We start from the raw sequence: 144179 nt of genomic DNA on the forward strand, positions 1-144179 counted from the left end.
ACACCAGGTGAAACAAGCAATCGCAATAAGAAACCACGCCGTTGTTTGTTCAACGAGAGGAGGAGCTTTAGCGGAGGAGGAATGACGCATGCGCAGTGCGCCGAAAAAGAGAGTAGCAGCAGACCGGCGTGACCGAGGTTATTCCAGTACAAATCGCGATTGACGACAGACGTGTGCTGGCAACGCAGTCACCAGTGTAAACGCGTGCTGTTATCCGGTATGAATAACAGCACGCACTTACCCGTTCCCTGCATTGAAAGCCGCGCTCTCTGCACGTCATTTCCAAAACAATGCTGAGGCGGAGCAAGCTGTGCGACATTTTTTTGCATCGCGGGGCAACGAGTTTTACCAGAGTGGTTTCGCCAAACGGATTGCGCGCTATGACAAATATATCAATGTTGGTGGCGGCTATGTGGAAAAATAGTGCAAGGTGTGTAGTTCATGATGCAATCGTGCATTTTTGTTTTTGACAATAATGCTTTCGCGTGAAAATAACTGTCGAAACTTACCTCCTGAATGTCCCTCCTATATATATATATATATATATATATATATATATATATATAAAGTCATGTTAAAAGAAACCAACAAACAAGGACAACATAGGAGAAATTACTTGTACTAAATAATTGAATTTAATAAATGTTTAATGGAAATGAAAGTGGCTGACAAAACAACTGGCCCCAGGTGGGATACGTGTTCGCAGTAGGCGCGCGATGCTCTAACCACTTGAGCTGCCGCGGTGCCGTTTTCCCACCCACTTTCTAAGGTATTAATGTTTAACTACTACAACTAACCCTGGGAGTGTTACTCAGCGTCACCCCTCACAAACCTTGGCGGCAGATGTGGAACATCCTCAATGTAAAGCGTAATGCGAAGACCTGGGATCGTTCTCCCCCTGCAGCAAGTTTTTTTCATCCACTTTCATGGCCAATAATTATTCATTTCGTTACTTCAATTAGCAAGTACAAGTAATTTCTCTTGTATATATATATATATATATATATATATATATATATATACCGTGATCTTTCCGTGTGTGTGTGTATGTGTGTGTGTGTGTGTGTGTGTGCGTTTTTTTCACCCAACAACCCAGTCGTTGTAAGGGTCTGCGATTCTTTGCCCCCTTGACACTATTTAACTTTTTTTTTCCCCTAAATAAGTGTCATTCAACATATGTGTTGCGCCGGAAGTTCTGCAGTGGTAAGCAGCTTGATTTTTCATATTTAGCAATTATCAGCTGAGGAGTTCTGGTTACAAATATCCAACGATCACCACATATTAGAAGCTTTAAGAATCCCTTTCGGGCGTTGAATGTGAAGTAATAAATAAAGCAGTAAAAGTTTCCGTTTTTCCAGCACAGTGTCGATCAAACGCGAACTCTTGTTTCCTGGAAACCAGTGTGTATCCAAAAGGAATTCATAGAAATTGGGCAATATGCAATCCAGAAAGACGATGGGCTGCTTAGCTGGCTCCTGGTTACGAGTGCCTTGTAAATTTCGCAGATGAACGGAAGCGGTTGGTGTAAAACGTATTTCGTTCATCTGCACTTGTTCTCGATGTCATGTTTAAGTGCTGTATCCGGACAGCAGGGCTGACACACTAGCTTCCTCACGTATTCCTCACCTTCCTCCCCTATAGCTATTTCGTGCATTCGAATGATCAGTGGCTCACATTTCTGTGGCGCTGATTTAACCTACCCCCAGATACCTGGAACCGGACTTCATCGACCGCAACTTCCCGGCGCTGAGCAAAAGACTGTCCGGCGACGTCACGGCAGACGCGAGCGGCGGCGAAGAGAAAGTGGTCGTTTACGACGTGGACGTCAAGCAGTTTCGGCCGGACGACATAAACGTCTGGGTAAAGGACGGCAACGTATCCGTGGTGGGACGCACCGAGAAGGTCCTCAACGGCGGAGGCAAGTACGTCAAGGAGGAACTGCTGGGAGGAATCCGGGTACCCGCGGACATCGAAGCCGACGACGTCGTGCTGGAGACGACGCCCGATCTCCGACTGAAGATCTCGAGGCCTGATTCGCGGCCGGGATCGGCCATGTCGTCGGCTTCGTCCTCGGCGCCTTCGTCGGCGGAGAACTCGCTTGCCGAGAGGTGAAGCGGCGATGTGTCGCTTCACTTGATGACAGAACAATCCGCGCAAGGCGGTAATTGGTTCCGCGCAGCGTTGTTCAAGGAGAACAGGCCGCAGCACACGCGGAACAGAGTGGAGGCTTTCGCGGAGGCACTATATACGTAGCTGTGGCTAGGGAGAGCTGAAAGTATCCGTTTCTCACATTTTATTTTTTAATTTAACGGCGACTCCCGACGCCAAGCAGCTGAGTATCATTGCGCTCTCTTTATGCGCAGATCATTAGGCGAGGCAGGTCCTGCCAGACGGGCACAGGTTTCTGCCCCGTTCGTTAACTTCTATAGTGTCCCTAGTGTCCTGTATCTCCAGTTGCGACTGATGTATCTCCTCTATAGAAATATGATACTGTTTTCGCTGATAGCGCATTTTGAAAGCAGCATTTTTATTATATGTTGTAAGGTGAATGTCGAGCTTCTTGAGGACCAAGACTGTGTTTAACGTGTGCTTACTCGCTGTTGGATGTACTTGTGTGAATAAAGATGCCACAACTCTCTTTCATTCGCCAAATGAACTAGTATTTTGTTTGTCTATAGGCATAAAAATAGGTAGCTCGCTGCGAAAGTAGTGATTGCAGTTTCTTACTGTTCCCTTGCCGTGCTGCTTCTGAAGGTCGTAAAACGACAGCATCGGGAGATGGGTTGGTCGCAGCCCTTATACTGCGAAGTGAGACCGCTGATGCATCGCCGACATGCTCGTCCATGATTGAAATCACACGAGTATAAATGAGTGTGTGTGCGTGGTAAGGGGGGGGGGGGGGAGGGCGTCAGAAGCGAACGCAAGTGATCAGCGTCGGTAAATGTGAACATATCTGAGTATTAGTACAAGCGAGGGTTCACATGTAAATTGCGAGTCATCGTGAGTGTGAGCGCCGATTGTTGTTGACAATGGTGAGACTCACGGTGAATAACAATATTCATGGCATTAAGAGCAATATAAGCGCATTCATCCCACTTATTTTAGAGCAGCGAGTGCGAATTAGCGTCCACGTTAATTATGAAAATAATGAATTAGTCTCTCAATTTTAGCCGGCGTATACTGCAAAAATGGTTGTTCAATCCTTGAAAGACTGTCAAGCTAACAACTATTTATTTATTTATGTAATATTTTATTTATTTATTTAATTATTTATTTATTTATTTATTTATTTTAAATGTTCTTAGTGCCTTGTGAAGTTCAAATGAAAGATGGGTGGGCGTATCAGGATGAATGATAATCAGAATGGATGACTAATCGGAATTTCTGGCCGCAGTAGCCAACAGATGGTTTCATTCTGAAGCGGTCTTCGGCAGGAACTAACAGAAGTAAAGGTTGGTTCGGCAGCCTGGTACCTTTGCTTTGAGGTGGCAATCAATTCACCATGAGTGTAAGACGGTGGTAAAACAAATCATATTTTAACTGAGGATTTCTGAAGCATTGTTTTAAAGAGAGATAAACGGGGGTATGACTTCGCCATCTTATTGAGAAGTCTGACCAATCAAGGTAAGCTTTTATGGTATATATATCAGCCTCGAGCGTGGCAATGATTTCATAGAATAAACACACAGATGAGCTACAAATGGCTATGACTAAAGATAAGAGCTGCGAGAAAAGCTTGTTCTATGGTCTAGTTGGTAGGGGTTCATCTTTAAAAAAATATGGCACAAAAGAAGACTAGACGAAAGGACGGAACGTCTTCTTTCTCAAAATTTCTTGCAAGATACGAGCTGTGCTGTAGATCAATCCCAGATTGATGAAGCGTATTCTAGTTTAGTACTTACAAGAATCACACAATATCATTTTGAGAAAAGTGTGAGCGTAAGAAAAAAATGACGCATGAAGATAAGGGTCATGTTAAATTAGCATCATCCAATTTACGCGTGTCTGCTATGACAGAATATCGGCAGAAAGAAGAGAGTTGTTATTTATGTAGGGAAAAGTACCAAGCCCTAACATCCGATACGCTTATTATGTTGCAATTATCCCCGCTTATAGCTTTAGGTAGTAACTAACTAAGACATGCTAATATAGTTTCGACAACACTATGACGCCAAAAAAATACATTGTCAAGATAAGTCTAACATGAAAATAGATCAGGTCGGTTCATCTTTTGATGTTAGGATGAGACTGCCAGCGCGCAAACCTTCTGCCTTCAAGTTCAGCGACAATTTATGCATGCGGCCTTGCCCAACTCCATGGCGACGCGGCTTTATGGCACCAATTTACCGTTACCTGGAGGACGGCTTTGTTTCCATAGTGGCACTTCCAATATCGGCGAAGTGTGCCCAAGAGCAAATAAAGGCGGTTTGAATAAACAGCAGCGGTATAAATATGTCAACACAGTAAACAGCGCCGTCTCCTACTTGACCCGGAAGTTGCCCCGGAAGGTGGCGAGTAATTTTCCATCTGTACAACAGCCAACAGTTAAGTACACCTATGGACAGAATTTGCATGCGGATCTTTAGTGTTGATAGTAGGCACTCCTTCCGAAGTTTGCATTGACATTTAAGTCCACTTTGTCCGTTCACCTCCTATGAATATACATACATCGACGCTGCTGGCACGTTACGCGAAATAATAAAGATGAGAAGTTACGACTGGTTTCAAACGTACATGAATACAGCTCGCAGGGTTTCGCAGCACACTGCGCGGTACGACGAGGATGACTGTAGCGTTCAATACGGGTTTATTGTCGTGACAAGTTCCACCCAACAATGATAGTAAAAGCGCAAGAGAAAGCATGCAAAAGCCCTACTACTGCCTTTTCATTTTACTTGCTTTTGCCTTGTTCGTAAAATAAATAATGGTATTTGTTTTCCGGCCTGCTCATATTATGCGCTTCCGGGGCCGAACTCATAAAGTTCTTCGTTCATAAGTGACTTTTTGCCATTGGCTGGCAGCCTTCGCTAATAACACGCCCAGCAACAGGATTGGCTATAATTCGCTCTTACAATTTTAGCGTAAGGGCATTTTGTTAATACGGGCCGTGTTCTTTACCGGCATCATGTTTTTAATAAAGCGTGTAGCGGCCATGGCGACACAGACACATCATCGTATCTACAGCTGACAGCTCGGCCACCCGCTCGCGCCACCAACCCGTCAGCCAGCCTCTCGCAGGCCGTCAGCGAGCCGGGCATGACACCGCACGAACGTCCTCCACGAAGCCACTTGGCACGAACTGGTTGCTGGTGGACTTCTTCGCAGCGTACACACACAAAAAAAGAAAGCAATAATATGAAGCCATAGTTGCGAAGACAGCCCTTCACCCGCCATCGACTCGTAGAGATGCACCTTGCATCTTTATGGCGACCTCCCGGATTCGCAGTTGTCAACGGTTGTTCTTACTCAGCCGACGCCCCGATGAGTTCCCTTATGCGCAACATCGGAGCACCACTTCACACGGTACGATAACGACGACAAAACATGTACCCCCTGTGCTGCCTCCAAACTTGAAAGCTACAGCGTTCATTACCACCGATAAAACACTCAAGACCTAGTCCGGCGCGCAGCAGTCAGTAAGTGTCGCCCACGTGATGCTCTCGTTGCCCATCGATGACATCTTATCTGTCGACCCGATCTGTGCCCTACCAGAAAAGCAGTTAGAACTTGCGCTACCCGATGTCTACTCCAGCATCATCGGCTCAACACGAACTACCACCAGACACCAGTTCTGCCCGTACAAGCTTTCAAGCTATACAAGCATGCTGCCTTTACGACCGCTCTTGAACAGCCAGCCCCGTCCTCCTGATTTTCGTAGACAGACTTCCGTTTGATCCCCCTGAACTTCCCGAACGATGCCACGTGCACGCAGTGTAAGGCCATCCTTGCACAGCGTATACATATAATGTACTATCGTGCTCAGTATCAACTGCAGCACGCGAGCCATGGCCGCAGCTATAGGCCATCGAGAAAAAAAAGCGGGGAGGATTCCGTCATTCCAGAAATGCACATACCACCGCGCTTGACGCTGTCTGCTTTCTTCGCGGAGTGATAATACATAATACTGTCGCCCGCAGAGCATCCCGTACGTCCTTAGCCCCTAGGGCAGCGTGCTTTGTCATAGCGCACGCTGCCATGGCTTCAAACTTTTTATTCATGTTTCCTTTTTTTACGGGAAGCTGTGAAGGGATACTTTCCCTACTACCGCGTGTAGAAATGAATCCCGAAGATAGTACACTACCGGGCTGACCCACGGCGCAGGTGACGCAGGCGTCAAACACTCCCCATACGTGAGCCGATCTCAAAGATAGTGCAATGCCGGGCTAGCCCGCGGCAGAGGTGCAGCTTCGCTGGTCGACCTTCTTCAATGAGTGCAAGGGCACTCGACGTTTTTTCTTCTTATCCGCGATGGAACGATAGCTGATCGATGGGCCAGTGTGTTATCACTCTGCTAACATAGCAGACGACGGAAAGCATGGGTATAGGCGCATTGCTCCCAAATGGCGACACCCTCTCCACTTTCTTTCACGAGAGCGTTGCTGCGGCCACGGCTCGCGCGTTGCAGCTCATATTGAGCGCTATAATACATGTGCAGTATATATAGGGTGTTTCAGCGAACACTTTCAAACCATTTTTTTAACGTGCCTGTGGCAGCACAATTCTAGTGCATGAGTTGATCCACTCGAGGAGGGGGACATTACTTGCACAAAAAATTGAAAAGCGAAATCGACTAATTGAGAAAAATTTACTAAACGAAGTTTTCATCTAATTACCTTGTAGTAAATATCGCAATTTACAAATTCTAGCGGGTGACACTGCGAGGCATATCCATTTGAAAGGAAGTGTGTGGACGGCACCATTTACGAGATATGCGTTGTCAAACTTACGGTAAAGATGCACTTTCGTTCCACTTACTTCCTTAACAAAACGTCGTTTTATGCATTGATGCAAAAAAAAAAAGTAACTGCAACGTCCATGCATTCCTCTGCAAAGTTCAGGAATGAATATCTCGAAACTGGTGTCATCCTGAGAATTCGTTCCAAGTGGATCCTCCTTGCAGGCTACCTGGCTAGAATTTGTAAACTGCAACGTGTGCCATGAGGTAATTAGCTAAACATTATTTAGCATGTTTTGTTAATTAATCGATTATGCATTTCCATTTTCTGCGCAAGTAATGTCCGTATCTTGGAGTAGACGAGTTCACATGGACTATAATTGTGCTATCTGCCACAGGCATGCAATGTAAAAAAATGTGAAAGTGTTCGCTGAAACACCCGGTATATACTATTAGCTGCTGGACATATAGGGTCATCCAGACTTTCTACACTATCCATAGCTTTTGTAAATAGTTGTCACTATAACCGCCCTGCGTGACAGGCGCAGTGAAGCTGCAGCGACAGTAGCTCAGAGCACGCAAGCTATAGCGTGGAGAAAGGAGGACCATCCAGCCAGCGGCCAGAACGGCTGGGACGCCGGGGCTGCTGCGTTGTTTTAAATAAATGTGTCCGGGTTATCGCCTCAAATGGAGACCTCCACAAGCGGTGGGTTGGTCTGCCAAGCAGCAGTCTGAAAACTTGGGGCGAGGGAACAACTTCATTACATGAACTTCATAGGTAAATGAAGCTTTGTTCCAGAGATAATATCGAAAAATAACATTTGGGACACCAACAGCATTGGCACTTGAATCATATAAAGGGAGCCATGCGCACTGGAACGTGGCCGAAGCATCGCGTTCTAGAAGTTTTCAGCGCTTGTTGAACGACAGAATATGCTTATAATATGCGGCTGTCAATGAACGAATCATCATCGCTTTTTGTTGATCAACTGATTTCTGGCTATTAAAGTCCCAAGATAACAATGGGGCTCTTCGAATGACGGGGCTTCTGTTTTTGAATTTTGCCCCAATCGAAATGCGGCCCCCGCGACCGAGAATTGGACCCGCGATCTCATGCTGCAGTATAGGAGAACATCTGATCCCCTGGATCACCGTGAAGTGAGCAAAGTACTTTTGCTCGGAGAAGCATTTGAAATGACGGAATTAGTGCAATTTCAAAAGTACAGAATAGTCAAAAGCTCCAAAACATAGGCTTCTGAGTTTAGCATAAGGGCGACTTTCAGCAATGTAAAAAGAAAATATGTGCTGCCTAGAGAGAAGTTGGCCAGCTCAGATACCATATCTATATATATATATATATATATATATATATATATATATATATATATATATATATAGAGAGAGAGAGAGAGAGAGAGAGAGAGTCAATTGCAAATATGACGCTCGACCCTTCGCGTGGTCGTTGCACGCAAGCTCCACTTGTCCGCCTACATTTTTTTGCTTGTATAGTATGATCCACTTTTAAGAGAACACATAAACAATATTTCGCTATCATCTACAGCTGAATTAGGGCATGAAGGCGAGCAAACTATATTTTACGGTGTAGATCCTAGCCTATAGTGCGTAATATAAGCGTTCTTTTTTTTTCTCAATAAAGTACCCTTGTCTCGGTTATACGGATTAGTTGGGCTTTATTGCCAGGTGTCATTCCCCTGAAAAGTGGACTAACAAAGTTAACATTCGGCATATTCCCTGCAACAGTTGTATCCAACTGAAAATCAAGCTATATGCCAGAACCAACCATACATCGTTTTCACGCAGCGAAAAAAATGAGATTTAGCGCTTGGTGTCGGATGTTCTCAGGAGCACTGCTTCGTAGCAATTCTTTTCATTTTTCATATTTTCCTTGCCATTTGTCGTTGAGTGACACCATTCCGCGCCACTACAATCGCCAGGACAGGCGTGCCATTCGGTGTGCTGATGATCCAAAAGCGAACACTCTTGGGGGGAAAAGGAAACCTTACAACACACAGCATCAGTTATTTATTGCATTATTTATCACTTGTCTGTGCATTTTAAACAGAGTTACTAGAAGTGACGGCAAGAGAAGTAGCGGATGCTAAATTTCGTAAACATCGCATGCTCGGCAGCCTCCAATTAGCTCTCATACCTCAAATCGGCTGCGCGCGTGCGGCTGCATTCTCAACTAACGTGCAATATTCTTTATACGATATACTGGCTGCGGCATCGCGGCATAACGTGTTCTTACGAAAAAAAAAAAGAAGGAAAATGAAGGAAACAAGAAAAGCTTGCTAAAAAAGACTCCACACAAATCTCGGGTCACCGCGTCATGTCTGGGAAGCCGAGACGGCGCATTCCGCGCCGCCGACTAATGACTGGGCAGGCCGCCAAATGGCTGCAGGGGCATGGCGAAAGATAAAATAATCCCGTGCGAAGCCAGGAATAACTCACTGAACACAATCAAATAGACGGGCGCGGGTGCTGGAGAACAACCCGACACCAGACGAGGCCATGCTTACCTAGCCCACTTAAGAAACGTGGGAGAGTTGCGCCAGCGCCGGGCGTTTTCACTCCACTGCTCAACGGCTTCGCGTGCCACGGCACCTCATTATCGCTGCCGTACTGACGAAAGCCACAGTAACATCCAAGTCCATTCAAAGTTTTCTGGCTGTGAGGTCGTTTTGCTAGGCTCCCTGGTTCTTCAATTGCACGTCGAAGACGATAGACAGGAAGGTCGACCGAAGCGGTGACGGCGGACGAAGCACTCGCTCGTGCATGGTTTCCTCTTTCTGAGCGGCCCGTACAGTGCGAAAGTAGCTGGTGGCGTTCGCGTGATTGCCTAATGACCTACATATAATACGATACAGCGGGGCTTCTCCCTTCAGTGCGTTTCGCGACTTTGTCTTCTTTTATTTTAAGCCCAGACGTTTTCTTGGCCTATTGCTTCGATTTTCTCTGCTGATGGTGCTGCTGCGGTCTGTGTCACACGGCGTCGGTTCGTGGTTCAGGAGCACTGCAGAGGAAAGGCGACGCGAGAAACTATTTGGACCTTTCCATCACGTCGCCACGGGGCCCTCTGGGGCTCCCTAGAAAATACCCTCTGGACTGCTGCAATTATACGTGGGCCCCCGCAATAACATTGCAGGATCGGAAGCGCTTACCTTTGTACTAACGCGCAACAGTGCAGAGCGGAGGTAGACACAATGGGAGAGAGGAGGATCCAGGCAATGGTTAAGAAAAGTGACGCAGTCCCGAAACACGTGAACAGCATTGCCGCTTTTGCGCTCATGGCAGATCGCATGCATGAGGGGAGAGCGGGAGAGGGAAAAGGCGACGTAATAAGGGAAGGCAACGCTGCTGCTATAAAATAGACAGGGGACACCTGTTGGATGGGCAAACATAAATTAATTTCAAGGTACGCCGCGATAGGTTCCTACTGTTTCTGAAAACGAAGCAACGTGCGCTTTTGAAGAGCAGACAACAGACGGAGGCCGTGCAGACGCAAAGCCGCATTAAAGCACCCCGGCGTCTGGACGACACCGCGGAAGTATCCGCCCATCAAATCAACACTTCTTGGCGATTCCACGAGCGATCATCATTATCATCATCATCATCTTTTTCATCATCATCATCCTGGTTACGCCCACTGCAGGGCAAACGCCTCTCTCATACTTCTCCAACTACTCCGGTCATATACTAATTGCGGCTATGTTGTCCCTGCAAACTTCTTAATCTCATCCGCCCACCTAACTTTCTGCCGCACTCTGCTACGCTTCGCTTCCCTTCCCTTGGAATCCAGTCCGTAACCCTTAATGACCATCGGTTATCTTCCCTCCTCATTACATGTCCTGCCATGCCCATTTCTTTTTCTTGATTTCAACTAAGATGTCATTAACTCGCGTTTGTTCCCTCACCCACTCTGCTCTTTTCTTATCCCTTAACGTTACGCCCATCATTCTTCTTTCCATGGCTCGTTGCGTCGTCCTCAATTTAAGTAGAACCCTTTTCCTAAGCCTCCAGGTTTCCGCCATGTACGTGAGTACTGGTAAGACACAGCTGTTAGAGACTTTTCTCTTGAGGGATAATGGCAACCTGCTGTTCATGATCTGAGAATGCCTGCCAAACGCACCCCAGCCCATTCTTATTCTTCTGATTATTTCAGTCTCATGATGCGGATCCGCGGTCACTACCTGCCCTAAGTAGATGTATTTCCTTACCACTTCCTGTGCCTCGCTACCTATCGTAAACTGCTGTTCTCTTCGGAGACTATTAGACATTAATTTAGTTTTGTGCAGATTATTTTTAGACCCACCCTTTTGCTTTGAATCTCCAGGTCAGTGAGCATGCATTGCAATAGGTCCCCTGAGTTACTAAGCAAGGCAATATCATCACCGAATCGCAAGTTATTAAGGTATTCTCCATCAACTCTTATCCCCAATTCTTCCCAATACAGGTCTCTGAACACCTCCTGTAAACACGCTGTGAATAGCATTGGAGAGATCATATCTCCGTGCCTGGCGCTTTTCTTTACTGGGATTTCATTGCTTTCTTTATGGAGGACTACAGTGGCTGTGGAGCCGCTAAAGATATCTTTCAGTATTTTACATAGGGCTCGTCTACACCCTGATTCAGTAATGCCTCCATGACTGCTGAGGTTTCGATTAAATCAAACGCTTTCTCGTAATCAATGAAAGCTATGTATAAGGGTTGGTTATATTTCGCACATTTCTCTATCACCTGATTGCTAGTGTGGATATGGTCTATTATTGAGTTCCTTTACGGAATCCTGCCTGGTCCTTTGGTTGACAGAAGTCTAAGGTGTGCCTGATTCTATTTGCGAGGACCTGGACAGTAGGCAATGGACAGTAAGCTGATCGGTCTATGGTTTTTCAAGTCTTTGGTGTCCCCTTTCTTATGGATTAGGATTATGTTAGCGTTCTTCCAAGATTCCGGTACGCTCGAGGTCACGACGCATTGCTTATACAGGGTGGCCTGTTTTTCTAGAACAGTCTGCCTACCATCCTTCAACAAATCTGCTGTTAGTTTATCCCCCACAGCTGCCTTCCCCCTTTGCATAGCTCCCAAGGCTTTCTTTACTTCTTCCGGGGTTACTTGCGAGAGTTCAAATTATTCTAGACTATTCTCTCTTCTATTATCGTCGTGGGTGCCACTGGTACTGTATAAGTCTGGATAGGACTCCTCAGCCACTTGAACTATCTCATCCACATTAGTAATGATATTGCCGCTTTTGTCTCTTAACGCATACATCTCATTCTTGTCAATTCCTAGTTTCTTCTTCACTGCTTTTAGGCTTCCTCCGTTCCTGACAGCATGTTCAATTCTATCCATATTATACTTCCTTATGTCAGCTGTCTTACGTTTGTTGATTAACTTCGAAAGTTCTGCCACTTCTATTCTAGCTGTAGGGTTAGAGGTTTTCATACAGTGGCGTTTCTTTCATTGGCATATTATTCTGTTCTGAAAACTGTACTAATAACTCTCCCCTACTATTCCTAGAGCCTATGCCATAGTACGCCACTGACTTGTCTCCAGCCTGCTTCTTGCCTACCTTGGCATTGAAGTCGCCCATCAGTACAGGGTATCTTGTTTTGACTTTACCCATCGCCGATTCCACGTCTTCATATAAGCTTTCGACTTCCTGGTCATCATGACTGGATGTAGGGGCGTAGACCTGTACGACCTTCAATTCGTACCTCTTATTAAGTTTCACAAGACCTGCCACCCTCTCGGTAATGCTATAGAATTACTGTGTGTTGCCAGCTATATCCTTATTAATCAGGAATCCGACTCCTAGTTCTCGTCTCTCTGCTAAGCCCCGGTAGCATAGGACGTGCCCGCTTTTTAGCGCTGTATATGTTTCTTTTGTCCTCCTAACTTCGCTGAGCCCTATAATATCCAATTTACTGGCCTCTAATTCCTCCAACAGCACTGCTAGACTCGCCTCACAAGATAGCCTTCTAGCATTAAACGTTGCTAGGTTCAGATTCCAATGGCAGCCTGTCCGGACCCAGGGATTCTTAGCACCCTCTGCTGCGTCACAGGTCTGGTCGCCGCCGTGGTCGGTTGCTTCGTAGTTGCTGGGGTCTGAGGGCCGGGGTTTGTCACGAGAGAACAAGACGGGTCAAAAAATTCATATTTTAGATTCCATTGAATATTTAATATTTTATGCGCATATCACTCGGTAACACGAAAGTGAACGTAGCTTCTTTGCCAAATTATTATTTTAGGAGAAAAAAAATTGCGAAATTCTTGAGTATGGAGGCGCCTATTTCATGCACAAGGCATTGTCGCAAATTCACCACAATGTGAAATACAATATGTTACAGCTATAAAGAATATATTTTCGTCTGTAAAAGGTAGACGTAAAGAAAGGTGAGCTCGCACTGTTTGAGGCTTCCATGCAAAACGGAAGTGTTTTAGAATAACTGCTTAATTTGCTACAATTTTCAAAAGCTGCTATGTATACGATTTTTCATCAACCAACCAATCCCTGTAGCATATTGAAATTTGGTGGACTGTGAGACCTTAACCTATTCAACAATCCTATTGAATATTGTTACTGTATCACAAATTACTATTTTTACAATTCGTCTCAAATGTGAAGTTTTGACGAAAACGAACCCTATTTAAAATTGAAAATAAAATAACCCCATAGTAAATTTTTCTCTAAATCTCGTAAACAGCTGTTCGCAGGCGCTTGAAAAAGAGTAATTAAGAACGTGTTGCATTGTTTTGTTTGTAATGATAATATAGGTGATAGAAATGAGAGCTTCGCCAGAATGCAGCAAGGGCTTAAGAGAAAGGAACATCGGGGTAAAAAGAACGTGTGTACGGCTTTGAATTGCCTAAACTTGACCATTATTGCGACAGAAAGTCAGCTTTGGTTGTTTTAGCCAGCTGGCGGCTGGAACTACCTGCCAAATAACCCTGCCCTAACCAACAGCAACACCACTCCCACCACCGCATAGGTTATATAATGACGTTTATTCAGGGTCTTTCAGCTAACTTTAACCAGAGTTTAAAACTATGCCGATGCGTCCTAAGACGACGTGACCAAATGCATGTTGCTCACTTTTATATGTAGTGTGTCAAGCTATTTTTGTATTTTGCCTAATTGGATAATCCGTCAAGATTTATTAACCAACTTCTGAAGCAACGAAGTTGGACGAAAAATTCCGATTAGAAAGATGTAGAGCGCTTTCCAAAACGTTCGATTAGACAGTTTCTGTCTTTCTAGCTATTAAGTATTAGTGTTTATTAAGTAGTAAGTAAGTTTATTAAGTATTAAAATACATCATAAGAAGTTAACAAACATTGACACCAAGGACAACATAGGGGAAATTACTTGTACTTACTAAATGAATTAAAGAAATGATAAATTAATGGAAATGAAAGTGGATGAAAAAACAACTTGCCGCCGGTGGGGAACGATCCCACAACCTTCGCATTACGCGTGCGATGCTCTGAACAATTGAGCTCCCGCGGCGCAGTTTTCCCATCCACTTTCTTGGGTATCCGTGTTTCCTTCTAGAACCCTGAGAGTGTTAGCCAGAGCCACAACTCACAAACTTTGACGGCGGACGTGGAACATCCTTTCTGCCGCAGGCATCGCGACCACGTGATCCTTTTGGGCGAAGACAACTGGTCAATAAACCCACGCATGCTACATCAAGGCACCAATTTTGCCGGATTCGAGACCCTCATTATGTAATAAATTACAAGAAAGAGGGTTAACCGAGGGGCCCGATTTTTATTAAAGATACCATAAGAAGCCAACAAACATTGACACCATGGACAACATAGTGGAAATTACTTGTACTTACTAAATGAATTAAAGAAATGATAAATGAATTGAAATGAAAGTGGATGAAATAACAACTTGCCGCAGATGGCCAACGATCACACGTCTTCGCATTACGCGTGCGATCGGGCCCCTCTTTTAATCCCTTTTCTTCTTGTTTATTACATAACGAGGGTCTCGAATTCGGCAACATTGATGCCTTCAGGTTGCATGCGGGGGTTTATTGACCAGTTGTCCTCACCCAAAAAGATCACGTAGTGATAACGCCTACGGCAGAAGGGATGTTCAACATCCGCCCTCAAGGTTTGTGAGTTGTGACTCTGGGTAACACTCTCAGGGTTCTAGGAGGAAACACGAATACCCAAGAAAGTGGATGGGAAAACGGCACCGCGGTAGCTCAGTTGGCAGAGCATCGCACGCGTAATGCGAAGACATGCGATCGTGCCCCACCTGCGGCAAGTTGTTTTTTCAACCACTTTCATTTACATGAAGTTCTCATTTCTTTAATTCATTCAGTAAGTACAAGTAATTTCCCCTACGTTGTCCTTGGTGTCAATGTTTGTTGGCTTTTTAGATGTGGTATTTTTTTTTTTATTTCGCGGGCATCCGCAGTAAGCTGAAAAACACTAATACTTAATAGAAAGGTAGGAACTGCTTAATCGGACGCTTTGTAAAGCGCTCTACAACTTTCTAATTTGAATTTCTTACCTATCTTCATTGCTTCAGAAGTTGGTTAATTATTCCTAACTAATTATTTTATTAACCGAAATACACAATATAGCGTGACACACTACATACCAAAGTGAACAACATGCACTTGGTCGCGTCGTGTTTGGGTGGATCGGCATAGTTTTAAACACTGACTAAAGTTAGCTGAAACACCCTGTATAATGACCAGTACATTTTAGAGGCATTTACCTGCCGTACATTGTTACCTGTGTACATTCCCAGAGAGTTAGCCGTTAATTCTGTGCCCCACAAAGAAATACAAACCTTCGTTAACACAAGGAACAAATTATCTACGCTGCAAGTTGTGCACACATGCTGTTTAATAAAATGAGCCATGTGAGGGTTTTGCAAGCGCTTCTTTATTTCCACTAAAGCGAATGGGTATTGCACTAATCGTACTTTTATTCATATGTATTAATCATAAGGACAAAACTGACTTTCTGTCGCAATCATGGTGAAGTTTAGGCAATTCAACGCCGTATGCCTGTTCTTTTTACCCCGATGTCCCTTTTTTCTTAGCACCTTGCTGCTTATCTGGCGAAGCTCTGATTTCTATCACCTATATTGTCATTACAAAGAAAATAATGCAACCTATCTTCTAATATTCTTTTTCAAGTGCCTGTGAACAGCTGTTTACGAGATTTTGAGAAAAATTTACGGTGGCGGTGTTTTTTTTATTTTTTATTTTTAAATAGCGTTAATTTTAGTCAAAACTTCACATTTGAGGCGCATTGTAGAAATGGTAATTTGTGATACAGTAACAATATTCAACAGAATTGTTGAATTGGTTAAGATCTCCCAGTCCACCAAATTTCAAAATTCTACATGGATTGGTTTCGCTGATGAAAAATCGTAAACATAGCAAGTTTTGAAAATTGTAGCAAATTAAGCAGTTATTCTAAAACACTTCCGTTTTGTACGGAAGCCTCAAACAGTGCTAGCTAACCCTTCTTTACGTCTACGTTTTACAGACAAAAATATATTCATTGTAGCTGTAACATATTGTATTTCACATTGCTTTGATTTTGCGACAATGCCTTGTGCATGTCCAGGAATTCTGGACATTCTCCTTCGGAACTTCGCAGCAATGCACAAGGGTTACTCAATGGGAAATATTATTTCAATATTATATTTTAGAATATCGGCAGAGGGTCAAAAAGTTTCGTCTGACTACAAGTGGGTAGCCCCTTCTAACAACATATGCATTTTGGCCCTTAGTCGGAACATTGGTAGTGCGTTAAAGCAGTTAAAGCAGCTCAGAGAGGGGCGGTGAAGTCCCACGACAGGAGGAAATCATTTTGCACCCTCCCGCCAGAGGGCACATTAACTTGAAGAAGCGCCAAATTTAAACCATAACGCAAGTTTCACAGTTGGCATTGAGAAGGTAATGGTGGAGGGAGTGTTATGCAGCCTGTTAGCACGCGCAGGTTCTTGAGAAGCAGCCGAGATGGTAGAGAGAGGTTATGCGTGTGCATGTATTGAGCGTGCCTGGGTACGGTTGTATGCGCGTGTGCGCTCTGTGTATGAGTGTGCGGGCGTGTGTCTCCGTATTTGCGTTTGCATGCGCGCGTGTGTGTGTATGCGTGTGCGAGTGTTCGCGACGTGTGTGAGCATTCGCGGCGTGGCTGGCGTGTGTGTGCGCGTGTGCGCGCGCTTGCGGTGCATGCGTGGGCGCGTGTGAACGTATATATGTATACGCGTGCCAGTGTGTGTTTTCGAGTTTCAGCATGCACGATTGCGAACAAATGTGTGCGTGTTTGTGTGCGCATTGATGCTTGTGCGTGCGAATAGTGTGTGTGTGTGTGCGAGGGAGAGAGAGCGTGTGTATACGCAAGGGAGAGAGAGAGCGTGTGCGTGTGTGTGCGTGCGAGGGTAGAGTGTGTGCGAGTGCTAGTGCCTTCGTATTTGCATATGCTTGCACACGAGTGCATGTATACGCGTGTGAGCGTTCGCGGCGTGTGTGCATGTCTGCATCTGCGTGTTAGTGCATATGTGTGTGCGCTTCCGTGCTTTCGGCGCATGCATGGCGGCCTTTGAATGTGCACGTGTGCGACCGTGCGTGTTCGTGTTTCAGCATGCATGCCTGCAGACAAAAGTGTGCGTGTTTGTTTGCGCATGGATATCTGTGCGTGCGAAGTAGAGAGCGTGTGAGTGCGTGTGAGGAAGAGAGCTGTGTGTGCTCTTGCGAGGGAGAGACAGTGCGTGCGAGGGTGTTTGTGTGTTTGCGGGTGTGAGCGAACATTTTCCTGCTTACACCTACTCTTGGAAAACATGCGCAATGTGGAGACCATTAAAAACCGTGTTTAAATCCATGAGACACGAACGAATGACACTGCATTTGTACCATTATCTCTTTCCCAAAGCGAAACCGACAAAAACAAAAGCGCCTGTGACGTCAGTATTGCCGCCCTTAGATGGCACGGTCTCGTAAGAAGCTGCCAAGAAGTTCAAGAGTTCGATATCTTGTTTCCGTCGGTGGCAGCGCAATGTCTTGAAGGCAATAACGTGCAAAATCTGCACTGTCATTCAATCGTGTATCGTTTCTGTGACCAAGCAAGCTTCCGGCAGCGCACGTTCATTGCTACATTGACATTTCAACTTTAAACGGCTTGCCTTCGGAAAAACAATGTCAATAAAAATCGACAGTCGTCTGGCCGCAAGGAACATGCTCACGGAGCCGTGACGTTCGCGACAATATCTTAAAAGGCTGGAAGTAGTCAGGTCGATGTTGCCCTCGATCTTTTTGCGCGTCAGTTAAGCTTTCAGAGAGCACTCAATTGCAAAATATTTGTTCTTAGCTCCTAAAGCAGCATGTTTAATAAGCATATATTGGCTCAACTACACAATGTCGAAGACAGGATCCAAACTACTCATTTGCTTTAGCCACCCAAGATCAATTATTTAAAAGATAATTAACATACCTTCATGAATTATGCACACAACTCCTCAATTTGCTCCATATCCAGAGGTTACCGTCTGAACACTCGAATGATAACAATAATGTCAGGAAGATCTACATTGATCTATATCTTAAAATTTGGTGCCATTAAAAAAGACCGCCTATGTATTGATAGTGCAGTAGGCATCTAATAAAGCAGGTGCGAATGCTCGGACATGTTTTCTTAACGCAATTCAAGTTAATGAACTTAGAACACATGCACCTAACCATGCATCTCTGTCTCTACAATGTATTCTCCTACATTGTACAAGAAACGCACCACGGTACATCACAAAAGGTGTGCAGAAGCATTATTTGCTCTCCTTAGTAGATTTCTGAGCGTTCGTGGCATCAGGCTTGGTTTCCTGGCGTCATCAGGAATAAAAGGAGCACATAAATAGGGGCCAAAGCAGGTAGACTACTTCCGCCACTGGGTCGGCATAAGATGATAGATAGATAGATAGATAGATAGATAGATAGATAGATAGATAGATAGATAGATAGATAGATAGATAGATAGATAGATAGATAGATAGATAGATAGATAGATAGATTCTAAATCGCTGAAATTAGGCAAATATCAAATCAAATCAAATCAAATCATATTTTATTCTCCAGCAAGTATCTGGATGGTCACCTGGGCTAAAAGCTGTACGAACAGCTTGACGAAGTAGTCAGGCGTGTGCGCGCTATTAAATGCTATGTAACTTAATAACTCCCTGGGGGCAAGCATTGGATAATTTTTTTCCGTAATTCGTAACAGATGGGGCCGTGCGGACCCGATTAGACCTGGGTTGGGACGGAAAATATCGAAATTTTAGGATGAATGCTTTGCTGCCAATCGATTGATTGTCTAAGGTGAATTATAATAAATTCTTCGGTTTTACGAGCAAAAACGACGATATAATTATGAGGCACGTCGTAGTGGCGAGCTCCCGTTTAATTTTGACCACCTGGGCGTTATTTCAATTTGCACACAATGCACGGTACGCTAGACTTCATGCATTTCGTCGCCATAGAAATGCGGCCGCCTCGGCTGGAATTCCAACCCACACTCTCGGGGTAAGTGGTGCACCGCCAACGTCACTGCTTTAGGGTGGCTAGAACTAGGAGGCGTGAAAACCGGCTTCTCCAAGCTTGTCGGGATGCGCGATCACTTCAAAGTGGCACTGTCGTCGGGGGAGCGGGGGGGTGACGGGAAAACAGTGAATTAGGGTCTGATTTATCTTGGATGAGTAACTGACAGATCACGCAACAGAAGTTCCACGGACTGATGTATGATGACGAGATTCTGCCATTAGCGGACAATGCATGTGATTTAGACACTTGCGAATATTCGTGACAACCCAGCGACAAACCTACACCTTAAGTTTAGCACAGAGAAAACGGGAATTACGATCCTTAATGAAAACACGAATAATTTCATGGTGTCAATTTAACAGCAAGTCATACGCATAGTCAAACAATGTATATACCTATGCGTATATACAGGGTGTCCAACGTAACTTTAGCCAAACATTAAAAACATGCAAATGCAACGTAGCTGAACAGACTCAAGGTAATGTTGTTTGCCATCGCTGTTGAATTGATACCATGTAATTATTCGTCTTTTCAATAAAGATCATAATTTCCGATTTCTCTGTGCTGAACTTAAGGCCTAGGTTTGTCGCTGCGCTGCCACAAATATACACAGAGTCCACCTGAGAGAGAGGGTGATTAGGGAGATGAAGAGGCACTATTTTGTGCAGCAATGAATGAATGAATGAACGAATGAATGAATGAATGAATGAATGAATGAAATGGTGTATCGAGCACCGGGAGAATCACGTCTTGCAACATTGCGAAAGGGGCGAGGGACACCAAGAGAAAAAAAGAGAAGAGGCCTCTTGGCAGGTGAAGTCCCAATTAAGGGTCTCGATAATACAAGAGGGCGTTGGTGAAATCGTTAAATTCCAGTGTAGATATGTCATGTGGCGAGCAAACAGTTGCAGTCACCACCCAACATCCGTCCTTTGCAGTAGTACAGGCGCCCGCAGTTCATGGTAATAAACGCCTCCTGAATACCGTTCTTGGCAATTATTTCGTCATCGGCCATACCTCGTTGCGTATTTCTTAGCTGCAGGCGCTGTGAATTGCAAATCCGTTGTTGTGACAACTTACAGCTTAGAGAACAAGTCATACTTTTGACCCTTGCGATTGTGGGAATACTAACAATATGGGTTCAGCGAAACGCTAAATAGGCGGTTTGGAATGGCGTATCTCGGCTTAGATACGTAGGAGAGATACGTTACATATGTTAAACGTAAGCAACACTACCGCATCTTACTGTGCGCGTCCATTCAAAACTGAGTTTACTGTATGGGAGCGCCAGCATAATAAGACATTAGAAGACAGGATGCTGTCCTGGGTCTGAAAAATTTATCCAAGTCATCAAAATGCATTAGCAACCATCCTGTCGTTTCTAGGCCGACGCGTCTGGTTAGATCTTCGGCGGCTGGAGACTCCACGTCTGACGCTCCGCGCTCGGCTCCAGGAGCTGAGTATTAACCGCATGGATGGCAGACTGCGCTCGGAGGAAAATCTCTCGGGAACTTGTCCTAAGTGCTAATAGATGGTCAAGGCCACAAAGACCAACTGTGCTTCTCGAAAACGACTGCAGACTGGATGCGAACGCTTGCGACCGTTAGCGCTCATTGCTCTTGAAGTTTGTCCACTCTGGCTATCCCTTCGCTATTCTTGTTATCTTTCCTTTTTGCTTATCTTTCCCTCGTTCTTCCTCTAGTTGGTATAGCGTGCAAAGCAGGAACTGAAATGAATCGTTTCGAAGTGGACAGAGTTTTAAATATGCTAAGGATATTTTTTGTCGAATTTCCCTTTTCTGCCGTCCGGTGAAACCAAAATAATAAGCAATAAAACTTTCTTTTCTCTCGAGACATCCTGCTAATATCGAAGTTCCTCTATTTCGCAATCTATTAGAGGAAAAATTCGGTGGTGATATATAAAATATTGTGTTAGAAGTAAACGCGAGCGGAGCAAAAGTCTATGGCCTATTTACCCGCATTCACTCAATGAAAATATAGCATGTTTTTACTGTCACGTAGAAGCGATAGTGAAGAACAAAGACAATTAAAAAATTGTGAGTCGCGAATCCAACTCCATACTTCGCGCACTTGTCCTCTGAAATTGAAGATACCCGCCGTGGTTGCTCAGTGGCTATGGTGTTGGGCTGCTGAGCACGAGGCCGCGGGATCGTATCCCGGCCACGGCGGCCGCATTTCGATGGGGGCGAAATGCGAAAACACCCGTGTACTTAGATTTAGGTGCACGTTAAAGAACCCCAGGTGGTCGAAATTTCCGGCGTCCTCCATTACGGCGTGCCTCATAATCAGAAAGTGGTTTTGGCACGTAAAACCCCATAATTTTTTTTTTTTTTGAAATTGAAGTAACGCTCAAATCACAGCGATAGCGGCGCGCACTGTTTCACTTTAACAACGAAGCTGTATAAGGCTGGAGTTCCGGGCATTCTTATTCCCCGTGAAAAGCTATCATCATCAATGGTGCGTAGCTCCGTAAGCATTCATGCTCCCGTAAGCAAACAAAAAATGCAATGCCTCATAGCCCCGTAAGGCAGAGGCTACAAGCACTCAGCAAAGTGAAGCGAACAGTGCTTAAATTCTTTCTAATCACACATACAACATACAAAACAGCATGTCGAAAAATGCCATCATCAATGGCTCATGCCCTCGTGAGCAATGGCTCATACTCCCGTAAGCAAGCAAAAGATGCACTAACTCATAGTCGCGTAAGGTTCATGGCAACTCACTTTGCGTGAATTAGCTGCTATGACGCCACCTCTCTTGTCGTTGTCGGTGATTTCAATATGTATGTGTGGGTACCGAAAAGGGAGTGGTATACGCGTTCCGTGTTGCAGACATATCCCTTGCGATGCCACACTGATCCGGCCAAACCGACCACCCAGCGGCGTACGTGCATCGATTTCACATTATCAAAGAATGTGATTGCAGTGGCGAGTGAAATAATGACGACCCATCAAGACAATAAATGAATTTGTGCATTTTGTTCAAAATTATGTCACCTCCGTGTCCTGTGATAAACAGTTTCACTGCTCAACCACCTTCAGGGAGTGGAATGGCTCATGATCTTTCTTACTTTCTCTCCGTCTTTCTTTGTTTGTTTGTTTCTTTCTTTCTGTGTTCTCTCTTTCAACTAGCAATAGTCGCCCCTCAGTCATCACTTCTTTGGGTACGACACCGCCTCTGCGCAAAGCTTTTGTTCTCTCTTTCGTTCTTTTGTTCCTTCTTTCTTTCCTTAGGTCTTTTTTTCGTTTGTTTCTTCATTCATACTCAGCCATTGCATCTTTGCCTGCTTACGAGGGTATCAGCCATTCCTGATTATGTCGTTCTTTTTTCAGGAATGAGCCGGTGCTGCTGGTATTTTTTGCACCCTTCATCTACTTTTCTTGTATCACTCTTCTACTTCGTATCACTGGACTAGACGCTGCCTTTTTTTCGGGTATGAGCCATTGCTACGAGCCACTTGAGGCCAACCAATATATTGTGTGCCAATGTAGCCGTGCGGTTTGGGGTTGCTTCCACCACGGGCACTAGGTCGGAACTCATGTTTCCCTTGACTGCATACGTCATCATCATCATCATCATCAGCCTGGTTACGCCCACTGCAGGGCAAAGGCCTCTCTCATACTTCTCCAACTGCCCCGGTCATGTACTAATTGTGGCCATGTTGACCCTCCAAACTTCCTAATCTCATGTGCCCACCTAACTTCCTGTTGCCCCCTGCTACGCTTCCCTTCCCTCGGAATCCAGTCCGTAACCCTTAATGACCATCGGTTATCTTCCCTCCTCATTACATGTCCTGCCCATGTCCATTTCTTTTTCTTGATTTCAACTAAGATGTCATTAACGCGCGTTTGTTCCCTCATCCAACCTGCTCTTTTCTTATCCCTTAACGTTACACCTATCATTCTTCTTTCCATAGCTCGTTGCGTCGTCCTCAATTTAAGTAGAACCCTTTTCGTAAGCCTCCAGGTTTCTGCCCCGTACGTGAGTACTGGTAAGACACAGCTGTTATAAACTTTTCTCTTGAGGGATAATGGCAACCTGCTGTTCATGATCTCAGAATGCCTGCCAAACGCACCCCAGCCCATTCTTATTCTTCTGATTATTTGACTCTCATGATCCGGATCAGCAGTCACTACCTGTCCTAAGTAGATGTATTCCCTTACCACTTCCAGTGCCTCGCTACCTATCGTAAACTGCTGTTCCCTTAAATACTTTGTTTAGCGCAAAACGACAGAGACAAGAAAGACGACAGGACAAGGCGCTTTCTTGTCTCTGTCGTTTTGCGCTAAACAAAGTATTCATGGATTCGCACCAACTAGCCCGCCAACGCATTGTGCTGTTCCCTTCCGAGACTGTTAAACATTACTTTAGTTTTCTGCAGATTAATTTTTAGTCCCACTCTTCTGCTCTGCCTCTCCAGGTCAGTGAGCATGCATTGCAGTTGGTCCCCTGAGTTACTAAGCAAGGCAATATCATCAGCGAAGCGCAAGTTACTAAGGTATTCTCCATTTACTCTTATCCCCAATTCTTCCCAATCCAGGTCTCTGAATACCTCCTGTAAACATGAGGTGAATAGCATTGGAGAGATCGTATCTCCCTGCCTGACGCCTTTCTTTATAGGGATTTTGTTGCTTTCTTTATGGAGGACTACAGTGGCTGTGGAGCCGCTATAGATATCTTTCAGTATTTTTACGTACGGCTCGTCTACACCCTGATTCCGTAATGCCTCCATGACTGCTGAGGTTTCGACTGAATCAAACGCTTTCTCATAATCAATGAAAGCTATATATAATGGTTGGTTATATTCCGCACATTTTTCTATCACCTGATTGAAAAATGTGCGGAATATAACCAACTGCATACGTATATCAGCATTATTTCTAAAAAAGGAAAATTGCGGTATTTTTTGTTTTATGTGTTAACAATAGACAGTTGAAATATATTCCGTAATGCACTCATCCCAATACTTCAGTACTTTTTGTTCTAACACAAACGTGCGCGCTACTCTATTTGATATAACGTACAACAAAAATTTCCATTGCTTTCCGCCAGGCAGCTGCTTTATATTCTTAATGACGCCAGGAAACCGAGTCTGATGCCACCAACGCTCACATATGTAATCGGGAGCGCGCACAATGTTCTCGCACACCTTGTGTGATATACCGCAGCGCTGAAGTGCTTCTTGTATAATGTAGGAGAGTCCGTCGTAAAAGTAGAAGTGTACTGTTGGGCACATGTGCTTAAGCTGGTGAACTGGAATTTCGCCTAGAAAACCCGTCCAAGCATTCGCACCTGCTTTATCAGAAGCGTACTGCACCATGAATATCCAGGCAGTTATCGTTTAACGGCGCCAAACCTCAATAGAGCACTGTAAATCTTGCTGACATTATTGTTATAATTCTAGTGTTGAAATTGGTAGCCTGTAGATACGAAGTAAGTTGAACAGATTGCGCAATAAACGAAGGTAGGATAATTAAATTGTCAATAATTGATCTTAGGCGGCTAACGGAAATGAGTAGCTTGGACCCAGTCCTCGATATTATCTAGCTGAGCGAATAATTATTAAACACGCTTCTGTTTTACACAAATGTTTTGCAGATAGACTCTGAAAGCATAACTGACGCTGAAAAAGAACGTCTTTAAGGGCGACCTGACCGAGCCCAGTCTTTTGTGAAAATGGGATAAATGCCATCGCACCGTGAGTGCGTTCCTTGCGGCCAGTCCGCTTTCGATGTACATGTACATTTGCTTTTTTTCGAAATCAAGCAGTTTAAAGCTTTAATGTCAATACAACAGCGAATGTGTGCCTCCGAAAGCTTGTTTTGTCGAAGAAGGGATGCACGACGCAATGATGGTGCAGATTTAACGCGTCATCGCCGTGAAGAGAATGGGCTACCGCCGAGGCAAGGAAGAAAACGAACGCGAACCGCTAGCAGCTCCTCGCAGGACCATGCCGATGGTGATGGTGCCATTGAGACAAAATAGAGGGTGGAAATACTGACTGCACAGGCACTTTCACAGCGAAGCTGTGTACCTCTGCGAAAATGGGAGCAAAAATGTGGGCCGATCCCGGAGGTTGTGGAGTATCGGGCTGTCATGTGGCGGAGCTGAAGTAGGCTTCAAGTGCTCCGCCAATAATAATAATAATAATAATAATAATAATAATAATAGGAAGAAGAAGAAATAAATAAATAAATAAAGATGCATTATTTCACGTCGATGGGTATGCTGGAATCGTTTGTGAACCGCACATGGCCTCAGAGGAGGAAATGTATGTACAACGATAACCTTGGCTCGTAAAAGAGAAGGGCCCCGACTGTGGGGTTGTCTGTGCCGTAGAAACGAAAGACGAAATTATGATATCCACAGTCTATATATATTCAGGCACACCCAAGTGTGGTATCGAGAAGTTCATGACCACGCACTTTGCATTGGTTAGCCGCGATGACACTACCCTTGTGATCACCATTAGAGACTTAAATGTGGGCATTTGAAAACCAGAAAAGAAATGAGTCACTGAGTTTGTGCAAGAAGAATTTGGTTTGAAGTTTTACACCAATCCAAGCAACTCAATTAAGTAACAATGGTTGTGTATAGATTCAACTTTGGCCAAGATTCTGTCTAAGCTTGTAAGCGGACCAACCCGTATATCTGACAGCAATCACAAGGCTATCGTCACTACCATTACCAAATAGCGCGAATAAATACGTGACCCCTTGTCTAATCCTGTGTGATGTGCTACAGCTTGGCTGGTCATCCATCTTGACAGAGTAGAATGGATCCTAATATTCATATTTTTTTTGCGTTGGTTTCGCTTTCAGAAAGCGATAATGGTATAAAGGCAGTGCCATTCGTTCTTGTCTCTGTGAATATAAATAAGATTCAAGTAAACTCTATATTCGCGCCGTGCTCTCTTAGTGTCTGTGGTGTTGGGCTGCTAAGCACGAGGTCGCGGGATCAAATCCCGGCCACGGCGGCCGCGTTTCGATGGGGACGGAATGCGAAGACACCCGTGTACTTAAATTTAGGTGCAAGTTAAGGACTCCCAGGTGGTCGAAATTATTCCGGAGTCTCCCACTACGGTATGCCTCATAATCAGAGTGTAATTCTGAACCTAAAAACCACATAATTTGAATGTCTATATTTCATTTGCGTCCGAGAGTAGGAGCAAGTAAGGAAATGCTAGCTTCTCACGCACGCCTATACACAAAAACAGATATCACCTCTCTCTCTCTGAAGCATACATACGCACAGATAAGAGGCACGTTTGCCTCGATGCGCCCACGCATGCACACACGAAGGAAAATGTGCGCGCGCGCGCACGCACGCACACGGAAATGCACACATACACAAACGCGCGTATGCTCGCAGACGCATAAACGCGCTGTGCGCACGCAGATTCAAATACGGAGACACAAGCACGGACGAACACATAAACTCAAGTACGCGGCATGCACACTCAAGACGTGCACACATATATACATTCCCTCTCCCTCCCTGCTACCTCTCAAGACACTATTGCGTGCAGAGCGAATCACACTTGCTCTGCAATTACAGTTCCAACGCCACCTCTAATAAATTGCCTTACGGCTTAAATTTCACCCTTCTTGAAGTCAATAGGGCTATGTTTTTATCTACACTGGCTATAAGAGTGTAGTTAGTGCAGGAAGTCGCCATTTTTTACTTGGCGTAGAATAGTTGGTGTAGAACCTACACGAAGTCATTTTTATAGCTGTAGTGTAGCATGAAAACTACACTTTCTACGCTGCGCTTTCGATGAATGCAGGCAGCGGACGTCAAACAATATTAGTGGCATAGGGACAATATTACATACTTGCTGCAAAGAGGGTAGCGCAGTGCTTGCGTAACCATGTGTCACAGCGGGAGGTGAGCTAATCTTCCAAGAAGGTAAAATTAACTTAATCATGGATGGTGCAGGCTGTCTCAGACTGTGCGCGGACTTCGTGCACTGCGCATTCGCCATGTATTTAGCTACAGTTTGTCTAGATTTGTTGACGAAAGAAAAATCGTACACTGGAGTTTAGTTTCAGGGTAGCCTGATGCGGGTAACGCTACGGTCGTCCACGTCGTCGTGAGTCCCCGATACTAGCGTGTCTGACGGCGATCCCTGCTCCGGCAAGGGGCAATGGCAAGCGGCTGCGAGTAAAGCTCGATGCGACGCTCCCTTGGGTGTTGTCGCCGCTAACACAGAAATATGCAGCCGCTAAGTGCGAAGTCAGGCGCTTTTCGTCTGCTGGAGCAGAAGACGACACGCAGTCTTCAGTGATTGGCTACAGCTCAGCGAGCCAAGTGCAGTAGATGACGTCATAGCCTCTGCCCAGCACTACACTCGTCTATACGAGCCTGCACGAAGTGAACGTTAAAAAAAATTGCCCTAATTTTCCCTCTGCCAGGAGGGTGCAACATTTGCTCCTGAAGTGAAATGCGACTTCACTGCCGATCCCTGACCAAAACACTGCTTTAACGCAACACCGATGTTCCTACTAAGTGTTATACGCACATATATTGTTAGATGGGGTTGCAACGCCGACAGTCATCTAGTCGCTGTCCCGCGACCTAGGAACGTTTTGCGGGACGTAAAATCTTGATGTCGATGAGCAGCTCCAAATGTACAAGAGCATCAGTACCCACAACAGGTGGTACAAAAGTATTATGGGGGCTAACATAATTTTCTACCTGAAAGGAATGCCATGGCTCTGGTTTCGAAACCACAAGGAAGAACTGATGAGTTGGGAGCAATGTAAGCAAAAGCTCCACGAGTTGTTCGGGAAACCTGTTAGCCGTCAGCGAGCTGCGCAAAAGGAACTTGCGTCCCGCGTAGAGGCGTCGACCGAATCATGTGACGTACATCTAGGAAGTTCTGACCCTTTGCTGCAAGGTTGATGAGAGCATGTTGAGAGCAAGATGACAAAGTTTAGACATCTTTATTTAAGTGAACTAAGTACTGAAGGGCATAGCAGACGACGCTTGTCATCTTTTCGTGCATGAGATATTTTCCACCATAGCCGACGTCATTAATCAATCTCGACGCATCGAAGAAGGAAAAAGTCGTCGCATCGCACACCAGTTGATGCGTCTTCGAAATACGGCTGCTACGTCTTCGTGCGCGGACTTCGCTTTGCGCATTGGCCGTCAATGCCTGAAAGCCTCGTCCGTATCGTTTGCCGGAAGATCGGAGCCGCGGCACCGGTTGGCTGCCAAGCCTCTTCGAACTATTCTCGACTGACGATTTCCCTTGGGCAGTCTGTTGTGGGCGACGAGTTGGCGAACCTTGGAATTCCCTCTGTCTATTCCGTTAACCGAGCAGATACCTGCATTTTCCTACGATCTATTCTTCGCGAGGCCAGTCCCCCTGTCGGCCTTTTCGCAACCCAGCGGAATGCCGAACATCTGATGACCGGCCGATATGTATCAAGCGCCGGCATGGTGGCCACATTACCCACCACTGCCGCAATACCTGGACGTCATGCCAATATCAATCTGCGCTCTAACCTTACCACCACTCGCCAGGTACATGTGTATCCCCGCAATATTCCACAGAGTCATACAACTCTACGCAAGCGTCCTCATCTACACGACCGCGTCGCTCACCCTCAACACGGCGACCCCTGTCTCACTCATCCACTATTTACCCTTCTCCGTTCCCCATGTACTGCACTCTACAGGAAACTGGCGGGTGCAGCTTCGAGAGGTTACGCTGCTAGAACGACCGGGAATGCATTAGCTCTATGGAACTTACCGTCGGAAAGAAATTTACTTGACGTCAGGAATACGCCTGTCGCTACCCTGCTTGATACAGGCGCGCACTTCTATGTGATGAGCGACCAGCTTCGTAGACGGCTCACTTAAGTCCTGACGCCGGCGGCGTCCTGTCTTGTACGAGTCGCTAGCGGAAGAGCGCTGGCCAGAATAGGAATGTGTGCTGCTCGCGTTGGTGTCTGTGGCCGCCAAATAAGTTATGTTAACTGTTCTTTAATAGTGTCCCCATGACATTATATTAGGCCTTGATTTCCTATCCGCTCAATCCGCCCTCATCTACTTCTCCGCTGCACTTCTTCCCCTTGATTTACTTTGTCCTGACCCTCCTGAGGAAGTTCTCAGCAGGCTCTGCTCCGCTGAGCACACTCGACTTGCCCCACAAGCCATGACCAGCGTCCTGCTTTATGCAGCTCCACCTGTGCCTGATGGTGACTGTGTTGCGCCTCCACTCAAGGAAGTTCTCCTTACTCATCACGTTGCTCTTCCGCAAAGCGTCGTCAGTACCACCCACAACTCTACCAGCCTTCATCTCGTCAACTTCGGAATCAGTGAACACATCATACCGCAAGGCATAGCCTTAGGTACGCAGTCTTCCTCCCACGTTTGCCTGTTTTCAGCCTCGACTGCTTATATTGCGTCGTCTCCCGTTGTCTCTTCTTCTTTGCCGGCTGCCCTTCCTCAGCTCACAAACATATTGCTCCAGAACTTCCGCCTCACCACGGCAACTAGTTATGCCAACTGCTCTCAGCGTTCAGCGACATTTTTGACCTGGGTCGCTCTTTAGGCCAGACCAGTCTAACGACACACCATATTGACATCGGTGAAGCACACCCTATTTACAGGGAACCATACCGTCTGTCCTTGCACGAACGACAAGCCATTCAAATGGAGGTCGAGAAGATTCTCTCTCGAGGAATCGTTGAACCATCATCCAGTCCTTGACCTCCCCTGTCGTTCTAGGTAAACAGGATGCCAGCTGGTGCTTCGGTGTAGCAGGAGCCGTCGTATCTTAAATATACATCTGTTCCTCCTCCATACGAGCCAAGTTTTACATCTTTTCGCAGAACACCAAAGCTTTACTCGTTTATTGTCATCGTGACACTAATAATTATTTTCATTTGCATCTTGTTTGGGAGCGAGAAAAAAACGCTATATGAAATAAATATAAATATTATCCATGTAGGTAGCGATTTGCAACGAATAAGTTAAGGTAACTTATTTATTCATGTAAGAACATTTATTCACTACGTTTTTTTTCGGCTGCATATTATTTATGAAGTCTCAAAACTGGCACGTTTGCTCTGGTAATGTTCGAGTTCATTTGTTTGTCTTTTTTGGATGCACCCAAATATGATTTTGTAGAGCAGTTTTTACCTGCACAGAATGATGAAAGGCACGTACTCAAAGTATTCAGAGCAAACTCCTGTCCAACTCGAGCAATTCTAACTCGAGGAAACTTCTTTTCTCGCACTCGTGTCACTGCAGCACAGTGCCAGCAGTACCTGCTTGGCAGTTGTTGTGGTGACCCCATTATACAACAGCAGGCGCAAAAGCTTGAGCTTGCAAGGGACAATGTATTCGTGGATTCGACAACCTCTTGCGATGCGACCATGCGCATGGTGCCAGTTGGGGAAAAAGCGGGTTCTGTCCCGGTTGTACCACTGGTACACAATCAGCAAAGCACTGATGGCTACCTTGCAGTATTCGGGCTCCTCAAGGACACCCATCCTCTCTGCTCTGGAGATCCACCTGTGTGTGAGGGAGAAGATTTGCAAATGTTTGTTAATTTTCTGTACAGCGACTCGCTGTCTAGTGACTACACAACAAAAAATCTGCCCCTTTCCATTTAATTTATTGTTAAGCTACTAACGTAGACTTACTATTAACCCAACCATTAGAAAAATGTGTTTAGGCCATTGTTGAAGATGTATCGTCACTTAGTATCCTGTATAAAATTATTTCACATTGAATCTTCCAAAAGAAATCAACTCCCCGATTAAACCTTCGTGAGGCTTATAGGGCGTTAAAAAGACAAGGACGAAAGTGAGACGTGACACACGCAGGCGCTACCTTGCAACAATCTTTATTTCGAGCAAGGGACCCATACATATACACAACGTTTTCGCGTACATCATACATGCGCTGTTTGCGAAACAGCGCATGTATGATGCGTTCGTAACCTTCGTAATTGCTTCCAAAAACATCTATTCTGGTTTAGCTCGGGCACAGTAAAGGTGCGTTTGTAAGTAGTACAAACAGCTGTGTTGAAAATAAAGGCAAAAGGAAATTCGCAGCGGCACAAAAATGGTTGTCACGCCAAAATAACGTGTATTACTACCTTTAAATCCCGTGTAAAAAGAATTTCATTGTCTGTGAATGAGAGGAGAAAACAGCTTATCACAGAGTATAAAAAGAAAATATTATGCGCCTTCATATAGCGAAACTTCTAATGAAATTCTATACAAATATTCAAGAAAAATGACCGTTTAATATAGCGTCATTAGAGAATTATTTATTATTTCCAGACAAAATGAAACATAAAGGTAGCATAGAGACTGCGTGGTGAGATAATATAGCTTTATTTTATTCATCTGATACATGAAATGCCATTCACCACTGGACTTCCAGTCAACTCAAGAGCTCGCAAATGAAAACTCGAAGTACCACAACAATGACACAGTAACACAATATCAGCAGATTTGGAAAGTTCAATGCGTAATACTACATCGCTACACATTAGATATACTTATAATGGGCCTTGTAAGCTGGTATGGTGGTGTTACTCTCCTGCACCACCCAGCGCCACCTCCAGGCCATATCACGTCACATGCAACCTTACGTGCCATTAGCGCACTCTCGTGAGCACCTGACACATGAAGCCCCGCTAAGGGAAGCAGCGTATGTTAGAATAAAAGAAGACAAAATATTTAAAAACTTCCACTGTGCTGCACGAAGAAGCAGTGGCCGCCAGAAAGCAAAATTCAAAACAAAAATAAAAAAATATTTTGTGGCGCCATTGAGGCGGTGACGTGAGCTACTATTGTGCGTCATCTGCCTATTTCCTTCATTTCACATTACATGGCGGTGAGCAATGTTACTCTTGTTGTAACAGATGCTGTTTCGTAAGTTTCGTTCGTACGGCGATTCGAGCTTATTACTTTTTGGAGGTTGGTTCCTGCTTCATTGGTTTATACATTTTTTGGTTGCCAAGGGCGGACGTTGCATCCTCTTGTGTTCCTCCGGGTATTATTTCTCCTTGATGAATAAAATCTAGTAAGATGCCTGACAGCTTTTTTTTTTTTTTGTAGGCTTAGAAAAAAAATCCCAAGAAAATTTGGAAGGAATCTGGTTATTAAAAAAAATTTACGGATTTTGTATGATCTTAAGCTTTTCGAGATGCGAGCCATAAAATCACTGGTGAAAATGGGCGGCGCGTTCCTGTGAAGTGCTGCAGCAACAAAGCTTTTATAGTAGAGTCTTTTAAAGCGCCGTTCTTGCTTAGCCCATAAAGGCAATTTTACTATCCATGTCTCATTACAATTCACAATGATAATGGTTTCTCTAGAGTAATGTTTTCACAAATATTGATGCCAGGTGCAAGCAGTAGAATACATAAGCAGGAAATTCCCATAGAACAGTTTGTGCAATAGTTGCTGTAAACTTAACTATGTATGCACCAGAAACATACAGAAAAGACAAAAAAGGAACTGCTCATTGCTTCAGCTTACCTCCATGTAAGAACCTTTGCCTCCATATAAGTGCCACGAAAAGAAATGTGCAGTTCTTATAGGTGAAAATCATGCTGTGGATAATTTGCTTTATTTTAACACCTTTTGCGCAGGTCCAAGCAGGTGCCTACCAGGGCCTGAGACTACACCAATGGCATTTGCATGCAATGAATGTACTCACCTCTGCATACCTTGAGATCCTGCGGTGCCTCAGGATGAGCTGGACCAAGTACAAAGTGGAGGTGGTCCAAGTGAGCTCATGCTGGCTTTCGAGGCAACTTCTGCAGCAAGAAGGTGCCTGGTACGTCAAATATGGGTGCAACCAAGCAACATTGCCAGACATCGACCTTGGCTTAAAAGAGGCTCCAGGAAGGCCAGCGAGATGCTCAGCAGCTGAGCGTCTAACTGGCACCTTCTTAGAGCCTCTTTGAAGCTCTGGTAGATGTCTGGCAATGCTGCTTCTGAGCCGTTCGCCAAGAGGCCAAGGAAGAGGCACCATTCACACCAGAGTGCAAGGCTCCGTTGAAGGGTTCCAGCTCTCCTGATAAGTTCCATGACTGACCTGGGAACAGTATCAAGTTGCATTAACTGCCAAATATGAACCTTGGATACCTCTATGCCTACCTTAGAGTCAAGCATTACTTGACTTCTTTCCCTCCACAGGATCAAAACAACGCAACATCACAGTGCTCTAAGAAACCGATTGCTGCACCACTAAAAATCCTGCGCCAGTGAGTTTTTAAAAGCTTGAAGCTGAGGATATCGACTATAAAAGCGTAATAGCTATCCTGCGGAAGTTACTGAAATACAACACTTACTTGTTCAGACAGCTGGATGCCTTAATGTTGCAGTAAGTCACTGAGACTGGTGTGTCCAACGCTCGGCCAGCTATATTAACCTCTAGCACAGGTATATAATTGAGAGGTATAAACGAGGAAGCTTATAATGTCATTGCACACATTGTGATTGCATTCCACTGTATGGCGAATGCAGAATTAGAGGGAGAGCAAAGAAACAACTTACGAGAGTTGATTGAAGCAGATATCGTAGACCTAGTAGCAGATCAAATTGACAGTACCCTCGCCGATTCCTTACTTCATAAAGAATTTGCTTCTCTACACAAGCGTTAAGAATGTTGTATTGTTTTCTCTTTTTCATCCAGTACATGAGTCTTATTAGCGTTTCCTGTGCCAATAAATTAATTTGCAAGTCAGTGCCCTAAATGCCTCGTTTCTATAGTCATGCCTTGTCTAAACGCGCTATGATTTACCTAGTATTACGACACTCAATGCTCCATGGCCTGTGGTGGCGACCTGTGGATGTTCTGGCATTACACATGATGCCACGGCAACATAGACTAGGAGCATAGACAGCACCCAATGTTCAGCATCACCATGAATACTGCACGTGGTCTAAGTTAGTGAGGCCTACCAATTATTCACTTGCTCAGATGCCTAGACGTTTAAACATTGCAGTAGGTCACGGAGACAATTTCGGCCAAGACAACTGTGCTATGCTGTTTGTTGAGATGTGAGTTTTTTGAAGTACTTATGCTGCAGTCATCGGGAAGAAAAGATGGCTCAAGATAAGGCTGCTTTGGGCCTCTAGGGGGATTGTGAACGAAAAGAAAGTGGGTTTCTTAGTGCCTAATGATATCAGTGATCTGACAGTCACTATAAAGGGAAATGAAACAGTAAGAGTAGACAACTACAAACACCTAGGGGTACTGATGAAAATACAAACACCTAGGAGTATCGAAGAAAAATGGTAACAGTTATATGGGACAACGTGGAGATGCGTAATCCAATTGAAAGGTAAGTCAACTGCTGTCATAGGAACAGAGAGCTATGGGCAAATGACAAGTACAAATTAGCTGAAGGAGTGCACTTGGAATCTCGGTTGCGTTAAAATGCAGAGTGAAATCGCGACTGGTGATTAATCAGTGCTCTAGATAAGCACTAAGGCTACAAAAATTAAGTGAAGCAATACAGAAGGTTAGACCGGGCCATCCATTGAACCATACGTATTCTGAGCAAAATCTGTTCTGAAAAAAAAAAAAATGGCTCACCATCACGGCCCTGCGACAGTGGATGTCCAGTGAAGCGGTTAAAAACCACAGCACCTGCTGATGGGGGTATGCAATGTTTCTTTACTTTAGAGGGATGGTGGTGATAATCCACGTGGTACCTCTGTTGTTTCGCAGCCTTCGCAGCTTGCCGGCGCTCATCGTAGTATTGGTGGGCTTGTCCCTTGCACTCGGCTTCTCGGGCACGATCTTTTTATCTGTGACACATGCACAACGCCGTTGCTGACATTCACGTTTCTGTTGCCAATGACTTTCATCGTATTCACGCTGTTCCTCGGGAGCCCTACCTCTGCGTGGCATACCCAAAGCAGTGCTGCAGCGAGATTGTTCATGGGAGCCGCAATCGGGGCGGTTCAGCCAGCATGGTAATTGTGGGAAATACATGTATGTGCCTAAACTTCGTCCATCTGGCTTAAAACGGCTTCGTCACATTGTCAACTCGTCATTTTCAACGAGAAGAACGGGGGTTAACCAAGGGGCCCGATTTTTATTAATCATATCATGAGAGGCCAACAAAGACACCAAGGACAATGTAGGGGAAATTACTCCTACTTACTATTTGAATTAAGGAAATGATAAATTAATGTAAATGAAAGTGGATTAAGAAAGAACTTGCCGCAGGTGGGGAATGATCCTACGTCTTCGCATTACGCGTGGGATGCTGTAACCAATAGAGCTACCGTGGCGCCGTTTCCCCATCCACTTTCTTGGGTATTTATATTTTACTACTATAACTAACCTTGGGATTGCTAGCCAGCGCCACTACTCACAAACCTTGTCGGCGGATGTGGAACACCCTTTATACCGCACGCGCCACGAGTACGTGGTCTTTTTTGGGTGAAGGCAATTAAATTAGTAAGTACAAGTAATTTCTCCTACGTTGTCTTTGGTGTCTTTGTTGGCTTCTCATGATATCATTTTCAACAAAGTGCTATATAATAAGTAAATAAACATTACTAAAGCTATCCGACGGCTGGATTCGAGCACAGGACCTCTAGTACGGAAGCCCAATATTGAAATCATTATGCCATGGATGCATACATCGAGAATCGGCATAGAACGCCGTTATAAATTTTCTGCGGGCTAGTCATCGATATCTGGTTCGGATGCTTGTTCTTTATTGAAACGAATGCAATTATGTATGTTACATGCGTGATTCCAAAGAATTATATACTTTTCGCTTCACATTGCTGAGTGCTTGAAGTCTGCTTTACCTCCGCCGCGGGTCGACCCGGTATTGCACAACCTCCGGGATGTATGATGATGTATGGGGGTTTTTTTTGGCGCAAGGGCCAGGTATGGCCAAAGAGCGCCATGTCTGTGCTAATAGGTTTGCAATGTACTTATGATTACTATGAGGTTGGTGTGACGTGGCTGTAAAGGGGCCTTAAAATATACGCAATAAAGTGCGTAAAATCTGTATAATAAAATTATGGCGATGGCGTATGACTTGTACTATGAACATTTAGATGCATTTAAAAAGAATGATACGATAGGTAAAATATAGCAGATTATAAGAAATGCTAGAGCACTACTGCCTCCATATGGCCCTTGAAAACACAAGGGCCTGGAGGCATGTGCTATTCAGAACAATTATCGCAGCGGCATCCTCTGGAGCGAGGATGCTCTACGAATTTATTGGCCTTATAACGTGTAGAACTACATCCTTTAAGAAGTCGAGAACTGCCTTGGTGTTGAAAAGCGGTTCCTTACCAAGAAACATTGCTGGGTGAAGAGATATGCAATGACGATATGCAAGAGGAAAATGCTTCTTTCTTTCAGGTTCGGCTTCGCGACACTCCAAGAGGACGTGGAGGACGGTCAGCCTCTCACCACATCGACCACAGGTTGGCGGTTCGTTTCCAGTAAGAAGAAAATTGTGTGTACCAAATGTGTGCCCTATTCTGAGGCGGCAGAATAGGACATCTGTTCGCCGTGATTTGGATGGGAAGGGCCAAAAACCTAGCTGTGGCTTTATAACGTGCAGTTTATTGTTTATTTCTGCGTTCCACATGCGTTGCCAGTGTTGTCGCAGTTTCTTACGCAAGAAAGGCTTCAGATCTGTGAACGGGACAGCAACTGCAGAAGAAGTGTTTAGTGATGTGAGTGATGTGGCCATTTTATCAGCCAGTACATTGCCCTCGATACCTCTATGGCCAGGTACCCAGCATATTATGATGTTCTGGTTAGATGAGTACGCTTTACACAATACCGAATACAGTTCATTGAATACGGGATTTTTATGTTTGCTGAGTGACATTAAGGCCTTCACGACGCTGAGAGAGTCTGTATAGATCGCTGCTTTTGGAAGTTTCGATTTTCTTATGTGCTTTACAGCAGAGAGTAGTGCGTAGGCCTCGGCCGTAAAGATACTTGTTTCCGGATGCAGTACATCGGATTCCAAAAACGATGGGCCGACGGCTGCATAGGATACCCCGGCATTTGACTTCGAAGCGTCTGTGTAGAACTCTGCGCAGGAGTGATTTTGCTGGAGTTCTAGGAAATGCATTCGGATTTCAGCCTCAGGAGCGTGCTTTGTAACTTTTATAAAGGATATGTCACATTGTATCACCTGCCACTCCCAAGGAGGTAAGAGCTTGGTTAAGTGCATTAAGCGATGCTCGAGGAGCGGGACATGCATTTCATCGCTAAGCTGCTTCACACGCAGCGAGAAAGGCTGTCTTATGGAGGGACGATTGCTGAAAAGTGTAGCGCACGTCATATCGGTAACGTTATGAAAACATGGATGTTCAGGATTGGCGCGTACTTTAAGGAAATATCTAAAGCTAATGTATGATCTCTGTAGGTGGAGAGACCATTCATTTGATTCCACATATAGACTTTGTATGGGACTCGTTCTGAAAGCGCCAGTGGCCAGTCGGATTCCCAGATGGTGGACTGGGTCTAGCATCTTTAGCGCGCTCGGGGCGGCAGAGTTATACACAACGGCACCATAATCCAATCGAGACCGAATTAGGCTCTTGTATAGGTTCATTAAACACTTCCTATCACTACCCCATGTAGTCTGGGATAGAAGTTTCATTAAGTTCATTGTTTTCAGACACTTTTCTTTAAGATGTTTAATGTGTGGAACGAAAGTAAGTTTATTGTCGAGTATAACACCTAGAAATTTGTGCTCTTTCTTTACAGGTATCTGATGTCCACACATTTCCAAGCAAGGATCCGCGACCAGGCCTCTCTTCCTTGTGAACAGCACACAAGAACTCTTTTGAGGATTGATTTTAAAACCATTTTTCTCTGCCCACCCTGACACCTTGTTCAAACCATGCTGTACCTGTCTCTCGCATACTGCGAGGTTACAGGATTTGAAGCCTATTTGTATGTCATCCACATAGACGGAATACAAAATGGCCGGGGGTAAGGAAGCACGAAGCATTGTCATCTTGACAATAAAAAGTGTGCAACTGAGCACGCCTCCCTGGGGTACGCCAGTTTCTTGTGTAAAAGGACGTGACAGCACATTGCCGACTTTCACCCGGAAGGTACGATTGGACAAGTAGCTTTTTATTACGTTGAGCATATTATCATGAATGCCCATTTCCGATAAGTCTCGCAAGATGCCGTATCGCCACGTTGTGTCATACGCCTTTTCCATATCGAGAAATATCGAGAGGAAGAACTGTTTATGTATAAATGCGTCCCGGATATTTGTTTCAATACGTACAAGATGGTCGGTTGTGGAGCGCCCTTCTCGGAAGCCACACTGACAGGGATCAAGCATTTTGTTCTCTTCAAGGAAATGGATCAGTCGCCGATTTATCATTTTTTCAAATACCTTACACATGCAACTTGTGAGGGCTATCGGGCGGTAGCTTGCCACTGATGAAGGATCTTTGCCTTGTTTTAGAACAGGGATCACAATGGCTTCTTTCCATGCGGTCGGAAGGTACCCTGCGTCCGAGATAGTGTTGAAAAGTGTAAGTAGTGTAACTTGGGTGTCATTTTGTAAGTTTTTGAGCATTTCATACATGATTCTATCAGATCCTGGTGCGGAGCTCTTGCATGCGCTCAAGGCAGCTCTCAATTCGGCAATACTGAAAGGACGGTTGTAAGGCTCATTCTCTCGGCTTTTCCTTGTTAAAGGCTTACGTTCTTCTATTTCTTTATGTATGAGAAAAGATTGCGATTAATTGTTTGAACTTGACACGCTCTGAAAGTGCTCCGCAAGTGAGTCTGCCTGATCTTCTAGTGTATCGCCTTGTGTATTTACCAGAGGGAGTGAATATGTTTGTCGCCCTCTAATTCTATTTACCCTGTTCCAGACTTTGGCCTCGTCTGTAAACGAGTTAATGCTCGATAAATACTTCTGCCAGCTTTCTCTTCTGGCCAGTCGGCGGGTTCTCCTGCCTTGGGATTTTACTTGCTTAAAGTTGACTAGATTCTTTGCAGTGGGAGAAGCGCGTAGCAACCCCCACGCTTTGTTTTGTTTCTTTCGAGCGATCCTGCAGTCTTCGTTCCACCACGGGACCCGCCGTTTACATGCCAAGCCATGTGCTTCTGATATGCATTTAGATGCCATGTCTATAATGAAGGCTGTGAGATACTGCACAGCAGCATCAATTCCTAAACAAGACATGTCATTCCATGAGATATTTGTTAAGTTTCGGAACTTCTCCCAGTCGGCTGTATCGATCTTCCACCTAGGAGCCTGTGGTAGACATTCTTTTCTTTATGTGTTTTTAGCAGTATGGGGAAGTGGTCGCTTCCGTAAGGATTCTTGGTGACTTCCCATTCGAGTTCAGACAGCATACAAGGGGAAACTAGGCTGAGGTCAATTGAAGAAAATGTTCTGTTTGCGAGAGAATAATATGTGGATGTCTTCTTATTCAGCAGACACGCACCGGACGAAAAAAGGAACTGTTCAACGAGGCGACCTCGCGCATCGATACGAGTGTCTCCCCACAGGCTGTTGTGCGCATTGAAATCCCCAAGCACAACGTAAGGTTCTGGCAATTCGTCTATGAAGGACTGAAATTCATGTTTAGTTAATTTGTAATGGGGGGGTATGTAGAGCGAGCAGACAGTGATAAGTTTGTTGAGGAGAACAGCACGAACCGCCACTGCCTCAAGGGGCGTTTGTAGCTGCAAACGTTGACACGCTATGCCTTTCTGAATAACAATGGCAACACCGCCCGATGATGCGAGAGCATCATCGCGATCTCTGCGAAACGTAACATACTGTAGCAGGAAATTTGTGTGTTTAGATTTTAAGTGTGTTTCCTGTAGACACAGCACTTTTGGATTGTGTTTGTGGATGAGTTCCTGCACGTCGTCAAGGTTTCTAAGAAGGCCTCTGACGTTCCATTGAATTATTTGTGTATCCATATTGGAGGTCAATAAGTGCTGTGTGTACAGAAACAGAAGTAGTGATTATAGAGATTACAGAGATTAAATTACAGAGCCCTTTCGAGGCCCTGTAACGGGAGTTCTGCCCTTTCTGGAGCGTTCGAGGGAGCCTCGCCGCTCCTTAGGCGCTTGGTGCGCCTTGAGGATAGGTGTAGTGTCCATTGCCTCTTGTGAGGCGCCGGACACATGCTCTTGCGAGCGGGAAGATTTCAGAGGGAGTCCCGCCTTGGAGGGCAAGACCCCTGCGCCCACCAGCCCGGAGGTCGATGGGGCTCCCAGAGGGATTTGGCTACGCCGGCCGTTGCCAGCGCAGGAAGGAACCTCGGAAGTTGAGGCAGCCTCGGCTGCGCCCTCCTTCGGGGTCGATGGTTCCTTCTCCTCGGTTGACGGAGCAGCGCTAGCTGCAACCGTCGCGGGGGCAGATGGCGTGACTGCCGACTCACTGCTTGTGGGTCGGACAGCCGCCGGAGGCCGTTGTGACGCTGCCCCCTGACGCGCCACTTCGGCAAAGCTTTTCTTTGGCAGGTATGCAACCCGCCTGCGTGCCTCCTTAAATGAGATATTTTCTTTCACTTTGATCGTTACGATTTCTTTTTCTTTCTTCCAGGATGGGCACGACCGCGAGTACGCGGCGTGCTCCCCATCACAGTTTACACAGTGGAGAGTGTTTGCACAAGCTTCAGTGGCGTGTTCAAGGGCACTGCATTTGGCGCATGTTTGGCGGCCTCGGCAGCTCTGCGAGCTGTGGCCAAAACGCTGGCATTTGAAGCATCTTAGGGGATTTGGCACATATGGCCTGACACGGAGCTTGATGTACCCGGCCTCTACAGACTCGGGCAGAATACTTGAACCGAATGTGAGTATCAGGTGCTTTGTTTGAATTTCTTTTCCATCCTTTCTTATCTTAATTCTTCTCACATTGACGACATTCTGATCACTGAAGCCCTCCAGGAGCTCAGCCTCTGTCAGTTGGAGCAAATCGTCATCCGAGACAACGCCGCGGGTGGTGTTGAGAGTGCGGTGTGGAGTTACTGTTAGTGGAACATCTCCAAATGATACTATACTGGGCAACTTTTCGTACTGTTTCTGATCATGGAGCTCTAACAAGAGATCACCACTTGCCAGCCTTGATACCTTGTAGCCTGGGCCAAGGATATCAGTTAGGGACCTGGAAACTAGAAAAGGGGAAATGTTTCGTACTTGTTTGTCGGATTTTTCTGAGTGGATGACATGGTAACGTGGGAAGTTTGGTCTTTGACGTCCAAGGAACTGGAAAACTTCATCGGTGCGCCCTCTTTTGTGAGGGCGATCAGGAAGCGGAGGGAAAGAGGTTGCCATAAAGGGATTGAATTTTCGGCAATAACGCCAGCCACCCACCGTGGAGTCCTACAAGGGGACGCTACAGGGACTGTAAGAACAGGTCCTGCAAACGCCAGCTGTACGTTATCACTATAACCAAATATGAGATAACCTAGGTTGGTTATTCACACAAGGTTAACCCTTGCTGCCTGGAAAATTGCAAGTAAACGGAAGCTAGGAGGAGACAGGAAAGATGAAAAAGTAAGAGAAAGACGAAGATTAGAGGAAGAGAGAGACAGGAAGAGGCAACTACCGATTTCCCCCGGGTGGGTCAGTCCGGGGGTGCCGTCTACGTGAAGCCGAGGCCAAAGGGGTGTGTTGCCGCCGCCGAGGGGCCGTAAAGGTCCAAACACCCGGCATTGGCTCAACCCCCAGGATCCCCTTTTCCCCGGACACGGCTAAGCCGCGCACGGCTACACGCGGGAGGGTCCAACCCTCGTGTGCTCGGGTCCGTGGTGTCGCAGCAAACCAAACGCCTGCTTGCGCAGACGCCCCTGCGGGGAACCTCCGGGATCGTCCCACATTTTTGTACACGGACGCGGACACGGAAAATGCCGACCAACGAGAGGCTAACAACTTCGCTCTCAAATAAATGAAGAATATAAACAAAAATAAGTGGCAAGAGTTAGTGCTTGTAGAAGAGAAATGACGTGCAATGAAGAAAAAGAGCCTGAAAATAATTTGGCAATTCTAATGTAAATGTCCTTCAGAGAACAGCAACTGAAAAAAATCTTCAAAGTCGAACATACGAAATCAATATACTCAATAGGCATTATTTAGAGGACACCAACCCTTATACTGCGTGGAAGGGCAAAGAATGTATTCGGAAAGAAAAACATTTTGACAATTTAAAGCGCGTCGTTCTTCTGTACAAAGCAAACTTGTCCTGTTTGACAATGACCAAACATGACAGCAGCCCGAGGAAGTTGACCTGACTGGCACCTACGCCGTGAGACAATAAATAAAGCTAAAGAGTGTGTAATGCAAAAATAGAAACACTTGGCATCATTGACAAAAGGAATGTGACTAGTGCACAGCATGCACACCATATTCCCATGGCAGCACACTCAAACTGTGTGACGACAACGAGGAGAGCATAATTATATCGTGCTATCCGGCAGCTGTGCACAACGCGTGCTAAGTAATCATGTGCCAAACACTGCCAGCCATGTGCGAATTGAACCTGCAGGATCTCCGTCCTGGTCTAGTGCATGCATCCAACCCCCCTTACACATTCTTGTCTTGCAACTGGGTGTGCATAGGGAAAAAAAGGTAATGAGACACATTTTTTATATGTTCGCATGTGCTAACAGCCATTGCGAGTAATATGTGAGGCAGTATATGCTTGTCTGGTCGCAAATTAACTGAATGACACTGAAGTCCTGCAATTGAATTCACAGTACACAAGCCCTTCTCTATTGTATGGCGATTCCTATCGGTGACCCGTTAAATACTAGAGCACAATTAACAGGTAGAGTATGGCGGCAAGCTTGGCCAGGTATAACTATGGCTGCCAGCCTGCCACCACTAGGAGTAGAGTCATGGACTGTCTTAGCCTCGTGTTGCTAAAACAAGCCCTTGCCAAGATTTCGGGAGCAAAAGTTTCACAAGGAAACATGACAGTTGTTCATAAAAAAGGGCTTGCACAATGATATGGACTATTTGCCAAGCGGCTCCATTATACTGCTATGTGGCAAGGTTCTCTGATATCGGACTATCTGGCTTGTTGCCATTGCCGAGAGCGATGGCAAGAAGCCAGCCTAATCGTCACTAACCAATTCTGTCGTTTGCTTTGGTCCTTCAAGAATGAATGTTGCGAAGACAAGGCAGCTGACATTTACACAGGCCAAAGTATAGATAATAAATAATTCGAGAACATGTAGCTACATTATCAGGTACGGGACTGTTTTGCAAAAGTTCTGGAGTTAAGTTGTTCTGTTGGTGCGTGTTTCCCTTCCTGCTAAAAATACATTGCTAATTATCCTGTGCACTGCAGCAGGCTTGATAAGAGTGCACTTCTGGCCAGTTAGAACAGATTCATGATTTGCAGTGCAATAAATATGCTCTAGCCATCTCTAATATTTCTTTGTGTCCATCTCTTCCCATTGTTAATCATGGAGCAGGCTTAATGGAACAATAACTGTTCACAAGTCTGATTCTTAGTCTGCTGTGTCTTGTAAGGACAATGCTCTGCAACACTTTTTCTAACAAGTGATACATTTCGATGAAAGCATTTTTTTTTTCTTATTGCTCGCACCTCTTCGTTCATATACATGTAAATATCATGGCTTCGGGAACTTGATGCAGTTTGCTTCGGCATGCCTTGAGAACTTGACAAATTAAAAATTGCTTCTTTGTCTATACACAGTTTGTTCCTAGACTAGTTGAGCGGTCTCAGAAATATGTGGAAGATTTCTGCTGATACGAATTCGATAACCTCTCCACTTGCTTTTTTTTGTCGGGTGGTTTCTCTGAGGTCTTTTGTTAAATTGATTTTATCAGATGGCGAGCAGCTTAAGTACTTTCACCTGTGACGTCATATCTGCAAGGATTTATAGAAGGCTCAGCAAACTTTTGCAGATCATTTGCCTTGTTTGAATAAACATTGCTGGTAAAAATTTGTCTATACCCTATGCCAATATCTTGATTGTATATTTACAAGATGAGGGGTGACCTGGGAGGAGTGTGCTGCTGCTTGTGCTCGCATTTCATGAAACGCTTTTTGTGTCATTTGTGGCCTGTTAGGGTTGTTTTCTTTCTTTTTTTTTGCGAGAGTCTTATATGCGTTCCATAATGGTGGTTGTGCTCCAGTAAGCTTCACTGCGATACAGAAATGTATTGCAATAAGATCGTTTAATTTTATTTCACCATCACATATATACTTGATAGCCGATGAGCTCCCGGCAAAAAGCATCTCTCGATAGCTTGACGCAAACGAGGACACCAAAAGCCCCTTAGAGGCATTAAAGCATGGGAAAGTAAAAATGCGGGCAGATGGGAGGCCTCAGGAGAGCATCTGAGATGATATGGACTCTACCGCTAGATCAAAGTTAGAACCATGGACCAGCCCAGGTTTCACTTTTAGTGTCCTGGAGGCACCGCCGATGTGTACTGAATAATGACACGTGGCCTACAATTAGTTGCGTAAATTTTCAGTTCATTGCAATACAACGCCTATGCTTCACCGCATTACAGAGCCGTGTTGCGGTTAAGCCATTATGAAAACTCTTAAAAGATTCTTGTTTTGCCTTTTTTTCGTAACAGACAAAGCTCCGTGTTTTATTGGCATTTCATCCTTGTTTTACGTCTATTCCAATAAGATGCCCCACTACCCTGTTGGCCGCGGGGTTGCCTTTTAACGACAGCGCATCCTTTTGTTCTTAGCGAGTTTTTAAGTGGCAGCGCGATATTTTGTTTGCTTGCAGGCTTATGAACGCACCGCTGCTAATATACGTGCTTCTCATTTCGCGTCAGATATCCCCAGTCACTCTGCGTTGCCCAGAATAATTTTGCACAAGTGCTGCTCCTATAACCGAAGCAAGTGTATAGCCGAGTAACCTTTGCGGCCCTACTGACATTCTCGGAAATATGCCTTTAATTTCTGCGTTTCTAACGGCAACAAGGACTTACCGACTTGCCGTGTCGTCGTTAATGGGGCGACCTCAACTCATGGCTGTATCTTCCGGCTGTGTTCTCCCTTTTAGTTGTGGCCGTGTTGACTTTCCCCGCGTAGTTTAAAACAAAGCGACGCGACTTTCGGCAGCAAAGCGTAGAGTTAATAAAGGCATCCATGCAGCGTTTCTTGAAGCACTTCAAGTTTCTTCACCTTCCTCGGACTCACCGCAGTGCAAGCGATGCGTATTTCTATCGCCAAATGGTCGCAGTGTCCGCTGCTTCACCGCGTCTACGGAGCGTCGGAACGCAAACAAACGCGCACCTGGGGCGTGGCCAGCACGCATTGCTTCTTCTTTTTCAACCCTCTTGCCTTTTTTTTTTCTCCGCTCTCTTTCATTCTCTCTTAATCTTTTCCTTCCCACTTCCCCTACCCTGTGCAGTGCTGTTGAGGTGTCCTCCTTTGAGAGACAGTTACGGCACTGCACTTCTCTCTTCCCTTCACCCTTATAATCACTACACACACACCAGCACGCGCACCCTCAGAGGCAGCTTCAGAGACCGCGACCCTGGGTGCCACCATGCTGGTGGAAGTGGCCTGCGTCGACAGCCAATAGGCGTGCAGCTCTGACCCCCGACCCTGCGTGGGATATGATATCCTTATACGCTGTGGGGCCGACCGGCGGCGGATGTGAAGCAGGCTTCAAGCGCTCCGCCCCTAATAATACTAGTAATTAATAATAATAAATGAAATAAATCAATCAAAATTTCTGTTTATTTCTTGTGTTTGCGCGTAATAAAAAAAAAGTGAGCGTGTGCCGATCCCGGAGATCATGCAATACCGAGCCGACATGTGGCGGACGTGAAGCAGGCTGCAAACACTGCGCCCCTGATAACATCATTCACAAGTAATAATAAATGAAATAAATCAATGACGATTCATCGTTTCAAGTCAAAGGGTATACTGGAATTGTTTGTGAACAGCACATCGACTCACGAACAGGAGGTTTTGCCAAATATGCAAAGGAAACATGTATGTACAACCATACACCCTTGACTCGCAAGAGGGCAATGCCACCGACTGTGGGGATGTCTGTGTCGTAGAAATGAAAGATGGATTTCTGATATCCACTGTGTATATATGTCCAGGCACACCCAAGTGTAATATCGAGAAGTTCATGGCCACGCACTTTGCATGGGCTGGTTCTGATGATCCTACTCCTGTGATCATCGTTGGACTGTTCAATGAGGAGTTCAACTGAGACTTCAATTTCAAAGCCAGAAAAGAAATTGTGCACTTAGTCTGAGCTGTTCGGTTTGAAGTGCCACACAATCCAAGTCACTCAACTACTCAATAACTGTCCTGTATGGATTTAACTTTGGAGAAGATTCTGTCTATGCTTGTAACAGAATCAATCAGCGTAAATCATAATAATCACAATTACCAAATGCTGAAAATAAATACATGCACCCTTTTCTAAACCTGTGTGATGTGCCACAGCTTCGCTAGTCATCCGCCTTCACAGAGAGGAATGACTCCTCAATTTTTTCTTTCATTTCTGCTTTCGTTCTGCCTGCGTCTGCGACGAAAACGAGAAGTGGGAAGGTAGGTAAATCGAAGATCGCGGGGGGAGGCGGTAGCGTACTCGTTAGCTTGTCCAGCTTCCAAATGCTCAATGCCACAGTTACATGGGCTCGAATATGGTGGCGGTGGTTGTGAAGAAAGCGGTCACAACGACAACGGCCGTCATCAGCGTAAAAGAATAAGTGGGCGGGCAAGGTCAACCAAGTTTTTAGTACTTCACCACTGCCCCAGTCAAGCACTACAGCAACAAGTGCGCCTGATTTGGCGTGTTATACCGATGTGTTTCTTACCGCTAACCTACACTCTGATACACAAAAGCTCATGCTTACGGATACCTGTCATTATCGCAATTACGAAAATATAGGCCTATAAATGTGCGTGTACGTAACAATTTCCTGGCGTCTATCTCCTTCTGTCCTGAGGGTGTAAGCCGTTTAGATAAAACGGGAGTGTGGAAGTTTTGGCTGCAGTTAGATAGAAACATAATCCGTTGATAAGATTTGATTATACTGCCGATGATTCCAAGACCTCCAAAACGACACCGAGACCCCACCCCTGCCCAACGGCATCCTACAAAACATGCCACAGTCCAAGGGAGCTGCTGACCAACCGATATCGGAGGCACAACTGCAGTGAAGCTGGGTTCAGGTCATATCTCCAATTTCCAAAGCAATTACTCAAAATCCAGAATACCAAACAATAATTGAGGAAAACCGCCTCCTAAAAGCTAGCCTGGCCGAGATTAAGCAGGAGCTTGCGACTTTCAAATTATGTTAAACAACAGAGTTAGCCGCAACCAGATCAATAACAACAACCCCGGAACAGTCAGAACCAACCGACAATAGCAAATAGCTTGCCAAAATAGCACAACAGATTCAGCTCATGTTCGCAGAAAAGCGTACGCTGAAGCAACAGCTACACGAATCGATTAATTCCAAAAAAAAAGAACCGCTGTCCGCAAAAGTACTAGCGACAGCCCGGTGGCTCCGACCAGCCGTCTCAAAGCTCTGGAGACGACGGATAGCGAAGGCACCAATCATGGCTAGTCACGGAAACAGATTACCTGACAACCTTGAGGTGTGGCAATGGAACACTCGCGCACTCGAAAAACAGACATGCAGTTCTAACACAATACACAGAGTAGGCACGAAGCCTACCAGACATTTTATGCATCCAAGATATTATCAATACGATACCGAAGCTGAGACGTTACGATACTCATTGGAAACCCGCTTTCCCGCAAATCGTTACTTTTGCCAAAAGGCATGTTGCGCTACGTGTTAAGCACATGCCGTAAGGCGAGATATAACACCAGATAATCCCGATCTGGCCATACAAAAGGATTAAAGCAAAAACAATTACAACGAACGTATACAGTCTACCCAGCGAGAAACAAGTAGACTGCAGCCGCCCCGCGAATTTTCGACGGAAGAAGCTTTGAGGGGGGACAAAAATATAATACTACGAGACTTAAGTGTACTCCACTCGCACTGGGGTTACCCGAACGATACTCGTAAAGCGAAGGCACTACTGGAATCAATGGAACAAAGAGGCGTAGATATAATAACACTCCCAGGCATGCCCGCTCGCATGGGAAATAGCGCAGCAAGAAGCACGACACCGGACTTAACGTTCATTAACGACCCAAACCGAATGAGGTGGACAAGCACGGAAGAAAATTTAAGCAGCGATCACAACATAATAACCTTCGCAGCAAAAGTTTGGTGTGGACGAGTTGGTTTTGCATACTTGAAGAAAAGAGCGCTACGAAGACGCGGACTAAAAGAGCAACATGTACAAGTAGCGCCTTGTCCACCGTACATGTTCCTCTTTTAGTCCGCGTCTTCATAGCGCTCTTTTCTTCAAGTAACCTCAGCAATAATCTCTCCGAAATTAGGGAAAACGACGGGCTCCGCCATGAAAACGGACTGGGCGGCCTTTAGGGCAAAGCAGGACCGACCCCGAACGGAGGAAAACACGACATCCTAGGCCTTATACACTAGGGATATACATGTCAAAACAACAAAAAAGATAACGACCACAACCGAAACACCGGCGGTAGACGGAAATCTCTTAGAATTATGGGAAGGTCGACGCAGTCTAACTAAGAGATGGAAAAAACAAAGACCACAACAGAAGGCATCGCAGAACGCATCGCAGAGCTAGCGCAGGAAGCAATCGAGTATGTTGAAACATTATACCGTGACAACTGGAGGCAATTCTGCGACTCGATGCAGGGAGCACCAGACACGAAGGCGTGGGCAACCTTTCGTAGCTTGATGGACCCCACAACTACGAAAACTGCCACAAACAGAAAGCTCAAACTGCTACAGAGCGAACACACGGGGACAAACACCCCCCCCCCCCCCCGCCACCCCGCCAGCTTGCCGAAAAACTTAAATAAATCTCCGTTGGCGCAGCAGCGAACCAACCGTACAGAAAAACCAACTACGAAGTGACACCAAACCCGGCTAGACCAGTCAATAACGGTAGCAGAGGTGTACGGGCAGCACAATCGTTTAAGAAAAATACGGCCCCGGGTACCGTTTGGATCACGAATGCAATGATCCACAACCTCAGTCCCTCGACCAGATCACCAAATTGCTAAACTAACAGATCTGGATGAAAGGAGCTGAGGTCCCATCAGAGCCGAAAGAGGCAAACAACATATTAATACCGAGATTAGGAAAAGCCAGAAAGCTACATAATCTTACTTGCTTATCTTACTTCGTGCGTGGGAAAGTTGCTTGAGAAAGTAATACAAATGAGCATAAGTAACCACGTATAAAACCACCGGCTATTCCCGGAATCCATGTTCGGGTTCCGACCACACGTCTCAGCACAAGACGTATTCCTCCTATTAAAGGAGGAAGCACTAAACCCACCAAACGACAGTGACGACAAGATCGTCTTAGCGCTCGACATAAAGAAAGCCTTTGACACAATAGCACACAGCCTCAATCTCGAAGAACTAAAGAAAATTGCATGCGGAGAGTGAGAATACAAATACATACACTTTTTCATTAGCAATAGAACGGTATCAATAGGCATGAGGTCGACTAGGTCAGAACCTTTCAGAATACCAAACAGAGGGACTCCACAGGATTCGATACTCTCCCCGCTACTCTTCAACATAGAAATGATGAAGCTAGCGATAGAGCTAGGGGAAGAGAAGGACCTGGGACATGCAATTTACGCCGGTGACATAACGACCTGGGCACATAAAGGATCAAACAGAAACAAGCTGGATTCTCTACAGAGAGCTATTCCCAAAGTAGAAAGATTCACTAAAAAAGCACGGATGCAATGCTCGCAAGAAAAGTCCGAATTCCTAAGGGTCCAAGCCCCATAATCGTGAAGTCAGCAACGACCACATATCGAGCTACATCTAAACGGCCCGTCCATAAAAAAGGTGAAAACACTACGCACACTCGGTCTATAGATTCAGGAGAACGGCAAAGCAGATCGCACCTTAGCTAGCCTAAGGAAAACAACGACAAGCGTTGCGCGCATGATCCACCGGGTTACCAGAATTAAAAAAGGCTTCACGCAAGCAGGCTTTTGTCATCTGCCGCGTAACCTGCGGCGTCCACTTCCAGAAACTCTCAAACAAAGAGACAATGGAGGTAAAAGCTTTATTATGCGCAGCATACGAAATAGCCTTAGGACGACCGCGCAATACAAGCACTGAAAAACTCCAAGACCTCGCAATAAAAAGATAAGTTCTATAAATAAAAATAAATACAGAATACGAATACAGAACAATACAGAACGCGTACAGAAGACGCAATGTCAGCGATACTCACGTAGCGAGAAAGGCTAAACTCAACAAAACAAGGCAGAACTGTACTACGAAAGCTAAGGTACCCCAAAGACAGTAACACTGTGGGAGGAAGACAAGCATGCGCTCCACTGCTTGCTCGTCGGTCGGCGGTGGCAGACTTAGCAGAGAGCTAACCAGGGTAGGATTTGGGCGTATGCCGTCTGCCGCAATCACGTCGCCAAGAAAAAAAAAATCTTGCGCACGTCAATGCTGCACTTGTCTGCATTAAACGTTAGGACAGCTTTCTGTGCTGCTTATGGTACTGCTCGTAACCTCTCATCGCGCTCTTGTCTTGTGGCACCCCACACGATGACGTCATCAATATACACTCGCACTCCTGGCAGTGTCTCGAATATTTCGTTAAGAGCCTTTTGAAACACTTCTGGGATGGAGGATACACCGAAAGGCAGCCTCAAAAAGCGGTAACGCCCGAAGGGAGTGGCGAACGTACAAATTGTTGACGTTTCATCATGAAGTGGTATCTCGTGAAACCGCGAGTTTGCGTCAAGACGCGTAAAAAAAACGTGCTCCAGCTAGTTCCGATTCAATATCTCCTCGACGCGGCATCTCATAGTGCTCGCGCTTGAGGCTGTCATTAATTTTTCTCGGGTCCATGCATAACCGCAGTTTTCCGTCCTTTTTTCTGACAATAACTAGAGGACTCACCCAGTCCGTCGGCTGGTCTTGCTTGGTTATAATACCGGCTTTGACCATGCGAGCAAGTTCTTCGCACAGAGGCTCCTTCAAGGAAAGGGGCACACGGCGGGCTGTCTGGACGACTAGCACCGCATCTTCTCGAAGAACCATGCGGTATCGTCGCTAAATACATCCAGTCCGAGAAAAAAGTCATTGAAACTGTTGGACAACTGCCTCGCCGCTGCTTATTCCGACGTCGTTTACGGTGTGCGAGAACAGTCCAAGCAGTTCGCTGGCTCGCAGTCCAAGTATGGCATGTCGGTTCTCCTTCACGACGAAGAAATTAATCTTTGCCGTCTTGCTTCCGACGGCCACAGTCGTAATCATGACTCCGAGGTGCTTGATGACTCCTCCGTTGTAAGATTGTAGGATACAGTTGCTTCTAGCCAAGCGTACCCTCTGCTGCAGCTTTTCGTAGGCAGAGAATGGCACGAGGTTGGCTTGCGATCCTGTGTCAACTTTGAAGTCTAGTGTCATGTCCGCAACTTGCGCTCTGACCACCCAGTCACGGTCACACGATCTTCCAACGCTGTTGACAGATACATCAAGGATGTCAAATTCCTCTTCACTATCTTCGGCGCTCCTCATTTTCCGAACTTGTCTATTCACCTTGCAACGGAGAGCAAAATGATTCTGCCCTTTGCATTTTCTGCACACTTTGCCAAATGCAGGGCAGCTTCGTGGACCGTGCGTACGTCGACATCTGCGGCACTTGAACATTGCAGGCTGTTCATCGCATTGCTGCTCATTCGCATGCTGCCGTAGTTTGACAGCGTCAATCTGTCTCTGTTCTCGAGACGAGATTTCGTTTTGCGCGGCAGTCATTTTCGCAGCCTTGCAGACTTTTCCCGCTTTAGCCAAGGTCAACTTCTTACCGTGCAGCAGCTTTTGTCTTACTTTGTCATCACTTGTACCAAAGTCTATTTGGTCACGTATGAACGACTCTGCCCTGGTGCCAAAGTTGCAGGAAAGATACATCTTCCTGAGGTCTCTGACAAACTGTTCGACCAGCTCACCTTGAGCTTGGACGCGTTGCCTAAACATGTAGCGCTCGTGCACTTCATTCAGCTTTTTTGTGCAGTCGGTTTCGAACTTGGCGATGACAGTTGCGTAACTTTCCCAGCTCTCATCGTCCCCGAAAGTGAAGTTGTAAATTTCCAGTGCGTCGTCGCCTGCCCCAGTTAGCAGTAAAGCAGTCTTTGAAGCATCCGGTCGAGGCTTCTTGTCGGGCTCGGAGGCAACCAAGAAAAGTTCAAACTTTTGTTTTGAAAAGCTTCTATATCTCACTGATTTCGCCGGTGAAGTATAGTGGCTCCGGTGGCTTCACTAGTTCCATGCTTCTTTACCGAGCCCGAGCACTATAGCCGTGACTTCTGACACCATGTATCGTTAGTAGTGTCGACAGAGTAACCGCCTGGACCAGGTCTCAGCAAACGAAGACACCCCAGCGTTTATTCGTGCTCGTTTTATACCCAGTACAGGAAAAGGCACACAAGCGGCGAGCATGTACCGAAGATGCTACACGCAGGCACGTATCCCTTCGGCTCATCTACCTGATGCACCCACAGAGGTGAGAGAACACATCATAGCACCTCCCGTTCCCAAAAAAACATGAGCGCGAAATATACAGACAAACGTGAAGCCAGGACTACTACCGCAACGCGTATTTACATTTGCTATTACGTACAGCGGGGAGTGGCACTTGCGGAGACACCGGATGTTAGAGCGCATGCGCGACTAAGAGTAGATGCGAGAGAGGAAATTTGTGGAAATTTGAAATTTATGACTGCCTAGGCACTACGGAGGAGTTTCTTAGCGCGCGCTGTATGCGTTTGTCCCTAGGTGTGCCAACACAAGTCGCGGGGCGCGGTAGTGCTGAACTTAGCGTCGCAAGCTGGTGGCTGGACGTAATTATATCTATTCAACCGTGTTTCTTACTAATTGAAATAACGTGTCATTATTTCGCATTATTGGAGGCACCTCCAGGACACTAAAGCGGTAACGCGGACACCAAAGCTAGAACCAGGACTGGCCCGCGAATTAGGGCTCGCCGAGGCCTGCGCGTGCCAGAGGTGTATAAGATCGGTTGTCCGCTATCGCGGACAGCCAATGTTTTATGCAAACACCCCCTGGCACGCTTTCGTCTCCGCGGCCCCAACCAACGGGCCGCCCTGCTTCCAGCTTTGATCACCCTGCTACCCCTTGGGTGCCCCCGAGATGCGGAGCCGCCTGCTTTATTATAGCCTCAGGTGCTCTCCTGAGGCATCCGTTTGCCGGTTACATGTGCCCTCATGGAGCAGTGCTTGTAAAAAATGCAAATCTATCGTCGCGACGAAAAACGTGACCAGCGACTTACACAACACCAGTCAGAACCTTGGCCCTTCAGACACAGCGATCACCAACTGGGCGTCCGTGCCCACCGCCTCAGCGCGGGTAGCCAACAACCGAGCGTCAACTCGACCGCACTCCGTAAAGCCGGCGTGTCTAGGGGACTAACAAATACAACAAGCATCAAGAAACCTTCTCCGTAGTGCCTAGGCAGTCACATGTTCAAGGAGCAAAGGCACCAAAATTTTCTCTCTCGCGCCCGCTTTTGCACGCGCCTGCGCAGAAACGTCGAGCTCTGCGAAAAACGTCACGCCCCGCGGTAGCTAATAGCTATTGCAAAAATGCAACCGGGACACGTACTATACAGACGCATGTATGAAATAATAATGATAATTACCATAATGATATTTCACACATATCATTTATCGTGCTTCCGGTATACTTACTGCTGCACTTTCTCTGTTATTATTTGAAAGTGTACACGTGCATGTACTGCTGATTAGGCCCATGTGCATGCGCACTTGTATCTGTGTTCATTCTGACGAAGGCCGTGCCACGGCCGAAACATTACAACATTAAAAATGCAATTTTCGTAAGTGTGCTCCTTCATTTCTTCACCTATTATATATATATATATATATATATATATATATATATATATATATATATATATATATATATATATATATATATATATATATATATAACAACACCTATCAAACAAAAGCTTTAACAAAATACCTTCCGGCATAAAACCTGAACATAAAATGCAAGCTCACAGATATCTCTAAAGGACACCTATCTGTTAATAGAATGGTGAATTATATTTGATGGGTTCCTCCGAGCGTGAAAGAAGCCCGCGAATACATGCAAAGTGCCTCGAGCGGCCGTCGCGCAGCAATTTTCCGCGTGTCGGCGGGCTCCTTTCGTCCTTGGACGAACACTTTTATGTAGCATGCATTGAGCAACAAAAAGCTGTATCGAGAGTTTTTTCATGTGGCTCTGCAATTTTCCCATTGACACTTCTAATCTAATTACAATATTTGAGAAGTTAATTAAAAATAAGGCTAATTATGTAATTATGCGGTATGCAAAAAATAATCTGGGTATCTCCAAGCAATCGCAAGCAACATTACATTGCTTATGTTCAGCTACGGGGCATTTGCATATCTTTAAAGCTTTGTGCATGATAGTTGGGACACCCCATATAACCCTTGCGTGTTGACCAAGCACGCGCACCTCTGTTCTGTGCAACAACAACAAGGAAAAACTTCCGGCATAAAACCTGAACATATAATGTGAGCTCACAGATATCTCTAAAGGACTGTTGATAGAATCTGTTGATAGAATGGTGAATTATATTTGACGGATTCCTGGACATTCCATATAATCTTTGATTTAGCCATTTATTTGCGCATCTGTTGATGTGCCGGTTCTTGGGCAATTCTCCGCAATGGGCATGTCCCACTGTGACAGGAGAGGTACAGAATCCCTAAATGTTGTTTGATAGGTGTCGTACTTTTACTGTGCACATGCACACACCTGTCAAAACTACATCGCCTTCGTCCTTGTGACATCGCTGCACATGTGTCTCACGTACACTACGCACTCGCCTCCATTTGTGTTTGCATTTCGGCTTAGCTTGTGAACGATGCAGTGTATAAACACAAAAATTACACGACATAACGTTGAGACGTTTGCGGTGAATAAACATAAACATCTAATGAGAATACGCAATGCATGGCTTGAAAGTAAACAAAATTACGCTCATCGCCGTTATTTCTAAAGCATTTAGTTAACCGCTTTACTAAAGCTTTTCCAACATCTGTGTTAGATCCGCAGATTCTTTTTTTTTGTCCAGGTGTGATTTAATGCAACAGTTCCTACAAAAAAAAAAAAAAAAAAGATGAGCAGCAGCGCAACAAGGAGTGTGAGCGACATTCCTTGTTCGACTAGTGCTCATCACTTCAAGTTTCAACCTTCCGTTGAGCTGCTGCCTTGTTTGAGTTTCTGTAAAGAGCAATCCAAAGTCTGGCACACACAGTATGTGCACAATACTGCAATCATAACGAGTACTTCCGTACAATACCCGTTTTAATGTGCTTTTTAATACGTTGTCTATTTTAGAACATTAAACTCTTGAACAGGAATGAAAGTAACATATAACAAATATAATCCACTACAGCTTAATGCATTGAAAAACTGTCTACGAACTTGCACAGAGCCCAAAGGGTTAATAGAATACGACATACAAGTAACCCTACGGCGTGTTGCACATACATGAGCTAGGTAACCGTTGCAGCGCATAAAAGCATCAAGAGTATCCCAAATTTTTAACAGAATGCGCGTTTTGAATAAGAGAACAAATACAGCTATTGGAGGTTGTTGAATGGAAATACAAAAAAGAATTACAGGTCAAAATAGGACGTCCGTACGTGTTCTTAGCACGCACAGATCTTTTTTTTTTTTTTGCAGCGTTCATTTTCTGAAGTTTAGGCAATAAATACGAGATTTCTTACCATTCATTTGGATGAATACAATTTTTTTTCAACTGTAAGCTGTTTCAACCATCTCCCGGTCTACAAACACAATGATGACTACGTGCTGCTTGCAGGAAGGAAAATGAGCGTAGTCTCCCCGTAGCCGCAGTGTGAACAAGTCACGTAGTCTATGGGCCCATTTCAACAGATGCGCCTCGTCAGCTCTACGGGAAAAGCCTCACTTGCTTCGTCACGGTGCGAGACAATGACTCTGATGTCACGCTCGCCGAGCTTTCTTCAATTCGAGGCACGTTCATTCCAGTGGTCGGTCGCGCACTCTTTTTTAACAAAAGACGTGTTTCGAAACCAAGTGTAGCGCACTTGTTGGACAAATGGGGAGAGTAAAAGCGCGACGTTCAAGTCGGCTGTACGGCCGGGTTTTTGTGCTGTTTCACTTTGAGCCACTGCGTCGCGCTGCACAGGGTTACGGTCGTTGTGGGTCATTTGTACCGCGAAAGGTAAGCGCAAGATTTTACTTTACACAGTTATTACTTATAGATATTGTGGCGTCGTATCAGCAGGTTTCGAGCATTCTTTAGACGCATGTGCGCTGCACATGACGCATTGATGAGAACAAAATCAACTCAGGTGTGATTACGGTAACGTTACAATAGTTACTCTGGCCTATGTTTTCTTCGCCCCACTACTCCTGTCTCTCACGCGACGTCACAAAACAGCGAAAACACCCCGTCTGGTATGATGTGTGCACACTGATTATGATTATGATTTGACCGAACCAAAGGAAAATAATTATTTCTCATTCGATGCCTTTCTCGCTAGAATACTCTGCCATTGGTCCAACGTTTTCGGGTTGCGCCCACTTCGCCTGTCTGTCACGCGACGTCACAAAACCGCGAAAACTCATGGCGTCAAAGTGACATGTACGCGTAAAACACGCATTAATATGCCGATTCAAATTGAATTCTTTTCTGAATAGCCGGAGGCTACCCCGTTGCGAAAGGCATAGAACATGGCTGCCCACCGATTGCTCTGGCACTAGATACCGGGAGCGGGCACGGAGCCTGCGTTTACTTGCGTATAGTAAATATTTTCCCGTGGTGCTATAACGTTATCGGGGCCCTTCGGCACGTATACGACATCACTCTGCCATCTTTGCTGAGGATCCGTTCTGGTGGCATTTTTTAACGTTCCGTTGCACGCCGGCGCGATTTTCGACCATCCACCGCAAGCTAAGTAAAGGGAAGCGGATCAATCACAGACGCCGGCACTGCCCTCTTCAGCCGGTTATCTACTTTCGCTATTCTGGCTCGGCACCATTGAATCCCTCTCCATTTGAGCGTGCTCGTTGCTTCTTGTCAGCCAATTCGATAAGAAAATCTGCTCAATGTAGGCAATGCTATTTGTTTTGAAAGCAAAAAAATTACCTCTGTAAAGGAGGTTTATTCGGGTCGTAGAGCAGCAGCGACCAACGCAGCACCAGCAGGTAGGGCGCAGCCAGAGAGCGAACTGTGTATGAGCCACGCGATGGCAACAGGGCTTTCTAGCATGCCGATCTTGAAGAGTAGCATTCCTGGCAACCTAGGAAGAGGTGAGGGGATCGTAATACGGCTTCAGCCGGTCAATGTGTAGTCTCTCAACCCCGACGACGCATATCGGGAGATGGTGATACGGGTTCGACCACGTAATTGACTGGTCATTGTTGCGCAACCACACGGTAAGGCCTGTGATACTTCGGGACGAGCTTGGACGAAAGGCCTGGAGCAGCAACAGGCGGGACCCAAAGCCACACGAGTGAGTCGACGGGCAAGGCGTGAGGGAGTGGGCTGAGGTCATGGCGCTCTTTTTGGCCACACTGTTGAGCAGACGTCAAACAACGGGTCAGTTGTCAGTATTTCTCGGCTTACTGAGCGACCGTAGAAACAGGTGAGCATTCAGCAGGGTCCGGCCGGTACGGGAGGACTGTATCAATGGTGCTGGGGGGATGGCGGCCGTAAAGCAGAAAGAATAGTGAGAATCCGGTAGTACCTTGAGAGGCATTGGTATAGGCGTATGTGACGAATGGAAGTACAAGATCCCAGTTGGAGTGGTCAGACGCAACATACATCGATAGCTATCACCAACAGTTCTGTTGAATCGTTCCGTCAAGCCATTGGTCTGTGGATGATAAGCAGTAGTAGTGCGGTGAATAATTTGGCATTCAGATAGGAGTGACTGCAGGACGTCCGAGAGGAATATGCGACCCCGATCGCTCAGCAGTTCACGAGGTGCGCCATGGCGAAGAACAAAGTTGTTTAGAATGAATGAGGCGACGTCTTTTGCTGACGCGGCAGGCAAGTTGGCGGTTTCAGCATATCGTGTCAAGTTATCTACGGCGACAACAATCCATCGGTTGCCAGCGCCATAAGATGGAAGAGGCCCGCGTAAATTAATTCCGACACGGTCGAATGGCTGAGCTGGGCAGGGAAGTGGCTGCAGAGGTGCGGTGGAGAAATGCGGGACACATTTGCGGCGTTGGCAGGCAATGCAGGAGCGTACGTATTTGTGGACGGAGGTGTACATCCCTCACCAATAATATCGTAGGCGAAGCCGTGTGTAAGTTTTTGACACTCCGCCGTGACCACCCTGCGGGTCAGCGTGAAAAGCGGAGCATACATCTTGTCGAAGGTGGCGGGGCACTACTAAAAACCATGTGCGGCTGTGATTGTGATAGTTGCGGCGGTATAAAAGTCCCGTCGCGGATGGTGAAATGCTGCGCCTGTCGACGTAACGCTCGAGGTGCCGAAGCAGCCGGAGGATTTGACAAAAAGGCGAATATCATACGATCCGTGGGTCTTTTCGTTGCTCCGAGGCCATGTCCAGGATATCAAGTTGTGAGATGTCATGTCTGTAGGTAGAAGTACTGCTGTCTGAAGGAACTGGGAAACGCGAGAGGAAATCGGCGCCAGAGTGTCTGCGTCCAGAGCGATAGATGACACGGATATCATATTCCTGGATTCAGAGGGCCCACCAAGCGAGGCGGCCCGACGGGGCTTTGAGGTTAGACAACCAGCAAGTAGCGTGATGATTCGTCACCGTGTGAAAGGGTCGACCGTAGAGATATGGGCGAAATTTCTGAAGAGCCCATACGATAGCCAGGCACTATTTTACTGAGTAATTGGCCTCAGGTTTTGTGAGGGCACGACTGGTATAAGCGACCACGTATTCGGAATTAGTGTTCTTACGTTGTGCGAGCACAGCACCAAGGGCGACACCACTGGCATCACTGTGAAGTTGTGTATGTGCACTTGAATCAAGATGGCACAAGATCGGCGGAGGCGTGAGTAGGCAACGCAGAGCCGTAAAGGCATCATTGGAGGCTTCCGACCAAGTAGAAAGTTCATTGTCGCCTTGTAGGAGTTGGTTTAGTGGTGAGATCACAGTAGCGAAATTGCGAACGGAACATCGAAAACAGGAGCATAGGCCAATGAAGCTGCGTAGTGCTTTTAAGTTAGTGGGCTTCGGGAATTCGGATACGGCGCGAAGTTTAGCAGGATGAGGAATAATGCCTTCTTTGGAGACAACATGGCCTAATATAGTCAGTTTTCGAGCTGCAAATAGGCACTTTTTTAAAGTTAAGCTGGAGACCAGCATTCCGGAACCAGCTAAAAACTTGATGTAAACGGCGAAGATGGGTCGGAAGATCAGGGGGAAAGAGGGCGACGTCGTCGAGGTAGCAGAGACAAGTATGCCACTTATGGCCGCGCAGGATCCCGTCCATCATGCGTTCAAAGGTGGCAGGCGCGTTGCACAGACCGAATGGCATTATAGTGAATTCATACAAGCCGTTTGGTGTTACAAGCGCGGTTTTAGAACAGTCAGCATCAGACAAGGGCACCTGCCACTAGCCAGAGCGGAGATCTAAGGAGGAAAAAAGCTTCGCTCCTTGCAAGCAGTCAAGGACGTCGTCGATACGTGGCAACGGGTATACATCCTTCCGGGTAATCTTTGTAAGCCTTCAATAATCAACGCAAAACCGTATGGTGCTGTCTTTTTTTTTTTAACTAGGACGACTGGTGATGCCCAGGGACTATAGAAGGCTGGATGACACCGCGTTTGAGCATATCGTTCACCTGGTCATTAATAACTCGTCTTGCAGTCACCGATACTCGGTAGGGACACTGCCGAATGGGTGCATGGATCCCAGTGTCGATAGTGTGCGGAACAGTCGTTGTGCGGCCGAGTGATGTTGCTTGGCAGTCAAGAGAAGAAGAGAAGCTTTCAAACAAGTGAAGAAGTTCCTCGCGCTACGTCGTCGTAAGGTCACTGGCGATAGCTGGTGTAAAAGAACGCGGCAGTGACTGAGGAGGCGCTGCCTCGAGAGCGGCAAGATGAGGGGAGTCGCCCATCGTGCTAAATATTGAAGATGAGGCCAGGGGCTCTCCTCTTCCAAGGCTTTCACGGCGGCATAAAGTAATTAGTTCGGCCGATGGGTTTGGCACGCACATGAGAGAGACGCCAGTTTTGAACTCGAGGACGGCGAACGGCAGTGGTAGTGAACGGCGGCGAACTAAGAGTTCAGATGGAGCGAAAAGTACTGTTCCGTCATCTACAGAGTCACAAGAGATATACAAGAGCGGAAGACCAGGCAGGTATAACGGTGTCTTCAGAAACAGCGATTTTGCGACAAGGGTCCTTGTGGTCAGTGATTATCGCTCGAAAACTGAATCAGCTCGATTTCGGCGTGGGCGCCGTCAATGATCGCATAATTTGTGGAAAGAACGTCCCAACCTAGTATGACGTCGTGTGAACATCATGGCAACACGATGAATTCTATGATATAGAGGACCTCCTGAATGACACAAGCGGTGCAGGCGCCGGATGGCTCGACGTGCTTCGCGTTGGCAGTCCGAAGGAACAGTCCAGAAAGCACTGTCGTCACTTTTCCTATCTTGCGGCAAATACGGGCATCTATCGCTGAAAGTACAGCGCCGGTGTCGACAAGTGCTATACGGTAATGTTCCTTCTATTTTGACTTCAGTAACGTTTTTCGGGGAAGTGTGAGGCCTCATACATTTCGCTGACACCGCAGTTCTCGCCCCCTGAACTGCGAATTTTAGTTTTCCTGGCGCATAGGGCTCCGCCGACGGTGCATGGGGGAAAGGGAGCGGCGGCGAGGAGAAGGTGAACGGTGAGCGGAGAAGGCGGTCTCGACGGCAGGAGGAAAGGCAAAGGTGTCCGAATAGTTGTGGCATTGTTGGAAACGTGGCGCATATGGACGCACATTGTTGGGGACGTTCGATGTAAGGAGGCGAGAGTGACGTGCTACGTGTCCAGCCCGGCCACAATAAAAGCAAATCGGACCATTGTCTTCCGTGCGCCAATGCATCTTGAGGCCGTGCATACTGCACCACTGGCCGGACTGGAGCAGATATGGGCGGGCGCAAAGGTGGGCGAAGGGGACCGTAGATATGTGGCGCAGGCCTCGTAGCGACTTCGGCGTACGCCAGAGGAGCGGCAGTCTGAGCCTGCTGGAGATAAGGCGAAATGTTGCCGGCTGCCTGCTCCTTGATGACAGATTAGAGAGCGGGCGCCAACGGAGAACTCGACTGGCCGTGTGCAAGTTGAATAAGAGAAAGCTGACGAGCCACCTCTTCACGGGCGAACTCCTTGATCTGTAGCAGCAGCGGCGTGTTATCCGGGGCAACAGCCAAGGTCGACATTGAAGTCACGTGAGGAGGAGATTGGCGGGTGGCTATGCGTTATTTGCGTAGTTCGTCGAAGCTTTGACATAGGCTGACGAGTTCAGAAACTGTCGCGGAATTTTTCGCCAACAGCATCTGGAAGGCGTCGTCTTCAATGCCTTTTAAGATATGGCGTATCTTCTCGGCATCAGCCATTGTGACGTCAACAAGGTTACAGAGGTCGACAACATCTTCTATATAACTGGTAAATATCTCCCCGCACTGTTGCGCACGACCGCGCAAACGTGGCTCGGCGCGAAGCTTGCGAACAGCGGGGCGCCCGAATACCTCCGTAACGTTAGTCTTGAAGGCCGTCCACGACGTGATATCACGTTCGTGGTTGTGGTGCCACACGCTGGCGACATCGCTCAAATAAAACGACACGTAATTCAGCTTTTTGTTGCTATCCCAGTGGTTGTGGATGCTCACTCGGTCGTAGTCAGCGAGCCAGTCTTCTACGTCATGGTCTTCGGTACCGCTGAAGATGGGCGGGTCGCGTTGACGCAACGGGCCGGGCCAGACCCCGGTAGTCACCGGGGCAGCGGGTTGTGGTTACGGTGGTCCTTCTTCCGGCATAACGAAGAGAGGCTGCAGTATCAGGTTGCGAAGTTACAGAATTCCTGTTGTACCCAGCAGCTCCACCAATTGTAAAGGAGGTTTATTCGGGTTGTAGAGCAGCAGCGACTAACGCAGCACTAGCAGGTAGGGCGCAGCCAGAGAACCAACTGGGTATGAGCCACGCGATGGCAACAGGGCTTTTTAGCATGCCGATCTTCTTCGTCACACCTCCTATAAACGAGGAGAGCCTTTGATTGAGCTTTTCAAACCATGCTGTCGGTTACCGCCCGATGCTTGCGGCAGTGGTTACGTAAATTTGGTGTCAGGAGATTGGAATAAAACATAGTGGAATAGTTTTACGTTATAAGGCCCCAGCTTACATATGTCCCGGTCTGTAAGCTCATATTCGTGGTTTCTTAACCCACGCCCTCGCCGTGCATTGGAGGTGGAACATCAAGTTGGCCAATATTTCATACATTTGCATCCCATCTGTTGTGGGTAGTCACGTGCTCATACGGGGGAATCCAGTCTTCCACGTCGACGCTATCGGTACCACAGAACGTCCTTGAATCTTTCGGATAGGCCAGACGAACGGTCGGGATTGTCAGCGCGGGCCGCACTTCTTCCGTCACAATGTTAATGCCGAGGCAACGAACGCTCCATGGTATCATGAGGCTGCCCCGAACCTCCACAAAAATTCCACAGCGACAAATCAGTGAAGCAATCACGTAAAACAAATGTATCTACAGATTACTTACAAGCTGCGGCCACACTGCATACACAAGATGGCTGCCGAACAAACTCTTCCCCTTCTTTGTTGACAGCCAGCTGCGTCTTCAGCACTACGTCCTACTGCTTAGTAAGAATATTACTAAAATTAAGAAAAGCTTCGATATTGGAACCTTTATTTCCACACTATACCTTTGTTTCCAACTCCTTCACTTCTCGACTTTTCTATTTCTATGTTGGGGGATCGAGTTAGTGGCAAATAAACAACGCACGTTCGCAGTGGCCGAAGTTGTTTATGGGAATACCCCGTGGCGAATACCCAGCGACCCAAGTTGTCTATTGGGAAGCCTACCCACTTGCACATAATACCCAGTGGCCCAACAAGTATAACTGGCAAGACAACAGCAGCCAGCTACCAGCATCCGCTAATTGAGGAGAGGAGGCAAAGCAAGCTTCTCTTCAAAAAAAATTATACGGTGTGGTAGTTGTAGTGTTGTACTGTGTTGTAGTCGTATTGTGTTGTAGGGCTGTAGTTGTTCACATAGGAAAGCAGTTCGTAGGACGTGCGCCATCTCCTGTGTTGAGTCATTTTGTGATGCCTATCGTGTGTACAAGAAATGATTGTAGCCTATGGAGCATTCTTGTACCCGTGAGATACCTGCTGCATACCGCGTAACAAGTACTTGCACAGCACTTTGAGCTGACGTAGAGTGGTATATTTATTTAAATGGAGACGAATAACGCCCATAAATGAGCGCATTACCGACATAGCTTGTCGATCTGCCAATAACGCATCCTTGGTGTGAGTACTGCGTGTCAAAGTAGGAGCAACGCGTAATGCCCCGACTCAAGTATTAAGGAACAACCAAACCTACCGACTAACCCGCTAGTTGTCGAGTCTTCCATAATGGTCACCACCCGCTGAATACTAGAAAACTAACACGTCGTTTTTTTTTTTTTTTATCTCTCTGCTACGATGCAATTTTTCAGAAAACACTATGGGCACAAACGAGGCTGTCATAGATTCCGACGCCTGGTTCCTTTCACTGGGATTCATTGCTTCGATCGTGGTGGCGTTATGTAGTTATGGATTCAAGGTGGTCTCGGTGATCGTCGCTGCTCTTGCGGGCACTAACCTGTACCTGCGCTGGACCAAGGGCATTTACAATGGCATGAATCGGATGGACGGCAAGACCGTCATAGTTACAGGAGGCAATGCAGGTGAGTCAGGGATGAACTTATTGATGCTTCGATTGGGACTGTTCTAGTTCTTGCAGCCAATGAGGCTCATGTGCAAAGAATTATTGTACCTTTGTCTGCAATAAAGCTTACTGCGTTCAATGAGCACGTTGTGTAACATAAAATATTTCCCCAACTTTTTGTTCACAGCGGCTAATTCCCTACATAACACCGTATATACTTCTTATATGTATACTGCGGGAAGTTGTACCCCGAATACCACTGGTTTACGAGTGACGCTGCATGTGCTCATTATTACCGCTGGAAAGACTGGAAATACCGGAATACGATGCCCGCTTCGCTGTAACTCTTTACCAGAATAGTTCAAGACCGCCTACACTTTATATACCCTCTCCTAGTTTGAAAGAGAGAGGCGGACAGCCAGTAGCTATGGTGTGAAAAACGATGTGTGAAGCACTAAACGGCAGACACAGAGCAGCATGGATTAAGGATGGAATGCGAGAAACTTGAGGGAACGGCTGACATTGATGGGAAGTTCGAGGTGTAAGGTTAGGTTAGGAGGAACGGTTATCTTTGTAACCGGCGGTGACGTGCCGTGAATAACGATACTAACAAAACTGTTTATTTCGTCTTGAAATATACATATAGTTTTGGCAAGTTGTTCCAAGGGAAAAAGGAAATACTGGAAAAGTTCTGTACCAAGAATTGAATTCCCCGTCCCCGACCGATAGCTGTCCATGTTGTGCGTGAACCGCAGTCAGCCTGGTATATCTATTGGCAGGTGACAGCTGCTACAGCACCCTGCAACTGTGGTGCTCTCTTGTACGTTAAGAAAGCCTTGGAACGAAACTTTATTGTCTGCGTTGTAAGAGCAGTGTCTTGTGGTGGTAATTTTGGAATCGCTGGGTTTTAATCATTTCCGCTGCCTGCCTTATTCAAACCACATGGTGCATTGCGCGTGACTTCTTTAAGAGGCCGGACTCTGTTTTCGGTGAATCTCTCTTGATGCCTTGTACCGCTGTAGCGTGGACTGCATAGACCGGCGGTCAAGCGTATCGCCTGCGTCCAGGGATCGGCAAAGAGACAGCCAAGGAACTCGCGCGGCGAGGCGCCCGCGTCATCCTGGCTTGCCGCAGCACTGCCAAAGGCCAGCGGGCAGCCGAGGACATCCTGGCGGAGACCGGCTGCTCCGTCGTCGTGCGCCAGCTCGACCTGTGCTCGCTCAAGTCGGTGCGCCAGTTTGCCGATGACATCGTTTGCAATGAGCGGCGGCTCGACGTACTCATCAACAATGCCGGAATTTTTCCAGGTGCGCTTACTAATCAAACATGGCAGAGACACTAGATTTCATGTCCTCGTCGAATGGGCACCCGAAAGAGACATAGGCAGCAGAGGTCTCCGCAAAGCGTCTGCTCGCTGCTTCTGATTTTGTATTTTTTCATACACTGAGACGGACAGCGAAGTTTGCGGCCACAGGAGCTTGTGCGGCTTATAGTTGGGTTATTCCGCGTCACCTGTCCCGGCCGTACGCTCGACCATTTCCGATTGTATTTTAAAACATTTACAGGATAGTTCGTTTGGACCTTAGCAGCGCGCCGAATGTGCACAATGCCCTCTGGAGCTCCCTGGGCGCCACCACATTATCCTCTTGACAAATGTAATTATCCAGGACCCCCGCAAAAGCATTGCAGGAATTGTAGCGCTTACGTTTCTACTCATATGCAAGTCCAGATGGAAACAAGATAGAATGACAGCGAGAAGACAGAGAATGGGTGGAACCGACGCAGTCGCGAAACGACTGAAAATAACGTGCTTCACAATAACTGCTTTGCCACTCTCCGCTCGCAATTCCCATATAAGGGGTGGGGAGGGGGGGTGGAGGGAGGATCGGGAAAAGGTGACGTGAGTGCACGACAGCGGTTGCGGCAAACGGCATAAATTTAAGTTCAAAGCGCGGTACGGTGCTTTTCTGCTATTTCAGAAAAATGAACGCCATGCAAATTTGCCGAGCGGACAACTTACGCAGGGCGTGCAGACGCAGAGACGCATTAAAGCGCACCGTAGGGTACAGGAGACAGTACGGAAGCGGTCACACGTCAAATCAGCACTTTTGTGCCGGCCACAGTAGCTTTGCGGCTGTGCCATTGCTCGAAGTCACGGGTTGGATCCCGACCGCTGCAGCCGCACTTCAACGGGGGCGAATAAAAAACGCTCGTGCACTTAAAATTGGGACACGTTAAAGAACATCACAGTGCTAAAATAAATTTGGAGTGCGCCACCATAGCCTGCCTCATAATCCGATTGTGGTTTTGGCACGTAGAGCCCCATAATTCAATTAAAGTTTAATACTTCTGCCACGAAGCGATGTGCCATGTAAGGCAATAAATATTCTCAAGCCTCTCGTATACGTTATGAATTATTGCGCACAAAAACGCCTTAAGCAAACACCTCCCCCTGTGTGTTCTGTGTACTACGCAAACAAACAGCAGTGGTCCACGCAAGGTAACGTTTAACATCAACTCACCACTATCGTGTTGGACCAGATGATGAATAAATTGAATATTCGCCGTCGACATCAGCGCTAATTATCGTCAGTCAAGGCAAACAGCACAGAAAGCTTCGCTTACATCGATTCCCACAGTGCGTGGGATCCGCATCATTTTTTTTTCAGACAGTGCCAAACTAAGTAGGAGCAAAAAATTGCCAGAAAGCGAGTATGTTCTTCATCGCCGTAGAACTGACATTATTATAGTCGATAGACATGTCTTTTCATTGTAATATTATTTAGGCGCAGCATTACTTTTCTTTCTGTAGTTTTCTTCTAAGAATGACAAAGATATAGCGTTTTCTAGAACCTATATTCAAAAATCCTTATATACAGAAGCGCAGAAATACAATCATACAAATGAACAAAAAGTATATTATCTTCCAAATCTGAATTTGGACCTCAGTCTCACGCAGCAGCCTCTCAAAGCCACGCTGAACTTGGATAACACAGCATGTTGCATGGTCTATGTTTTCGCGTCCATAGAACACCGTAGCGGTCCTTCTAAAAGTCTGCCAAATAAGGACCATCATAGAAATGAACGTCAACTATTCGTACAGAAAGCTTGCAAAAACGTAATTTTGTTTTAAGGATGCACAGGGTAGTGAAAGGTCGCAGCTGTGGTCGAAATTAAGGCAAAAAGACGCGCTTGTGCAGCATAATAATGTAGTTTAGCTTAGCAGGATAGTTCAGAAAATACGTTCAGAATTTTGTAAAAATGCGAAAGATGCGATGAGAAAGTGACTTTTCGACATTTAATTTAGCACAGAGACCTACATTCTAAAATGTCTAGTAATCAAGCAAGCAATAATGGGAATTAGGCTAATTTATTATCGGGCGAGGCTCCATGGGGAAGCTCGACGGTGAGGCGTATCGTCACGTTACTCATGGCCGTCAGCTAAAGGCATGACATTTGCGTTCTTCGTCAGTTCAGTTTACATTTTCCGTGGTGCTATTCGACGGAACTCATTAAGCTGCCTATGTTTTGCATGTCTGAAACTTTTGCATGTCTGAAAGCGTTATAACCTCTCCGGATGACGGGCTTTACAATTGTTGGGTTATAGTCACTAAAAAATAAAGGCGTCATGTCCATGTGCATGCAGGTATGCATGTGTAGCGTCTACAGCACAGGAAACGTGTTTATTATTTTTGTTTCGAATGCTTTTGTAATGGCGGAGTAAGAGACAACAGAGCATTCGCGGCAAGTACTCTACAACACGCGCACATTCACTCGCATCTCAACTTCACGAACCGTCGAATGTTTTGAAGAGCGACGGCAGATTAAAAACGCTGTGGACGTGGTTCATGACACCGATACCTTGGCAGAAAACGCACACTGAGATGTCACACCTTGCGCATGACTTCACCCTATATGGCTCACCAACTAGGTACGCACAAGTGAATAGCACTCCGACATGCCGATATCGTAAAAAATTCTGAGCTCTACCGGAGGAGCAAGACATCATTTGAGTGACGCAGAAATATTGTCAGTCTTGTGAACCCACTTCATCCGGCTTTATATTTAGCTGTTACAAACATAAAGAATTTCGTTCTTTGCACGCTTGCTTCGTTTCAAAACGAAAACAAAGTGAAAACAGTGTCCATGTGAGAAGTTTTGATATCTGGCACAGGGCGCTGAGCGAAGAGAAAGAAAGAAAATACGCACGGAGAGCCAACGGACTCAAGGCACCACTGCATGCGCGAGAGTTCGCTGAAGCAACGTGCAATTAGATGATTCCCTTCGGTCCAATGGCTCCGTTTGCTGCATTCCCTGGATACAGGGGCTTTTTCACGGCTGATCGTTCTCTATTCGTATTTTAGTAATCCGTGTCTTTTCGTGCCCGCAGAATCCGCCAGCCCCGTAGTTGCGAACACTCTCAAGTTCAACTAATTGCTACAGAGGGCGACCAAATCCACCACGGTGCTTCTAAGGAAAACGAGCATAGTACCTTCCCTGCAAGAAATGCTGTCGTCAGCCCACTATCTCCCTCTAAAGTCCAATTGGTGTAAAGAATGGCAAATGTCAGTTAACACCAGTAAATCTGTATCCACGTCCTTTAGAACAAAAAAGAAGCCCTCGGAATTTTCTTACGCTCTCGGTGGCACTTGCCTGAATAAAGTAAATAACCACAAATGCCTAGGTTTGACATTCTCTTCTGACCTTTCATGGAACTTAGATATGGATAGTTTTGCCTCAGTCACATTACGCAAACTTTTTTTTCTTAGACGATGTTTACGCCTTGCACCGAAGCACACCAGACTACTAGCCTATGCAACTTTTGTTCGCTTCGTCTTAGAATACACTAAAATGGTCTGGTTTCCGCACACATCAACTAACATATCAAAACTATAAAAGGTGCAAAGAAAAGCTGTGAGGTTAATCTTTAACAAATACAGGCCCTATGACTTCCCTACAAACCTCTTAGCTGATGCAGGTCTTAAAACACTATGTGTTAGAGCTAGACAAGCCTGCTTAAAATTCATCTACCAACAAATTAACAACCACACCAACGAAGGAGAATTATTAACACAATTGCAAGCGGGACTACGAGAAACAATAAAGACGACCCCGTTCCCTAGGAACATGCACCCGACACATAACCTCGAGAGACGGAAGGCAAGGGCGAAGGCACTCCTTCAAGACATAGATCAACATAAGCAGCAGGCGGTGTTCGTTGACGCTGCCTGGGTTAAAAACAAGGATGCGTATACCTCCGTTGTTGTAGACACTCAAGGTAACGTACGGGATGCCATCACCGTCTATACCAAGGACCCAACAGTAGCAGAACAAGTAGCAATCGCCTTAGCCATCCGGGCTAATCGGTGGACACATATTTACAGCGACTCTAGAACAGCCATACGCAATTTTACCAACGGATATGTGACACGGATAGCAACAAAATTATTAGAGAAGGTCAAGAGTGAGAGGATCGAAATCCGCTGGTTTCCTGCACATCTGGGGGTGGTGGACGGAGCTCGGAGAAACCTCAATGAGGTGGCAAATGAAGCAGCACGAGGACTTTCTAGCCGTGCTCTTCAAGACCGAGCAACTTACACTTCACCCGGGGAACACAGGGATCGATTATTAACATATAACGAAATCACGAAGCATTATTATTTAAGCAGAAGGGAATACCCATTGCCACACGGTAAGCTTTGCAGAGCCCAAGCGGTCACATTACGTTTGCTACAGACAAGAACATACCCAAGTCCATATTTTATTAACAGGATCTATCCGGAGAGGGAAATTCAAACCAACTGTAGTAAGTGCAATGGCATCATTACTCTTGACCACATGCTTTGGCAGTGCCCCGCGGTCTTCACAGACCGTGACAAGGAACAAGAATGGTGGCGGCAAATGCTACACAGTGAATCACTCTCTGACCAATTACGGGCAGTCCAGAAGGCCCGCGATGTGGCTGAAGAGCTCGGCCTGACAGTTCCAACGTGGGAGCGGCCCGCGTCAACGTATGGTTGACCTTCAGGACCCAATAAAGTTCTCCATACCATACCATACCATACCAACTAATGCACGGCAGTTATAAGATAGAGCGACCTAAGTACGTTACTTTGCCTGCGTCACGTCTATTACGAAAAAAGCGCCCATTTACACTAAACCAGTACAGTGTTCGCAATGACAGGTTCACGTTTTCACTTTCCCCACGTGCAATAAAAGAATGGAATCTCCTCCACTCTGACATAGTTTCCTCTCCGTCACTTTCATCGTTGATCAACCTCCTGGAAACATCAAATAAAGAAGACGCCACTTAACACACCTAAACATCTTAACAGTAATTCTTATTTCTGCGCGTGGAATTTCTACATTTCAAGCCCCAAACTTGTCACTTCTGCGCTGTTATCTGTTAGCAGTATAACTTCTCTAACCTTACATGGGTCATTTATTCGTTACTTTTATATAAATTATAGTAGTATACTATATTTGTTAGAGCGATATTGCTATGCCAACCAAAGTATTGTATTTCACAACGTCATTGGTAATTTCTGCAGCAGTCAAGGAAGCTTGTTCTCTTTTCTTTTTTTCTTTTACTGTACCATTTAGCATGAAGTGTTTGTTTCTTTTTATAAAATTGTGTAATGCAATGCCCACATGCTTTGGTGCCACTGAGACTGGCAGTATCGCAAATAAAAATAAATACAGACGCCATATTAACCGCAATCTTAGCCGACAATCTTTCTCCCTCCTTTATCAGAGGGTTTTTCTTTTACATGAAAAAGATCACTAAATTATCTTGAATTATATGTAGTACTCTGAAGTACCAAGTCTGTCTTTTAACGTTTCTAAACGCAAAATAACGTTCAGCATGATCGACCTCCTACGTGACCTCTGCCTCCGCGGTTCAAAATTTTAACGGTTAATTTGCGTGCGGCTTCCTGGTTCACGGCTTCAACGGCTTTTTGGTTCATGAGCTGAAACCCGTATCTTGCGCTATTATTTCTCACGTTATTTCGCTTGGTATGTAGTTATGCGCTCGTGAGCGGAGAAGTGGAGGTTTTCATCCGAGCGGGAACGCGTCCTGCATCGTACGCCGATCCGGATTGCAACTACTTCGACACTGGGGAAGCTGGTGAGGCTTTGCTTGGAGGTTGCTGCCTGCATAGCGGTTAGGCGGAATCTAGCGCAGGAAGAAGCGTAGAAAATAAAGGCTAGACGCGTAAGTATAGAATGCGTGAGCATAGGCCAAAATGCTGTGTTTTCCAAGTTGAGCGTGGTATTGCGCGGCGGTTGTGTAAAATTGAGGCACAATTTTGGCAGAATATACGCAACCACCAAGATTTCAAAATACGCAAATGTCACGTAGCTGGACAGAACCAAAGTAATGTTGTTTGCTGTCGCTTGAAGATACCCTGGTTATTTTTTTACATTCCGCCTAATTGCACAATTAGTCAACATTAATTAATGAATTTCTCAAACAGTATAATTAGAGGAAAAGTGTCAAAGAGAAAATTGTTGAGCAACATGAAAAACTCTGGATACAGATTTCTGTTGCTCAATACCTGCTACATAAAAGTGTTTTTCGAAGCGTGAAAAAAATCGCGTAATATTCATGCAATACTGCCGCGCGACTGGCCACTCGAAGCACTCTGCGTGTATTAGCGGGTTTCTTTCATGCTCCGAAAGAACACCTTTTGCGTTGCACGTATTGAGCAATAAAAAAGCTTTAGAGGGAGTTTTTCAACTTGCTCTACAATTTTCTCATTGGCACTTTTCATCTAATTATACCATTTGAGAAGTTGGTGAATTTAGACTACTTATGTAATTAGGCAGAATGCAAAGAAATAGCCTGAGTATCTCCAAGCTACGCCAAAGAACATTATCTTAGTTCTGTCCAGCTACGCGGCATATTTTTAAACCTTTGTGCAAGAAAGTTTGGACACCCTGTATAGACAATACCCCTCTATGACACCCTGAAGTCATGAGGGTATTGTAATAAATATAGATAAATAAATATGCTTTGTGCTTATTTGTATGAAGGTGTGTTTGGGCTTTCGTATCAAACTATTTGTTTTGCATGTAACGTTTTAAAATGCCACATTTCTTTCATTTTAGGAGCAAATTAGCAAAATAAAGTTATAAAGTGGTGTCTTAATTATTTTCCAATAAAACATGATGTCTTTTAGCTATATTAATGTAAGGTTTAGGGCAACGAAAGACATACTAGATTTTTGGCAAGTCTTTCTTCCACCTGGTGTGGCGCCGTTTGGGAAAATTCAAATGGCTCTCTAATGTACAAAAATGTTCTTTCATTTAAAATATTTTGGGGAAATTCTTTCCTGTTATTCTGATAATTATGTATGTATGTCTAATATGATCGGCGATGACCGAGCACACGGCTGGGACAGTTGGTATTTAACGACAAAAGTTTTAGTTTTAACGTTGACGAAGGATATTGAGTTTTAAACAACTTGTTGTTGAGCGCGTCCTTCCATATGGATAGTTGTGTATCTAGCTGTTCATATCCGAGATTGCTAGCTCACGTAGAGCAAACGCCGCCGATATACCTAATGCGCTTGCCTAATAACCAACCGTTTATATCCTCGAAAAGCGGAGCAGGTTATAAAAAAAATCGCCATGCTAAACGGGCGCTAACACACCTAGTGCTACAGCGCGGGTGCAAACGAACTGCAGGACAAAAAAATTAAATGTGTTTAAAGGGAAAGTTGGAGCCTTAATATATGGACTTATATAAGACGCGAATAAACTGAAGTTGATCAACAAGAAACCGACAAACTGAGTGCATGAAATAACCACGCTTTGCTGAACTCTTGAGAAATATAGCAAAAATTATCTGCCCTCCATAAACTGGACAAACACTTGTGCTTTATTCACAGACAGGATGCAGCTTACCGACGACGGCTATGAAGAATGCTTCCAAGCAAACTACTTGGGCCACTTCCTCCTGACACTTCTACTTACAGGTAGGCTATGTAGGAGTTGGTCTATTCTGGCGAAGTGGTGAAAAGGCGGGTTAGAGTAATTTATTGCACACAAATATTGTTGGACACAACAAATAAGTTGTCGCAGTGCCAAAATAATTGAATCTGTATTTATTTATGCTGAGTTATTCATTTCCTTAATATACAAATCGATATTGCACACAAGTAACCGTTAACACAAGCATCGCTGTCGATAAGCCAGTTAGTTGCTAGAAATTGCTTACTTGCACACAGTGCCACAGTCACACAATATGAAGAATGTAGGAAACTGGTACGGCGTAGAAGTCTTCTCATCAAGGAATAAGTCGGGTCTGCACAGGAGCAGGGACAAAGGCTGAAGTGGGCGCGCCAGATTGGCACTAATGCAAAGCACTGGTTGGCCGCAAGCGGGAAAGTGCAGTGTACCAGAGCCCCTTGTTTTTTAGGAAGCGATACATCGTTCACAACGGGTGATGTTCGAATAACCGTTTAACGGATCGCAGAGCTTCCTTCAAAGCGCAGCCGTCTTCTCGTTTATCCCTGCACTGCAAAGAGTGCCAATGGAAGCCGCAGCTGTCAGGTAGGAACATCCGATCGAGTCACGAAGATAAATACTGCACAGGAGATGGCCGAAGCTTTCTTCATTCGCAGGCCCAGCGACATGCGTGTTGCGAGGCCATCTGTGATGCTGCACAAGTTAATTGCTCGACTGCTTATTTTTTATTTTGTTTTACAGATGTGTGTGCAGTGTAATATATGGTAATATGCATACTAACGACTGGAGTGTAAACTCCAGTCGTTATTATGCACTCGCGCCTTTCTCAATGACGACTAACCCAGCGTTTCGTATTTTCGAGTCCTCTCTCACCAAATTGTGTGTGTCCAAGATAAGCGTGAGCTTGGGCATGCAGATTAAGCGCTTGTTAAAAGCAGTTCTTTTTGAGCGTTCGAAAAGTTGCATCGCGCCTTCTAGTTCGCACATGGCTGCAAAAACCGCATATAGAGAGTTTGAAGGAGTCATGGGTACAACTCGCATTGCCTGTCTGCCACGTACAGGGTGTCGCACGCAACTTGTTTCATAGTTTAAATGTATGCGAGTGCCACGTAGTTGCATAGAACAAAGACAATGTTGTTTGCCATGGCTTGGAGCAAGTCACGCTATTTTTTGTATGTCGCCTAAATACGTAATTAATTACTTTTAATTACTTAACTTCTGAGATATTATATTCAGCGACAAATTGTGAAAGAAAAGAAACGTAGACCACGCTAAAAAATTCTCGTTCCAGCTTTCAGTTGCTCAATGCACGCTACATACATATTCCAAGCCTGAAAGAAGCCCGCAGAACACATACAAGAACACTCTTTCTGTAGGATGTTTTATTAAGTGCATGTTCTATTTCGAAAATTGATAGCGAGCTTTGACCGCTCGTGTACTTGTCATCTCTAGCTTGTGGTATTTTTCTAATTTTCATTTTATTTTCGCGTTGAGCCAACGGTTCACAGTCATTAGTCAGGGATATTGCGCTGCCCGTCGCCTTTCAGCACATTTGTGCGGTGTGTAAGAAAATAATAATAGTAATCATAATCATAATAATAATAATATAATTTTATTAGCAAGTCTTGCAATTACAATTACACAATAAGGTTCGCCTAACGCCGTACGCGCCGCATCAGATGGAAAAGCATCGACCACGGAAGACGTTTCATCATTTATTCCGCGAAAGGAACTGACCAGTGAGCACCTTTTGGCTGCGCTTTTAGTTCATAATTTTAACTGTTGTCGGAAGTATCGCGTTTTGTTTTTCGCATAATAGCGACCACCTTGCTTGTGGCAACTGTGTATTCAGCTCGAAGTGCAGAATTATCTTTCGTATGCCTTAACGGCTTTCAAAGTGTGTCTCGAACAGCCATTGCCTGTAGGACTTCTTGGGTTAACCAGCTGTAATTCTTTCTGCGCTCGCATGTAACAACTTTCGTACAAGTTTTTTCGAAACTATTTTTCTGATCCCAGAACTTTCTTGTTAGTTCCAATTGCACAACCAGAGATTATAATCGATGACCAATCAAATGGTTCAACTATTTCGTCCAACTTGCGCTGATCCACCACATTCACCCGTGAATTCTTAGCTGGAATACCTGGTGTGGTACTTCGAAATTCAGGAGGTGTGATGCTCTGAGAAAAAGCGCATGCCGTAAAATAGTGGTCCCCCCGACGTTGTACAATCACGCATGAAGCTGTGTTGCAATTTGGAGCCCGTAGAGCAATGCGGTCCAAACAAGCATGGGGCATTTTACCATTAACGATTTCTTAGCGCGAGGGTATCGTTATCGTGTCTTCCAAACCAAACACTGACAGAGTGGATAAGTAATCTGATACCAGAACCCGGCCTGGACAACGAGTACCGATATTCAGATTGCTGGCAATGCTCATGTGGTCTTCACCGATAAGTTGGTGTAAAACATCTAATTCTAGTACACAATGGCCTGTGCTGTGCAATGGCGGGCGGTAGATGGCCAGCAGATTATGCGGAAATTGCGAAGCATCGATTCTTAAACATAGGCATTCAGCATGTGTAAATTTTTTTAGCAAGTTTTTTATTTACCTATTTATTTTTCCTAATGTGCCCAAGAACAGCTTTACGCCTTAATATTGGTGCGCTTGTGTTGCATAAAGAACATAAAACCGAAAAGAAAACAGAATATCTTAAACAACGCTAGTACAAAGCGCAACAAAAATTGAGTTATTCAGAGACAGAAGTCAGATAATGGGCAAATAGTAGAACTGAATATATTGAGATCATCACACAAGTTATTTTTTTCTGTTGCAAGACGTGTTATAGTGCTAGAGGTGCAATAGGAATTCACGTGAAAAATGCTATGATTAGGCAAGTTACGGCGAGGCACGCAAAACGTCACAGCAGACAGTGGTTGTGGATTAGCTGATACAAAAATAAGTCATCATGGTATTTCTGCCTTATTTCTAAGGGTCTAATACTAAAATAACAATAAAATAATAAAATACACGGCGTCCGAGAAATCTATCGTACAGAATACTAATGAAATGTCGCTGAACACATTCAATTTAAGCAACATTGGTCAAATTAATACAGTTCAATACAACAGAACTGAAATCTAACTTCGATTGGACAAAGAAATACAAGAGAATAAGGCAGTTTACATTCGTACACTTTTTAGTTAGGCCTCATATCCTTCATATCAGGCCTAACTTCCTGTAGGATACATTAACGATGCTTGAACCATATTCTTCGAAGGTTAGTCGGGAGTCAACCAATGTTCCTAAGTCGGGCGTACAACTCGATACTTTCAAGGAAATGTTATCAAGTGAGTATTAGTGTATTAAAGGGCACATATTGCTATTAAAGGAAAGGACAAATGTCTTAGTTGGATTAATGCGTAAAAAGTTGGAAGCACACCACTCCGCAACAGAATTAACATCTTCCTGTAATAATTCACAATGCTGCTCTGATTCTATTTCACGGTGAAGTTTAATATCCTCAGCGTATAAAAGGAGACATGAATAACACAAAGATTTTTCAAGGTTATTAACAAAGATATTGAAAAATAATGGACCTAAGATCGACCCTTGCGGAACACCGGAAGTCGATTCATAAGGCAAAGATTACCTAGCACCAACGCGAACATAATTTAACCAAATTGACAGGTAGTCATTAATAAGCGTGCATAGGCTAGTACTAACGCCGTAACTGAAGTTTATGGATAAGAAGATCATGAGACACAAGATCAAATTCTTTTGACAAGTCGAAGTATATGGTGTCTAATTGTCTTCGGTTTGCAACAGCGGGTCCTGCAGCATCAAGAAAAGAAACAAGGTTTGTTTCCACAGACCTACCATGAACAAATCCATGTTTGTATATACTAATCTCATGCTTAAAAAAAACGACAGATGTGTAAACATAGCTATTTCAAACACTTTGGAAAACGGAGACAAGAGTGACACGGGGCTATAATTTTTCATGTCGCTCATGCTGACACTTTTGTCAACTGGCACATCTATTGCATTCTTCCAAGGAGAAGGAGACACTTGTACGCAAAGCAAGATTTAAAATGTGTGTAAGGAGAGGAACAAAAATAGAAGAACAGCCTTCAATAACAAAACTTGGTATGCGGTCGTAAGCAAGAGAATGCTTTCGTTTCAAGTTATTTATGGCCGCAGCGATATCATGTTCTGTAAAACTTGAAATGCTGAAGTGGCCACTGAAGCTATCCAGACAGTCACCAGAGCTAGGGGCATGCGCTCTATTTAGGAAAACTGAGGGAAAATGTTCAGCGAATGCATTGGCGTAAGTTGGTAAGGACGCCACGAGATGGATGATTTATGACATTAATCTCAGCCCGCTCACAACTGCAATCTTTTACGTAGGACCAGAAACATTTTAGATCGCATTTTATGCGCTCTTCGACAGACTTGAAGTACGCATCACTGTCTCTACGCATTACGCATTTCACCTGGCTTCGCAAGACACTATATTTTTCGTACGACTCCGATGATTCTGTTTTCTTGAACTTCCTATGGCACCTTAGCTTTTTACGGAGTAGACCAGGTAATTCCTTAGAAAACCACGTAGGATAGCGAGCAGGACGAAACTCTTTGCAGGGAATAAATGCTTCCAAAGCACATTTTACATTATCAGTAAGCATGCTAACTGCTTTGTTGATGTCTGTGGCAATTCAGACCAGTCGGCATCATTCAAATAGTGGTTAACACCTAGATAGTCGCCGTTTGGAAAAACAAATGAGCGAACATGCTCGCCCAACCCATGGATCGCCTCTAGAAAAATTGCGAATTTGAGCGGAGCATGCCAATGGTGAACAGGAACCAAACCGCTAACAGCAACAGAAAAGTCAGCAACGCAGAAATTAGCCAGAATCAGATCTAAAACATTGCCAGCAGAATTTGGAACCGTGTTAAACTGCTTTAATCCAAGAAATTTGATAACGAAGAACAGTTCATCACAGCGAGGGGATGATAAAGGCACGGATGTCGGGCGAGAAGAATCCCAAACAATAGGCGGAACATTGAAATCGCCAGCTGCCAGGACATTATATTTTGTAACATCAATAACTTCAAGTTTGTTATTCATATGCTCAGAACGAGGAATATCGGTCATTTAGAAAAACAGCGATTTCACTACCTTGGCGTTGCGAACGCGTCGTGAAGCTAGAAGTGCAACCGTTCAACACAAAAAAAAATCAATACGTGAACAAGGAACAAAAATTTCCGTGACTACAAAAACATACACGAATCCAACCTCATCCTCTGCAATAGGTTTAAATTCATTTTCATACTTGCGCAAGCTGCGAATATTTATATTAACCAAAAAAATGTTTGACCCGAAGTTTGGGCCAAAATTGGCTTTCAAATGTTTCAGTTTGGAAATTTAATTGAAACAGTTGGAGTCACTAGGAATTGGTTAATTCAGTTTTGTCAACGTCCTCTTCAAACTTCAAGCGAATAAGGAACGAGGTTTATTCTTTCTTTTTTGCGAAGGCTGTGCCACCCGTCACCCAGACAAACTCAAACTTTTTGGCTTGCAAGAACTTGCAAGCCAAAACCACATGCGGCTGTCTTGGGTAAGGTTATGATTTAAAAACAGCTTTGGAAGCAAGTTAGCTTCATAGAACTACCGAAGTTTGTCACGTGCCTTGAACCAGCTTTCCCTGATATATACTGTCGCGAAGCAGACGAGGACCGTGGGAATCGACTCAGACCTCACAGGGAGGTGGTGTACGGCGATGAGATCGCCACTTGAGAAGTGACCCAGTTCCAAATTCTTAGCAAGACAACATAGCTCAGATTTAAGATCCTCATTTCGCTGCGTTGGGAAAACATGAATTTCTAAGTTCTTTTCTTCTGCATTGTTCTGAATCATTTTGTTTTCGGCGTAACTGCTTCAGAAGTGCCGCGTGTGTGAACCGTCGCCTTGAGCTCATGATTTTCTTTGTCTCGAGCCAGCATGACCACCTCCAAAGACTTCAGTCGTTCTATTGTTACGTCGTACTATTTATACAAAAACTTTATTGAACCTTCCAGGTGGGAGACAGTTTTCGACACCTTCGCAAATGCAGCTTTACACAGCAGCCAATAATTGACCTGAGCTTGACGAGCCGGCAGTGATTCCAAGTTCCTTTTTACGTCCCTAATTTCGTCGATTGGGGCCAAAAGCGTTTGGCTAGTTCCGCCTTGAACTGGCACGTCTGACTGAGAGGCGGAGCCTGCCTGTTTTATGCTCGCTCTGCACCTTTTACACACCGAAGCGTCACGCTTCGGCTGTCCCATTGGTAGAAAAAGTGTTACACGCGATACCTGAGCAAGCTTGAGGTAGATGGTAAGAATATTTGCGTTCAGCACAGGTCTGCATTTTCCTTTCGCCAGGCAATTGCTTTTCACATGTTTTGAAGTTGTCGTCAGACATCTTAGACAATATTGGAAAGCTGGCAAGGACAATATGAGAACCTGTTATTTCAGCAAAATGTCAGCCAATACCACTGTACCCGCCAAAGTGCTCGGTAAAAAGTGCCGGTAAACAGTGCCCTAACTGTTTCCGCCGTCGGCTCCAGAGCCGTCAGGAAGGCGAGTGGAGTAATCACTTTGCCAAGGGGGCCACGACGCAGGCACCTCGACTCGATGAAGTTCACCGGCGAACAAGCGTAGTGCTTGCGATTGCGAATCCCGCCGGCTGGGTGGGCGGTTTATCTTGCCCCATCGCGTGAAGCTTCCCGAAACAGCGCGCTGTTCCGCGCCAAAAGCAGAGTGCTAGCAGAGGCAGGTCACCCATGCGGCATGTTTTTAATAATAATAACAATAATATTAATAATAATAAGAAGAAGAAGAACAAGAGGATACAGAGAGGTTCAGGCCCGTCAAAGCCAATATTAGGCTTGAGGAACTGGGCCCAGCAGTTACGGCAGAGGTAACAAAATGGCAACAACAAACAGAACAGATTGAAACGAACGATAGCTTCACGTGAAGAAGTAGAAAAACAAAGCAGTCACAAAACTAATACCAAGGACACCAGTGATAACTCTAAAGAAAAAAACTACAAAATTTATGGCGTACTTTTAAGAGCAAGTATAAACGAATACTACAATCAACACAGTGTTCCCAAATGCATCTTTGGGTTACGTATGGAGGCTACAGCAAAAAATTCTTCTGGTAACCCTTTAAAAATAACAGGCACATAAGCACACCTTGCCTTTCCATACCTTGTTAAGCTGCGCGGTACACAATATCGAATGATTTTTCGCAACTTCCAATGAGTATTATATTTAACTAAAAAGTCTGAATTCCAAAAGTGGCGATGAACAACAGTTTGTACGAAGAATGAATGTAATGAGGGACGACGTAAGAAGCGGAAAATATCCACCCCGGATGGCATGTTACAATTATACGCAACGCTCTTTAACATGTTTTTTTTTAAGATGCTATCGATTCGGCAATGCCACCGAGAAGGACATGACACAAATAAGGTGATTCCATATCTAAGAACACTATACGCAAGTGCACAAATTATAGTTTTCTTCACGGACACTGGTGCCAAAGATCTGATATTAAAGAGTAACCATGAAACCTTCCGTAGCCTGGCCCAAGCGTAAGCCAAATCGTCATGCCATGGTAAACTGCTATCGAAAACCACACCGAGATATTTGAACGAATTTACATATTCAACGGGATCGCAACGACAAGAGAGTGAATCGTGATCGTGTAAAAATACTTGTGTGGGCTGTCTTGAAAGGATTTCTGAAATATAGTATTTTGTTTTTTTTGTGTTCACTGAAATTCCGTTCTCAGCAAACGATTTCATTACATAATTTATGTTTTCCTGCAACACATTAACTGCTGTCTCGTAGTTAATATGTCTTGTGAGCAAAACAGTGTTTTCCGCGTACTGAAATATTAAACACTTAGAAGTTATTGCGCTCAAGTCATATGTAAATATATTTAAGAGTAATGGAGATAAAATGGATCCCTGTGGTACACCAGCCATCACAGGCAGCTTGCTACTATACTCTGATTGGCTATTTGAACTAACAATTTGAGAACGGCCGCTCAAAAAATTCTTGATAATGGCATAAAAGGCACCTCGAAAGCCTAGTAAGTACAGTTTTTGTAAAAGAATACTATGGTTGATCGTACCAAATGCTTTCTTAACATTTAAAAAAAGAGCACAGCTAAATGAGTTTTCCTCAAATGCTGCGTACAAATGCCGCGTCTGCGAATTCCTCCAGAATATGCATGGTGCCCTTCCTTTAATAAAACCATATTAACGGTTTGAAAGGAAAGCGAGTTTGTTTAAGAAGGACATCATGCATTCAAATAGAATTTTCTTCAATATTTGGAATAGGATTCGCAAAACAGAGATCGGTCGATAGTTCTCAACAGCGTTCGTATGACCTCCCTTGAACAGTGGCCTTACAATAGTGGTCTTCAAATTTTCTGGCATGACTGCGTGTTCTAAGAAGCCGTTAATAAAAACAAGCATAATGCGTTAATAGAAAGAGCGTCAAAATTCCGTTGCAACAGTGCCGCCGATATGCCATTTAATCCAGCCAGTGGCGTAGCCTGAAATATCGTTCGGGGGGGGGGGGGGGGGGCGGCTCACGTTGCAGCTCGGCCTCCTCCTTAAGAGGAAGCTATAGCTCGGGTGTTCCGATCTAAATACATGCAGACGAGGAATTTCTTTTTCTCGACTACCGCTGCACCAAATTTCACGCAGTTTGTTGCATATAAAGAAAAACTTAAATTCCAATGACTGCTGGTTTCAAATTTTTCATTTACGCTGTCAATTCCTTCTTGAAAATAGGCCAAAATCGTAAATTTCCAGAAAACAAAACTATAAAGTTTAAAACTCTGTAATTCAGCAATAAAAAATGATATAATTCTGTGAGTTGCATCTAATAGTACATCTACAGCGGAAGAAATTGATATGCTACATATGAACCTTACAGAAATTTAGTATTATGGAAATACGGCTTTAGCAGAACTCTTGTACACAACGTAACGAATTCACGTAAGATACAAATTGACATACCAAATTTGTCCGCTCTGACTGTTATAATAGATGCTGTTTACAGAACCGGGATATCTGTTCTTGATGCAGAGCTATTACATCGTAAACGTCGTGCTTCTATTTTTTTTTCGAGCTTTCGAATTTTTCGAAATATTTTAAACAAAATTCAGGCCTTAAATCGAAATTCCGCTTCCAAAAGACACTAGAAGTTAACATTCTCTCTCAAATGCAACTAATTTTATTAAAAGTAATCCAGGGGTTATCTCAGAAAAGCGTTTCTGCGTTTTACCTGTATTTGAATAGGCCGCGTTGCAGCTGCGTCAGAGCGAAAGCTTCCTCTTAAACAATTTGTCCAGGGATCCAATATATGAATAATAATTGCATCGCCATTGCCAAAGATGCTGCAAACGAATTCATGAAGGCTACGCACTGTGAAAACAAGTAAAATACGTATTTTTCTAATATACTCGTATGGTGCCAATAATTTAGTCCAAAATAATTGATATCAATGCTTCCATCTCTTTTGTCTATTTAATGAGTAAAGAAAACATCACACGAACTTTAGAACTATATCAGTTCGAAACCAGCAAAGCAGTGCATGCTGTTGTTATGAAAAATGTAAAAGCCATGACATGAACAAGTTGAGGACAAATATGTTAATGAAACTTTGTCATTCAAGAACCATGTTTACATTCTTGTACATATGCAATGGCCAGAAAAAAATCTCAATGACGTTGTCATTTGTTCCAATGTATTACGCACGAGCAGCTGTCAACGGTGCTGTATTCTGAGTAACTTCACTGAAATTATAGTCGCACTAGAGAGCACGTGTAGAAAGCAGTTCTGCAAAATGTGCGAGGGTGAGTCAAATGAAAGTGAGCCAATGTGAATTATGACAAACGGGGTACTTTATTTAAAATAGTCACCATGTGCATTTAGATGTTTGTCCCATTGACTAACGAGTCGTGTGATGCCCGTCTCATAAAACTCATTGGGTTGCTGCTTCGAAAAGTCTGCAACTGACTCTTTCACGTGATCGTCCCACACGAATCTGGTTCCCTTGAGCTGTTTCTTCAGTTGCCCAAAAATGTGGAAGTCGCAATGCGACAGGTCTGAGCTGCATGGCGGATGCTGCAGCGTTTCCCACTTGAACTTTACCAGTTTTGTATTGACCACATCAGCGACGTGGGGACGGGCATTGTTGTGGAGCAAGATGACTCCTTTACTCAATTTTCCATGTCGTTTGTTCTTGATTCCGACACGCAGCCGTTCCGGCGTTTCACGATATCGGAAAACAGTTTCACGATATCGGAAAACAATTGATAGCCTCTCTAGATTTAGCAAATTCTATCAGTAATGGCCTCTGACGACCGAAAAACAAAAGTCAAGAACACCTTACCGGCGGAAATGGCGGCCTTTGCTTTCTTTGGGTGTGGTGAATTCGTATGTTTCCACTGTAAGCTTTGCCGTCGTGTGTCAGGCTCGTAGTAGTGGCACCATGGTTCGTCCCTGATCACAATTGCAGACAAGTCGTCAACCTCATTGTGATACCGTATCAGATGAGTCAAGGCAGCGCCGAACTTTTCCATCTACTGGCGGTGGTTAAAAATCTTGGGCATTCATTGCGCACACAAGAGCCGATAACTGAGATGTTCATGAATTATGGCGTGAACCGAACCGTGACTGATATTCACAGGCTCTGCAAGTTCATCGATGCTTATCATCCATTCTTGTCTAATCAGCTCATCAACCTTTGCAATTTTGTTGGGGGTGATTGCACGATAGCTTTGGCCCGGTCTTGGATCGTCTTTGCAACTTTCACGTCCTTCTTTGAACCGTTTGCTCCAACGCTTCACAGTGGCCAATGAAGTACAATGTTCAACGTACACGGCACCCATACGGCAACTTTCTTTTTGGGAAATACCTTCCCCTGTCAAAAACTTCACGGCACCACGCTGTTCAACTTTTGGAGTGTCATTTATGTCGCGCAACCATGTTCAACACAGTGTATAAGTGCATTAAACGAACCTTTATCTTCACACCTGCGTGTCACTTCTGTAAATGAGAGATGCCTCTGCTTCGCGCATGCCTCGCAGATAATGAACCGAACCATTATTGCGTGGGCTAGATAGGCTCACTTTCATTTGACTTGCCCTGGTACATTAAAAATGCGAAGATAGAATGGGATATACAAATGCGAAGATACAGCTTGATAAAGGGTGAAAAAGTGTCAGTGCAAACAAAGTTCATGCACGCATACACAAAACCTCGCAACAAGATATTTAAATATACGTATAAGTTTACAATAAATCTACGTATCTAAGAAAAAGTCCCTATATATGATGCGTCAAACAAGGCAAATAAACATGTTGCGCCTCCACAGATTCACAGATCGCAGCCCCCCTTCCCTCCTCTCCCCATGATGACGCGCTTGCTCCCCGCTTTTCTCCCTTGCGCACACAAGACTGAGTCAGAATCGTCGGCTGACCCATTCAACGCCCCACCCCCACGCTTTCACTCGCTATACAGCATGCGGCGCTTGGTCACGATGTTATCGCCCTTACACTTTATACGGCAGGAATGCTTGCCCCTGGCGTGTCCATATAATTGCTATCGCAATATAACAATAAGAGTATCCGGCAACTGAAGCGTCCCGTGACCCTTTACTTTCCGCAAAAGAAGAAGTAACAAAACCGAACTTTCACCATGCGACAATTCACTGCGCCGCAACAATGTACTTTTTTTTTCTTGTGTGGGGCGGGGGCACGGAAATGAAATAACGCAAATGAAAGTAGGTTGGCTGCAGTAGAATGCCAACTTTGGGTACCAAATGTGGCTGCCGAAGGAATATCGAAGAAAACGTGAGACGCTTGGTCCACAGAGAACCATACGCATACTGATCGGTATCCTACACCAGGGAGACAAGACTTTCCGGAGAGGTTGCGCTCAAGCGAACGCGCTGCAATCCGTTGAGTCTTCAAAGTGATGGCGGTGGGCGACCATTGTTTCTTTTTCTTGTCTGCTAGCCTGAAAGCGTCCAAAACTCTGCCAGGTGAAAATCCACTCAGCCAGAGAAAACCGAACACGCACCGCCGCGCGGTGGCAGGAGCGAAACGAGGAAACGCATGCGCTCTGGCTGGCCCTGGCATCCCACGGGCAGTATAACGAGAACAAAAAAAAATTGAAGAGGCTCAATTCGCGCGAATAAAGGTCAAAGCAGAAAAAATAAATAAGAATGTAGCTACCTTGGCTGGATTTAGTGTCTCGACATGGATGCTTTGGCGCAGGTAAAAAAAAAATATTGGTATTTTTTTATGTAACATGACGGCACAAATGATCAACCACAACGCTTCCCCTCATCCGGCCTCGCCGCGTGCTTTGTCAACTTGTCTGATAGTGTGCTGATTTCGCTTGTGTCGTTTATGTCCCCATGTAAGACTTTAGAAACGTCAATGCACCTTTGGCGTCAAGTGTTTATAACAGCACTAAACCCACAAAGTTTCGCAATTGAAGATCTAAAGCACAACTTTTCAAATGTCAATGCACCTTTCACATCAAAAGTTTATGAGATTTATGCCCATAAAGTTTCGGAATTGATATCCATGTGCTCCGTAGATTCTGCGGCCTCCGCGAGATGCCGCGGCGAGCCCATTCGGCATCAAAACGCTCTTGAAACTTCGTGCTCGGATGGGGCTGCTTGCGTTATGTGTCTCCCGGTACATGGGCGTTGCCGCGAAATGCAGCCCGAGTTCGCAATGTTCGCAGTGAAATGTCTTTTCGAGCGCCAAGAAGCATTCTATACAAAATACAATGATTTCCGACGCCGGGGGGTTGGTTTGGTCGACGGTGCATGGACAGCACGAAAACATTTCAGGGGGGGGGGGGCTGCAGCCCTATATGCCCCCCTCCCCCCTGGCTACGCCTCTGCGCCTTACTCCGCTTGAAGATAAACACTAGTCTGGCAAGATCTTCCTTTGATAACTTTGGAATATAAGCGGAAGCTGATAAAGATTCTTTTAATGTAGCCTTTACGCCTTGTCTAGCTGCTGGCATTTCCGCCGCGAGCGGGAAATGCTTATTGCAACTATCAGCTTTTGAAACAGGCTCATCTACTAAAACATCAGAACTAAGTACGTTCCCGTCTTGTCCACCAAGGTGGTTAATCAGTGACCCCACCTTTGCAGGATTTTTAAACGGTTGTTTGAACTGCTGCTCAAAGTACAGCCGTCGAGCTGATCGAATAAGTGCCTAAACTTCGTTTTTGGGGGCTCTGTAATCTGAGCAAAGATCTGCGTATTTAGGAGCACGCTTGGAACGTCTCCAAAGGCAGTCTCTGTTCGCGATTGCCCGTAAAATTTCTAGGCTAAGCCAATGATGATTCCACCGTTTTTTAGGCAAATTTTTCGCGTACAAGTTTTTTTAGCTCGACAAGCTTACGGCACAATTTTCAGTAAACTACCTCGGCTGGATCATCTGTAATTAAACTTGCCCAGTGAAAAGATACCACTTATGCATCCAACTTTCTTTCGTCTGTTATTGTCACAGATATCTTATTAACATCACTGAAGCTTGATGAAGCAGTTACAAACGGTCTATACTGGGGCGAGAAATGACAGACGGTTAAATAATGATCTGCTAGCCACTGCGAAATGATACATGAGGTCAAAGTGTGATTTGGAGCATGAACAGCGATATGGTCAAGACATGACTTAAGTTGTCGACGGTTCAAGAAATCTTCACGTGGGGGGGCAGTGATCGTGGTTTCAACTCCATATGCTGAAAGTGAGGATAGGTAATCTGAAATATAAAGTTTGTGCTTAAAATATCAAAGTTCAGATCACCTGTCAAGCTGAACAACTCAGCTGCTTTGTACTTGAGAAGTATTTCCTCGAGTTCAATTACAAATCTTGTCATGCTACCAGACTACGGTCTATATACCGCGAGTAATGTAAAAGCCGTGTGTAACAGATTCACGTTCAAAGCCAAACATTACGCATGCTACAGCAAGAACATCGCATGTTTCACTTACAAAGATAGCGATCCATCCTCCATGGCGCACCGGGCGTACAATAAAACTGGCACGATAACCATTCACTGTGAAAATAACTAAACAGGACTGCGGTGCATTTATCTGCGTGGAAACATATATCGGCAAAACCTGAAAAGATTATCAGGCTTTACGTACCAAAACCACGTTCTGATTATGAGGCACGCCGTAGTGGAGGACTCCGGAAATTTCGACCACCTGGGGCTCTTTAACGTGCACCTAAATCTAAGTACACGGGTGTTCTCGCAATTCGCCCTCATCTAAATGCGACCGCTGTGGCCGGGATTCGATCCCGCGACCTCGTGCTCAGCAACCCAACACCATAGCCACTGAACAACCACGGCGGGTGGCAAAGCCTGTAGATCCTTCTACTAAAATGTTGAATTGTTCCCAATATTTGCGCAGACTACGAACATTGAAGTTTACCAAGGTGGATTCCTTATCTGCGTTTCGGGCCAAGTTTGCCTTAAACGCGGCCAATTAAGTCTGGCAATTCTAGTGGGCTGGGTAATGATCGGTCAATCATTTTATATTATCGATGTCAGAGACGCAAGTGATTCGGATGAGTGGTGCGGCTTCGTCTTAGCGAAGATTTTGCCGCCTTTCACCCATACGAATTCGTAGCTTGCTTGCTTTTCTGCTGTCCTTGCTAACCAAAACAACCTCCTGTTAATCTGTGTCAGATTTTCATTGAAATAGAGCTGGTCCAAGGATTCCGATTCAAAACGGCTCTAAGCTTGCTTCGCGCTGCGTACCAGCGTTGCCGGACAGCCACTGAAGCGAATCGCACCAGGATCGGCGGAGATGGTTTCTTGCTTGGCAGAAGGCGGGCAGCCACCACTTCCCCACCACGACTCTTCTGTAGTTCGAGTTTCTCGGCCAGCTCGTCAAGGAATTCAGTCGGCTTTTCATGTGCTTTCGATTTCAAGCCATGAATTTCCGTGTTGGCGTTCCTGCTACGTTGTTCGGAATCATTTAGTCCTTGCTGCAGTCGATGAATCAATGATTCTTGGGCGAGCACTTTTTCTTGTAGTTGGTACACTTCCTTCCTGCAAGCCGAGACTTCCTCTTTGTCAGCTTTAAGTTGTTCGACCACACGATCATATGGTGCAGATAGGAACTTCACGGATTCCTCTTCTTCATTAACCCCTGTACAAAGCCTCGTGAATTCTGCCTTTAACAGAAGCCGGGAATCCACCTCAGCATGGAGCTCTGGCAGCGATTGGACATTTCGTTTGATGTCCTGTATATCCGCTAAAAGTGCTGCTAGCGCGTTAGAGCTGTCCGTAGGTTGTGTTACCTGTTGCGAACTGAAGCCAGTACGTTTTTTGTTAGTACGGTAAGTTTTGGACACTCAGACGTCTCGTTTTTGCGGTCCCATCGTATTGAACGTGTTTGGATGAATGCCTGAGCAGTTGTGCCCCAAATGATACGGCTCTTTGCAATTCATGCATCTGATAAAACGGCCATCGTTGGGCAACGCTTCTGACAGACAATACATTCATCACCGTCACCCATAACAGCGCATCAATGCTCACCAACTAACAATCGGCAGTCAGCAGTCAGCGACAAAAAAAATAATTTATTTAGCGTGCCCAGGAATAGCCCTACGGTCTGTGTGCTGGCGCACGCATGCATTAAAACACGAACAAACAAAAAAAGTGCAGGGGAATATAAGTAAAAAAATCAGTTAACAAAAAGAACAAGTTTGAAAGGAAGAGTCTACATACAACACAGTGCAAGGTAAATATACGAGAAAAGGAGGAGAAGCTAGGGCAGTTGAAGAATTGTGAAACTATGACACAGCAACGCAAAGCTTGGAAAAGAACGGTGACAGCGTGTTAGAACGGTGACATAAGTGTTATAAAGACTTAGTATTCTGTGGACGCTTGAGTGTTAGTGATGACAGCCAGGAACATGGAAAGGTCAATGTTGTTACTGATCTTGCGCGGAATACGAAACATGATACAGCTGAAGGGTTCGGGTCAGATGAAGGAGTTTGAAAAGAAACAGCAGGCCAGCGCGATTACGTCGGCAGCGAAGTAAGAGCAATATAATAGTGCAGGAAAAATGTCTAGTGTCCGTGTTAGCAAAGCGGTCATGATATATATGCATAGAAACTTTTTGTGGACCCGATCTAAAATAATAATTATAATCACTCAATGAGTCAACCAAGGGTGTTCGTTAATGTGCCCAGGAACCACCTTGAGGGTCTTGGTGCTGGCATACTCGGCAAAATAATGCACAGGAATAACAATGCAATCTCACACACACACACATACACACGCGCGCACACATATAAAAAAAGAATAATAATTTCGCGAATAAACATTTTAACAGAGCATAAAATGTGTACACGAAGAGAATACAAAGCAATAGTGGAGAAGCAGGAAAAAAAGATTACAGAATAACGGAACACACAACAGATATGAGAGTTCTTGTTCAGTTATTGAACATCCTGTGCAACTCCTTTCAGGAAAATATTAAAATTAGGCATGGAGATACCCGGCCACTCTGAATGGCCGTTATATGTCGTCTGAACTCTAGATAGAGGGTAACGAAAATCGGAAGGTGAAAGGCGCGTTCTTTCCTTGTGCCTTTCTGTGGAATGTAAAAGCGCACATTAGAAAGCATAGGAGAGCAGCACATTTTTCTATGTAATAATTTGTGGAAAAGAAGAACATCAGATTTGTTGCATCTACAGCTGAAGGTAGGTAACGTGAGTGTCTGTGTTAGCTCTATGGAGATGGAAGTCTTTTGACAGAATCGACGTTTAAATATAGATGTGAACTTTGCGCACATTTTCGAGAAGTTCACAATTTGACCTACAAGTGCCGCCCCAAACGCGGGAGCCGTACTCAAGAACTGGAAGGCATACGCTCTTATATAAAGTTACAAATGGACCAGGTTGTTTGAAGTCACACGTCACCCTACATACTTTGTCGAGCGTTTGGTCTCTTTAGTGGTAACAATAATAATAATAATAATAATAATAATAATAATAATAATAATAATAATAATAATAATAATAATAATAATATTTATTGACACACATCCAAAAGCAAAACAAAGAAACGGGCCTGTCTAAGTCCACGAGGACTTGTGCGACTAGGCCCGGCAGAGTCGGTACAGCGATGTGGTTACATATTTACATAAAAAGTGAAAAGGTAGAAATTTACATAATAACACGTTTTTTTTTTTCAACTTTGAGAAGAATGTTTGATAGTATTACCCGTTAACAGACAATGACATAGTAAATCAAGAGAAACACATAAACAACTTAAGTAAAGATCAGGACTAAATTTCAACATTTCATCAATAATTTCTTCAACTGTTTTTTCTAAGTTGCCAAGAAGAATTCATCGGCCAGATCGTTAAATATTTTTGGGATGTATACACTTCTTCTCGCTTCACCATACTTAGTAGTGGAATAGGGTACCTTAAAACGTTTTTTATTTCTTAACAATCGAGGTGCATCGTATGCCTCTTTGAATTTATCGCGCCAATTATGCCGCATAATAACAGTTCTGGTAAATAAATCCTCCAATGTGCAAAATCCTAATTCCTGAAAAATATTATTGTCGTTAAGTGTAGTACCATAAGCCACATTTCTTAATATATTTTGTAGTAGTTTATCAATCCGATTTTTCCAGTGCTCTGTACAAAAGGCGAAGATCGTTATCCCATACCTCAGCACACTGTACGCTAGTGCATGCACTATCATTTTCTTGACTGGTAGAGGTACTAAACCCTTTATTTTGAAAAGTAAATATGCAACACTACGTAGTTTGCCACACAAAAACGCCATGCGATGTTGCCAAGACATGCCGCTGTTGAACGTTATACCCAGGTATTTCAATGTCTCCACATATTCTATAGCAGTAAATTTCCATGAAACACAATGTTCATTATGTAGAAATATTGGCAAGTTTATTTTTTGAGTTTTTAATGGACTACGAAAGCACATGATTTTGCTTTTCTTAGCATTGATATAAACACAGTTTTCTTCAAACCATTGCATAGCCTTATGGACTGCATTTTGTAGGGTGCTAATAGTTTCTTCATAATGCATATGACGAGTGAGTAGAACTGTATCATCTGCATATTGATACACAGTGGCTTTTGTAATTATCGTGGGAAAGTCGTTCATAAATAAATTGAATAAAAGAGGGGACAACACGGATCCCTGTGGAACCCCAGCTGTAGTATATTTTCTAGCGCTAACAATTTCTTTACTGCCCATGACCACTTGTGATCTATCCTGTAAGTAATTGCAAATAATATCAAAAAAAGGTCACCTGAAACCCAAACGAAACAACTTTCCCAATAAAATATCGTGATTTACAGTTTCGAACGCTTTTGCTAAATCTAAAAGCAAAGCACAACTATACAGGTTCTTATCTAGAGCAGAATATAATTAATCGGTGAACTCTTCTAACAGTGTAATAGTACCTCGCTCAGCAACACATCCAAACTGTCTTGGTGTTAGGATTGAAAATTTCTTTAAGAAGCAAGTCATACAATCAAACAGAAAGTTTTCCAGTATTTGAGAGAGTATAGGCAAAACAGAGACAGATCTATAGTTTTCAACTTCATCTTTTTTCCTGTTTTATACAGTGGCTTAACAATCGCTGTTTTTAATGTCTCCGAAATTGATGCGGTGCTTATAAAACCATTAATCATAAAAAGCAGTATGTCTGCTAAAGTATCAAAATTTCTTCTTAGTGTGTCCACAGCCAACCCATCTACACCAGGTTGTTTATTAGGTCGGAAACTAAAAATTATTCGCCTCAGATCTTCCTTCGACAACGTGGGCAAAAAAGCAGATGCTTGAACAGTTTGCTTGAGTGAGCAAGTGTGTCTCTGCGACTGCGCAGTGTTAGAAAAACGCGTGAAAAAATTATTGAACTTATCCACCACTATATCTGGCTTCCCTGAAAAAGATTCTAAGATATTCGCAGGTGCCGCAGTACTGCCTCGGAGCGTACTTATTAAAGCCCAAGTTTTTGCAGAATTTTTGTGTCTTTGATTAAATCTGTCTAAGAAATACCGCCGTTTTGCCGATCTCAAGAGGGCAACGACCCTATTCCTCACAATCTTATATTCCGTTTTCAAGTCTTGATTTTTCGGCGCACGCCTGCTCCTTTTCCACAACCAGTCTCTGTTGGAAATAGCTCTCATTATGTCGGCTGTGAACCAGGGGTAACTTTTCCTTTGTTTTTTTAGTTATTGTGTACATACTAGAAAGCTCAAATTTTTTCGGCTGCTCACAAAATTTTTCATAAACTTTAGCATAATTAAAATCCTTAATCATTTCCGCCCACTCAAACTGCGCGATCAAATGATCAAATGATTTCCTGTTGAAAATCTGCACTTCTAATTGATTACTGCCATGTTTTTCTTCTGATTTGTCCTTTTCGGGCAGGGGTAAAAGTGTCTTAAGGCGACATGCGACAAAATAGTGATCCGCTATCTTTTGCCTTATGATACATGCCTCTAAAGAATAATTCGGTGCTCTTATTGCTAGGTGGTCTAGACAGGAGGATACTAGTCTATTTTGTAAGAGTTCTTCTCTTGTAGGTTGATTTATAGTCACTTGTAAGCCATAGGCTGATAAGATGGAGAGGTAATCCGACACAGTAGTCGAACTGATGTTCAATATATTAATGTTTAGGTCGCCCGCCAAACAAATCTGATCTGCTGCTTTGTGGCCTTCTAAAATTTCTTCAAGTTCACGCAAGAACCGTGTGACACTGTTGTTAGGTGGACGATAAATAGCTATCAACAATAATTCTGTGTTAGTAAGCGTAATTTTTACTGTCAAACTTTCGGCGTGGTTTAAAAAAAAGTCCGTAACCACAGTGTCATATCTTATCTTAACAAACAAAGCTAAACCTCCTCCTCGTCGTTTCTGTCGGGACATGAAATGGGCTTTGTAACCCTTCAATTTGTAAATGTTAGTGCAGTCCTCTGGTACATTTGTTTCCACTATTATAAATACATCTACTACATTTGCGACTGATTCCGCTACCTCTCTAAATTCCTCCCAATATTTTCGTAGACTTCTGATATTAATACTAATTACTGTGAAACCGTGTTCACGGCTGGTAGCAAATATATCTTCGAACTCATTGAAATTTGAGACAGAGGAAAAATTCGTTGCCATGTTGCTTATGAAATTTTAAGAATAAAGGCTAGACTCTTAATGCGGATCAGGGGTGCATCTTCATTCTTCTTCACAAAAATACTTCCGCCCTTGACCCATGCAAATTTGTAGTTCTTTTCTTTTGCTGTAGTTCTAGCTCGCCAGAACAGATTTCGGTTCATTCTTGTCAGATTATCATTGATGAAAAGCCTCGGCAGCTGTCGAATTCGATGCAAGCGTCTTAGCTTCCCCCGCGCATCAAACCACGGATCCCTTGCGGTCACGGAAGAAAAACGTACTAGTACTGTTGGGTTCGTCTTATGTTTGTTTGGTAAGCGATACACCGCCTCGATACCAGAGCTACAGAAATCTGATAGCTCCAGTTTGCTGGCTATTTTCGATAAGACTTCTTTTAGGTTTTCCTCGTGTTTTACAGGTAGCCCTTCCATTTCCATATTTACTTTTCTGCCATACTGTTCGCTCTCATTTAGATCCTGTTGCAGCTGCTGCAGCTGTTCCGCCTGTGTTTCCAGTTGCGTTTTCATGTCAGTAATTTGTGCTTCACGCGCAGCTTCCCGTTCTTTACTAGCGGAAAGCTGTGCTAACACCATGTATATTGTTTATGTCGTAGGTCTTGCATTGTTATGCTCAAGTTTGTGAATTCTGCTTTCAGGAGGAGCAGAGAATCTACTTTTCCATGTAAAGTCAGCAAAGAGGTCAAAGTTTGGTTAATATCTGCCAGCTCTGGCATTAACGTGGCTTCTGAAGTGTCTTCTTCTGGTGGAGTCGTACTCGTAGAATGTGAGCCCGCCCCCCCCCCCCTCGTTGCTTTACCGCGCGACACGTTTTGCACACCCATGATTCACGTTTACTTTGACTCTTCGCTGCGAAAGTATTTTGAGCTACACCTGAGCAATGTTGACCCAAATGATATGGGTTCCCGCACTCCGAACAAGTAATGAAACGACCATCATCGGGTAGCAGTTTGTTACAAGCAATACAATTGTCCATAATAACACTCAACAAGATACACTCTGCAGTTGGCGGCCAACACCCTTAGTTAGATTCACAAGGTAAGTGCAGTACCTGTAAAATATGCGTGTTAATGTCCGGTTGTTGAATCGCCGCCGACTGCAGAGCGTCCCGTGCTGCAGGCTGTTTAAGTAGGCGTTTCTGCCAGGGTTTCCAGAGGCTGGTGTGATTTCACAAAAGCCTTCTGCGATGACGTTTCTGAAGTGGTGATGGCTTGAAAACCGGATGAAGGCCCAATCCAGCAGTAGAATCTTCTCGGATGATAACACGTGCGAGCCTGTAAAATATGCGTGTTAATGTCCGGTTGTTGAATCGCCGCCGACGCCGACTAATAATAATAATAATAATAATTAAAATAATAATAATAATAACAATAATAATAATAATAATAATAATTATAATGATAATAATAATATTCTTATTTATTTATTAATTTATTTATTTATTTACTTATGCACCACAAGAACAAACACTTAGCAGGTTGGCCTGTCGTAGCCTTAATGGCTTGTGTGACTAGGCCTGGTAGCGCCGGCAAACAGCAATGACGTCAGCGTATGTGCATACAGGCGTTACCTTAGGGCCGACAAAACCTTGTGCAAACAACAAGAAAATGAAATACATGTTATTCCGATGTAGCGTGAACATATTTGCACGCTTATATATATATATATATATAGATATATATATATATATATATATATATATATATATATATATATATAGGTAAAGACAACCTAATCACATTAAGTAAACACATACCCATACAAAACGGTAAACTCAAATGGATCATGACATTTTCTTTAAAACCTTTTTTGACTGGACCGAGAGAAATTCGTCATGTATATCCTTAAAGATTTTTTGGCACATGGACACATCGTCGCGCCTCACCATACCTAGTTGATGAACGAGGAGCACTGAAACGCTTGTTGTCCCTCAAAAGTCGAGGGGCTGCATATTTCTCTCTGAATTGGTCGTTCCAAAAAAAAAAAAAAAACGAACAACAGTTTGCTTAAATAACGAGTGAAACGAAGGAAAAACTAATGCTGAAAATAAATTGTCAGCTGACATCTGGCCACAGCCATAGGCAACACTTTTCAATATATTTTTTAATAAGCTGTCAATTCGCGTTTGCCATCGCAGTGCGCAGAAAGCGAATACGGCGATTCCGTATCCTAATATGCTGCACGCAAAAACATGCACCATGGTTTTCTTTACCGATAATGGCGTGAAACCTTTTATATTAAAAAGCAACCACACAGATAGGCCAGATTATGCTGTCACAGCATACTGCTATCAATAAATAAACCGACATATCTCACACTGTCCACTTACTGAACAGGGGTACACGTACATGAAACGCAGTGCTGGTCATGCAAGAATACTGGAATGTTTATTGCTATGGTCTTTAAGGGATTTCTAAAACATGTTAACTGTGTATTGCTGACATTTACATTAATAGAATTTTTCGCAAACCAGTGCATTACACTATGCATTGTATTTTGCTAGGCGGCTACAGCCTTTTCATAATTTATTTATTAAATTATGGGGTTTTACGTGCCAAAACCACTTTCTGATTATGAGGCACGCCGTAGTGGGGGACTCCGGAAATTTGGACCACCTGGGGTTCTGTAACGTGCACCTAAATCTTAGTACACGGGTGTTTTCGCATTTCGCCCCCGTCGAAATACGGCCGCCGTGGCCGGGATTCGATGCCGCGACCTCGTGCTCAGCAGCCCAACACCATAGCCACTGAGCAACCACGGCGGGTTTTCATAATTTATATGCTTTGTTAATATTACCGTATCATCAGCATACTGATAGATAGTGTCTTTAACAATTACGAGAGGAAGATCGTTTACAAATATGTTAAATAAAAGAGGTGGTAACACCGGCTGAAAGCCATTGCTTGCTACTGACGGTTTCCTTGTCGGCCATAACTATCTGTGACCTACCACACATGTAGTTTCGCAGTACGTTGTGAAATGGTCCTCTGAATCCCATTGAAGTTAGTTTCGCTAGTAGAATGTTATGATTCCCTGTGTCAAAAGCATTAGCTGTGTCTAGAAATAGCGCACAGGTGAATAAGTAGTTTTCAAATGCGGAATAAACTTAATCGGAGAATTCTTCTAATAGGGCTGTGGTATCTTGATTCGCAACGAAATCAGACAGCCTGGGCGATAAAATTGGAAACTTCATTAAGAAAGACGTCATGCATTCGTGCAGGAATTTTTCGAGAATCTGGAAAAGTACCGGCCAAATTGGGATTGGTCTATAGTTTTCAAACTTATCTTTCCTGGCTCCCTTACATAGTGGCTTAACTATAGTCGTTTTCAGAGTCTCGAGAATTATTGCAGTTTCTATAAAGCCATTAATTAAAAAGATAGATGTTCGCAAGAACATCGAAGTTTCTTCTCAGAGTGCTTGCTGATATGTCATCTATTCCTGGTGGTTTACTTTGCCGAAAACTAAAAAGAATCCTTTTCAGGTGAGGCGTTGATAAGCTAGGCATAAAAGCGGACGGCGACACAGGTTCCTTCAACCTACAATGATTTTCCTGTTGGGATAAAGCGTTTTCAGAAGCACTCGAGAAAAAAATGGTTGAATGCGTTAACTACCACTGTTTTGTCATCTAGAAATGAGTCAATGGGATTAGAAAGCACGTTACTTCCTCTCCTAAGATTATTTATTATATACCATGTTCTCGCGGGAATTTTGCTCGATTGGTTGAATTTGTTTAAAAAATACATTCTTTTCGCTGTTCGCAAAAGCCCGACTAACCTGTTGCTTGCCGTTTTATATTCAGCTTTTAAGCTCTCATATTTAGGAGAACGTTTGCATAGCTTCCAGATCCAATCCTTAAACGATATGGCACGCATAATATCGGGATTAAGCCAGCTGATATTATTTGTGCACTTTTTTTTCATTGAAATATATTTATTTAGGCGCTCAAAGCGTTTAAGTTGATCGCAATACTTTTTACATACCTTATAGGCTGCACTGCCAATAATCAGCACATACCAGTCGAAATTAGAGATCCGTTGTTCACACACGTTTGTATCAGTGATCTGAATTTCCGTTTGATTTATTTCTGTGCTCCCAGTCAAGACTGAAGAACACGACTCGTGTTCTTCAGCCAGAGAACGCAACGAAGTGGCAGGCTACAAAATAGTGGTCGGCTAACCTCTGACTTATGGCGCAACCAGCCAAGGAATAGTCGTCTATGCAGGACGCTACTATTCGGTTATTCAAGCACTCTTATCTAGCCGGGTGATTTATGATGGATTCCAAACCACCAGAAGGCAAAACGGATAAGTAATCGGACACATTATTTGACGTGACGCATAGGGTATTTATGTTCAAATCTCCAGCTAAGCATAACTGCGCAGCTGAACTCCATTTGCCGAGTATTTGATCGAGCTCTGCCAAAAATCGCCTCACACTGTGACATGGTGAATGATATGACGCAAGAATGATTAAATCGGCATTTGATATATTTAGCTTTATGACCACACATTCCGCATAAATGAATGTGATATCCCCTCCAAATGTAATATTTATGTCACTAAAAAAAATCTCTATACCACCTCCTCACCCTCGAGGCCGAGTCACGAAATATGAACGATAAACACAACATAAACATGTCGGGGCATATGCGTGTGGTATGTTTCTTTCAATGAGAAGAAAGGCGTTAACGTAATTGCTAGCCGCTTCCGCTATCTCTCTAAATTCATTCCAATACTTTGGGAAGCTTCTTCTGTTTACATTAATGGGAGTAAAATTATGTCGTGGCTTCCGGCCAAACGCATCTTTTAAATTTATAAAATCAGGAACCGCCCCCAAACTAGAGTCCATGCTGTTTACACAGTCTTAGCAATATTAGCTGGCCCGATTACTCGGATAAAAGGCGCACCTTAGTCCTTCTTTAAAAAGATCCTGCCGCCTTTAACCCAAGCGAACTTGTACCCATTCTCCTTAGACGCGGTTCTTGCACGCCAAAACAAACTACGATTTGCTTTTGTCAAGTTATCGTTGAAAAACAGCTTGGGTAGAGAATCGTTCTGGTGTAACAGCCGCAGTTTTCCTCGTGATTCAAAGTAAGCTTCTTTCGCTGCTACAGAAGTGAACCATATAAGGAATATAGGGATCAATTTACGTTTGTTGGGCACACGACACACTGCATCTACATAAGTGCTTAAAAAGCTAGATAGATCTAGCTTGATGGCTACCTCTGTTAAAACATGCCTTAAGTTGAAATCTTGCTCTAGTGGTAGGCCTTCAATTTGCAAGTTAGCCTTCCTATTGTATTGTTCGTTCTCATTTTGTACATCCCGAAGAAGCTCAAGCTGTACCGCTTGGGCCATGACTACTTCCTTCAAGTGAAAAATGTCTTCTCCCTGGGCCTTTCGCACTCTTTCTTAGCTTTTAATCTTTTCCACTACTGAATCGTACTGCTTCGACACAAATGAGACCGAATCTTCTAGTGCCTTAACATTCATGGAAAGCTTAGTAAACTCAGCCTTCAGGAGAAGTAGAGAATACACTCTTGTATGCAGAGTTGCATGCAATAATAATAATAATAATAATAATAATAATAACCAGAACAAAGAACTTGTGTTGGGCTGCTGAGCACGAGGTCGCGGGATCGAATCCCGGCCACGGCGGCCGCATTTCGATGGGGGCGAAATGCGAAAACACCCGTGTGCTTAGATTTAGGTGCACGTTAAAGAACCCCAGGTGGTCAAAATTTCCGGAGTCCTCCACTACGGCGTGCCTCATAATCAGAAAGTGGTTTTGGCACGTAAAACCCCAAATATTATTATTATTATTAGAACAAAGAACTTACCTCATGCGCGTGTTTTCCCACTCTTCTGTGCACTCTGCCTTGCATACGGAACTATGTGAGAGGGCACGATTTCTTGCACCTAGCTTTGCCAGCAGTACATACGGAAACTAGCTATGTGGAATTAGAGAGCACACGTAAAATAATAAAATTAAGAAAGAAACAATAGGGCAACCCGCTTAGAAGGCGAAAAACAGCCAAATCGACATGAGCTAACGAGCTGACGGCGGTACAGACGCAGGTCACATTTCAGCCTGAATGTACAGGTAAAATCTGTGGGCACGTATCCCCAAGCTACGTTGAGCCACCGGGTGGGTGCAACAGTCAGAAATGGCTTCAATTTTTCCATGGAGGCTTAGCAAGCATGCGAGAACAAGTGTCAGCTATCACGTGCGACGCTTTGTGGGCGGCTTGCCCGTGTATGCGCGTGCGAAGTTGACGCCCCTTGCTGCACGCAGATCTGCTCAAGAAAAGCGCCCCGAGCCGCGTGGTGAACCTGACGTCGGGCCTGCACCACCTGGGGCACACGCAGCGGCTAGAGGAACGTGCTAGGGGCACGCACCCCTGGGTGACGCCCACGCTCGCCTACAGCGACTCCAAGATGGCCATGGTCTGCTTCACGAGAACCCTGGCGCACAAGCTCAAGACACATGGTACGAGAGCCGCATGAACGTGTGGCTTCTTTGGCGCAGGCGGGCGAAAATGTGGCGTCCAGCACGACGAGTCCTGAAACACTTGCTGGATGCGCTTGTCGGTGCGGTCGCAGGGCGGGTTGTACGCTTGGTTGTGCCATTGTATCCTATGACAGAGATAGGACCGGTGAGTAACTGATGGTCGGCAGGCCAATTCGAGGCCGCCTCGGCGCTGTGGACACTGTGTCAGCGATCTGTGCTGATTCGAGCAGATTGGGGACGCTGTACGCGAAAATTGTTGTCAGGTACAATGATTGGAAAGAAAACTTGGCTGGGAGTAACGTATTCATGGACCTGAAATAATTGAACAGAGAAGAAGCGAGAGTTAGTGGAATGCCTAAGTGCTGATACTAAGGGTTTCGGCAATGATGCCGAAATTATCCTATTAGGTGAGACGCATGCCCACATCCAGGATCTACATGGCTCTACCGACAACGACGGGAATCAATGCTAGATCTTTTTTAGCAACATGAGGGGCCTCAGTGTGACGAGCAGACCATGTGGGAAGTGGAAAATCGTAAATCTACGATTGATTCTTGGCTAATGACCGAAGGAATCCATGATGAGTTGAGAAAAATGGTCATTGACGAGGAAGGGTATAGCAGCATACGGAGTGACCATAAACGTATCATATTGAAAATGGGATATGTAGTTGCAAAAGAGAGCAAGGAGGGCAAAACAGCCAATCGAAATTTGACCGCTGAACAAATAACAAATATAGTCACAAGAGTTGAGGAAGAACTTGGCTAATGGCCAAGCAAATAGTGTGAATATAGTGACCTAGTCACCTTCTAAGTGTAATAACGACACAAATACGAAGAGAAGCAACATGTTCGTTATAAAGGAAAAAAAATGGCAGTGGCTTAGCTCAGCTATGCCAGGATATATGTAGTGTAAAGGTACGGTTATGCTTGGTTAATCTCTTGCCTTGCTTGCTAACCTTAGCTTATCCGGCTATAGCCTTGTCCACAAATGTGTCCAAACGGATTGTTCACAAACTCCGAGAGGAAGAGCGCAGACGCATTCGTACTTTCACCGAGTTTCATAGCATGTTCAGTGCACCCACGAGTCTTGGGATCGTCTGTGACACTCTCTTGATCCTGCCGCTGTTGTTGGGAGGCCATAACACAGCGTTGAGCTTCTTGGCGACGTCTTTTCGCTAGGCGTTCTTCGCGTTGCTCCGGTGTCTTAACCGCACGATTTGCCTTGGCACGCTCGTTCTTTCGACGCTGGATGGCCAACTGCCAAGCGGCAACTTCGGGGTCTGAAGAATTTAGGTTTTCCAGTTTTTTGCCCCAACTGGCACCGAATAACAGCCGAATCTTTCCAAGGCGATGACTAGGTTGTAGTTGGGGGAAAAGAGCATGAAAGAGAACCAGATGGAAAAGGAGCTGGTGCTGATAAATTTCAACTGCAAGAAAACCGAATATAAAATTCCTAAGCGCACAGCCGCAGGGATCTAAACGAAGGTCCCGTTAGGCTGATTTTTGTACTAGGACCAAAATGTAAGGAAGCTCTGGTGAAAGCAATGGAAAAAACTTTAAAAGATAGACGAATACCAGACAGTTGGCTACGAAGTAGAATGAATTTAATTTAAAAATGTAAGGGGGAGAAAGATACAATTCACTCGTATAGACCGTTAACCATTACATCGGTAAGATAGGAGGCTAGCAATGCAGGCAATCAAATTAAAGCTGCAAGCATGGGCAGACAATAATGGCATTTTGTCTTCAGGATGGCTTCAGAATAAGTAAACGTTTGGATGATAACTTATTTGTTGCTACTCAGTGTATTGAAATACCAAAAGGAGAAAGCAGACCGTTATATGTGGCCTTTTTAGACATTACAGGAACCTATCACAATGTATACCGCAACATTCTGTGGGATATTATGGAAGGGGAAGTCTTGGGCGACGCTTGTATACAGCTTTTGAGAGAGATTTACCCAGAAAATACCGTTTGCGTTGAATGGGAAGGGATGAGGAGTGAGGAGAAAGTTGATATCAACAAAGGACTGAGCCAGAGGTGCCCTTAATCCCCACTGCTGTTTATGATGTACATGGTGAGGAGGGAAAGGGTGCGAGAAGGAAGTAATATCGGGTGTAATCTTTCATATCGTACAAACAGGCGGATACAGTTGTAGAGCAGCAGCTTCCAGGTTTGTTTTTTTTTTTTTGCGCACGACATTGTGTTGCTAGATAACAAGCAAAGCGATATGCAACGTCTGGCTAATATCTGTGGACAGGAAGGGTTACGTTAGGTCTTAAATTTAGCGGTAAAAATCAGGTGTTATGGTACTCAATGAAAACAGCGAACAGTGACAATACAGCGCCAGCAAATACCTCGCGTAACTTAATATAGCTACCTTGGTATATTTACAAACGAAGGAAATATATATATGGAAACATAGAAAAAACAGTAACAGTAAAGGGGAATAGAAATGCGGCCATAATGAAGCACAGAGCGCTATGGGGGAACAATAGGTACGAGGTGCTCCGGGGTATGTGGAAAGGTGTAATGGTTCCAGAACACACATTTGTAAATGCGGTTGTTTGCTTGAAATCAGGGGTACAATCAGGACTCGATGGCAACCAAAGGTCAGTGGGACGCCAAGCATTGGGCGCTCACGGGAAGACTACAAATGAAGCAGTGCAGGGTGATATGGGCTGGACAAGTTTTAAAGTGAGGGAAGCGCACAGTAAAATTAATTATGAAGAACAACTGAGGAATATAGAAGAAGGTATATGGACTGGGAGAGTGTTAAGGTATTTGTGGAGGAATAACATCGATTACAACATACGATGTTACAACATAACATCGATAACAACTAAACTAAAGTAATGTTTAACAGTCTTGGAAGAGAACAGAAATTTACAATAGGTAGTGAGGCACTGGAAGTGGTAAGGGAATACATCTACTTAGGGCAGGAAGTGACGGCGGATCCGGATCATGAGACGGAAATAATCAGAAGAATAAGAATGGGCTGGGGTGCGTTTGGCAGGCATTCTCAGATCATGAACAGCAAGTTGCCATTATCCCTCAAGAGAAAAGTGCATAATAGCTGTGTCTTACCAGTACTCACCTACGGGGTAGAAACCTGGAGGCTTACGAAAAGGGCTCTACTCAAATTGAGGACGACGCAACGAGCTATGGAAAGAAGAATGATGGGTGTAACGTTAAGGGATAAGAAAAGAGCAGATTGGGTGAGGGAACAAATGCGAGTTAATGACATCTTAGTTGAAATCAAGAAAAAGAAATGGGCATGGGCAGGACATGTAATGAGGAGGGACGATAACCGATGGTCATTAAAGGGCCCCTGAAACGGTTCGGACAAATTTTGTAGGCGCATAGGGTACAGCTTAAGTAGAACATTCGCACCACAATTTAAGTGAAGCGTTACGTATTAATAGAGTTACAAGCAATTAGAAGTTACCCTCCTCCCTAGCCATGCCTTTCCTCCTCAACTCGCTCGCCGAGCGAGCGGCGCTAAGCTCCGCCTTCACTGGTCCTGCGTCACGATGCAACGTCACATCGTCCACTTCCGGTTGTTGGAGCACGCCTCCTCCCGCGCGAGACCTCTCCGCTGGCCGCTTGGCCGTCGACCGAGAGCCATCGAAGCAGCGTGCGTTGCGAGCATTCTGTCGTAGCGCCGAAGGTGGCCGGTATTCCGGTAACCACAGGCAAGCTGGTCATTTCGGCAAATGACTGGAGGCATAAACTCAAGCTGATGAAGGAACTTCAGAGTAGACGTACGTGAGCAGCCTGATCGGTCTGCACGGTCCAGACACTTGTTGGCGCAGCGCTTAACCAGTCAAACGAAGCGCTAATATTGCTCTAACCAAGTGTAAAACATTTTAAACATTTATAAGAACAACGTGTTGATGATTACACTCCTGCGAAAAATACACACCAGCAGCAAAGAAGAATGCACTTCGTTGCTGCTACTGTGTATGGTTGAGCTCTGTGCCACCAGGTGGCTGCACCGTGCAGACCATTCACATTTACCTTTCTGCTCATCTCATGGCTCATCCCGGCACAGTCAAGCGGCCAGACCCTGTCCCCTTGCGCTTGTGTTTGCCCTAATACCGGACTTGCGAAACGCTATTGCGTTAGTAATCTTCCGCTGTAAAGTGACGGCCACAAACGCGCAAACCCTGGCGCCCATCGGATAGCCGCAGTCCGATGCGCAGCAGCCAGTTCGCTCGTATGCTGCCTTGCAGAGGGACACGATTTCGCAACTTCACATCTTTCCAGTCGCTACGTCTGCAGCCCACAACGCAACAAGGGTGATTCATCGTGCTCACGAAAAGACTGATCGACACTGACGGCGGAGCTCTCGTCAAAGACTGCGCACGTTGTAACACAAGCAGACGACACTTGCTGTGTGCCGGAAGTGCTCAAGTGTACTAAAAAACTATTCTTGTGTATTCTCTTTAAGTTATTTTCTTTTTACAAAGACAAAGTAACTAACATTCCAACTATTACGAGCATCATTTGTTCACAATAAAGTTGGAAAAATTATCGACCACGCGCCCTGGTCAGCCAATCAGATAGCTCGCCCATGTGACGTCATATGGGTTATTTGCATCATATGGGTAGGGGCGGCTTAAAATTCCGCCGAGCAGTGCGCTGCGATCGACAGCGATGTACATTTTTAAAACCTTATAATAAATTACACGCTTTACGCAGAGCACTTAGATGTGTCAATTAATGATCAGAAGGACCTACTCTAACGACTCAGTACGTTTGTAGAAAATCGCCAAAATCGTTTCAGGGTCCCTTTAAGGGTTACGGCCTGAATTCCAAGGGAAGGGAAGCGTAGCCGGGGGCAGCAGAAAGTTAGGTGGGCGGATGAGATTAAGAAGTTTGCAGGGACAACATGGCCACAATTAGTACATGACCGGGGTTGTTGGAGAAATATGGGAGAGGCCTTTGCCCTGCAGTGAGCGTAACCAGGCTGATGATGATGATGAACATCGATTGATAGGGGAGGAAAAGAACCAGGAAGCTTACCAGCAAGCATGCGGCTTGCATGGTGAGCAACGGAGCAACAAAGAACGTCATGCTCATAATGTCAAAGCCTTTAGCGCAATTCAAAAAATACGGAGACGTGACAGAGACACAGGACAGCGCTAACTTTCAACCGGCGTTTATTGCAACACAGAGGCAAATATATAGCGAAGCAGGTATGAAGGATACAACAATACAAAAGATAAATCACACTCTACGCATGAGCAGGTCATTACCGTCCAGGAACGCGATTTCTTGTCAGAAAGATTAACTGACGGTGTACTAACACAGACTGCTCCCTTTTTTTCGAATTAGCCGGGCTTCGATTATTTCACGCATGCAGCGGTCTTTGCTCCTGGCCTCCACTGTGCATGCGCCGAACATTAGTCCCAGCAAAACGTGCAGACCAATGTTCGGCGCATGCACAGTGGAGGCCAGGAGCAAAGACCGCTGCATGCGTGAAATAATCGAAGCCCGGCTGATTCGAAAAAAAGGGAGCAGTCTGTGTTAGTACACCGTCAGTTAATCTTTCTGACAAGAAATCGCGTTCCTGGACGGTAATGACCTGCTCATGCGTAGAGTGTGATTTATCTTTTGTATTGTTGTATCCTTCATACCTGCTTCGCTATATATTTGCCTCTGTGCTTCAATAAACATCGGTTGAAAGTTAGCGCTGTCCTGTGTCTCTGTGACGTCCCTGTCTTTTTTGAATTGCGCTAAACGCTTTGACATTATGTGTAAACCGTACCAACTAGCCCAAGAATCAGCCTTGTTAAAGGACGTCAAGCGGAAAGTCAGAGAGGCTGAGATAATCTCATGGGAGGCGACAAGGGAAAAGAAACCTGCCCTGAGTAACTACTTAACAAGAAAAAACGAAATCAGGAAAGAAACAATTTATGGTAACTCCAAGGGAAGCGCACTACTTTTCGAAGCGAGATCAAGATGCCCTAGAACACGCACTTATAAAGCGAGATGCAAGAAGAAGCATTAGGTTGCTGTGGTAAAGATAGGGAAACGATGGGGCATGTTTTATTAGAATGTGACATATCTGCCCAGTGGTCGATTTAGGAATCACTGTCCGCCTTGAAGCCCTTGGGTTGAGCGAGAGCAGTGATAAAGTAAACATGTCCGCACTTTAGATTAGTAAGAGGCGATTGGAAGATTGATAGAAGAAAAGTAGAGAAACGACAAAACACGGAGACAGACAAAAACAAAGTTCACAATAGGGGTTCAGAAACTTTGGTTATTGGAATTCATCGTGTTTTTTTCTTTTTTTTTCTTTTTTAGCATAGGTAGTACATAGCCAATAAAATAACAAGAGTTTGGTGGTGCAACCCACCAGCCCGTTCCAATGGGGACGCTCGTAACATCCATCCATCCATCCGTTGTACAGCCCCTGGCTCACTTGTCCCTATCGTCGGAGTGCGCTTGCGCTGAGATTTGAGGTAACTGTGTGCGACCGTCTTTTGCCTGAAAATGCGCACTGCCAAGGCAGCACGTGTGGCGAAGCCTCCGCACAAATGGAAAATGCATGCTGCACTGAGACAACACGTACACTGTCCGCAACTATGTTCAAGCGAGAATAAGTGGAAAACGACTATAATCGGGTACAACTTAAGAAGGCCGGAGAGTCCTCGCCGAGACAACCGAAGTGCGGCAGCCGATTGGCTCCGCGACTAAAGAAATAGTACCGCTGACGCTACTGGGCCCAGTTCGAAGGTCGGGCTGCCATGTTCTCCGTCGGCAGAGTCACCGGCCGTAAGGCTCATGACGTCAGTATAGAGTGCCCGCATATTGGTCGAGGCCCGTGTGCCTTTGGGGGACAAATTCCACTGCCTTCTGAAGTTTTGGCAGACGATAGAGTGTATTGCTGCGTTTCTAAATTCGTCTGGCATTTGTAACGTTGGATAAATTTAGGGTCCAAAATGGGCTACACTACGCTTAGTTGATGTGTACACAGGGATTGCAGGTCGACCTGCTGTCTGATTGCGCTAGCAGGTGCCCTGAACAGCTTTTCTTCTTGTTCGCGCATCGATTTATTTATTTATTTATTTATTTATTTATTTATTTATTTGTACATACTGCGGCCCTAATAGGGGCCATAGCAGGAGCGGAATAATGCAAAAGCACAAGAAAGTATAGTACGACACAGCCAAAAAAATTGAATAAAACTAGGTGCAAAGCACTAACATTCAATATATTTTAGAAATTCCTCAAGTGACAATTTGCGAACGCAGCCAGGCAACTAACTGCAGTGCTCTACACTGCACTAAAGAAAGCTGTACGTAAAAAGGTCTGTACGAAGTTATGCTTATGGTGCGTGACAGTAACGGAAAAATAATGGTGACTCCAATATTCGTTTTTTTATGAATACGGTTTAAACGTCACAAAACAACGTAAGGATGGCACTTTAAACGAGGAACATTTACAAAGGTGTACATTTTTGACCATCTGTATGCTGTAAAAGTAATGAACACATGCTAACTCATGCGTATATTATACTGATGACGTTAAATACGTCAGTTACCTCCAAAGTTGACACCAATCGGAATGAGATCTATATGAGAAAACTGTTACAAATTGTGGCGCCGGGCATCAATTGTACAGGACGTATATCATGACGACTGGTACTAAATCTAGGTGTTTATTTACCTTGTAAACTCTTTAACGTTGATGCCACAGCCAGACCTAAAATAGAAAAGGAAAAAGATCGAAAATACCAATCATCCAAGCCCACGTGGCCATTATCATTACTTAAGGAGAAGGGCACCGGTTACCTGCCATATGCGAAATTGTGCGCCTTTCATATAGTATACCACGTGAGAAAAGCGGGAATAATTTTGACCATTTTGTGCGTTTGTGCAACGCGAGCTTAGTACGAGGGTTTTTGCATTTCATTGCGGACTTTCAAGTAAAATGCATGGTTTAGCGCTTTTGCGATACGTTTGCAAAACATGTCGTGCTTTGAGCTATCATGGTAGTGGAAATCAGCATTCTTTTTTTTAATTATCTTTTTTCTTCGGGAGAATCGGCGGCAAGGCATAATGAATGATTTTTTATAGTGGAGCTCTTATACTGCGACTATATATAGAAATGCTCAAAGAGATTATATGTGTGTTTTCATGGTGTCCTGGGAGAAGTACACAATTTGATGGGTTTATATTAAGAGAGAATGTGGTAAATCTTAAGGGTGATGCAGAGCCCAATTATGACGTATGTGCGTTTATTAAGGGTTCAATAAAAATTACTAAAACCTCTTTTTTTCATGTTATTAGCGATTTATAAAACTGTTGTAAAGTTTTCTTGCCGCAAGGAGACAACCGAAAGCTGTAGCAATTCTATGTGTGCGTATAGCTTGATTTTTGACCGGTGTAGCGTGAAGCAAGACAAATCAACCAAGCGGAAAACATAGAGCTAAGATGACTTTTTGACAGCTGAACCAAAAAAATTCACAGACGATTACGATTTATCTCCATAATTCAAAATTTGAACGCCGCTCTATACGTGTTTTCATTTCGGGATATATTGGCTGGCGTGGACAATATTATGCAGGACGTTGCAAATGCAGCTTCATGTGGCGCGACTGCCTCGCTAATCATGACGCATGGGCGCGATTCACAGCAGCCGCCGCAGACAGCCCTCCGCTCATGCAGCGCTTTGTTTCCATACAAACGACGCGCACTACTCTGGCGCCACCTCGCACCCAACGTCGCCGCAAAGCCAGTCGTGCGCGGCCCTACGCTTTTCTTCTGACGCCTTTCGCCATACCCTCCTCTTCCGCTTTCCTACCCGCGCTTTCTTCGCTATCGCTGTCTTTCATCCGCACTCCGCGTTCGCTCTTTAACCCTTTTTCTATGCTCGTTCGCTCAGTTACGAGGATGCTGAGCGACGACGCCGACGCTCACCTCAGGAACGGCCACCTAAGAGCTAAGCTCTAAATCAAAGTACTAAGTCGTCGCTATACTAACAACTGTATTTTCGCTCTTGCGCCTACATATACAGGCTGTTTCACCTAAAGGGGTTGGGACACCAAATTTTGAGGCTATGAAAAGCCTGTTGTAGGCTCCTTCCGTATGCAAGGACACCGAGAACGAGGTATTGGACGCTGCAAACATTTCAAAATAATTTTAATCCAGCTCCAAAAAGTCATTAAAAACTCCTTCTCGTGGTCGAGACCCATCGCTAGCGCGGCAGTTATGACGTCACAGAGGAGGAACGAAAATATTGACGTCATAGCACGCTAGCACAAATACGTGACGTATGATGAGTAGCGATGAAATGCCGATTACGGAGCCTGCTGAGCCGAGCGCCCGAGCATAGCCTCCACTATGACCGAGCTACAGGCATATAGAAATCCTTTCTTAATGCAAAGAAGGGGTAAGGCGTGCAGACACGGACACAAGAGGAGTGGACAACACCAACGCCGCACGGCGGCCCGCGAACGGCAAACTGCGTGTAACACTAGCCGGCCGACTCCGAAAGGGACCAGGATATGCGGCGTTCGTGATGTCCGCTTCTCTCCTCGCATAGTCGCATAGCTCGGCAGCTCGGAGCGGTCTCACGTTCGCTTGGCCTTTCTCAATGTGAGGGGCCGTCCACGTTACCGGCATGGAGGCTCGCCGCACGCCGTTTGCCCTTCGCGGGCCCCCGTGCGACGGCGGTTTTGCTCGCGAACGGCGAGATTTCCTTGCCGTAGAGAGGACGGGCCCGGTACCCATTTGTGCGGCAGCCGTACGGCGAAGCGGCCAATCAGCGACCGAGGAGCGGTCACTCTGGCACCGACGGCAGCCTCACCGCCTCTGATCATTCGGCGCCGCCGATATCGTCGCTAGGCCTTTTCCGGTTCACTTCAAAGCTACAGCTTACGGTGCTTCGGAATGAATCACCGACTCTCACAAGCCGCAATATTTTCTTACCATTGTTGTCACTGTTCGCAATAATTATAATGATCGCGACACGCACTTCAAATCGCCAGTTGTTTACCTCTGCTGGGAGAGCACGCGTACACATGAGCAGACGACGCAGCATCGTTTTACGTCACTATATTTTGTGGCCCACGTGACCAAGCCATGTTGCGTGTCCTCCTCTGTGACGTCATAGCATCCCCCGGAGCCCAGAAACCGAAACCGAAATCGCTCGGTATAATAATGCTATTATTAAATTATTTATCCGATATATATGAATCCCGCTGTGTGTATCGTGCTCCCTGAAGCATGACGCAACGTTTGAATCAACAAACGCATGAACGAATATTATGATGTATCCACCCCTTTAACTTCTGCCGAGGATTTTAAAAAGTGGTTAGCCGCAGCTCAATGAAACTAATGGCATATGATTTGCCGTCGTGTGGCGCTCCTTAAAGTGTTTTTTTTTACGTTCCGCTTAATTAATTAAGATGAATTATGCAGCGTTCTTAATATTCACCTTAGTGCCAAATGCATTTCGTTGTGTTGTAGAGGGGGTTCAGAAACGACCGATCCAATTTTTTTGTGGCAACGTACGTGCTGCGTGGCGATTTTATTCGGCGTTTAAAGCAAGCCCTCGAAACATGAAATAAAATCACATGACTGCGCTCGTGGGCTATCATATTACAGCGTTCTTAACCGTGCGTCGAGCCTATCGCTTATCAGGGACGGCGGCGCTTCCTTTCCGCACGCCACCGCCAAAGAAGCTGACGCACTGTGAAGCCGATGCCTAGAGCCGTAGCCGCTCAATTCGCCATGGTTCTTTCGCACGAAACGCGATCGAAAGCGCTGCAGTATGCTAGCGCACGAGCGCAGTGACGTGGTTTTATTTCACATTTCGCGGGCTTTCTTTAAACGGCGGAAAAAAATCGCCAGGCAGCATGTATGTTGCCACGAAAAAATTGTATCGGTCGTTTCTGAACACCCTCTACAACACAACAAAACACGCTTGGCCCTAAAGGGAATATAAAAAAGTTTGCCTAATTCATCTTAGTTAATTAACTAATTAAGCAGAATGTAAAAGATACTCCAAGGAGCGCCACATAATGGCAAACCATATGCCATTAGTTTCATTCAGCTGCGGCTTAGCACTTTTCTTTTTAAATCCTTCGCACAAGTTTCCTGAAATACCCTGTATAGCAGGGCACGCGCAAAAAGGAAAAGACATATACATAGTGTCCGCGCCTCGTATCGGCTACGTAAAGAGAGGTGATGGGTGATTGCATTACATGTAACCACCTATCTTCAGGGGATTGCGTGTCTATCGTAGCGCGAAAATAAATTCAGTTGTTAGCATAGCGACGTCCTTGCCTGCATCCCTTACTCCTTTGTTGTTGTTTTTTCAGTTCATCAGTTTAAAACACGTCTTAGCTATGAACAAACTAGCTCAATTAAAACCTATTCTAACATAACACATTTTATTCGCATACCATGGGACAACCACCGCACAGCCATCCACACAACAAACGTCGGAGGCGCGCAGGCCTCATAAATAGTTATACGCACACAAGCCAGAGGCACGCATACACCGCCATAGTTAAGGATTAGCCATGGCCTCCCGAGATTGCGCGCACTGGCAGATTTTGCTCCTGCCGTCCCATTAGGTGTGCTCACCAGCAAAGAAAAAATAGTGCAATGCGGCGTGCGCATCCGGCTGCTCCGAGGTGCCGGTGTTGGCCGAGGACTCTGTCGTCATGCGGACGCTAAAGGCAACAGACTTGAGTGCCCGGCTGCTGACCTGCTGTACTTAGCTTAGTGCATGTGAAAGTGCGATATAGACGCGTGTCCTCTCACTCTCTTTATTTCATTCCCCCATTCTCCACTCCACGTGTAGGTTAGCAAATTGAACTCAGTCTGGTTAACCTCCCTGCCTTTCCTTCAGCCCTTCTCTCTCTCTCTGTCTCTACTTGCTGACAATGCAATGGTTTTATAGAGACTCGCGAATATAAGTGGCAATACAGCGACGAATCTAGGCTTTAAATTTAGCACAGAGAAATCTGGAATTATGATCTTTAATGAAGAGATGAGCGATAATGTGGTATCAATTAAACAGGGAGTCATCTCATAGTCAATCGATATATATACCTGTGTGTATACGTAAACGAATGAAAGTACTACTCTAGCGTCCCCAAGATAATCTAAATACAAACGGGTAGCGGAATGCAGCAATAATGAAACATACAGCACTTTGTGGCTACAATAAATAGGGGGTTTGAAAATGATATTCTGTGCTTAGAATCTGACATCTTGTCGGAGTTGGAAGTTAACCAAAGATCGGTAGGTTGGTTGATTTTGGGTGCCTACGGTAAAACCGCAAATGATGCAATGTAGGGATGCATAGATTGGACCTTTTTTGAAGTCAGAGAAGCTGAATAGTTAGAGCGGCCCTCCTGCTGAGGTACCTAAACCGGTATCGCCACGCAAGAAAAGGGTTAATGAAGAGTTGCAACTTGCGGAGACTTTCGTGGAACGTAAAGTTATAGGCATGAAGCTCGGAGCATCTTGAGAAGTTATGTTTCTGTCATGGTCCTCTATCTCCCTTGCAGGCGTGACGGTGAACGTGGTACATCCGGGCATTGTCAAGACCACAATCGCTGACAGGGAATCGTTGATGGCGCTCTTTCTTCGCTTCCTCTACAACACCGTTGGAAAAGTGAGTGCCGAATTCCATATTTACCAGGCGTGACTGTTCACATAAACATGCGTTTTCTCTAGAAACGTTGCACGCACGCAAGCCTGGAAAAGTATTTGCACCTATACTGTCATCGGATGCTATAAAGCCTACCTAAAAGAACATATCGAGGCAAGATAAGTGATGGGCTTACTTGCGGTATTATTGGACGTTTCCGGGCAATGGTGCGCAAAAGACGCCAGGCTTCAACGGTATAAACTGACCTCATTCTTCAACTGGGATGAACAAACTTGGGCAGTGGTGTGAGCGTTATGGATACTTTCTCACGCTCGTAATGGCGTTGTTGTTGTTTCCTGTTGTTTTCAATATCGCTCGAGCTTGCACAAGTGCAGCGGTGTCATAGTCTTTACATTATAACGTCACCTTGAGATGACTGCAGGTTTGCTACAAGAGTTTAGTCAACGAGTCCTTCTGGTACATGTCGCTCGTCACGTTCCTGCTTTGTTTTTCGCGTTACTGTTTACGGAAACCGTCGTTGAATCGTCGACATCGGCATCACCATGCGGTTCTGTATAAAGTCGAATTGCAATAACATGGGTGCAAGGGGAAGTGCGAGGGTGACGAGAACGATGGTGTCTCGATACACGCCTTCTAACCACGCGCCCAATGTGCAAAGGCTTGGGGGGGGGGGGGAGGGGACGTGGTAACGAGAGTGAAAAACACAAGAAAGAAAGACAGAGAGAGAGAGACAGATTGGGAAGAGGATCAGGCGCTATTTTATTCAGCTCTTTCGGGCACGCCTCTCAGCGCCTATGGTAACGTGATCAAGATCGCGCTAGGGGGCACCTTCGAATAAGGATCGGGTAATCCTGCGTCTCCTTCTCTAGCCCGCCCGCGTATTTCTAACTGCTAGTAGGTGCAGTGGGGCGTGGCACTTGCGGAGACGACGGACGTTTGCGCGCATGCGAGATTAAGAGCGGGTGCGAGAGGGGAAATGTGGGGAGTTTTGCTCCTTGAAAATGCGACTCTGCCTAGGTACTACGGAGGAGTTTCTTGGCGCGCGTTGTATGCGCTTGTCCCTATGCGCGCCGGCAGAAGTCGCGGGGCGCGGTAGTGCTGAACTTAGCATCGCAAGTTGGCGGCTCGACGCAATTATATTTATTCGATCGTGTTTTTACTAATGAAAAGAACGTGTCACTATTTCGCAATATTCGCGGCGCCTCCAGGACACCAAAGCGGCAACGGGAACATCAAAGCTAGAAGCTGGTCCATGGGTTGGGGCTCGCAGAGGCCTGCGCGTGCCAGCGGAGTATAAGATCGGCTGCCAGCTGTCGCGGACAGACATATTTTTACGCGAACACCCCCTGGCACGCTTCGGCCTCTGGGGCCCCAACCCACAGGGCGCCCTGCTTCCAGCTTTGATCCCCCCGCTACCGCTTGGGTGCCCCGGAGATCCTTCACCACCTGCTTTAATATAACCTCAGGTGCTCTCCTGAGGCCTCCGTTTGCCGGTTAAATGTGCCCTCCTGGAGCAGTGCTTGTAAAAAATCTGAACTATCGTCGCGACGAAAAAAGCGACCCGCTACTTATACACCAGTCAAAACATTGTCCCTTCAGACACAGCGATCACCACGCGGCGTCCGCGTCCACTGCCTCACCGCGCGCGCAGCTAATGACGGAGCGTATAAACCAAATCGACCGCACTCCGCAATGCCGGCATGTCTAGGGGACAAACCAATACAACGCGCTCTAAGAAACCTCCTCCGTAGTGCCTAGGCTGAGTCATATATTCAAGGAGCAAAAGCCCCCAGATTTTCTCTCTCGCGCCCGCTCTTATTCGCGCCTGCGCAGAAACGTCGAGCGCCGTCAAAAGCGCCACGCCCCGCTGTACCTACTAGCAGTTGTAAAAACGCAGCCCGACCGTGGCTGCGCAAGACGTGCGCTATCTTGGAGGTAATCTGCCGCAGGTTCAAATGCTAGGTAAGCGGATACGACTGGTCGCTTTCCGCGCACTTATCAGAGAGTGCCCCTCTGTGGGGCTGGAGGTCGCATAATCTCAAGTTTTGGAAACGCGTTGAAATTAAAGGCAGCAGGAAGCGTTTCTTCGCCGCTGCTGCCGCTCTTCACCACACCAGCGTTGCGACAGCGATCGTTCGCTCTCATCGAGTGAGATCTGTTCACGTTTGCCTGTGCACGCTTGACACCATGATCGTTAGCGGAATTAGTAAGTGAACGTTCAGTAAAATTTACACGGCCGGTAAATCTGGTGGAATCTTAATTCGGTTAGTTCCCCAATATTTTGCGATCGCTATCAATGCTTTCCCATTCGGGCCGGAACGGCCTTCTTTTTTTTTTTTTTGTTCTTCAAGCTCCGACTCGACGACAGGTACATCTACCAAAATTCCCAAGCTTGCTTGACGCTTACGACAAAACCTTGGAATTCGACTTTTTATTATTCTTGAAAGTTGTTTGGTAACTCAACTCACCTGCGCTTTTCTTCACTGGGATGACATACACATGCAACCTGCGTCCCTAAACGCAAAATGAAAAGTTAATCAGTTCACCAGGTGCTCTTTCTGCTCCATGATAGCAGCACACCTCACTACGAGGAATAGATGAGCGCCCACAATACTTCAAATTCTAATAGAAACAGAAGTAACTAATTGTGAGAGTGCGACAGCAACTCACAGGCTATGACAGAAGCCGTGGGGTGGAGGTCAGGTTTAATTTCGACCTCTTGAGTTTCTTCAACATGCGCCCCAAGCATGGCACGTGAGCGGTGCAAGGGAAACGTGAGAGCCATAGTAGCTAGTAAGGCGACCGGACTGAGAGGAAAGGTCCACGTGGCTTCGAGACTTCTTGCCCTGCTTTCCAAGATGCTCCTGGCACTACGACTGATTGCAGCGAAAGGCCATGAAAACGTCACGAGTCTTGCACTGAAAGCCGAGCTACGATTTGTGCTCAAAATAGCTACGCTTGGAGAAGAGTCACGGTTCGTCCTGGATCTGTCGCCTTCCGCCCATTTTCCAGGAAAATATGTTTTCAAGATACAAAAAATCACAAAACATAGCAGTCTGAGGGAACTAGCGGCTAACCAAATGAATCGAAGCAGCTACTCCAGTTTAACATTATCTTTGTCATTCTCATTCAGATTGGTCCGAGAAGACGTAGAAAAAGCGTATTCGTACGGACAGTTGAAAACACTCGCCCCGTTTCTTTTCGCGCTGTCGTAATCATGAATACGCAGCAACTGCTGGATTTTACAAAAGACTTGGCCAAAAATTTCGCTACTGCGATACCTAAGTTCCTCAGTGACAAGTTATTTAGACCTTAGAACTCTCTTAAAGACTTGCGGGTTTCATATTTTGAGAGACATTGTTTTTGTGGAATTCGTATTATGCAGACGCCCTGGGAGGGAGCCCAGACCGTCTTGTACGCGGCTGTGGACGACCGGTTCTTGGAAAGCACTGGCAAGTACCTAGTCGACTGCAAGGACGATTGGGTCAACTGGAGGGCCCTGGACAAGCGCGAGGCTAGCCGGGCTTTCGAGACGTCCGTCCGGCTCGTCGGCATGGAGCTCGACCAAGTTCAGAAGCTATTCTGATACGCCCACGTCCGCGCGCGTATGTTTCTTTCTCAGACTAAAGGCGAAGAACAGACGCCTTCCATTTCTGCTGAATCTGTCGCTCGTCCTCTGAGCACGGCTGCGTACGAATCAACAAGCATTTCGTTTATTTGGTCTCGTCGTCTGTTTTAGCGGATGGCTCGGCATCAAGCCCACACTGGCAGTCACACATCAGCAGCAGGACGTGTGCGACAGTGCTGCGAAATCGCCTCTGTCTACTGGAGTTATTAAAGGAGATAAACAGCATTTGTTGAATGATGTTGTCTCGGCACACATCGAACGTTCGCTTGCCTTCCTTGTCAGCGGCCCTACGTCATGCCATGCTTGTGACACAGGGTGCCAACGAGGAGCTTTTTTATAAAAGGCTCTGGCAACGGGGGTTTCCTCAATAAAAATATTTATATGCAATGCCCGGTGCTATTCGTCTGTTTGTTTGTGCTGCACATGGAATGACCAGCTGCAACCAGCGCAACACACCACGGACACTTCGAGGTAGTCAAAAAAATGTCACCGCATGAAGACGAATGATGCGAGTCAGCCTCTACAGTCTGTGAAGGAGTACGTTTACCTAGGTCAATTAATCACAGGGAACCCTGATCATGAGAAGGAAATTCATAGAAGAATAAAAATGGGTTGGATCGCATACAGCAGACATTGTCAGCTCTTGAGTAGAAGCTTACCATTATCATTGAAAAGGAAGGTGTACAATCAGTGAATTTTACAAGTGCTGCCATATGGGGCAAATACTTGGAGACTGACAAAGTAGCTTGAGAACAAATTAAGGACCGCGCAAATAGCTATGGAACGGAGATTCCTAGGCATAGCGTTAAGATACAGAAAGAGAGCAGTTTGGAACAGAGAGCAAATGCGTATAGCCGATATTCTAATCGACATTGAGAGAAAGAAATGGAACTGGGCACGTCATGTAATCCACCGGTTAGATAACCGTTGGACAATTAGGGTTACAGAATGGGTACGAAGAGAAGGGAAACGCAATCGAGGACGGCAGATGTCTAAGTTGAGTGATGAAATTAGGCAATTCGCGGACGTGGAGGACTTTGGATTAATCTTGGTAATCTTTGTCACCAGAGCCTCTTTTAACTAAGTCCACGAGCTTTTGTACATTTCGCCCATGGCATCGAAATGCGGCCCAGATTGAACCCGCGGGCTTCCGTTCAGCAGCTCATCACCTTAGCCACCGGGTTACCACGTGTAAGCCCTTTTTAAGGCATGGCATTTAACGCCGAGTAGATGAGCGGGGAGAAGGACAGCTTATGACTGCGACCGCGTACAGCTTGCATACAGTCTTCACTGCGGCTGTTGGTGCTGTATATGAACCACCAGTTGTCTAGATTTGGTCATGCATGAACGCAGAGCCGGGTGCAGCGGTGGCTTAGAGGTACAACATCCGCCTCGCGTGCAAGAGGACCGTGGTTCGAATCCCGGTGCCGCGCAATTTTTCACCGGATTAAAAAAAATACGCGTGTTGATAAAATTGCATAAACAGGCCTGGAGTGCGGCCTGATCCCGGTGACCAGAACCGGTAACGCACTCCCACACCAGAGCAGGATTGGCCACCCTAGTGCAGTACTTGGCCACAACCTCCCATATGAACACAACAATCAAACCCCGGCCCCTCAGTCCCCAGCAGCTGCGAAGCAACAGACCACGGCGGCGGTCAGACCTGTGACGCAGCAGAGGGTGCTAAGAATCCCTGTATCCGGATAGGCCGCCATTGGCATCTGAACCTGGCAACGTTTGACGCTAGAACGTTATCTAGTGAGGCGAGTCTAGCAGTGCTATTGGAGGAATTAGAGGGCAGTAAATGGGATATAATAGGGCTCAGTGAAGTTAGGAGGACAAAAGAAGCATATACAGAGCTAAAAAGCGGGCATGTCTTGTGCTACCGGGGCTTAGCGGAGAGACGAGAACTAGGAGTAGGTCTTGATTAATAAGAATATAGCCGGTAACATACAAGAACTCTATAGCATCAACGAGAGGGCAGCAGGTGTTGTTGTGAAACTTAATGAGAGGTACAAATTGAAGGTCGTACAGGTCTACGCGCCTACATCTGGTTATGGTGACCAGGAAGTCGAAAGCTTCTATGAAGACGTGGAATTGGCGATTGGTAAAGTCAAAACAAAATTCACTATACTGATAGGCGACTTCAATGCCAAGGTAGGCAAGAAGCAGGCTGGAGACAAGTCAGTGGGGGAATATGGCATCGGCACTAGGAATAGCAGGGGAGAGCTATTAGTAGACGTTGCAGAACAGAATAATATGCGGATAATGAATACCTTCTTCCGCAAGCAGGATAGCCGAAAGCGGACGTGGAGGAGCCCGAATGGCGAGACTAGAAATGCAATAGACTTTATACTCTGCGCTAACCCTGGCATCATACAACATGTAGACGTCCTCGGCAAGGTGCGCTGCAGTAACCATAGGATGGTAAGAACTCGAATTAGCCTAGACCTGAGGAGGGAACAGAAGAAACTCGTACATAAGAAGCCGATCAATGAGTTAGCGGTAAGAGAAAAAATAGAGGGATTCCAGACCAAGCTAAAGAACAGGTATTCGGCCTTAACTCAGGAAGAGGACCTTAGTGTTGAAACAATGAACGACAATCTTACGGGCATTATTAAGGAGTGTACAATAGAAGTCGGCGCTAACTCCGTTAGACAGGATACCAGTAAGCTATCGCAGGAGACGAAAGATCTGATCAAGAAACGCCAATGAATGAAAGCCTCTAACCCTACAGCTAGAATACAACTGACAGAACTTTCCAAGTTAATCAACAAGCGTAAGACAGCTGATATCAGGAAGTATAATATGGATAGATTTGAACATGCTCTCAGGAACGGAGTAAACCTAAAAGCAGTGAAGAAGAAACTAGGAATTGGCAAGAATCAGATGTATGCGTCAAGAGACAAATCCAGCAATATCATTATTAATATGGACGAGATAGTTAAAGTGGCTGAGGAGTTCTATAGAGATTTATACAGTACCAGTGGCAGCCACAACGATAATGGAAGAGATAATAGTCTGCAGGAATTTGAAATCCCACAAGAAACGCCGGAAGAAGTAAAGAAAGCCTTGGGAGCTATGCAAACGGGGAAGGCAGCTGGGGAGGATCAGGTAACAGCAGATTTGTTGAATGATGGTGGGCAGATTGTTCTAGAAAAAACTGGCTACCCTGTATACGCAATGCCTCATGACCTCGAGCGTGCCGCAATCTTGGAAAAACGCTAACATAATCCTAATCCATAAAAAAGGGGACGCCAAAGAATTGAAAAATTATAGACCGATCAGCTTACTGTCCGTTGCCTACAAGGTATTTACTAAGGTAATCGCAAATAGAATCAATAACACTTTAGACTTCTGTCAACCAAAGGACCAGGCAGGATTCCGTAAAGGCTACTCAACAATAGACTATATTCACACTATCAATCAGGTGACAGAGAAATGTGCGGAATATAACCAACCCTTATATATATATAGCTTTCATTGATTACGAGAAAGCGTTTGATTCTGTCGAAACCTCAGCCGTCATGGAGGCATTACGCAATCACGGTGTAGACGAGCCGTATGTAAAAATACTGAAATATATCTATAGCGGCTCCACAGCCACCGTAGTCCTCCATAAAGAAAGCAACAAAATCCCAATAACGAAAGGCGTCAGGCAGGGAGACACGATCTCTCCAATGGTATTCACAGCGTGTTCACAGGAGGTATTCAGAGACCTGGATTGGGGGAATTGGGGATAAGAGTTAATGGAGAACACCTTAGTAACTTGCGATTCGCTGATGATGTTGCCTTGCTTAATAACTCAGGGGACCAATTGCAATGCATGCTCACTGACCTGGCGAGGCAAAGCAGAAGAGTGGGTCTAAAAATTAATCTGCAGCAAACTAAAGTAATGTTTAACAGTGTCGGAAGAGAACGGCAGTTTACGATAGGTAGCGAGGCACTGGAAGTGGTAAGAGAATACATCTACTTAGGGCAGGTAGTGACCGTGGATCCGGATCATCAGACTGAAATAATCAGAAGAATAAGAATGGGCTGGGGTGCTTTGGCAGGCATTCTCAGATCATGAACAGCAGGTTGCCATTATACCTAAAGAGAAAAGTGTATAACAGCTGTGTCTTACCAGTACTCACGTACGGGGCAGAAACCTGGAGGCTTACGCTTAAAGGCTTAAATTGAGGACGGTGCAACGAGCTATGGAAAGAAGAATGATAGGTGTAACGTTAAGGGATAAGAAAAGAGCGGATTGGGTGAGGGAACAAACTCGAGTTATTGACATCTTAGTTGAAATCAAGAAAAAGAAATGGGCATGGGCAGGACGCGTAATGAGGAGGGAAGATAACTGATGGTCATTAAGGGTTACGGACTAGATTCCAAGGGACGGGAAGCATAGCAGGGGGCGGCAGAAGGTTAGGTGGGCGGATGAGATTAAGAAGTTTGCAGGTACGACATGGCCACAATTAGTACATGACCGGGGTAGTTGGAGAAGTATGGGAGAGGCCTTTGCCCTGCAGTGGGCGTAACCAGGCTGATGTTGATGATGATGAAAGCAGAGCCCCATATTCAAGTCGGTGACTGGCACAAAGCCTGGTGTGCCTCCTGGCGCAGCGCTCCCTACCATCTGTGTTTTCTGAAATGGCAGAGCCTTCCTGCCGACGCGCTCTCGTGCCTCTGTGCCAGGCTGATTAGGCTCACTATGCTCTCCATAGAAGTATGAGTGATTTCACTTGCCCCCGCCTCACCACCGTTCAAAAAAAGGTATATTATTGTGGGCGAGAAATTTGTGCGGAAACGATCGGAAAGGATAATCTAAGTAACCGAAGTTGTTTTGTATAAACCTACTGTGCGTGTGTGTGTTCTGGTCTGCTTGAAGCGTCGTTTTCTTGTGCGGTTGTTGCGCGGCCGTGTATACATGCCTCGCGGTCCAACCTGGGCACGACAGTGAGAAGCGCAGCTGCACACGCAGCTCGTCGCAAACGTGTCTCGCACAACGAGCAACGCCCCCATGCGCGTCCTTTCTCCCACACAGGCAGTTGAAATGCCACACCGCAAGTGTGGCTTTTCAACCTGTTTTCAACCTGTTTGCGACGAACTGCGCACGCACCTCGTCGAAAAGTAGCACAAAACGATGCGTTTATAGTCATGATTTCGCACATGCGTTCCTGTGGTTCCCCTAATTCACGCTATTGTGTGCCAAGAACTCACCAATGTCAGCTTTCAGTCACTTTGCACCGTGACCAATTCCCGGCCGACTGAACGTCCTTCGCTCGTGCAGACCCAAAATCAGCGGTTCCCTCGAAGTTCTCGCAACATGACAGAGTGGCGAACACCGGATTATCACACCGTCACCCGATACCGTCACCACAGCTGGTCGTCAATGCCGTTCTCAAACAGCCCTTGTTCAGATGACAGTTTTTGCCAGTTCCAGCTGCAAGCGCAGCCTAACCTGCATGTCACCGACGGTACTAAGACATGGCGCCGTCGTTCGCCATCTCCGAGCAGTCACCAGTCCCGTTCGCCGCAAAGTCGCCGCCAGTTGTCCACGTCAGCCCAGTCTCATCTCTTGTCGCCGTCTTTCTGACCTGGGCGCGTACCTTCGGAAAACTAAAGGACGCAGCTCACGGAGGTGACACTGCATTGTCGACATCTTTGCGAAAGCGTCTCACCATGCCGACTAGACGCAATATAGTCGGTGCAGAAGTTGGCGGCGTACATGTCCCAGCGCTTGTTGATACTGGAGCCCGTAATTCGGTGATGAGCAACCAGCTTCGTTACGGCTGAAGAGAGCACTTACAGCTGCCACATCTCGTGTTATTAGGTTCACCGATGGAGCAACAACTATTATTATTGGCCCGAATAAGCGTTGCTGGTTTCAGCACTACCATTTTATTTGCCGTTTTTAAAAGGTGTTCTGACTTGATCTCCGGCCTCGACTATTTTTCTCACCATCTAGCACTAACTGACGGCGCTGCTGACCTCGTCCAACTCGTGCTGCCTAATCACTACTGTCCTCCAAAATATTCTGAGCCCCGTTTATGTTCTGTAGGCTTTGTACCGCTGACGCCTCAAGCTGCATTATATACCTTGACGTGCTTCCCATTGGTTTCTGACGGCATGTATGTGCTGACTCCTATAGTCAATGTTCTCTTTCTACGCACAAGTGCCGTTCTTCATACCATTGTGACTATCGCCGACAACCACATATTTCTTCCTGTCTTAAATTTCAGTTTATGTACACAACTTATCCCGAAAGGCATGTCGCTCGTGCCGCCGAACATGCTGCTGTCTCTATTAGATGTTCCATCCTCGTCTGCACCCACCTGCAGTCAGATCAGTTCCGCAAAGTCCGATCCCGGCATATTTTCAAAGATGATCGCTCATGACCTGCTTCCTGAACAGGCTGCGGATGTCTGTAGCGTCCTAGCGTCTTGTCGCGACGTCTTTCACTCTGAGGATCACCCGCTGAGACAGACTTCTGTTGTTACCCATAAGATTGACACCGGTAATGCCAGTCCTACCCGCCTTTCTTCCATGTCGTCAATACCGACACGGAGCTTTTCTTCCGTGTCGACATGAACTTTTTGGCCCCTTCCCCACATCTATAACAGGGAACAGATGGATAGCCGTTGCAACAGACTATGCGACGCGCTGTACTATTACATGTTGCCTGCCCATCAGCTGTGCTACAAATGTAGTAGACTTCTTACTTCAGGCCGTGATTCTTGAGTACGGCGCAGTAAGGCAGCTGCTGACAGATCGGGACCTCTAGTGCCTGTCGCAAGTTGTCGAAGGCATACTTCGTTCCTGCCCCACCGAACACAAGCTTACAACTGCATATCACCCACAAACGAATGGACTGACTGAACGACGGAATCGGCCCCTACGGTACGATTCTTAACGTCATGATACCACCGGCTTCTCAGCTTTCTACCTTTTGGTTGGCCGCCATCCAGTATGCCTTTCAACACCCTACTACCTTCGGTATCGCGGCACACCACGGAATACGCCCATGACGTCGTTGGTCGGGCTCGTATGGCTCGCCAAATTGCCTGTGACCAACTTACAGCGTCTCAGGCGTCACAAAAGAATTACTACGACAGTCATCACCGGAACTTTGACTTCTCTCCCGGAAATCTCGTTCTCATGTGGTCTGCAAGTAACCACGTCGGCCTGTCCGAAAAACTGTTGTCACGCTATACCGGGCCCTACCGTGTATTCGGAAGATTAACTGACTTAAATTACAAAATCGCCCTTTTGAAGACACCCCGTCGTCATACCAGCTACGAACTGACATCGTCCATGTGTCCCATTTAAAATCATGCTGTTCATTTAGTTCGCTATCATTCAAAGAAGTACGGACGTTGCTCCAGCCGTGGGGTTTATGTTGCGGTGCATTTGGACAAGGCCGTGCGGGCAAGAGAGGGACGAAGAAATGCTAAACTGTTTCCTGGAGCTGACACCTGTGTACCAGCCTGCATGTTTGCCACTGACCTTTCGCATGTAAATAGTTGTGTATACGTTGGTGCATTGGGCTTCCTCTTGGCAAAAATATATTTATGCCTACCTGTGACAATAACGTAGGGAAATTAGTTTCTTTGCCCACGAGCAGGTGCGTATCCCTAGCGGGAGAGAAATGGACGCATCGCTGCTTGTACTTGTATTCCTTATACAAAAATAGGTGAAGAATTTCATATCAAGGGGGCGCGGGGTGCTCGGCCTCCCTTGAAAGCGTGCCTGATCGATTGCATACTTAACAGAAACTTTGTAATTAAGTTTTCTGCCATGAAGAATATAGTATATGTTTATATTCGAAACGCGTACAATCATATTTGAAGGCAACACCACTTAGTTTGATGCTCCCGGACTGATCCTGTTCCGAGATATTCGTCATCAAGTTTCCCATTCGGACAACTAATTTTATATTCAGGGACCTGGATCTCGACACAACGCCAAGCTCCCATTGTGACGAAGCTTATTGCGTGTGACACATCGTATGCATGCTGGGCGAAGCTGATAACAGTTGCGCTCTTGCTTTCTACTGGTGAAAACGAGCTACGGCTGGCTTCTTTTCCCCTTTTCCTCACACATTACAGCGTAATCGCCAGTCTTGACGTTGTGTCGACATTCACGCCTCTGAATGCGGAATTTGCTGACTGAGCGTGAAATTCGATGAGGATTATCTCGGAACGAGAGCACTCAGGAACGAGATGCTCTCGCCTGGCTTTGTTTCATAAAATATACTTCCATAATTCATATCTGCGCGATAATCTTATTTCATCCCCAACCTACATTTCTCCTCACATTGATCATCATCACAAAGTTGGAGTTTTGCAGTGTCACACTAGAGCTTGTCACGAGTCTTTTCTTCCTAGGACGTGTCAAGAATGGAACAACCTTTCCGCCGAGTTGATTGCAATTGAAGACCAAGCACAATTTCGTACGGCCATAATCAGCACCATCGCTTCGGGCTTCACATGTGTATGACTACATCCCTTGCTGCCTTCTTTGCTTTCTTTGTTATGTAACTTTTTTTTTACCCCACTCCCCTCTGTAATACCTTGTGGTCTTGAGGGTATAATAAATGAAATGAAATGAAATTAAAGTTAGGTTTAGCGCTCTTTGGCCATAACTGGCCGTTCCGCCATTACAGTCCACACATCATCAAAGTTAGGTTGTCTTCATACATGATTGTTTAAACCTTTCAAATGTCTATGAAATTATGGGGTTTTACGTGCAAAAACCACTTTCTGATTATGAGGAGTGGAGGACTCCGGAAATTTCGACCACCTGGGGTTCTTTAACGTGCACCTAAATCTAAGTACACGGGTGTTTTCGCATTTTGCCCCCACCGAAATGCGGCCACCGTGGCCGGGATTCGATCCCGCGACCTCGTGCTCAGCAGCCTAACAAAATAGCCACTGAGCAACCACGGCGGGTTTTCAAATGTCTATATCCACAATGGTGATATTCGCAAAAAAAATGATTGAATAAGCTTTCTGTTAATTACGTGTTTGGTGACTGTAATTGGTCGCGAAAATTGTGGCGCAAGGCGCACAGACCACCTGTTCAAGGAGATTTTGGGTAGCTGGCATATAGCGGTTTTAATAAAATTACTATTAGGGTAACTTTGGAGACCCGGTATGCACGTAGAATATTCAGTACACCGTATTTCAAAACGAACGTTCGGTGCTTTCACAAATTCGCAGATTAGCATTAGCGCGCAGCGCTCTTTACTTTGGTATATAGAAGGCTTGTCGGTGTACCAGAATTTTGAACTGTACTTTCTCCACAATTCAAGGTTACACTAAAGTGCGCTTTCCAAGAACGCACAATGACTCAAAGCTAATTCATGAGCTGGTGAGTGGTCGAAGGCAGCGTTCTGCCCGCGATCCGTTGGGCATTGAAACACTCTATAGCTGAAACACTCGACAGCTCAGGCTGTGTGTACTGACTTAATGCTAAGCGTTGCCCGACATTAGATTTTGAGCTGCCGCCGTTATCACCGAAATGTCTCAAAAATGTCCACCACACAAGCGCAGAAGGAAATGAAAGTAGACAAAGGCTGCAATTTTCTCACATCAAGGAAAGCCCGCTGCATCAAACGCGGGAGCACGCCCCAATTACCGCAGATAACCTTCCTATTGTGCTGTGCGCTTGAAAGCGGAAAAAGAAGGGAGATTACCCCGGTTTGTGTGGAGCCGCGTTATGTCACCGACAAGGAAGCAGGAAAGAAAAAAAAAAACTTTATTACTCTCTTTACTCATTGTTGCACAAGCGCCTACCAGAAACACTTGTGGTAATTTAAACAGCTACATGATTTCTACATAGGACGCAGCCGCGGGACTTTGTATGACCGTCTCCCGGCTTCAGCGTTCTTGAAAATGGTGAGTAAATGCCATCTTGGGGACTTACAAAATGAATTTCTTGGCGTGATCGCAAAGCGAAGATTTACACAGTTCGTACCAATGACCCGCAAGGGCAAATACATCGAAATGCCGACAATGGGGCTGTTCTTTTTGAGCGCTTTCATTTCGTGCGCCAGCAATGTCTGGAATAACAGGCCCACAATGAGAATAATGTTCATGTATACACAGTATTATGCATCTAATAATATGCATCTATAGTACAGCACTGCAGCAGACCTCTAGCCAATGCGGAAATTGTCCGATGCGTATTAACAATTTACGTGGGAAGGTCCCTCGCCTATATGAACGGTGAGCTTTTACTGTGCGCATGGCACCGTAAATCTTGCACATTGATTATAGTTTTGCGTGCCTACGTGCTTTAAGGGAGCTTAGCCTACTCAGCTGTTGTGGATGTTTGCAGAAGTAGAATGCCTAGATGCTTTTAGTGATTTATGTAGTTGGTATAACGTTAGATTGTCGGTTGCCAAAATCATGATCTCGTTATGAGATACGCCTTAGTGGGGGACTCCGGATTAATTCTGGCCACCTGGGTTTCTTTAACATGTACTGATTGCACGGTACACGAGTGGCGTAGGATTCCGCCCCCATCGGAGCGTGGTCGCCGCGGCCGGGATCGTACACAGCAGCGCAACGTGCAGCCACTTAGCTACTGCGGCAGACGGCACGGTCGAAACTTACTGAAAATTGTTTCCTATATTGCTAACGTCGCAAGATTTACACCACCTCACGTTGGCTCCTCTGATTGGCTCATGGGCCTAGTGTTGAAGATTTCGCTGTACTTCAATAAGATTGTGAGACATGTAGCGCATAAACTAGCTCATGACTCAAAGAAAGCTTTACTAAACAAGGCATGCTAACAGCAGCCCTTTTTTGTTGAACTCAAACTGTAAAATTGGAGCTCAGCATATATGGTTGCGAATGAATAAAGGGGCGGATGCGCGGAATCATTAATGCGGAAGCATTACATGCACCATGACGCAGTAAATCCGGCGAGCGTCCGGTGTTAACATCCGGTGGTACCAAAACCCACGGGGCCAACTGATGACTTGACGTTCCCGGCTCTGGACCAGCTGCGGCTCGCACTGCGTAATCCCACGGTGAACAAAAAATTGACCTCGCCCAAGTCGAAAATTCAGTTGACCCCCGTTCAAAACCAACCTTGCCCACTCCCAAAATTGACTCGGCCCACCCTCCAGAATTTGGGTGGCCAAATTCTCCAAAAATTGACTTTGCCCAATTGGAAAACTGAGTTGACCCACGTTCAAAACCAACTTGGCCCACCTCCAAATCGACTTGGCCGACCCCCAAATTTTGGTTGGTTCATACCCAAAAAATTTATTTTGCCCAATTCCAGAATTGAGTTGACCCATGTTCAAAACCGACCTGGCAAACTCCTGATTCTGACTTAATCCACCGCCAAAATTGACTTCACCCAATTCAAAAATTGAGTTCACCCACCTTCCAAACCGACCTGGCCCACTTGCAAAATTGAGTTGGCCTACCCCCAAAATTTGAGTGGTCCAACCTCAAAAGTGGCATTGCCCAATTCAAGCACATGTCCAAGTGAAAGGTATCGCGTGAAAGAGTTATACTGCTTTCGCAGTCAATGCCCGTAAGGAGTCTGAAGTGCCTCACTAACTTTTCCTTTCCGGCGCAAGAACTCCGTCCTTACCTAGAAGAGTGCGCAATCTCACTTTCATAAGTAAAACGGTGTACGACACGGCGCACGTGCAAAATGTCTACAAGCACTAGCTTTGGCGAAGGAAGTACTGGTAGTGTTGTGTCGTTCTGTGTATGCGTCCGTGGCACAATGGGTAGAAAATTGGGCGGCTGAGCTTCGGAAACCAAGGTCAAATCTCACCAACCGGCAGGTAAGTTCTAAATGCGAAGCATTTCTAGGCGAACATTTGCCACTTTGACGTATGTATCTAGCTGCCTACGTTTTGGTGCTCTCATGGTCGTTTCGTTAACTTTGTAGGCTCTCCGCACGCTGTTCTGCATAACGATTCCCACAGGGCGTGAGATGTGCCGGCTTTTTATTGCGCGGCAGGTTGTTCTAAAGCAACGAGGGAACAAATTGATTGGATGACCGACGGAGCCACGCCGAGCCCAGAAGGGTAGGAAAAAACTCGCTTCACGATTTCGACTGACCCCAATTCTCGATGCGTTTGCCCAACTAGCACTCAAGCAATGTAGCAACAGCGTATTGCTGAAGGGAACTTTGTTTACAATCAGTAGTGGTCATTCTGAGACTTCCATTGCTTCGGATTTGTTACCAATTGCACATATGAGGGATCTTTGGATTGTGATGTGTGATACGTATGTAGGTGCATTAATGTCAGTAAATTTCATAGCGAACACATAGCCGATGACCCGTTCTTTTTCTGCTGCGGGCACAAATTATTCGAAGGCCCTTTCGATATCGATTGCCTCTTTCATAAACTCCGTAAAGGAGACATTTGAGTATGTGGATTATCGACATGAACGTCCCCTGTTGTAATGATTGGCATCTTCTGGCGTAGATATCGTTCTAATTCTAGCTCGGCAAGTGATAAAAGTCTATTAGGTGGCATATCTTAACAGCAAGGGAGGCTGTGTAAACGGTTTCATATATAGTCGTAACTGACGTTATCGCGGAGGCAACGCGCAGCTTTTTAGTGTTCTATTAGGTGACCTTGGGCATGTGCGATTGTTTCGTGAGCGAGAGCGACGTTTTAAGGGCTAGATAGCAGACAGTAGCAGCGTGCCAAAATTGCGCGTTCGCGCACTGGTAATCACTCCTGATTCTGAAACACATATCGAGGCGGAGACACGGGTTCGGAACACAGTAGCAGCTGCTGTGATGAATGCTTTCTTTCTTTCCGCTCAATAGCGAAGAGAAAGACAAGGAGCTAGGCAGCAGACGGCACAACAAAGCAGACTGAGCTCCGTATTCTCCTTGACTCGAAGCTCTTCTTCCACTCGACCTACTTGAGCGCAGCTCCGCCCTTCGACTAACTATCTAGAATCGCCGTGAATGATCATGAAGCGCGTGCCACTTCTATGGAAGGGTGGCTATCGTATCTACATTCTCGAGTCAAGGTGGAGTGTTCAGTGAAAAAAGGTTCTAGAATGCGGGAGTAAGAATGGTACAATAAGCATAATACCTTTAGAAAACCACTGCACTGTGGGTTCCTGGAAGTACTAACTTACACCAGTCTGAATTGCCGAGTTCCCAATACACAATTCCTTCCTGATACAGTCATATGAGGCCATGCTCACAAAAATCTCTCATGACTGAACTGTTCGTGAGAGGAATTCTCAGCCAATCCTGATACTGATGTTATTATTGGCAAAGGCGGTGAGCTGGCGGCAAAGTATACTTACGAACAATAAAGCTTTGTGAATTCGATTCCTGATATTCAAAGGGGATTGTGCGTATATTTAGTACTTGAACGCCTTGCCGGAATGCTTCCACATTGCGCGTCACGTAGGAAATGCGTGACGCCAACCACAGAAGACCAACTGGGGCTTGTTGCGTAGATCCATGGATGAAGCAGTTGCCATATCAAATATAATTTTGTGGTGACACTCAAGCGCTGTTAGCGTTCACGTGCATGCCGATATCTGCATAGCATCAGTGCAATTTTTCAGATTTATCGTGTTCAGATTGGCCGCGTTCATGTTTCAAACGCGGAACATTTTCCCTTTAGTAAAACTTCTTGGGCGAGTTGGTTGATCTGTATTGAAGCCATTGTAGCGCTAAGAGACATGAACAAAGAAGAAGATAGGATTAGCGCCCGTGGTGTCCTCTTTTTGTCTGTGTTTCTTTGCGCTACAATGGCTTTAGTACATTCTGTTTTGTACGCCGACCACATTCATTCCGCGCCACCACTGGAAGGAAACTCCTAGTTTTACACCGAAGCTGTCACTGCGACTAGATGCGCTCGCAAAGGTTATTTATGTGCTAGTTTAATGGTTTTCCGAAAAAGAACTTTAATACTCACCAAGTTTATATCTTAAGCAAATGTGAGGAGCGTTAGGAGCAACATGCAGAGCAATCTTGAAGTCTGCGTGCCGATTAGGAGTTAAATAAAAAATTGGTAATTTTTCTTTCGTTCTCGCTGCATTTAGAGGCATTATATTAAACCCTTAAGGAGGTTCGCCAGCTTTACTTAAAGAACGAATAACGGCAGAGGTCTCATATATACAACAAAAAGGGGCCACTTGATGGGTAACGTGTACAGAAAGTTTGATAGCTGTATTTTAATTCTTTGCTTTAACAATAAATATTCAACAGCCATCTTCCATCTTTCACGCTTTTTACAGACAAATGGCGTGATAAAAGATACCCTTACATAAAGCATTGCACAGAATGAGAGGGTATTCCATTGATGCGCACGAGAAAACTTATGAAATTCATTATTATTTTCAGACATGCGAGGAGCAGTGCCAGATATGTGACTGCAGGAACGCCAATTTAGTTGCTAAAGAAAGACCAAATTTATAGTTTGAGACGGCGGCATGTACAGACTTTTATCATATCAATTACATAAAACCATAATTTAATATGAGAACCAACTTGAAATAGAGCGCAACGGGACAGCACAACAGAAAGGAAGGCGACAGGGACAGTTTAACTAGTTTAATAGTTGATAGTTTCTTTGCCACAATTTGTGTACGGTCTGTTCACCACTATTGACGTTGCACGCTAGCAATGACCAACGTTCTTGTTAAGAAACGTTGAAACCTTCAAGGAACGTTAAGAAACCGGCCGATCGCCGTGATCAGCCGGCCATGAGCTGTGTATTGTGAAGAAATGAATGGAATCGATCGAAAAGAATCGCTCCTTATAAAGGCCCTGATTTTAGTATGCAGTACTCCATAGACATACTCAAATACTTTTTCACGCGGGGCGTAGTACCTTAACTGGAGTTATTTTTAAAATCGTTTTGATTACCTTATAGTGAGGCCGTATTAAAAAGCTTTTCATTCGTAAATGTCCTTGCCATTTGCCGGCTGCCTTCACTAATAATATGTCCGCCATAAAGATTCCCTTCAATGTTTTCTTAAGAATAGTTATGGAGCAAGAAGTTTTCGTGAATACGTGCCCTGGTTTTTGCATCGCATACCATACCACGCGCCTTTTACCGGCGCGTTACGCCATTGTGAATGTCATGGTTCTTGATATTTGCTTTCATCTTGTTTGCATTAAGTTTCGATCGAGCGTGGCCAGACGCGGCGTCTTCTTAACGACGACGCCAAAACACCAACATGCAACAGCCGACACCTACGCCCAAAATGTGTCCGAAATTTGCTTCTTGGGATTCCAGAGAAAGCCTCTGACAAGATCCCGAAAATACGACTCGCACTGCCTCTTTACTGGTTATATTTATCTTGGTCAGCATTACATTTCTCTTGATCACTGATGAGCTGCTACTTGCACTGGGGATTTCACTGCTGACCGGTCTCAGGTGGGCTAGACTCCTGCTTCGGAACCTTAGTGATGTACTTTAGGATGCAGCGGCGTACTGTCAAAGCTCGGCGAAGTCCTGGCACCACCCTACGGCCTTGAAGCGGCTCTTGTTGGGCCATTTGTGTTTGGAAGCGCTCACGTTTCGAGCGCGTACACGGCGGCGAACTGGGTCGACCTGGCGCAGGACGAGTCACCACGACGTTATTGGAGACAAACCGCTTCCGACGACTTGGCCCTGGGACAACGGGGTCGCACTTATCATCATGCTGTTTGGCAGCCCTCTTCATGGTGACGTTCAACAGGATCACGCTGCAAAAGTTCAAGTGACAGTAGCCTGCGTATGGTAGATGTACATGTAGATGTACATCCTTGGAAATACTGGCACGTCACCACTCTGGGCGATTGGCCAAGAACCAGGTAGGTTAAAGTAAAGTACAATATGAAAGAATAAAATTTAATGATAGCTAAGTTAGAATCGAAAAAGAGAGATTGAAAAGGCAGATGTTATGAAAATAAAAAATACACCAGAACCATAAAAATAACACTGTTCCATTTCAATTTGGTTGTAAGAAAAGGAAGCTTAAAAATCTAAATTTAGAGTTTAAATCTCACTGATCTTAAAAAAGTCTTAGCTGGCAGCGCTAGCCTTCCCATCGCAGCATCCAAGAGTGGATCCACCCAAGGATAGTAAATTTTGTACACTTAAATCAAATCCAAGAAGGTGGAGGGGTTTTTCCCTTTCTTAATCGAATGAATTGGCGACGCTAAATTTAAAAAAAATTTTCTGCGGTCTCATCTTCCCTACACTAAGGACAAACCGGTGAGAGTGCTAGATCAGTCCTGTGTAAATAAAAATTCAAAAAAAGGTATGCCCACGGCGTAGCCTACTACTAGCTGCTTCAATTGTCGTTTGACATAGAATATTTTTGCAGGGGTATATTTATTTATTTATTTATTTGAAAATACTGCCAGCTGCTTTTTGGCAGCCAAAGCAGGAGTGGTACATAGAAAATAAAAAGGGATACTGTACAAGCAAAGAAAATGTCAAAATAAAATTCGAACACAACGAGCTCACACATAGTGCAACACAGATCATACTTATACGCTACTGCGCAGAACAATATCTCTGAAACTAATGACACGAGTTGAATAAAAATTCGGTACGAGAAGAATTGCGTGCTTCGCTCACAACTGAGAAATAGCCGATAAGAAAGAGTCGACAGTACGCTTGTTCGTTACCTCTTGTGGAAGCCTGTTCCATTCTCTTATCGTTCTAGGAAAAAATGAAAATTGATAAGCGATAGTTCTAGCCTGGGGTACAATAAGGGTAAGTTCGTGCTTTCCGCGGGTACTTCTACACATGTTAAACTGTAAGTATTTGTCAAAATTCATTTTAGTTTGGCCGTTCACTATCGTGTAAAGCATCTTCAGACGGTGTAGCTTACGGCGTTCCTCCAGTGTTGGAAGACCAGACCTTGAACGGAGATCAGATAGTGACACTTGTCTTCCGTAGGCATTAAAAATAAACCTGAGTGCTCTTTTTTGTACTTTTTCCAGCTTATCTGTATTAGTCTTAGTGTGCGGGTCCCAAACGACATCACCATATTCAAGTAGAGGACGCACCAGTGAAGTATAACCAACTAGTTTTGTCTTGCTTGTACAGTGCTTCAGACGTTGCCGAAGTAACCATAGTCTTCTTGAGGCTGACGAAACTATATTTTTAATGTGCGCACTCCATCTTAAATCGCGAGATATTTCAATCCCCAGATATTTAAACGTATCGACAAGAGTAACGCCAACGTCGTTAATTTTGTATTCATGCGGTAGTGGACTCTTCTTTTTTGTTACGGTCATTTGCGAGCACTTAGGGATATTTAGGCCCATTTTCCAGGTCTGGCACCAGTTAGAAATTGATGTTAGAGAATTACTTAAGAGTAATTGATCATCTTTAGTTTGAATGGCATGATAAATAACACAGTCATCCGCGAAAAATCGGCATTGCACAGCAGTGTCAAGTGAGAGATCATTCAGATAAACAAGAAAAAGTAATGGTCCAAGGACGGACCCTTGAGGTACGCCCGAAAGGACTGGAAGCATTGATGATTTAGAGTCACCTATTTGAACATATTGTTGGCGTTGCGTTAGGTAAGAGTCAAGCCACCTCAGAATACGCTCATTTCTAAAGAGATGCTTTAGTTTTAATATCATTTTGGAGTGCGACACCCGGTCAAAGGCTTTTTCAAAGTCTAGAAAGATTATGTCGACCTGGCCACTGTTATCAAGAACTGTAAACAAATCATTAGTAATGTGGAGTAACTGTGTCACTGCTGAAAGGCCACGCCTGAATCCATGCTGACTGTTCATAAAAAAAATTGTTGCCTTCGAGAAAACTGCTTAAATGTTTGAAAAGAAAATGTTCCAATACCTTGCTAGCTGTGCACAACAACGACACTGGGCGATAGTTAGTTACTGTGAGCTTATCGCCAGTCTTGTGTATTGGTATAATTTTGCCTATTTTCCAGTCAGAAGGAACTTCTCCTTTCTCCAAACTTTTGCTAAAAATAATATAAAGATACTTGGCACACCACTCCGCGTATCTAAACAAAAATGCATTTGGGATTTCGTCGGGTCCCGAAGATTTCCTAATGTCTAAGCTAAGCAATGCTGAAAAAATACCTTCTTCTGTGATTATTAGCTCTGGAAGTTCATACATAGTTGCGTGGCTGAAATCTATATTGTTATCGGCACTGCGCAGAAAAACGGACGAAAAATATTCATTGTATGCCGTTGCTATACAAGTTGGGTCAGTGACGTCCTTATCGTGTATTTTCAATTTATTAACTGGTTCCTTCTTTTGCGTCAAGTGAAGCCAAAACTTTCTCGGATCACTGGAAAGGAAGTTGTGCATTTTGACGTTAAAAAAAGTGAATCTGGACGATTTTATTTTCGAACGCAAGTCCGATCGCATTTCAGCCAAGGTGCCGCTATCTCTCTGGTTTTTAGACGATAGTCGTTTTACGCGCCTCTTTATATGAATGATTTCGCGCGTTATCCAGGGGCTTCGACGTTTGCTCTTATGTCGTTTCGGGATATATTTATTCATGCAATGACGCACCGCACATTTGAAGTGCAGCCACAAACTATTAACAGTTGTAAAGTTTCTGTGACACTGTAAAAAGAAATCAGTCTTGTTCTAAGAAATCTAGTATGCTGACATCGTCCGCATTATTAAAATCATAGTAGGGCTTTGGCTTGCTGCGCTCAGCTTCACGCCACAGTTGGCTTTTAAAAAGGACAGAGAAATGGTCCGATATACCGGGCACGATATCGACAGTATAACCTAGTTGACTGACGTTTTCGGATATGAAGACGAGGTCGAGAATCGAACTTGATACGGCAGTCTGGCGCGTCGGGGTATGCACTACCTGGCGTAGATCGAAGGCATATGCGATGTCTAGCAACAGATCCGCGTGTTGGCATGTTGACGTAGCACACATCAAGTCCCAGTCTATATTAGGTATGTTGAAGTCGCCACTCATTATAACGCAACTGTAGCGCTTTTTGTTGTCGTACAGAAAGTCGTGTAGTGCCTCCAGCATAGAAATGTCAGCATTGGGTGGCCTGTAGACAGCTCCAATAAGTGCGTTTTGGCCGGAAAGTTTGGCAGCTATCCACACCATTTCAATCTGCTTATTGTGTGGAACCAGCGTATACTGAGTGCCTTTCTTCATCAGAAGTGCCACACCTCCCCCTCTTGAACAGCGATCATGACGGATAATTTCATGCGTTACAGGTACAACATCTGCATCATCTATGCTATCGTGAAGCCAAGTCTCTGTTACCACGGTGATGTCAGGATCGTAAGCAATGAGTAAACCTTCCAGATCTTCGATTTATTTAAAATGCTTCTAGCGTTGACATTCATTAAGGAAAAAGCTCTTTGGTTGTGAAAAACTATCGGCTGCGGTGGGGGGTTGTTTGGATTGCACTGTTGGTTGCAGTCATCCCAAGAGCGTGGTCATTGCCTAGTAGCCTGAACAAGTTCGTTCCGCGCCTCATTCCAAAAGTAAAGGGTTCCATTGATTCTAACCTTGTCGAAAACAAGGATGACTTTATCCCCATTGGACCTGTTTACTTTGGTACTTGCCCAAAGCTTCTTGCGGATAGACTGTACCCTAGGCGAAAAGTCCTCCGAAATACTGAATTCCGTATCTCGCAATTTACCACAGTTTTTCAAAATCCTAAATTTGTCTCTCCCATCAACAAGTTTGAGAATAACTGGACGACACTTCTCTGTTGGCTTACCGATTCTGTGGATTCGTTCAATGCCCACGTTGGGCAACTTCAACAGGTCGTGAAAGATATCTTTCGATACTGTCCACTCAAGAGAGGCAAAATGCTCCCCTTTTGCTTCCTTTACTCCAAAAATGATGAGGTTACTACGTCTGCTTCGGTTCTCGAGGTCGTCAATCTTCAAAAGTAAGCTGTCAACTGTCTCTTGCAAGGCATCAACTTTACTCGTATATTTGGTGACCGTTGAAGCTATGTTATCCAATTTCCTGTCAATGGCGTTCAGTTTGTCAGTAGACTCTTTAAGTTTACTGTTCGTTGTTTGCTTGAGGTCTCGTATGTCGTCGCGTATGATTTTAAGAATGTCTTCAGTAGAAGGACCCGGATTAGATTCAATGTCTCCACAACAGGGTAACAAATTAACAAAACAGAGATACATCATCAATGTAAGATCAAAAATGGACCGTGGGCACGGCAGAAGCAAGAGGCATACGTTGTTGCTACGGTAAGAATGAACCAAATGGTCTTGCCTCACCTGCACAATAAACAAGAAGGGATTCATGAGACGCATGGTCTCGGTGCTTCCGCCGTGCCCACTGGTGATCTGTGTAGTGCAGTCCCTTAAGTACACCCCTGTAGGAGACGTAGATGACGTTGGTATCACGTGAACGTCTGGCGTAGCTCTCCACCCGCGCAGGCTCCATAGACAATCGTCGGCACCGTGAAACGATGTGTCAAACCCGGCAACTTGTTGCGCAGTCGTAGTAGCATTAGGTAGATTGTCGGTGTTCAGTTCCTCGGCCGGTACAGGTGAAGAAGTGATAAGGACGGCCTGCACAATAAACAAGAAGGGATTCATGAGACGCATGGTCTCGGTGCTTCCGCCATGCCCACTGGTGATCTGTGTAGTGCAGTCCCTTAAGTACACCCCTGTAGGAGACGTAGATGACGTTGGTATCACGTGAACGTCTGGCGTAGCTCTCCAACCGCGCAGGCTCCATAGACAATCGTCGGCACCGTGAAACGATGTGTCAAACCCGGCAACTTGTTGCGCAGTCGTAGTAGCATTAGGTAGATTGTCGGTGTTCAGTTCCTCGGCCGGTACAGGTGAAGAAGTGAAAAGGACGGCCTGCACAATAAACAAGAAGGGATTCATGAGACGCATGGTCTCGGTGCTTCCGCCGTGCCCACTTATAAAATATAAAATAAGTGTTTAAAATTCAAAGAACTTAGGGTCCTTAGGTTTAGGCGTACGTTAAAGAACTCCAGGTGATCCAAATTATTCAGTCACGCCGTAATCACGCCGTAGTCACGCCGTAGTCACGCCGTGACTACGGCGTGACTCATAATGAGATCGTGGTTTTGGCACGTCAAATCCATATTTTTTTTTCTGTCTATCAAATTTACCAAATTTGGTGTTAGGGCAATTGGCCTGACGTCTAAGGTATAACCGTCTTCCGGTTTTTTTTAGGCAACAGTACAATCTTTTCAAATCTCCATTCAGATGGAATTCATGCCCCTCTGGCGGAATAACTTATTATGTTTAGTAGTTCCTCTTGCGGCTCTCTATATAAGATCTTTAACATGTCCCGAAGTGGCTCCACAGGGTTTGCAGCCGCCATCAGAAGTTTCCGTAACACATTTGACAGTTGAGCCACAGATAACTCCGTAAAATCCTCATCAATAGGCGAAATCAAGGTAGCAGGATGAACAGTAAAAGAAAAGGGATGCTGCAGCCCTTTAACAATACCTTCCAATGAATCAATTGAACATTTCTTGTGACCATAAAACTGCAGATTCTATGTTTCCTGGCAACGGGAATATTTTTCTTATATCTAAGAAAGCAAAATGTAGCGCATTTGTTATTGGGTTTGGAAATAAAACAAAAATGATTTATGTTAATTTCATCTTTTGCTTTCGACACAGTTTGTCTAAACTTACGTGCAAATAATTTGTAGTCTGAGCTCTTTCTACGGCATTGGTTATGTAGCAGTTTCCTCCAGGCGGCTTTTCTTCGTCTATAATGCCGCGAGCAGTCATGGTTCCACCAGTGCAAGGAGGATTTATTTTTAACTTGCGCTCAAATTAAAATTTCCTCAAATTCAGCTGTACTGTAGGATCCCTTTTAGAGAGAACAAATGCTTAATTTTTTTTCATTAGAATTCCCTTCAGGTAGGCAAGCCAATGAAGACCAAAAATTGCTTTGAAATTTATTGTCATTTATGTACTTTCGCGGTTGAAACACTCAGAATGTTACCGGACGTACATTCTCAGAAATCACCGGAATGGGGTCACTATTTGTGACAGTCAATAGTTGTCCAAGAGGATACGCAAAGCCTTAACCCTAGGAATGGCTAATCTAGAGTAGAAGCAGATAAACTTCTAACTAAAGTAGGACGTCCTGAGTTATCACATGATATATTATTGTCCTGTGACCAATCTCACAGTCGAGGGCCGCATGCATCTATTTTGAAACCCCATGCCAGGTGAAGAGAATTAAAGTTACCCGAAGATATAAAATAATTCCTGCTAATAGGAATTGCGCTATACAGTGGACGTGTGTTGTGAACCCCTGAAAAATAGTATACATACATGATAGAAAATGAACGACATTAAGGAAGACTTAAGGATCCTGCTAGAATGTCGAATTCAGGGGAGAAAAGTTGCATTGCTATGTTGGCTGTGTAGTACATTCTCGTTGAGACTAATCTAAGTAATCCACCACTTCTTGCAGACCGATCTAAACAAGCAGAGCGATAATTTCTGAAATGAAATTTTCTATCTGGGGCTAGCCAAGTTGCAAAACGACGTATCTAGATGACCTACCGCTTAACATATCATGCATGCGCTTATTTGCGGATGATTGTATCATATATCGTACAATTACGGATGTCGAAGACCACGTCGCTCTGCAAAATTACCTTAACATTCCCATTGGTGCAAAATCTGGCTTATGACTCTTAACCCATCCAAATGCGGGCTCATAACCTTCAGTCGCAAACGCAATAATTATAACTTTACATATGTCTTGGATACTACACCTGTATCCCAAGTTCCATCAAAGTACCTAGACGTGCATCTAACACATGATCGTTCCTGGGCCTTGCACATCACCACCATTTGCGCCAAGGCTTCCATAACTTTGGGTTACTTGCGTCGTAATTTACGAAACTGCCCGACCAATGTCCGTAAACTTGCTTACCTAACATACGTCCGTCCTCAGCTAGAGTTCGCACCATCAATCTGGTCTCATCATCAAAAATATCTAATTTCCATGATCGAAGCGATACAAAACCGTGCTGCTCGTTTCATCTCTTAAAAATACAGCCGTCATCTCAGCATAACTCAAATAAAAACTGATAATACTCTCGAATCCTTAGATACCCGTTGTTCTGTCACTATCGTTTGTTTGGTACACAAGTATATAAACTGCACTTGTAGCTCTACCCCTAGAATCCCCCATGTGCATGTCCAATCGATTAAACAACCATCGCTCTTTCAAACGCATCTACGGCGACACGCAAGCATTCAACTCATCGACACTGCCCAGAGCAATAACATTATGGAATGATCTTCCCAACGAAATCGTTTCAGTAACCGATCACGCATCGTTCCGCAACCAAGTGTATCAACTTTATACATCCTAAATACTGTAACTATGTTCCGTTGTGATTGCGTGGGGGTGTATTGTCGCCATCTTTTTTAGCGTACCAGTTGTTGCCTTGCGCTTATTGCCTGCCCATTGAACAGGCTGTATCCACCCCTTGTGTATCTTACATTCTTGCGTTATCGCGCCTTTGCAAACAATAACCTTCTTGTAACTATAGTGTACTTGTGTCATGTTAACATTTATTAATTTATTTGTACTATGTAACCACATTCTATTGTTTGATAGTGCGTTGCTTCTGTTCAAATTGTGTTTCAATCAATCGCCCCCCCCCCTTACTCAATGTTCCTGACGGAACCTGTAAAGAAACCTGAATAAATAAATAAAGTAAATTGAACAGTGAGACATTACAAATAATTGTAAGCAGTAAAAAGTTAACGGCAGTTCCACCGTAATACCTTTAAAGACCCTCTCGTGAAGATAGCATTGCACTAGAAACATTCTCCAAAATGCTCTCCATGAGGGCATTATTAGGCGGATATTTTGGATCCTAATTTGAGGCGTGAATGAATAACGCGGTTTAATGGAGACCAGCTACGTTTTTGGGCTCCCGCATTGAGTTCAACGTCAGTAGAGACGTGCGAGTCCAACGGGTGAATTTGGTCAGAACTCGCCGAAGACTTAGAGATCTCACGGCGGTCATCAGAGGGAAGCAAACTCCTGTTGTCGATATTGCTTACTTGTTCCGCAATTTTCACCAGAGTTGTAAGAGTTACAATTTTACAAGTTACAAGAGGATAATACGGTGTTATCTTTGCCGGGTTAGCCATCTGAATACTAATTAGCTGGCGTAATCATTTTGAGAGACTGGTGACTAATCGATTTATCGTTTTTGTCATTCCCTTTCCAAATACGGCTTCGACTATCTGCACAAAGGTCGCATCCGTGAAAGAAATTTCACCTACGGTAACTCCATGTATACCCATGAGCCTTCTCCTTGAAAATCATCATAGCTTCTCTTCTAGGGCACCTCATCAAGTCAATAATTTGTAGCACTTGCGCTTCCTGCACGGGAACGGGTCAATTTGAATAGTCAGCTGTGTGTTCATCTTCACAGAGGCAACCCTTTTTGTCTTGGGCAATGCAGTCGATATTAGATTGGCCCTCACCACATGTGCAACACCGAAATCCAGATTTGCACCCACCAGCACGTGGGTGCGCCCGCAATTACAGCATTGTAGGGGACGTGAAGCAAAACGTTGAACACTTAAGACAAGCGGCTACACTTTGATTTCTGATGGGCACGATGTACCCCTAAATGTCGCAATAACCGATTAAGTCGGGAACCTTATATTCCACAGCGATTACCGCGGTAAACTGCCAAAACTCCTGCCATGGCTAGCTTTTCCATGGTTTCAGATGGAGAGTCAACTCCACGCATGAGCTCCTTGGCACATGCAAGATGTGGTGATATAAGCTGACCAACCGGGACAGAAGAAAATGACAAGCACCTCAGTAGATGCGCTACGCAAGCCTGATCTGGCGACTTGCGCACGAATCCAGCGGGACCCAACTGCCGGACATCGATGATGCTCTGGTATTGAGGAGTCACAGCACGTTATTGCTCGTGAATTGCTTTGCGGTGATAGAGCCACTACTGGAGGGCACCAGCGCGACGGGAATGCTCCTCACACCAATGTGGTGAAAGGTATGCATCAGGTGGAAGAGCGGCTGTCCAAGCGAAACGCCTCTGCCCGGGAGAGTTCCTGGACATCAATGCTGCCTCAGATGTATCGCTGAAGCTGACTTAAATGGAAAAGAAATGAAAGCAGGAGGGAAAACGAGAAACTAGCCGATACCTAACCAATCCGGCGCAGAGTAAGGCCAACTGAAGCTATAATTCGGAGAGTTCCGCGTCGAAGCTTACCGGGGCGATTTATTTGCTTAGGTGCCTATGGGTATGGCCCAGCCCACTACGGGGTATCTGCCATGAATCGGGTGGCCTTGGGTAAAAAGGGAAGAATAGTTAAATCAAATTTTGGAATTTATGAATGAGACAATAGTGAACACTAATCCTTAACATAAATTTTCAGGCTATAATATTTCCAAATTTGAAATTAATATTTCCGTTTTCATGTTGAGGCAGATAAGACGATTAAATTAATATGGCAGTCTCGTTGTTTGACTTATAAAATTAAATAACGCAGCACATACGTTCCTATTGCAGTGTACCGATTCCCTAAGAGGCCGTATCAAAGGAAACGTAATGAGCAATCCAAGCTGGCAAAGGGAAGTTGTTTTCTGTGCACATCGAACCTACCACATTCTGTCAAGAAATGTGCCACAGCTTCAGGTTCATGGTAATAAAAGCATTGAGGGGAAGGTGCTAAACCAGACCTGTGGGAATAAAAAATTAGGCATTGGTAGTCGGCAACGCATTGCCGTAAATGAAACTCTAGATTGTCTTGTTGAACGGCATCTGATGCGCCAAAGGAATCTAAGGGGCTAGAAATCAGTGTTATTTAATATAAATAATTTGGGATGTTATTCTTCGACAGAATTTTGTTTTAATCTTGGAGCAGTGATGAATGTCGAAGGTCTGAGGATCCTCAAAACCGGGCCTTTAAGAGATGTCGCCGCTAGCTGACTCGCTTGTATGCGAGTCCCATGCGCCTTGGTACTCATACGAAAAGTATACAGCGTAAACATTGGCGGATCAATTAATAAAAATTCTCGGAGAATGGTACATGAATCTGGCACAGATAAAGCAGAAGAAGCGGACAAGGAATGAGTTATAATTACTCATGAAGAAATAGACATGAGAAGCTTTATTTAGCTAAAATGATCGCCAATAACTCTGCCTGAAATATTGGTGTAAAATAGCGCAGTCGAAGGGAGAAAGACCAGTTCAATGATGGCGAAAAAATGCCCACTCTTGCCTTCTCTTCACTGACAGAAGCATCTGTGGCTATTACTGTGTTTATTAGGACGCTCTTACGGTGGTCATCTAAGGAACCATTTAGGTATCTAAAGCGGACTGAGATGAGAAATTCGGGGACTTCGTTTCCCTCTGGTCAGTCTACTAAAAAATGACAAACATACCTGGTGGGACATCTACGAAGTAATATTTTGTGACAAACTAGAGTGTTTAAAGAAGGAAAATAAAGTCGGAATGGCGCTGAGAAGCTCTAAATGGGGGCCCGAATTTAAAGCTCTTGCCTTGTGACCGAAATTCTGGCCAGTCGTGGTGCCGGATAAATTCTTAGCGAGGCGACTATTCAATGGTAAAGGGTACATGCCAATAAAAACCTTCGTGAATTCGACCCCTGGGCTGTATTCGTAAAGGTCTTTGTTCGTAACTGTTGGGCAATAAAAAAGGAAAATGACGTGGTACAACATTGCTTACAATAGCATTAAGAAATGAGAGAATATAGCACTTGCACGTGAATATCCATGAAATTTAAAATAATTTTTGACAAGTGAGGAGTAGTATGATATTTGACTTTTAGAACCACCAATCAATTCGATAAAGAGGCATCGAATTTCTTGTTTGAAGCGGTGGCGTGTGCATACTTTCGCTACATCAATTACACAAGGATACTCATTGCACACGAAAGTAACGTGATTGTCAACGTTTTGTTTGCCACGATATTTATCCAGGTCAGTTTACCCGTACTGATATTTTACGCAATTAGTGACCAGCGTTCTTGTTCAGATAAGTAGGTGTAAATTCTTAATAATTTCTCGGGATGTTCTGATACACCTACACTGAACACTTTATCCCGTAAATCGAGCTAACGAGGGGAATATTATGCACGCGCATAGACACCGTTATGTCTTCAGCGTACGAAGTCATGAGTGATCGCATGGCCCTTCCCTGTAAAGTGAAAAGCGTGTCCCCCTAAGTTTTATTTAAAGTTCCTCATAATAATAAACATTAATTAAGGTGTCAATGGATAGAAGAGAAATATGCTTGTCTTATAAGTCACGTAGGCATGCACGAAACTGGTATAATAAACCAATTAATTTCGCTACTGTAATTTTAATCTTGTTGACATGACCAATGTATGTAAATGTAGACTTAAACGTAAACCGCCAATGATAATGTGTGCTACGCATTTGTACCAGGGAAAAACAATTATACCGTATTTTAATGTTGTAATCTACTTGTTTATTCATTGTACAAAAGAAACATAGCTTTTTGTATATTTAGTTCAAATTCAATTGTAGATCTCCACTAATTCATCACTATTACCAGGTATATGGCCTTGTTTCAATCTAATT

General features: G+C 45.0%; 2 protein-coding genes and 1 pseudogene across 2 annotated transcripts in view; 2 read left to right on the forward strand and 1 right to left on the reverse strand.

Annotated features, from left to right (window-relative positions):
• LOC126518720 (uncharacterized) overlaps positions 1-2638 on the forward strand; it is a 4527-nt gene extending 1889 nt beyond the window's left edge. Inside the window, exon 2 of the mRNA XM_050168495.3 lies at positions 1707-2638. Coding sequence (XP_050024452.2) covers positions 1707-2112 — 406 coding nt within the window. The 3' untranslated portion in view covers positions 2113-2638. The remainder of the gene's footprint in view (positions 1-1706) is intronic.
• A 19986-nt stretch (positions 2639-22624) lies between these two features.
• Positions 22625-22694, reverse strand: LOC126518782 (U4 spliceosomal RNA; annotated as a pseudogene).
• A 50775-nt stretch (positions 22695-73469) lies between these two features.
• LOC126518518 (retinol dehydrogenase 12-like) lies at positions 73470-116994 on the forward strand. The gene is made up of 4 exons (XM_055065035.2): positions 73470-73560; positions 100130-100324; positions 112883-112989; positions 116372-116994. Exons 1-4 carry the CDS (start codon positions 73479-73481, stop codon positions 116570-116572), a joined length of 585 nt encoding a protein of 194 aa, XP_054921010.2. The 5' UTR covers positions 73470-73478; the 3' UTR covers positions 116573-116994.
• The last annotated feature ends 27185 nt before the right edge of the window (positions 116995-144179 follow it).

Source organism: Dermacentor andersoni, chromosome 1 (assembly GCF_023375885.2).
Source record: "Dermacentor andersoni chromosome 1, qqDerAnde1_hic_scaffold, whole genome shotgun sequence".
NCBI classification, from domain to species: Eukaryota; Metazoa; Arthropoda; class Arachnida; order Ixodida; family Ixodidae; genus Dermacentor; species Dermacentor andersoni.

Coding starts and splice junctions, on each gene's coding strand:
- LOC126518518 (XM_055065035.2), top strand. CDS start 73,479: ATGCAGCTTACCGACGACGGCTATGAAGAATGCTTCCAAGCAAACTAC. Junction 73,561..100,129: donor CCTGACACTTCTACTTACAG/GTAGGCTATGTA, acceptor TGCTGCACGCAG/ATCTGCTCAAGAAAAGCGCC. Junction 112,990..116,371: donor TCTACAACACCGTTGGAAAA/GTGAGTGCCGAA, acceptor CGTATTATGCAG/ACGCCCTGGGAGGGAGCCCA.